General features: G+C 42.0%; 2 protein-coding genes across 3 annotated transcripts in view; one reads left to right on the forward strand and one right to left on the reverse strand.

The window, feature by feature from the left end:
• LOC110493172 (5-hydroxytryptamine receptor 3A) overlaps positions 1 to 656 on the forward strand; it is a 23,470-nt gene extending 22,814 nt beyond the window's left edge. For both annotated transcript variants that reach the window (XM_036949795.1, XM_021567460.2), the window contains exon 10: positions 144 to 656. In XM_036949795.1, the coding sequence (XP_036805690.1) occupies positions 144 to 365 (222 nt within the window). In that variant the 3' untranslated portion in view covers positions 366 to 656. The remainder of the gene's footprint in view (positions 1 to 143) is intronic.
• A 61,204-nt stretch (positions 657 to 61,860) lies between these two features.
• Positions 61,861 to 120,107, reverse strand: LOC110493813 (echinoderm microtubule-associated protein-like 6). Its single transcript, XM_021568312.2, has 42 exons — positions 118,969 to 120,107; positions 114,075 to 114,234; positions 113,366 to 113,464; positions 113,128 to 113,196; positions 112,576 to 112,761; positions 108,396 to 108,531; positions 106,216 to 106,417; positions 105,594 to 105,731; positions 104,134 to 104,390; positions 103,598 to 103,807; positions 102,863 to 103,030; positions 102,482 to 102,588; positions 101,087 to 101,187; positions 100,606 to 100,792; positions 99,885 to 99,990; positions 97,011 to 97,104; positions 96,670 to 96,770; positions 95,803 to 96,005; positions 95,210 to 95,321; positions 94,745 to 94,872; positions 94,488 to 94,629; positions 92,231 to 92,383; positions 91,975 to 92,106; positions 91,599 to 91,687; positions 91,262 to 91,429; positions 90,782 to 90,983; positions 89,452 to 89,578; positions 88,703 to 88,781; positions 88,341 to 88,470; positions 87,409 to 87,507; positions 85,056 to 85,076; positions 84,093 to 84,266; positions 83,773 to 83,981; positions 81,988 to 82,145; positions 80,977 to 81,091; positions 80,211 to 80,399; positions 79,112 to 79,284; positions 75,052 to 75,214; positions 69,834 to 69,937; positions 66,531 to 66,684; positions 66,264 to 66,364; positions 61,861 to 65,837 (listed from the first exon to the last, which is right to left on the reverse strand). The coding sequence occupies exons 1-42, from the start codon at positions 119,163 to 119,165 to the stop codon at positions 65,813 to 65,815; spliced, it is 5,868 nt and encodes a 1,955-aa protein (XP_021423987.2). The 5' UTR covers positions 119,166 to 120,107; the 3' UTR covers positions 61,861 to 65,812.
• Positions 120,108 to 121,896: the final 1,789 nt, after the last annotated feature.

Below are 121,896 nucleotides of genomic sequence, written 5' to 3' on the forward strand. Positions count from 1 at the left end.
ACACTTTACATGTTGCGTTTATATTTTTGTTCAGTATACTTCGGCAACATTTTTTTTTTTACACGTGTAGAGTTCCTTTTTCTCTCATGTTAATGATCTCACAGTACTAATACTAATAATAATCTCATGTTGATAATCTCCAGGTCATCTGTAGCGAGCAAGGAGAGTCTCGCCTGCTGCTGTTGATTCTGGGGGACCTACGGGCGGTTGAGCGGACATTAGCGTTGTTCGCCAGTGGCAGGAGGGAGGGGAAACCTGGCTATTGGACCAGAGTGGCACGGCGCCTCAACGCCGCCTTCTTCACCGTCTACCTCATCTCTGTCATGCTCTTCATTAGCCTTATGTGTAAGGAGTGGTTAAATTAGACCTAGAATTAAATTACCAATTGCATATCCAAATCTAGACATCAGAGCATGCCTGTATACTTTGTTTACCTCCCATTTTCTCACGTGCAGTGCCACTGTCGATGGGTGTATTGAAAGCCATGTGCATTTTTTTAGCTCATGTGCATAAAATATACATTTTTTTTATATTTAACATATTCGAACACTATGGAGAGTACTTATGTTATCCAACTGTGTGCTTTTCATTTCATATATCATGTTAAATTAAATTTAATAATTTTATTGTAGACTACGCTTTACACCAAATAAAAAAAGAACTGAAAGACCTTCCAGTGTGTGAATGTGTGCAGTGAGATGGAGAAAGGGAGAGAGCCTTGCCAGTTGCTTCTCCAAGCTGTAGGTGGCAATATGCTCTAAAATGTAGCATCACTGTCCCAACACCACTTGGACAGCTCGAGTTCAATCAATGACGTGGATTTTCTTTGTAACCACTGCAGCCTCACTACCGCCACACAAATTAGAGATTTTTGCCAACTCTTTAAAGTAGATAATATTGCAGTATTTATTCGTAGGAAAAAAGGGTTGGAGACGCCTGCGATTTCTCAGTCAAACCGGTGAGTAGTTTGGTGCCCGTGGAAGCATTACATTAGAAGAAAAGTAACTTTTTAGCCCGGTTAGATATAGCTACATAGTGGTGTCACAATCATTGACAGTAATAGAATAATACCCTGACTACACTGGCCACGTTGCATGTGTCAAAGAGCGTCTGCGTTGCCAAATGCAAAAAAAATAACATATTTGAGATGCACGACAGGCTGCAAGTTCTGTGGATCTTGAGTCTAGTGGCGGTGGAAGCCGTATCGAAGTTGTTGTAGGAGCCATTTTGGCCTGTTTATGAGTTGCGTATATGTGACCAGACTCAGGAAACTAAGCGCATGTCGCAAGTCACGACTTCACAGAAAAGTTGTTTGGCAGAAATGCCTTCTCGAACATGTGAACTTTCACGCGCCTTAATGTTAAATTACGAGCCTAGTTGGTTTACCCACAGAAAAAGTGAGCAACATTCTTGCTGGCCTGAGATGAGTGGGCTGGACATGCCGAGAGATGAGTTTGGATTGGTCTGCCATATAGCATGCGTCAGTCTATTGGAGCTGGTCAATATGTTTAGGTAATCGTGTCGAACACTTAAAAAAAAAAGAAGTAAAACTGCATAAACCTAATGTCAAGTTAAAGTGTACTGCTAGCTAGCTAACGTTAGCCCGCTGGTTCGCTACCTAACGTTAATGTGTGTGCTCTCCACTTTCTGGAGGACCGAGTTCTGAAATCAGTGGAATTCGAGTATGATAGCTAAGGAGATGGAGAAAACACCCATCTGGATTACATTGTCAAACTAAGGCAACCATGCACGGTATCAGACAGGAGACACGTCCAACCACAATGTATACTGGTAACATTTTCAGATATTACACATTTCTAAATTTAACAAAGTGGTTTCATTTCAAGTGTACTGTTAGCTAGCTAACATTGTGTATGATCTTATTCTTTGCATCTCAGACACATTTGCTTGACTAGCCATATAACCTGGTTGGTTAGCTACCTACAGATTCATGCAGGGTAGTAACATAAGTTGTGATTATTGTCCATTGTTTAGCTAGCTAGCTAAATGTCTTAACAAAAAGACTCCACTCTAATTCAAAAAAGTTAGTGTTTTGTTAGCTAGCTAGCTGGCTCGATAACTTACGTTACATCATGCGTTGGGATTCATTGTTTACCTAACTAGCTATCTATCTTCATTTCTTATCAAAATACTCATCTTAGTGTGCAGAAAAACTGATGCATTTTTTTCAACACCCATTGAATATGTCCGGTGTCAATAAACGTCGGCAACAAAGCATAATTCAATTGTTGCCAGCAGCACAGTTAGTCACCAACACTCTAGATAACATGAAAAAAAGCCTAACCAGCTCTGCTAGGGCGAGTAAAATGGTCAGAGTGGGGTTGTTCTCTCATTGTGTCTGGAAGTAGCTAGCCAATGTTAGCAAGTTAGCTTGGGTGCTTAACTGTAGTTGTAAGGTCAGAGCTTTTGGAACAACCCTACTTATTTGGCCAGAGCTTCCAGTGTGCGCTCTGAACGCGAAACCACAGATAGCGTGATAGGGCAAGTAATGTTCAGTGAGCTGTTGTCTGGAAGTAGCTGGCAAGTTAGTGTAGAATGGTTGGATCAACCCTTAAAGAGATGGGTGGGGCTAAGGCTTAAGATGGTGTGAACAATGCTGAATGGGTGTCGACAAAGAAGGGCTCTCCTATAGTAGTACCAAAACATTGAAACACGGTTTTCTCAAAAGTGAGTTTTACAAGTTTCAAAGCAGAATTACTTTCCCATTGTTTCCTCAAATGCAGTGGATGATATACAATTTTGTAGCTCTGAGTCTTTTTTTTTACATTGGATAAAAGTAAGAAACTAAAATGTTGCTACATAAGACCGAATCCAGGTGGTGTGTCACATACGTTGTCAGTCAAGGGTTAATTTGACTTGTTTTGTACACTAGAGGGCACTATATGTTTGAGTCACTGGTCGCAGAACATATTCCAGTCTGTGCTTGCAAAACAGTCCTGTTGTCACGTTCTGACCTTTATTTCCTTTGTTTTGTATTTATTTAGTAGGGTCAGGGCGTGAGTTGGGTGGGCAGTCTGTTTGTTTTTCTATGATTTGGGGATTTGTATGTTTTGGCCTAGTATGGTTCTCAATCAGAGGCAGGTGTCATTATTTGTCTCTGAGAATCATACTTAGGTAGCCTGGGTTTGTTTGTGGGTGATTTTCTAGGTTGATTGCTTGTGTCATCACAGTTCTCATTTAGCTTCACGGTCGTTATTTGTTTATTGTTTTTTGTATTCAGTGTTCAGTACTTTCTTTAATTAAATATCAAGATGAACACAAACCACGTCGCGTTTTGGTCCGCCTTTCCTTCAACAGAAGAACACCGTGACACCTGTAGCGTAGCATCCGCTTCATCTGACCACTTCTGTATCGAGCGAGTCACTGGGACTTCCGGCTTTAGTTTTTGCTTGTAAGCAGGAATCGAATTATGGGAGGATAGAATTATGGTCAGACTTGCCAAATGGAGGGTGGGGGAGAGCTTTGTATGCATCTCTGTATGTGGAGTAAATGTGGTCTAGAGTTTTTTTTTTCTTCCTCTGGTTGCATATTTGACACAAACATTTGGTAAAACTGATTTATCTTTTCCTGCATTAAAAGTCCCCGGCCACTAGGAGCGGTGTTTCTGGATGTCACGAACCGGCTCAAAGCCTGTAACAAAAGGGAGACAACGTGGAGATAAGGAGTAACAAAATATATATTTATTAACTAAAGCAACTAAGGAAAATATACAATGGTGTGTGTAATCAGTAATCAGTAGTGTAAGTGAGTGTTTTGCATGCATGAATGTGATAATGCAGGGTTTTGAAAGGTGCTAAAGCAAACAACCAAAAACCACCAAGAAACACAACAAAAAAAACTATCAAAGTGTCTACATGGAGAGAGTCTCCTCCATGAATGGGGAAGTGGTGTATTTATCCTGGGAAACACCTGGGCCCAGGTGTTTCCCATGTAGCTGACGACCCTCCCAACTCCGCCCACCAGCATCCTAATAAGGGAACAACAAAGAGAAAATACGGCAGACAAAGTGGGAGGGTCGTCACATTCCCCCCCATAAAACCGGGGACCAACAAGGACCCCGGAACAAAATACCAACCTCTGAGTTCCAAATTGACACAGCTTCTGCGCCACAAATTGATGAGGGGTTACGTGTTCACACTTACAATTTGCCCCAGCCAACCTCCTCCCCAAACCTCAGCAAACTTCGCACAGGAAGCAACATTTAAGAGGAAAGAAGAAAACAAGACCAGGAGGGAACAGACAGGACAGAGAGAACATGACAATACGAAACAATGGTCAGTCACGTAAACATTTAGGAACAGGGTGCACGAGAGAGCGCATCAGCAATCACGTTTGCAGTCCCCCTGATGTGCTGCACATCGAGATGGAATGATTGTAAAAATAAACACCATCGCATTATCCTCTGGTTTGGACACATCGTGGACCTCAAAAAAGTGAGGGGGTTATGGTCGGTGTAGACCACAATAGGTACTACCCCCGACCCGACATACACTTCGAAGTGTTGTAGCGCCCAAATGAGTGCTAGCGCTTCCTTTTCAATAACTGAATAATTCAACTGATAATTGTTAAACTTTTTGGAAAAGAAACAGGCCTCTCAACCCCAGACACATCTGCTTGCAGAAAAACTGCACCTGCCCCCACATGACTAGCATCCACCTGCAAGGTAAATGACAAATCCATGCGAGGAGCAGCCACCACCGGAGTTGAGGTAAGCAACCTCTTTGCATCTTCAAAAGCGTGTTGACAACGAGTAGACCAAACGTAAACAGCCTTAGCTTTCAGCATATCGGTCAAGGGAGCGACCACAGTAGAGAAGTTACTACAAAAACTACGGTAATAACCAATCATGCCCAAGAAACGCATCAGTTCCTTTTTAGTAGTTGGTGATGGAAAAGCATCAATAGCCACCACTTTAGCCCGAACAGGACGCACTTCACTCTGTCCAACCACTTTTCCAACGTGTGTAACGGTTGCCTTAGCAAACTCACATTTAGCCAGATTGATTGTGAGGCGAGCCGCAGCCAGACGTTCGAACAAGGCTTGAATACGGGACAGATGTTCTTCCCAAGTATCTGCATATATCACTACATCGTCCAAATAAACAGCGCACCCGGTCAGACCGGCGACAACCCTGTTCATAAGTCGCTGAAAAGTCGCAGGTGCATTACGCAGACCGAAACTCATAACCGGATACGAGTACAGACCAAAGGGTGTAATAAAGGCAGAGATTTCACGTGCCCTAGTCGTCAGTGGCACCTGCCAATAGCCTTTTAACAGGTCAAATTTGCTCACAAACTTAGCTGCACCGACTTGATCAACACAGTCCTCCATCCGAGGAAGAGGAAATTAATCTGGCTTTGTGACACTGTTTACCTTACGGTAGTCCGTACAAAATCGGTTTGTTCCATCCGGTTTACTGACCAAGATACAGGGAGAAGCCCAACTGGAGAAAGAAGGCTCTGCTATCTTACTCTCCAGCATGTGCTTGACCTCAGCATCCAGACAACGTAGTTTCTCTGAAGAAACTCTATAGAACCGCTGACGAATGGGGTCAGCATCTCCAATGTCAATATCATGTTCTATTAAGTTTGTACGTGTAGGTGTATCAGAAAACAAACCTGGAAATCTCTGAATCAGACCAACCATCTCTTTCCGCCCATCAACAGGTAGGTGAGTGAGAAGACTGTCTAAGATATCCAGTGTTTCTGAATTGTTCAATCTACCCAATATACAAATCGTCAGGACCAGGAACATCTTCCTCCTCATGCACAGATCTAGCACGACAAGAACCCAAGGAAACAACGGTATCAGCCAAAAGAACAGGTTTAGCGTCTTCTGCAGAATCCCACTGTTCAGTCTCAGAGGAACGTGCATAATAGGGTTTTAACAGATTTACATGGCACAGCTGGTGTGCTTTCCTCCGTTCTGGAGTGGCCACCAGATAATTTTGCTCAGTGTACTGGTGCAACACTGTATATGGACCTTGAAACTTGGGTTGAAAAGGAGAACCAACAATTGGCAGCAGAGCAAGAACCTGGTCACCCGGACTAAAGTGACGAGGCTCAGCTCGGCGATCAAATATGCCCTTCATCCTCTGCTGTGAAGATGATAACTTCTCTTTAGCCATTTCACCAGCGGCATACAGCCGTCGCCGGAAATCACACACATACGATAACAGGGACAGAGGAGGCTCGGGAGACTTCCAGTCATCCTGGAGAACAGATAAAAGTCCACGCACCCTATGTCCAAACACAAGGTCATTTGGTCTGAAACCCGTGCTCTCCTGTGAAACCTCCCTAGCGGCTAACAGTAACCAAGGCAACCCCTCCTCCCAATCCTTATCCATCTCAGTACAATAAGCTCTCAACAAAGACTTAAGAGTTTGATGGAAACGTTCCTGTGCTCCTTGACTTTGCGCGTGATAGGCGCTAGACAAATTGTGTTTAATATGGAGCTGTTGAAGAACCTGACTAAACAGATTAGAGGTGAAATTAGATCCTTGATCACTCTGAATGACCTTAGGGATTCCAAACAATGAGAGAAACTGAGTCAAAGCTTTTAACACAGATTTAGTTGTGATAGATCGGAGAGGATAGGCAGCAGGAAACCTAGTGGTCTGACACATCACAGTGAACAGGTAACTAACTACTACCCTTTTTAGAACGAGGCAGGGGACCCACACAGTCAATAATCAGATACTCAAAAGGTTGGCTGAGTACAGGAATAGGAAACAATGGTACCGGTTTAATAGCTTGATTAGGCTTACCAGTTAATTGACAGGTGTGACAAGTTTTGATAAAATCAGAAACATCCCTCTTTAATCTAGGCCAAAATAAATGTGTTACGGATACAGGTATCCTGTGTCTGTTTCTTTTCTCTCCTTCTCCCCCCACAGGTGAAAATCACTCCCCAATCAGTCAACAATCATTCATCAATCAGAAGACACACCTCCTCCTGTTTCCTACCATATCACAGCTCCTTTCCCTTGGTTTAAAAACCCCATCAGTTGTTTGCTCTAGAGCTCAATCTCTCTGTAAATGCCATGTTTGTAGATCTCTGTGTTTCACTCTCTGTTAATTAACCTCTCTTTTGTTTGAGCACCTCCATAGCACTTTGTCATCACCTGTGAGTATTGTTTTTGGTTATGGTGTTTGTGTTTGATTGCTGGTGGGAAAAGGGGAAACCAAGACAAGTCGCCCATGGGCATACAATACCCGTAGGTAGACTTTGTTAAATACACTAGTTAGAACTGGTGTATTTTTGGTTAGTTAATTAGCTGTTGTTAAAGTAGGCTAGTCTGGCTTAGGGGTGTTTTTGAATACTTATTGTTTCTTTCCTTGGGTCCAGCTCAGCCCCTTTTCCTGCTCCCCCCATTACCGTGTGTTTATAAATAAACCTTGAGTTTGACGGTAGATTTCAGTTGTCGTGGTTATTTCGTTCACACTTTTACTTTGTCACAATTATAATTTGCATGAGTTATGTTACGGGTCTCATTACCATCCCCCCTAGACTTTCGAGCCAAAAGGGATTCGTAACATAAGTGGGGGCTCATTCGGGATCTGTCATAACTGACACCCATGCCGCTCATGTAGATTGTTGTAGTGGTATAGTTCAGTGTTAAACGTTATAGCTGAAGTAGCATTAGTGTTTGCTATTTTTTTGGGCTCTTGTGAAGTAGTGTAAGATGGCTACTTTTGATTTGAAGTCCTTTTTGGATAACCCTTCGTGGGAGGTTTTTGACAAATGTCGTAGAGTTGACTTAATTACCTTGGCTGACCATTATTCAATATCAATTTCGCAGAGTTTAGTTAAGGCGGAGGTTAAACAGCTAGTGTTAAATGTATTGTTGGAAGAGCAGGTGCTTGTGTTACCGCTGCCTGAGTCTACTACCCCTGTAGGGGATGTTGCTGCTCCTGTAAGCCCATTGGTGTCTGATAATGAGGGCGAGGCTAAAACACCAGCCACATTGTCCCGTTTTGATCCACTCTCCCCACTGTCAAACGGTGATGCCAGGAGGGATGTCCGTTTAGCACAGTTCCAACTAGAGGTGGAAGAGAGAGCCCAAATTAGGCGAGAGACTCTCCAGTTGGAGATGTGTAAAATTGAGGCAGGAAAAGAACGAGAACAGCGGCAGATGACATTAAAAATGCGCCAGATGGAACTGGAGGCAGAGACAGCGAGGCTAGCCTCCGGTCCTACTGTCACTGTTAGTGAGTCGTCCTCACCTGCTGTGTCCTCAAACACGTTTGACATTAGTAGGCAGATTGCCTTAGTACCTTTGTTCAGGGAGTCGGAGGTTGACTCCTATTTTTGTGTATTTGAACGAATAGCTGTTGCATTGAAATGGCCTGAAGAGGTATGGTGTCTATTACTTCAGTGTAAATTAACTGGTAAAGCCCAAGAGGTTTTGTCAGCGCTACCTCTGGAGGACAGTTTGAATTATGAAGTGGTCAAAGCTACTGTTCTTCGTGCTTATGAGCTTGTACCTGAGGCATACCGACAGAGATTTAGGTCTCATAGAAAGTCTTCTAGTAAGACTTATGTGGAATTTGCTAGAGATAAGGGAAATATGTTTGATAAATGGCATGCTGCTAGTAAGGTAACTGATTTCAACTCCCTCCGGGAGTTAACCTTGTTGGAAGAGTTTAAAAATTGTTTACCCGAACGCGCTGTAGTTTACCTAAACGAACAGAAAGTATCCTCCCTGGCAGAAGCGTCTGTGTTGGCAGACGAGTTTGTGTTGACGCACAAGAGTGTATTTTCGGCTCATACTGAGAGTAGAGCCACTGAGTTTTGTTATATAAATATTCATACACATAGCTCATATAAACAAAGACATTCCGTCGTAAGAACACATACACCCAGCCATAAGACTGACCCCCTCTTCCTTATATAAACACACATCTCATCTCCCTCTAACTGGCCGGTCCCAAGAGCAAAGCACTTTTGCTGTGCACCAATGGGGCCCGCTCTGGCTAGAGCAAGGCCCGCCTCCAACCCTCCGACCAGTCAAGAAGACCGAAACGACAAGACTCCACCTACTTTATTCTATGTATAAAAATGTATGTAACCATTGTATAGGCCTCTTTTTCACCTGGCTCCTTGCCGAGTTATGTGAACTAGGTCCGTGCACGTAAAACTGCGGGACAAGATATCTCTGACTCATTAAAACTGTCTTTTGTTACAACTGAAATCCACTCTGTCCAGCGTCCGTGATTTGGTCTCAACTCTCCAGTATTTGAACACTAACAGTTTCCTACCTTTAGCCCTAGTCGGCCAGCAGTAGTATATCAAGCACGCCAGAAGAATGAGCGTCCCTGTTTCTATTGTCATAAAGTAGGACATATGATTAATGATTGCTTCCTGCTTAAACGCAAACAAGGGATGCCTCTTCGTGCCAAGCCGCCAACAGGTGTTGCTCTAGTTCGTACGGTTGTGAGGTCTGCAACAAAACAGGTGCCTCAGGGTAACTGTAGTTTGAAAGTCTCAGTCCCCGACCGCAGTTATGAACCATTCATTTGAAGAGTTTGTGTCCCTAACGAATGACGAAGCGTCTCAGCGTCCGGTTAAAATCCTTAGAGATACTGGTGCGGCGCAGTCGTTTATATTGTCTGAGGTGTTGCCCTAATCTGATGATACATACTGTGGTTCCAGTGTGTTAGTGCAGAGTATTGAAATGGGTTTTGTCCCAGTGCCATTGCACTTTGTGAAGGTACACTCTGAGTTAATCAGTGGAATATTCAGAGTGCGGGTACGTCCTGTGTTGCCAGTGAGTCTCAGGGTGCGCTTGAAAGATGGCATCAGACACTGAAGTCTATGCTACGTAAATATTGTTTGGAATCTGAGAAAGATTGGTATGAGGGAGTTCCTCTAGTTTTGTTTGCTGCTCGTGAAACGGTGCAGGAGTCCCTAGGTTTCAGCCCGGCTGAACTAGTGTTTGGTCACACAGTAAGAGGACCAATGAAAGTCCTTAAAGAACAGTTCTTGTCCCAAGAGTTGTGTACAGGAGATGAGAATGTGTTGGACTATGTTAGTCGCTTTCGTGAGCGCCTACACCAAGCTTGTGCTCTCGCAAAGGAAGCTCTGTCTTACTCACAGAGGAGCATGAAAAGACACTATGATAAAGAGGCTGTTTCTTGTCCACTACAGCCAGGTGACCAAGTACTGGTGTTATTACCTGTTCCAGGATCTTCACTGTCAGCTCGTTTCTCTGGTCCTTATTTAATTGAAAAGAAAATAAGTGAAACTGACTATGTGCTTCAAACTCCTGATAGACAACGCCAATCTCGTGTGTGTCACATTAACATGTTGAAAGCTTAGCACACCCGAACCATCACACAGTTAGAGAGTTCAAAAACTGAGGAAGGTACTGCTGTCTCCTCTGCTACTACTGCTATCATAGTGGACTGTCATATTGATGATGTTGATGGATTGGAGTTGCGCAATACTCAGCAGCGGTGTGTTAGATTACCCAACTCAGAAATGCTGCTGTCTATCCAATCCGGTCTGGTTAATTTAACGGAAGGACAGACCGATGATATTGTGAGGCTACCACAGTTTTCCATGTCTCTTTAATGACGTTCCTACTTGCACAAATGTTGGAACATGACATTAATGTTGGAAATGCTACACCTATCAAGCAACACCCATATCGTATCAACGCTTCCAAGAGGAAGATAATGAGGGATGAAGTGAGATCTTTGTTGGAGAATGACCTGGCTAAGCCAAGTTCAAACCCTTGGAGTTCTCCTTGCATTCTGGTTCCTAAACCTGATGGTACGTCCAGGTTATGTACGGATTATCGAAAGGTCAATTCTGTCACAATGCCAGATTCGTTCCCGTTACCCAGACTGGACGACTGTATCGACACTATTGGTGCTGCTAAGTATGTAACTAAGTTGGACCTCTTAAAAGGTTACTGGCAGGTTCCGTTAACTTCACGTGCTTCTGAGATTTCTGCCTTTGTGACCCCAGACAACTTCCTACAGTACTCAATCATGGCTTTTGGGATGCGAAATGCACCAGCCACTTTCCAACGACTGGTTAACTCCGTATTAGCTGGCGTTCCTAATTGTAGTGCATACCTTGATGACCTAGTGATTTATTCGTCTGAGTAGTCAGATCATGTTGACTCTCTAAGGGTAGTGTGTGAACGGTTGGCAGCTGCTTCTCTAACCCTGAACTTAGCAAAGTGCGAGTTTGGGAAGGCGCGCCCTGTTGATGCCAAGGTCTTGGCTATAACTGCATTCCCTGCACCTACCACCAGACGAGAGCTACGCCGCTTTTTAGGGATGGTTGGCTACTACCGTAGCTTCTGTAAAAATTTCTCTGCGGTAGTTGCTCCATTGACCAATTTGCTTAGTCCGGCTAGACCATTTGTGTGGTCCCCTGATTGTAAGAGAGCTTTTGAATCTGCGAAAGCACTTATGTAGTACACCTATACTTGCTGCTCCGGATTTTGAACAACCGTTCAAACTTGAGGTAGATGCTAGTGCCGAGGTGCTGTTCTACTTAAACAAACTATGCGACAATAGAACAAGAAGCTCTTGCTTTGTTGGCTCTGCAATACTTTGAAGTATACATTGGTTCCAGTGCCCTACCAGTGATTGTGTATACTGACCATAACCCCTTAGTTTTTCTCCACCGGATGTACAACCAGAACCAGCGCCTTATGCGTTGGGTGCTGATTGCACAAAATTATAATTTGGAGATCCGCCACAAAAAGGGTTCTGATAATGTGTTGGCAGATGCTTTGTCTCGTGTGTAAAAATGATTTTTGTATGTTTTGGCAAGGTTGACTTTATTGTTGTGAGTATTAATGGTAATACTGTGGTCGCAATCCCTAGGGTTGCTCTTTTAAAGGTGGGAGTGTTATGGATACAGGTATCCTGTGTCTGTGTGTGTATCCTGTGTGTTTATTTTCTCTCCTTCTCCCCTCACAGGTGAAAATCATCACTCCCCAATCAGTCAACAATCAATCATCAATCAGAAGACACACCTCCTCCTGTTTCCTACCCTATCACAGCTCCTTTCCCTTGGTTTAAAAACCCCATCAGTTGTTTGCTCTAGAGCTCAATCTCTCTGTAAATGCCATGTTTGTAGATCTGTGTTTCTCTCTGTGTATTAACCTCTCTTTTGTTTGAGCACCTCCATAGCCCTTTGTCATCACCTGTGAGTATTGTTTTTGGTTATGGTGTTTGTGTTTGATTGCTGGTGGGAAAAGGGGAAACCAAGACAAGTCGCCCATGGGCATACACTACCCGTAGGTAGACTTTGTTAAATACACTAGTTAGAACTGGGCGGACCACCCACTGTATTTTTGGTTAGTTAATTAGCTGTTGTTAAAGTAGGCTAGTCTAGCTTAGGGGTGTTTTTGAATACTTATTGTTTCTTTCCTTGGGTCCAGCTCAGCCCCCTTTCCTGCTCCCCCCATTACCTTGAGTTTGACGGTAGATTTCAGTTGTCGTGGTTATTTCGTTCACAATTATAATTTGCATGAGTTATGTTACGGGTCTCATTACCATCCCCCCCCTAGACTGTCGGGCCAAAAGCGATTCGTAACAAATGTCTTAATGCGATTGTAGGTTTTCCTCACCCCCATATGTCCAGCAACGTCGCTGTGGGAAGTTTCCAACACCAACTCACGAAGCTTAATATTAACTGGTACAACAACCTGACTAATTGCCTCCCCCAGAAAACAACTATCATGAGACACCCACTTTCTCATCAGGACATCCTCTTGGAGAAAATAGCCATGGGTGACATCTCCCAACTGTTCTACAGGCACAATTTGGTCACGCAACTCTTCTAACGTGGGGTCATCCCGTTGCGCATGAATTAGATCTGAACGGGTTACAGATAACGGAATAACAGGGAAAACAGGCGCAGTGACCAATTCGCCACGGCTCATAGAACGTGTCACTGCACACGCAGAGAACACCTCTGGGAAACTCTGTACACTCATCAGGAATCCCAACAAATGACGGCTTAGTGGAAACCACTAGAGATGGAAACACGACAGGCCATACACGCTCACCATAACCAAGTTATTCCCAAGGATAACGTCGATACCCTCAATAGGCAACAAAGGACGCACCCCCACAACAACTTCACCCTTCACCAGCCCACAATCCAACATCAGTTTATGCAATGGAACTGACAGAGTTCAAACCTATTCCCCTAATTAGAACACTATTCCCCGAATCAGTCTTAGCAGAAAAGGGTAACACAGATTCCAACACAAATGATTCAGAGGCACCTGTGTCTCTCAGGATCTTCACTGGCACTAGGTCTTTACTTCCTAACAGACACAAAACCTTCCATAATGAAAGGTAAATAGTCTGGATCAATATGGACTTTCACATTCTCCTGGGCCTAAGGAAATGAGTCATGAGTGAACTGATGTGGAACAGGTGCAGCTAACGCGGTAGGCTTGGATTTAGCGTAAGCACCCTTTGACCTGAGAAGTGGACATTTGTTTTTCCGATGACCTGAACCTTGACAGTAGTGACACTCCTCGTTGGCGGTAAGCCTCAGGGACCAATTCATAAATCTGTAACACAGCTGTTTTAACTTTATCATAATTGGCACTGTCGTGTACACTAAGAGCTGAATATGCTTCCTGCGCTTTACCAGTCAGCACACACTGCAACATTAAAGTGCGGTCAGAATCAGGCCAACTCCTAGCGTCAGCAACACACTCAAACAACGAAAAGAATGTCTCGGTATCCCTTTCATTAAACTGAGGCAATAACCGTAAGTTCCCAACAATATCAAATGTCTCTGGGGCACGACCAAAAGAGGAACTACCCCTAGGTAAATCTGGATCACCTTCCCAAAACAAACTCTCCCCTGAGATCTTTCCTTCCCTAACCAACTCTATACGTTCTTGTTGCAACTTGATTTTAGCACGCTCCATATCTTGTTTAAATGCCAATTCCTTTTCATACTTTACACGATCATGCTCTAACTTCTCACGATCATTTTGCCGATTATGCTCTAGCTGTAACAGAAGCAGTTATTTCTGCTGTTCAAAAAGAAGGCTACTAGGACTAACCGATGGAATGGCCATTGTAACGTTATGGGGAGACGACAAATTCTCAGCAGAGGCTGGCCCAGTAGTAACTTCAAGAACTTCAACCTAATAGAATTCTTTAGACGTTTATCACTAATCTCAACCTTGTAGTGTTCAGCGACCTTCAACAGCTGTTCTTTAGTACCTAAATCTAACAATTCCTCCGATGGAAAGCGAATTAATTCATCTACATAAGACGCCATAGTTACAAAAAAAAAATCTCGCTCTTCCCCTCTGCTGAACACACCAGACCACAACCCGAGAATTGACAATCACCCTGAGCACCACAGAAGAGAGATGAGATACGGAGCTTCCCCAAAACCTACAAAAACTCAACACTAGTCTTCGTGCGGATTTGCGGTGGGAATTTACACACTGTAGCCCACTGGCAAGGGAAAAACTCCCCAGCATGCTGGCAAATTCCACCAAGCCATGGATGTGCCCCTGAGACAACTGCTCAGTCCACAGACACCACACAAAAATAAAACATTAACCATGCCCAACATATTCCAAAAAATGAAACATGTCGCTAAGCCTATCAGGGGAAAAAGGCTATAGCTCCAGGTAGCACGTTCCACTACCCTACCCAAATATCCCACCGAGGTACACAGCCGATAACTCACCTCAGACTGATGGCCCAACAGAAAGTAGAACAAACGTTTCCAGGCTAGGCAGGGCCTGGAAACTAACCATTATACTCTCTCCAACGCAGCACACAACCCAAGCAACAAAGGCAACCAATACTGGACCTATCAAACAAACAAAAAATATGCAAACCAAATACGTACCTCCACGGTCTCCCAACCCAATAGTTCAAATATTCCGGACAAGCCCCCACTTGTCACAAACCGGCTCAAAGCCCGTAACAAAAGGGAGACAACGTGGAGATAAGGAGTAACAAAATATATATTTATTAACTAAAGCAACTAAGGAAAATATACAATGGTGTGTGTAATCAGTATTGTAAGTGAGTGTTTTGCATGCATGAATGTGATAATGCAGGGTTTTGAAAGGTGCTAAAGCAAACAACCAAAAACCACCAAGAAACACAACAAAAAAAACTATCAAAGTGTCTACATGGAGAGAGTCTCCTCCATGAATGGGGAAGTGGTGTATTTATCCTGGGAAACACCTGGGCCCAGGTGTTTCCCATGTAGCTGACGACCCTCCCAACTCCGCCCACCAGCATCCTAATAAGGGAACAACAAAGAGAATACGGCAGACAGAGTGGGAGGGTCGTCACACTGGATTACCATTTTCTGTTTTGCTTATGGCCTTACAGAGTTGGTTGAGTGTGGTCTTAGTGCCAGCATCGGTTTGTGGTGGTAAATAGACGGATACGAATAATATAGATGAGAACTCTCTTGGTAGATAGTGTGGTCTACAGCTTATCATTAGGTTCTCTACCTCAGGCGAGCAATACCTCAAGACTTCTTTAATATTAGACATCGCGCACCAGCTGTTATTGACAAGACACACACCCCCACCCATTGTCTTACCAGACGTAGCATCTCTATTCTGCCGGTGCGTGGAAAATCCCGCCAGCTCTATATTATCCATGTCGTCATTCAGCCACAACTCTGTGAAACATAAGATATTAATATCCCGTTGGTAGGATAATCGTAGGTCATCAATTTTATTTTCCAATGATTACATGTTAGCAAGTAGAACGGAAGGACGTGGGAGTTTACTCGCTCGCCTATGGATTCTCAGAAGGCAGCCCGATCTGCGTCCTCTTTTGCTTAGTCTTTTCTTCACGCAAATGACGGGGATTTGGGCCTGTTCCTGGGAGAGCAGTATATCTGTTATGAATAATGACTAAACAATATCTACATTTTAAATAGAACTATAACTAAAACATACTTTTTTATTTTTTATTTTATTATATCTGATTAATAATATGAATTCATAAGGAAGGGATTGTGGAGCATGAAACAGGGGGTAATTAAATAAAATAAATACCTTTCCAGCTAGGTTGGGGAGGGCTGGATTGTTGGTTTTAAGTAAGCAGAAAGGATCGTTAACCTATGGTTGAACCGACTCAACTTAGCTCTGGGGTGTTTTCCTAGGTTTTCCATTATCTGGAGCTGTCTGCTGAATAGTGATAGATGAAGACTTCAGAAGTTTAATCTTGATTTAACTGTGTGTCTGAAGTGAGCGAGCGAGGGGGTGGGAATAAACTTTTGAAATGTTCTGTCCTGGTCGATAGGTTTTAAAATGTCCTTCCCCCTATGTTGTCATATTTTGTATATAAACTTTTAGTGGTTTCATGGCAGCGCGCTCCGAGAATAAATACTATTATCTAATTGATATTTTATGCATATAAGAATCTTACAAATTCTCAAAATAGACTAAGTGAATTCAATGAATGAAAACATATTGGAATTACATTAACAATATCCTTCTCGTCGGACTCGTTAAAGGAAAAGCTTCTGCCAGTTCCGGGGGAGTAATCGCTATTCTGATGTCCAGAAGTTATTTTCGGTCATAAGCGATTGGTAGCAGGTGGTGACGTTTGCGTGTTACACTCCCGGGCGAAATGTCCAATTTCTTACAATTAAAACATTTTATATTTTTCTTTTGACTCACCTTATCCACTTCTCGACTTTATTCCTTTTTCTACCTCTATTATACCTCCCTCGGCTTCAGCAGGATTCACATATATGGGTGGTGATTTCGCAGGTAGCTCCTGCAGCCGTATTCTCTCAACCACTATTTCATCGACTGGATTACCTCTGTATTCTTGGTATATTCGAGAAGGATATAGTTTGTTACCCTCAACTCCACCCAATTGGTTAACTTTTTCATCTGCGGGAGCGGAGGGCAACGCATCTTGGCTCTTTTTAGACTTACTACTATCTACATCCAACTCTTTTTTTGCTTCTGAAAGCCAAACTCTGGCTGTGTATAACCCCTGTTTATTCTGCTTTTTCAATTTTTTTCCACATTCCTTATGTATCTGTTTTATAAGTGATTCCAGCTTTTCTACATTTAGACAGCCATCAAAATCATATTTCTTTCTCCATTTTAGACCGAAATCAATGTTTCTCTTGTCTCTGTTTCATATAACGCTCGTCTCCCGTTAGTTCCGGCACCTCCTTTGAGGAATTTCTACCCATCCTTAATCCTTACCGTTACTAGTAGCTATGGTATTTAATCACTTATCTATGTCTTTCTATATTTTATTTTACCTTCTATGTGCGTGTATTTCTATGAATATGCTATTTACAGTTACTTAGTTACTTTAGTTGCTTTTCTGTCTGACTACAGTGCCTTGCGAAAGTATTCGGCCCCCTTGAACTTTGCGACCTTTTGCCACATTTCAGGCTTCAAACATAAAGATATAAAACTGTATTTTTTTGTGAAGAATCAACAAGTGGGTCACAATCATGAAGTGGAATGACATTTATTGGATATTTCAAACTTTTTTAACAAATCGAAAACTGAAAAATTGGGCGTGCAAAATTATTCAGACCCTTTACTTTCAGTGCAGCAAACTCTCTCCAGAAGTTCAGTGAGGATCTCTGAATGATCAAATGTTGACCTAAATGACTAATGATAATAAATACAATCCACCTGTGTGTAATCCAGTCTCCGTATAAATGCACCTGCACTGTGATAGTCTCAGAGGTCCGTTAAAAGCGCAGAGAGCATCATGAAGAACAAGGAACACACCAGGCAGGTCCGAGATACTGTTGTGAAGAAGTTTAAAGCCGGATTTGGATACAAAAAGATTTCCCAAGCTTTAAACATCCCAAGGAGCACTGTGCAAGCAATAATATTGAAATGGAAGGAGTATCAGACCACTGCAAATATACCAAGACCTGGCCGTCCCTCTAAACTTTCAGCTCATACAAGGAGAAGACTGATCAGAGATGCAGCCAAGAGGCCCATGATCACTCTGGATGAACTGCAGAGATCTACAGCTGAGGTGGGAGACTGTCCATAGGACAACAATCAGTCGTATATTGCACAAATCTGGCCTTTATGGAAGAGTGGCAAGAAGAAAGCCATTTCTTAAAGATATCCATAAAAAGTGTTGTTTAAAGTTTGCCACAAGCCACCTGGGAGACACACCAAACATTTGGAAGAAGGTGCTCTGGTCAGATGAAACCAAAATTGAACTTTTTGGCAACAATGCAAAACGTTATGTTTGGCATAAAAGCAACACCCTGAACACACCATCCCCACTGTCAAACATGGTGGTGGCAGCATCATGGTTTGGGCCTGCTTTTCTTCAGCAGGGACAGGGAAGATGGTTAAAATTGATGGGAAGATGGATGGAGCCAAATACAGGACCATTCTGAAAGAAAACCTGATGCAGTCTGCAAAAGACCTGAGACTGGGACGGAGATTTGTCTTCCAACAAGACAATGATCCAAAACAAAGCAAAATCTACAATGGTATGGTTCAAAAATAAACATATCCAGGTGTTAGAATGGCCAAGTCAAAGTCCTGAATCCAATCGAGAATCTGTGGAAAGAACTGAAAACTGCTGTTCACAAATGCTCTCCATCCAACCTCACTGAGCTTGAGCTGTTTTGCAAGGAGGAATGGGAAAAAATGTCAGTCTCTCGATGTGCAAAACTGATAGACATACCCCAAGCAACTTACAGCTGTAATTGCAGCAAAAGGTGGCGCTACAAAGTATTAACTTAAGGGGGCTGAATAATTTTGCACGCCCAATTTTTCAGTTTTGATTTGTTAAAAAAGTTTGAAATATCCAATAAATGTCATTCCACTTCATGATTGTGTCCCACTTGTTGTTGATTCTTCACAAAAAAATAGTTTTATATCTTTGTTTGAAGCCTGAAATGTGGCAAAAGGTCGCAAAGTTCAAGGGGGACGAATACTTTCGCAAGGCACTGTAATTTCGACATTTGTGGATAACCAAAAACTGAAGTCACATGCACCATTATCAGTTTCTAGCGGCCATTTATCCAGCTGCCTAGGCAGCGAATAGCCTGAGAGAAAATTATGCACCGCTATGGTGGCTTTGGACCCGCAAAAACTGTGGTGTGTTAAGGTTCAAAGCACGCTAGGGGCTTCCTCACAGATCCTCTGGAAAGCCCTAGCTGCCCACTCCTTTCTTTAAAGGAGAGGAAACAGCGATGTGCATTTTTCAGTGAGGTTTTCCTTCTAGAGGACGTCGTGTCTATGATAGCCTCCGGTTCTGAGGCGTCATATGATGACGGCGCTTCTGGTGAGGATGAGGATGTTGAGAAGTGTCTGGGTTTTTCGACGAAAGAATCCAGTCTACTGACCAAGGCTGAAAAAAAACCACTCCCTAGGGAGAATGAGGGGATTTTCACATCCTTATGCGAGAGGAAGATGGGCTCTGAATTTTCAGCAGCCCCCTCCTACGCAGTGGCCTCTCTGCGCTCTTTTACAGGACTCATTAAGCAGTCTTCGAGAAGGCTGGAGATAACTGCCCCCCATTCCGGAATTGGAAATGGTGGGCGGCCCCTATTACTTTTGGCACCAACCATGCCCTCGCTCGCCAAGTATGTGGAGGGTGCATGGGAAACACCTTTGACGGCGTATATCCCATTAACTAAAGTGGTCGGAGAATGGCCTCAAGAGAACCCTAGGCTCGAGGACGCATTAGCTGCGTACCTTGTCCCAGGCTCGAGCTCTTGGCCATCATCCTAGAGACCCACATTACCGATGACTAAGGACCACCTCACAGCACAGCTGGCTGAAAGTCCTTTGTTCTAAGTACACAAGCTGTAGCAGCAGTGAATAATATTGCCCTCTTGGCAGCCTCTTATCCCGTCTCACCACGGGTAGAGAGCGGCTGTCGGGAGAGATGGAAGCGTCAAAGATTTCTGGCGCCATTCTCCATCTCACACAGGCATCGGCTGTATGTGCAGGGAGATCAATGGCCACTTCGGTGGTAATGGAACAAAACCTCTGGCTGTCCTTGACGGCTATGAAGGAGACCGACAAAGCCGCCCTATTGAACGCCCCCATCTCTGACAGCGGTCTCTTTGGAGCCACCGTCAGATGCGACAGCGCATTTTGGGAAGCTTGAGGAGGAGAGAAAGCAGCTGACTAGACACCTGTCATTGGCAGGAGGGTCTAAAACGTCTACAAAAGGATCCCCATCGCTCCACCGTCTCCAGTAGACCCGGGTCTACGTCCAGATGGAGAGCCCATCGAGCAGCTGAACCTGGAGTACCGAGAGTGGGCCTCCGGCAGCCCCAGAGAAGGCGGCGGTGAAACTGACGAGAGAGGGAGGCCTCGTTTATTTCGTCACCCTGGCAGCCGAGAGGCGACGGCCATGACGGGACGAGGGGGAGAGGATGGGAGAGCGCAGCACTTCATGCGAGGGTGCCCACTGTTCATCCAACGCCTGCAAAGGAATGGAGGAATTAACCTGAATTGTCAGGTTAATAAAGAATGTGTTCTATTTGACTTGTCACAAGAGAACCTCTTTTCCATAATAAAACTGAGATCGCTCAGGTTCCTTCTCTCTCACACCACTCTGTGCAGCAGACCACTGTGGAGCTGAGCACACACAGGAGGGGCGTTGTGAGTGGGAATGACGAGGAAAACAAGACGGACCTACACTACACACTCTTAGGAGTGAAGCAGATAAGGGTTTTAATAGCAGCCTGCGTACACAGCCCCATAGTGGGCCAATGAAGCAATTGCTGTTGGGATATGGCGCACTAATTCAGGCTGGCGCCTCAGTGTAGCGCAGACCCGTGCTGAGTTCAGAGGGCTGGAACCACAAGGTTACATGTATAACCGAAGTGTCGGCACCCCCGATTCTCAGAACGCATTAGTGTTCCCTTCCCATTTCGTAATGGGCCTACCTTGGGCTGTCCGACCACTTCAGTGTGGGGAGACAGCGGTGGCTTGGGCCATAGAGGAATACAGGTCCTTCCGACTGTCTGTCTGTACCACAACTTTGCGCTCTCCCCCTCTCAGAGCACGATTGGGTGTGGCAGTGAAGCTGCACCCTCTTCCTGGCTAAGTCAAAACGCTGGAGAAGGGTTATGCCATTCCATTCCATCGAACAACCCCGTTCGGGTGTGGAGACGCCAGAGAAAGTAGCCGCTCTTGTGAAAGAGATTTCGGAACTTTTGGCGAAAGAGGCAGTCACAGTAGTTCCCCAGGAGCAAAGGAACAGAAGGCTATATTCTCCCTATTTCCTGGTGCCAAAAAAGACTGGGGGAAAGAGGCCGATATTGGATTTACGCACTCAACGAGAGCGTAGCCCAACGGCCTTTCCGAATGCTCACAACAAAACATACTGGAATGTATTCACAACAGAGACTTGTGTAAGCATGTGCCGATACTTCCGCGTCACAGGAAGTGTCTATTTTGCCTTTCAAGGGGTTGTGTACGGGTATGCAAGAATGCCATTCGGGTATGCCCTGGCACCTCGCACGTTTTCCAAATGTGTGGAGGCGGCATTGGAACCGTTGCACCGTCATGGGATAAGGCTATTAGCCTACCTAGACGATCTACTGGTTTTGGACCCGTCAGCAGAGCTAGCAATCACACACCCACGACAGTGATTCACCTCTGGGGTTCGCTGTGAATTGGAAAGAGAGTGCGCCTTGGCCCAGTCAACAGATTGTCTATCTGGGATTACAGCTAGACACTGACTATGAGGGCTCAAATTTCAGATCCTCGACGGGTTGCCTTATTGCTAGCCCTAAGGTTTTATCAGAATCACATGGTGACGGCACATTCCGTCATGACACTTCTGGGTCTCATGTTATCTGCCCACTTTGTGGTTCCGCTGGGACTTTTGCACATGCACTTAAAACAGCAATGGTTTGCTCAACTATGACTGGACCCAGTGAGGCACCATAGTAGGTTGTTATCAGTTCCCCTCTCGCTCTGAGCAGACCTGAACTATTGGAGAGACCTGTGAGTAATGACTTAAGGGGTCCCAACAGGCAGTGTGTCATCCTATATTCCAGTGTACAGTTGTGGCCGAAAGTTTTGAGAAGGACAAATATTAATTCAAAGTCTGCTGCCTCAGTTTGTATGATGGCAATTTGCATATACAGAATGTTATGACGAGTTATCAGATTAATTGCAATTCATTGCAAAGTCCCTCTTTTCCATGCAAATGAATTGAATCCCCAAAAAACATTTCCACTGCATTTCAGCCCTGCCACAAAAGCACCAGCTGACAAGTCAGTGATTCTCTCGTTAACACAGTTGTGAGTGTTGACGAGGACAAGGCTGGAGATCACTGTCATGCTTGAGTTTGAAAAACAGACTAAGCTTCAAAAGGAGGGTGGTACTTGGAATCATTCTTCCTCTGTCTACCATGGTTACCTGCAAAGAAACACGTGCCGTCATCATTGCTTTGCACAAAAACAGCTTCACAGGCAAGGATATTGCTGCCAGTAAGATTGTACCTAAATCAACCATTTATCGGATCAATAAGAACTTCAAGAAGAGCAGTTCAATTGTTCTGAAGAAGGATTCAGGGCGCCCAAGAAAGTCCAGCAAGCGCCAGGACCGTCTCCTAAAAGTTGATTCAGCTGCGGGATCGGAGCACTGACATTCTGCGTAAGGTACAGGGATTGGACTGCTGAGGACTAGGGTAAAGTTGTTCACAGATGAATCCCCTTTCTGATTATTTGGGGCATCCGGAAAAAAAGCTTGTCCGGAGAAGACAAGGTGAGCCCTACGTCAGTCCTGTGTCATGCCAACAGTAAAGCATCCTGAGACTATTCATGTGTGGAGTTGCTTCTCAGCCAAGGGAGTGGGCTCACTCACATTTTTGCCTTAGAACACAGTCATGAATAAAGAATGGTACTGTCATGACGTTGCCCTCGTTGGGTACGGCAAGCCCCATACCCCTCTCCCTGCCTCTCCCTACCTCATACACAGGCTGCTGTGGTCAGAGGTCCTAAATTCCTTAGGAGAGGATCTCCTCATGGCCACACAGTATAGAGAAAGAGTGAGTTGTCATAGAGACAGGAATTTCTTCCACCTCACAGAACTTGAGATCCGAACATTTACGTTCCGGAGAAGGCATAAAAGATCGGTGAAGAATCCAGCTACGAACTGGTCCATTTGTTACAACTTGGGGAAGCTCATGGGAGATGGTGTGGCCACATTACCATAACGCTTTTTATATAATAGCCTCAGATAACAAGTTTACATCTAATTGTTGTATAATATGAATGAGTGAGGATGATACTGTTTGTAAAATTGTGTAATGTGATTTGGGACTGTTTAATGAAGGAAACCTCAATTCCCTTTTGAGTTGAACTAAATCAGAGGACTGCCCATGAGCCCAGTTATTGTCAGGCATCCTGGGACAGGCCCTTTTTTGCAACTCCTGAATATAACCCCAACTTTGAGAAATTCTCACCAGACCATGTTTCTCTCAATCACGAGAGGACAAAGGTTGCAGACCATGGCTGAATCTTTTAACCATACCACGTGGCTAAACTTAGTCTATCGATACTGACAGAATAAGAAAAAGTCTGATATCAATTACAAGTCTGCAGCTAGGAATTCGGTATCATTGAACGCGAAGAACGACAACCGCTGAAACATCCATTCTACAACATGAATGAATGTCACTCTGAACTAACGACAGAGAGAGAGAACGAAAACTCTCCAACAAAGATCCCGACGACACACTGAGCGTAAATACAGTATATATATTGCAATTGCTCCCAAATGAGTGAACGTTCATGTGCAAAGGATTAGCATTTCAATTGTTATAATTATCAACTTTGTAGTGTCTCATCTCAGTTGACTCCCTTTTTGTCCACCAAGCCGTGATACCGGTTTATCCCACTAGGGAAACTCCGTTATCATTTCCTTGTAACTATCTACTGTTTGTTTATGCATTTCTGTGAATTACTTAATAAATGATTTTAGACAATTGATGTATGGATGACTCATAGTGAAGACTGGGTTTGTGCAGAATCAACCATTTACGACGTTTGGAATGAGACTAACGTGAGGTAAAGTAAATAATTCATTAATTCGAAGACTAATTGATCAGATATAAAATATCTGAAAAGTTATTAGGAAATTATAACTTGGTAATCTGAATATTTTCTTTGTGCCCCGACTTCCTAGTTAATTAGTTACATGATTAATCAGTTTGATCACGTAATACTAATTAGAGTATCTTAGTTTTTATCAAAGTCTTCATTTAATGATAGTAAAGACCAACACATCCTCCGAGAGCAACTTCTCCCAACCATCCAGGAACAGTTTGGTGACGAACAATGCATTTCTTAGAGCACCTTGCCATAAGGCAAAAGTGATAACTAAGTGGCTCGGGGTACAAAACATATATTTATTTTGGGTCCATGGCCAGGAAAATTCCCAGACCTTCATCTCATTGAGAACTTGGTCAATCCTCAAGAGGCGGGTGGACAAACAAAACGCCACAAATTCTGACAAACTCCAAGCATTGATTATGCAAGAATGGGCTGCCATCAGTCAGGATGTGGCCCAGAAGTTAATTGACAGCATGCCAGGGTGGATTGCAGAGGTCTTGAAAAAGAAGGGTCAACATTGCAAATATTGACTCTGCAGCAACTTCATGTAATTGTCAATAAAAGCCTTTGACACTTCTGAAATGCTTGTAATTATACTTCAGTACTCCATTGTAACATTGACAAATACGTAAAGACACTGAGGCAGCAGACTTTGTGAAAATTAATGTGTCATTCTCAAAACTTGTCCACAACTGTACATTACGGCCTCTTGCATTTCAAAGATTGTACAAAAAAATACAAAAGACTGGTTGGTTTTTATCTTTGCATTATCTTTTACCAGATCTATTGTTATATTCTCCAACATTCCTTTCACATTTCCACAAACTTCAGTGTTTCCTTTCAAATGGTACAAAGATGCATATCCTTGCTTTAGGGCCTGAGTTAAAAGCAATTTGATATGTTTGTCATTTTAGGTCAAATTTGAACTAAAAGGGTCAGAACCTTATTAAGCAGGGTTTGGTTGACTGATTTGGTCCTTTGCCCAAAGCAAAGAGTGGTACCGGGTTTCTTTAAACTATCATCTGTGCTGCCACTCATTTCACTGAGGCCATTCCACTGAGGAAAATCAAAAGAGAAAAGTTACAGCTATTGTAAACTCAGCAAAAGAGAAATGTCCTCTCACTGTCAACTGCAATTATTATCAGCAAACTTAACATGTCAATATAGCAAGATTCAGACAAACTGAATAAACATCACTCTGTTCTGCAATCAGCTGCTTCCTAGGCTTCGAAGTGTCAACTGTAGGGACCCTCTTCCTTCAGCAACCCTACAAACACTCACATTTGTGGTTTTCAAGAGAGACGTCAACACAGGAGGTTCAGCGTCCTAGATTGACCATGGTGGGATCGCTGACATCCTAAACCCTAGACTTGCTCCCGGCAACCTTCTTAGCCATAGGACGTGTAACGGCACATGCTGAAATGACGTTAGCCTGGGGTTAGGTTTATGACAGTCATAAATACATCTCCCCTCTTTTTCCTCTCTCTACCCTACTGATGTGACATTTGAAAATCCTTTGGTTAACATAGAGATTCTGGGAACATCAGAAGGTGGGGGGAAATGAACCATATTCTGGTAAACCGACCACTTGAACATATGCATTAGTACTTAATGAATATGATGTCAGTTCGGTTGTCATCTGAGACATTCTCATCAATGATAGGATGACAAACTCTACAGTGGAAAGACTGCACATTGTAGTTATCGGATTCACATGGAAATGTTGTTCAATTTAAATGTTGAGATGAAGTGTATTTTTAGCTTCCAAATGAGAGAGGTTTTCATAAGGTTAGGGCTCTTCTCAATCAGTGGCCTGCCCCTGTGAAGAGACATGGGTTATAAAACTGAAAACACACTTCTCCCTCCACTATATAAAGTCTTGATGAAAATGTAACCTCCCCTTCCGAGGATGTGAGGACGATGGTCCGTCAGAATGGATCAGATAATAACTACAGAACGAAGCCAACCTCAGCATGAGCTTTGGTTGCGAATGGTATGAACTTTGAACTCTTATTCACTACAGAAGTGATACCTCCTAGCCGTTGAGTTCGCAACAGCAGCTGCAAACATGGGCTAGGAAAGAACAGAGTATCCCTTCAACCACACAACGACGTTACTACAACGTATCCAACTTACCAGCAGATACATTCTTCAAAGAACAAAGGATTCTGTTGGGCAACACGGCCTTCCATCTACCACCAACCTACCGAAGCGCAGCTCAGAGTAAATATTTATTGCATTTTCCTTTTCCAAATGGGCGGTAATTTAGAATGCATAAGATACTGTATTTACGATCCGCTTGTATTTATGTTCTGCTCGCTCGCTTCTCCCTTTGTTCCTCAGTCTTCCTGCTCTTTCACTCAAACCCAGCCCCCTTTTCTTTGTGTAACCAGCTGTCATATCTGTTCACCTCGCTAGGAACGTTTTCCTTTATGACGTACTTTGTAATCAAGGTATGATTCATTCTGTGTATATGTAATTCTGTATGATTGATTAGGTATTTAGTAAATAAATATTTAAACCCAATTGTGTATTGCTGATTCAACTTTTTAGCCAGGATTTGTGAAGAACCAAAAATGTACAACTTTCAGATGACTGAAATAAGTTGACGATTAATATTGACTATTGATGTAAAATATTACTAGGTCTTTAAGAGTTTATTCGGAAGATAACCGCTCTAAATATTATTTCAGGGTGCCCCGACTTTCTAGTTAATTACATTTACATGATTAGCTCAATCAGGTAATATTAATTACAGAGAAAGGATTTTATAGAATAGCATGTTATATCACTTAATCCGGCATAGCCAAAGACACAACACTGAACATTAGGGTATTTTTCTGATAACCCTTCAGGGTCATCTACTCTGGGTTCCTTACAAATGACAGGATTTGGCACAACCTTTCCTCCAACCAAATCTTTTCCCAAATGAGTGAGACGCCCTTCACTGGTAAGATAGGCCTCACTCCAACGACCACGAAACCAGAAATAAGATCAGGAACCTCCAGGCAACCCATCTCCACGCCTTGTACTAAACAGTCATACACATCTGATCCAAAATCTTGTTTAGAATGTCCCAGCCAGAGACTTAATGCGCGTGAGTGCTACTACAAGAAGCAATTGCATTTATGTTACAAAGCACACATTGTCATTATTGGTGTTATGACAGAGACAAACTGGCAGATAAGGAAAAAAAAGTTGTTTTCTGCCAATCTTTATCTTTGGGGACTGAAGAAATGGACCAAAACCTTGCAGCAGGTGACTTGTCTGGGTTGCGTTTTGCATAGGGATAACTACTGGGTGCTTTGTGGAGGTAGTTTGTGTCAACACATTCATCTACAAAAACTGCAGCTTCCTCAAGCGTGAGATCCTTGTGCTCATAAATGTAGGTTGCAACTCTTTCATGAAGGCAATTCTGCTCGAGAAGTATGAGACTTTAAATCCTCAAGGTCCTTGACCTCTTGAGAACCACTCCACCGATCAAGAGGACATGTTTGTTCAACATGGCTTTGTGATTTGTCTTTTGTTACGGAACGGTTGTCTGTACGCATGTGGGATCAACTTGTAAGCACGAAGGATAGCAGCTTTAACAGTGTCAGTCTTGACGTGTAAAGAGAACGTGGCGTACACTTTGAGCTCTTCCCACAAAGTAACTTGGAGCAGTAACCAAACATCTCCCGGCCATTTTGGGATGTGGAAATCGGCTCAAACAGAGTAGACTATACATCCGTCCTTTTTGTTGAGAGGCGGTACAAGTTGGCTTTTCTGACCAAGAGCAAACGCTTAAGGTATAGATAGGATAGCTTGACTGGATTCAGTGGTTCCATATCTTTTTTAATATAATGGGCATGTGCACATTTTTCTTGTTCTAGTCTGGCTGCGTGCTCATCTGGTCTTTCGCTGTGCTCGGGCTTTCATTTGTTGCGCCAACAATGCCTTCAGTTCTAACTCCCTCAGTTCCACGTCTACGGGACTCACCTCACTACCCGTAGCACCCTTCATCAGCCTCAGAATACTTCCTCCAACAAAATAGCACCGATCAACTATGTTTACTGCTTTTGGATCGCTAGTTACCGCTGAAGCTTTGCAATGAGCAGATTCACCTTTGTACATTTATCTAGCATTTCCCAACTAGGGTTATCCACAAATTCTTCCAACTTTACCGTTTTTATTAGCCTGTGTGTTTATGCAACTTTCAAGAATAATTTCACTGATCTTATAACCCCTCAAGGTGGATGTAGTGACAAACTACCAGAAAATTGTCTTCTGAAAATTCAAGTATCTGGTCACAGTGGAATTTGAGTAGGTGACTAAAGCACTACTCAAGGGACACAGTATACCAGGTGAGTCCCCATTTGGTTACATTCTCCAGCAAAAAAAAGGTTTGAGACTGTTTGAGTGACAACCTAAAATAAACAGGTGGGACTTTAGGAGGTATTCTAAAAGATACTCATGGGAGTGTCCACTGAAAGTTGTTAAGCAGCAACTGAGACCAAAGACACCCACCATGAGCAGCCAGTAAATTTGCCCAAGAGGCAAACAAAATTTAAAACTCACACCATACTTAGACAGGAAACAAACTAAAAAGTTGAGGAAGACAAAAAAAAACAAATGTTTTTCTAGAAATCAAATAGGGAGTGCCAACTAAAGGTGTTGACACACCACATCTCTCAAGACAACCAGAGTACTGGACCAGCCACTCTTAAATAGCACCAGGCCAGCACAGGTGAAACACATTCCACCTAACGAGACAGCAACCAGCACAGGTGTAACACATACGGACTAACGAGGTGATGCCAATCGGTGCACCCTACGTGCTAATGAGCTGTATGTGCTGAAGTCCAACCTCAAAACATAAACGGAAAAACAAAAACCTGTAACAACTCCTATTTCTGATATAACTGACAAATATTATACTGTTTAAAAATAAAAAATGAATACCATTTTTTTTGGGGGGGGATCAATTAGTATATCTGAGTTTAACCATAATATTTGTTCTGTCTTTTCTGGTGGATTAAACTATACCACACTTATGTAAATTATTTTTGGTAGCATTTCAATGTTGAAGATTAAAAAATACTTTGCATTTTTCCCAGTTTTGATAATATATTACACTTAATCTTTCTTGAATAATGTTTTTATTTCAACTTTATTTAACCAGGTAGGCCAGTTGAAAACAAGTTCTCATTTACAACTGTGACCTGGCCAAGATAAATCAAAGCACAAACAACCGAACAGAGTTAGACATGGGATAAACAAACGTAGTCAATAACACAATAGAAAAATCGAGGTAGTGTGTGCAAATGTAGTAAGATTAGGGAGATAAGGTAATAAATAGGACATAGAGGCAAAATAATTACAATTTAGCATTAACACTGGAGTGATAGATGTGCAGATGATGATGTGCAAGTAGAGATACTGGGGTGCAAAATAGCAAAAAGATAAATATCAATATGGGGATGAGGTTGTGCTATTTACAGATTGACTGTGTACAGGTACAGTGATCGGTAAACTTCTCTGACAGCTGATGCGGAAAGTTAGAGAGTGAGATATAAATCTCCAGCTCAGTGATTTTTGAAATTCGTTCCAGTCATTGGTAGCAGAGAACTGGAAGTAAAGGCGGCCAAAGTAGGTGTTGGTATTGGGGATGACCAGTGAAATATACCTGCTGGAGCACGCGCTACAGGTGGGTGTTGCTATGGTGACCAGCGAGCTGAGATAAGGCAGTGCTTTACCTAGCAAAGACTTATAGATGACCTGGAGCCAGTGGGTTAGGCAACGAATATGTAGCGAGGGCCAGCCAACGAGAGCATACAGGTCACAGTGGTGGGTAGTATATGGGGCTTTGGTGACAAAATGGATAGCACTATGATAGACTACATCCAGCTTGCTGAGTAGAGTGTTGGAGGCAAATTTGTAAATGACATCGCCGAAGTCAAGGATCAGTAGGATAGTCAGTTTTACGTTTATGTTTGGCAGCATGGGGTGAAGGAGGCTTTGTTGTGAAATAGGAAGCCGATTCTATATTTAATTTTGGATTGGAGATGCTTAATGTGAGTTTGGAAGGTAGAGTTTACAGTCTAACCAGACATCTAGGTATATGTAGTTGTCCACATATTCAGAACCTTCCAGAGTAGTGATGCTAGTCGCGCAGGTGGGTGCGGTCAACATTCGGTTGAAGAGCATGCTTTTAGTTTTACTAGCATCTAAAAGCAGTTGGAGGCCACGGAAGGAGTGTTGTATGGCATTGAAGCTCGTTTGGAGGTTTGTTAACACAGTGTCCAAAGAAGGGCCAGATGTATACAGAATGGTGTCGTCTGCATAGGTGGATCAGAGAATCACCAGCAGTAAGAGCATCATCATTGATATATACAGAGAAAAGAGTCGGCCCGAGAATTGAACCATGTGGCACCCCCATAGAGACTGCCAGAGGTCCGGACAACAGGCCCTCAGATTTGACATACTGAACTCTATCTGAGAAGTAGTAGGTGAACTAGGCGAGGCAGTGATTTGAGAAACCAAGGCTGTTGAGTCTGCCGATAAGAATGCAGTGATTGACAGAGTCGAAAGCCTTGGCCAGGTCGATGAAGACTGCTGCACAGTACTGCCTTTTATCGATGGCGGTTATGAAATCGTTTAGGACCTTGAGCATGGCTGAGGTGCACCCATGACCAGCTCGGAAACCAGATTGCATAGTGGAAAAGGTACAGTGGGATTCGAAATGGTAGGTGATACGTTTTTTAACTTGGCTTTCAAAGATTTTAGAAAGGCAGGATGGATATAGGTCTATATCATTTTGAGTCTAGGGAGTCTCCACCTTTGAAGAGGGGGATGACCGCGGCAGCTTTCCAATCTGTGGGGATCTCAGATGATAAGAACAGGCTAGTAATAGGAGTTGCAACAATTTTGGCGGATAATTTTAGAAAGAGAGGGTCCATATTGTCTAGCCCAGCTGATTTGTAGGGATACAGATTTTGCAGCTCTTTCAGAAGATCAGCTGTCTGGATTTGGGTGAAGGAGAAGTGGGGTTGGGAAAGTTGCTGCAGGGGGTGCAGCGCTATTGGCTGGGGTTGGGGTAGCCAGGTGGAAAGCATGGCCAGCCATAGAAAAATTCTGATTGAAATGATCGATTATCGTAGATTTATCTTTGGTGACAGTGTTTCCTAGCCTCAGTGCAGTGGACAGCTGGGAGGAGGTGCTCTTATTCTCCATGGACTTCACAGACTTCAAAGCTTTTTGGAATTAGTGCTACAGGATGCACATTTCTGTTTGAAAAAGCTAGCCTTAGCTTTCCTAACTGACTGTGTATATTGGTTCTTATTAACTTCCCTGAAAAGTTGCATATCGTTGGGGCTATTCGATGCTAATGCAGAACGCCACAGGATGTTTTTGTGCTGGTCAAGGGCAGTCAAGTCTGGGGTGAACCAAGGGCGATATCTGTTCTTAGTTCCAAAATTTTTGAATGGGGCATGCTTATTTAAGATGGTGAGGAAAGCACTTTTAAAGAGCAACCAGGCATCATCTACTGACGGGGTGAGGTCATTATCCTTCCAGGATACCCGTGCCAGGTCGATAGAAAGGCCTGCTCGTTGAAGTGTTTCAGGGAGCATTTGACAGTGATGAGGGTTGGTTGTTTGACCGCGGACCCATTACGGACACAGGCAATGAGGCAGTGATCACTGAGATCCTGGTTGAAGACAGCAGATAGAGGGCAAGTTGGTCATTGTGCCCATGGTTACGGATTTAGGGTTGTACCTGGTAGGTTCCTTAATAATCTGTGTGAGATTGAGGGTATCATGTGCACACCTAACACTCCAGTGTTTAATTGCTAAATTGTAACTATTTTGCCACTATGACCTATTTATTGCCTTACCTCATTTGCACACACTGTATATAGACTTTTTCTCTATTGTGTTATTGACTGTGTCATGACGTTGGCCTGGGGAATAGGTTCATGACAGTCATAAATACCTCTTCCCCCCCTTTTTCCTCTCTCTACCCTACTGAGGTTACATTTAAAAAACCCTTGATTAACATAGAGATTCTGGGAACATCAGAATGTGGGGGGAAATTAACTATATTCTGGTAATCCGAACAATTGAACATATGTGGTGGTACTTAATGAATATGATGTCAGTTCGGTTGTCATCTGAGACATTCTCATCAATGATAAGATGACATAAACTCTACAGTGGAAAGTCTACACATCAGAGTTATCGGATTCACATGGAATTGTTGTTCAATTTAAATGTTTGAATATGAAATTATTTGTGATTTTAGCTTCTAAAATGTGAGATGTGGGTTTTCATAAGATATTGCTGCTCACTCAGTGGCCCGCCCACGTGAAGAGACAGAGGTTGTAAACTATGACACACACCCCTTTTCTCCCTTCCTATATAAAGCCTTGACGACAACACAACTTCCTGTTCCGAGGATATGAGGGTGACGGTCCTATGTCAGAATGGTTCAGATAATAACTACAGAACGAAGCCAACATCAGCATGAGCTTTGGTTGCGAATGGTATGAACTTTTGAACTCTTATTCACTACAGAAGTGATACCTCCTAGCTGTTGAGTTAGCGACCGCAGCTGCAAACTCAGGTTAGGAAGGAACAGACAGAGTATCCCATCTATCACACAACAACGTTACTACAACTTATCCAAGTGACCACCAGAGACATTCTTCAAAGGACAGAGGACTCGGTTTGGCAACACGGTCTTCCATCTCCCAAACCTACTGAAGCGCAGCTCAGAGTAAATATTTATTGCATTTTCCTTTTCCAAATGGGCGGTAATTTAAAATGCATGAGATACTATATTTACGATAGCAAAGCTTTTCCCTTGGTTCCTCAGTCTCCCGCTCTTTCACTCAACCCAGACCCTTTTCCTTTGTGTAACAAGCTGTCATTTCTGTTAGGGACGATTTCCGTAATTTGTAATCAAGTTATGATTAATTGTGTGTATGTGAATTCTGTGTGATTAGTTAGGTATTTAGTAAATAAAAAATTAAACCCAATTTTGTATTGCTGATTCAAATTGTTAGCCAGGTTTCTTTTTTAAATTTAAAATTTTATTTTACCCCGTTTTCTCCCCAATTTCGGGGTATCCAATTGTTTAGTAGCTACTATCTTGTCTCATCGCTACAACTCCCGTACGGGCTCGGGAGAGACGAAGGTTGAAAGTCATGCGTCCTCCGATACACAACCCAACCAAGCCGCACTGCTTCTTAACACAGTGCGCATCCAATCCGGAAGCCAGCCGCACCATTGTGTCAGAGGAAACACAGCGCACCTGGCAACCTTGGTTAGCGCGCACTGTGCCCGGCCCGCCACAGGAGTCGCTGGTACGCGATGAGACAAGGATAACCCTACCGGCCAACCCCTCCCTAACCCGGACGACGACGGACCTCCCGGTCGCGGCCGGTTACGACGGAGCCTGGGCGCAAGTCCAGAGTCTCTGGTGGCACAGCTGGCGCTGCAGTACAGCTCCCTTAACCACTGCGCCACCCGGGAGGCCTAGCCAGGGTTCTTGCAGATAACCAAGAATTTACAACTTTCAGATTATGAGACTGAAGTAAAATTAAGATTAATGTTGACTGCTATTGATGTAAAATATTACTAGGTCTTTAAGAGTTTATTCGGAAGATAACATCTCTATAAATACATTATTTTGCGGTGCCTGACTCTCTAGTTAATTACATTTACATGATTAGCTCAATCAGGTGATATTAATTACGGATAAATTATTTTATAGAATAGCATGTTTTATCAATAAATCCGGCATAGCCAAAGGCACGACATTATTGGAGCCCCCCACGTGGAATCTAAAATAGAATGAGGCTTTCATTTTGATTCAGCCTGTATAAAATTTAAAAACAGATGACATAATATACCAAGTTATTGTACACATTATTGGAGTGGTAGACAAGCATTACTGTGTGTGTGGGTGCTGAAGATTCCACCACCTCCGTGTTGTTCGCTGACGTTGCCAATGGGTAACGTAAGCGAATACATTTCTGTAGGAGGGCTGAGAAAGCTACTTAAAGAAATTTGAGAAATAGAGCAGGGCTGTTTCTGCCTGGCGCGTTTCAGACGTGGGTAGGCCCGGTCATTATTAATTTCTCGAGCGAGGACAAAGGGCCAGCCGATTGAAATTCAGGAGATACGCTTGACCATCAATATATATCTCTGTCTCTCTCACGAGTAGACCAAGGCGCATTTCGTTGTTTGCCGCACGTTCCGGTTAAAACAGCAGGGCTGTTTCTGCCTGGCGCGTTTCAGACGCGGGTAGGCCCGGTCATTATTAATTTCTCGAGCGAGGACAAAGGGCCAGCCGATTGAAATTCAGGAGATACGCTTGACCATCAATATATATCTCTGTCTCTCTCACGAGTAGACCAAGGCGCATTTCGTTGTTTGCCGCACGTTCCGGTTAAAACATTGTCAAAAAACGCCGAAAAGGGTTTGAACATAATACGTTATAAGTAAAACCTTTCCCTTGCCAAGGGAATCATATGTGCTGCGTTTTCAGGCACAAAGAAGGGTTTAGCTTGCATGCTAAAGCTAACAAGGGAAAACGCCCAGTGGGTTCCTTCTGCCACGTTGAAATTGTTCCGCCCCGGGTAGTTCCGTTTGATTTCAGCGTGTGAAATCATTGACCACTGACATGTGCCCAGGATATTCGTTCATGAAGAATTATTCAGGTCACACTCAAGTCATTACTTATGATATCCAGACGGATATCAATGTCTTATCCAATTGAACTAATACGTGTAAATCTGGCAATTTACATTCTGAAATAGATATTTTAAATAATATCCAAATTGATGAGTTTTCTAAATAAGACATTGTAAACTTTTTCCAAACCAACCTAGATGAAGCAACTTCTCAGGTTAATTAAAGTTTAATTCCCAAATAGCCTATACAGGTCTGATTTATCCTTAAATTGATAAATCAGTCAAATTTGTTTTTTGCAAAACCATTCAGTAATCCAGTACTGACAGAGGCCCTGCTCCAGCGGGAATCCCATGTGGTTTCGGCCTTAGGGAGAAGTGCCACAGTGTTGAATGTTCCCAACATTTGATCTACTGTTTACACTTATGATATCCAATCAATGGAGATTGTATGGATTATCGTCTCATTCAATTTAATAAATTAAATTGTTGAAACTTAAAACCTGTTAAAGATATGGCAGACATATGCCCCCTTTGGAGGGATTGGGTACCCCTAGTAAACTGAAAAAAAATCTGTCAAAAATTGCTAATATATGCATATAATAATTATTATTGGATAGAAAACACTCTAAAGCTTCTAAAACTGTTGGAATTATGTCTGTAAGTATAGCAGAACTCACAGGGCAGGCATTCTTCCAAACTAGTTTTTGTGGTCATGAAAGTTGGAGCAACTTTGACGTCATCGCCCCCACCCTTCCCAACCAGTTATGATTCTGGGGAGACTTTCTATGTCTTCCACTAGATGTCCTCATTCAGTAGAGCTTTTAATCGTTCAAATCCCGCGAGAATTGGCCCTATGGGAGTGAAATTAGTGCGTGCCATGAGAGAATATGTTGTGCGTTGTGGCGCGAATTGGTCCCAGCCATTCCTTTGTTCCAGCACTCAAGAGAAGGACAGACGATGGCCGATTGAATTGAAATTTGTTTTGTGTGTTAAAAACATCATAAAGCTTGCTTCTGCACTTAGTTTGACCTGTTTAGTCGACATATAATATGTAATTTTGAAGTTTTGATGCGCAACTTTTCCGGACCAGAGGACATTTTGGGTGCATTTCAGCTGATGTTATTAGCAGTAGCTAATACAAAGACGCAAGACTTGAAACCAAACGATGTATTGGGTAAGTATGAAGCCTTCCACAACATTCTGAACGAAGACCATCGAAGGTAAGGGAATATTTATGCTTAAATCTGTGTTTCTGTTGACTCCAACATTACGTGGAAATGTAGCTTGGAACTGAGCGCTGTCTCAGCATATTGAATAGTGTGCGATTTCTGTAACGTTAAAAATAAATGTAACAAAGCGGTTGCATAAAGAAGCAGTGTATCTTTCTAACTATATGTAGAACATGTATATTTAGTCAAAGTTTATGATGTCTATTTACGTTATCTTGCCGCGCTACCTAGATTTCCTGCGGAAATTTTTGAGTAATTTCTGACCATGAACCCAATGTAAATGGACATTTATGGATATAAATGGCATATTATTGATTTTTTTTTTTTTACTGTGTAACATGTCCTATTACTGTCATCTGATGAAGATTTTCAAAAGGTTAGTGAATGATTTATTTTTTAATCCTGCGTTTGTTGATAGCATGTTTTGGCTATTCAAATGAGCTGTGTCTGGTGGTGGTTTGACATAAATATGTACTATGTTTTCGCCGTAAAACATTTTAGAAATCTGACTTGCTGGCTAGATGAACAAGGTGTTTATCTTTCATTTGAGCTATTGGACTTGTTAATGTGTGGAGGTTAAATATTTTTAAGAATATTTTTGCGTTCCATGCGCCACCGTTTCAGCTGAACGTGGGAGGGTTGAGTCCCAATTGGGAACCAATATCTTTAAGAGGTTTTAATTAAATGTTCTTCCAATCAAATGAAACATTTTTAAACTTCTCATATTAACCTAGATGAAGCAACTTCTCAGGTTAATTCAAGTTTAATACCCAGATAGCCTACCCAGGTAGGATTAATCATTGGCATTGATTCATTAATTCAATTTGCTTTTGCAAATTCATTCACATCCAACTTCCACATTACTGGTACAGTACAGATAGTTCGGCAACATCTATAAATAGATTAAACTTGCTTTTGCAGCTTCCAATGAATTCCAAACCCAAACTTTGAAAAAAAATAGGAATATTTTTCCTCAAAATGTTTCTAATAATGTGCAAGCTATCAAATGAGGTGGTCACCACTCCTCCGCTAATTAGTGAACCTCCACCCATAAAAGGATTGATCTCTGACCTCAGCAGCGATACCAACCCTAATTAGTGAAAAAACTGTTGAAATTGCGAACGCTCTCCAAAATCAACCATCAAACACAGTGACGGTTCTCCCCACTTTTGCACTGATGTATCGCCATAAAAATGTGGCATCGGTCCAATACCACAGTGCACAGCTGAAGCACGTGCCAGACATGGCTAACATGAGGGGACAGGTGGAGAGAACTGAGCAACTATTGACAAAAGCAGGAAATGAAAACATTCTGCAAGTCGAGGAACTTTGTTTGAAATCTGAACAATTAAAAGTAATTGAGAATATTTATGACGATGAACGAGCACAAACTCTTCAACAAAATCGTTGTCTCCAGGAACAACTCGATTTAGTCAAAACTAAATATGAGGTAGTCCACTGCAAACTAGATAAATCTGTTGAGTTATATACTAATAGGAGCGCGCAATTTGATAACATGCAGGCAGTTTTGTTGAACGTTACTTAGAGTAACCCGGTTCTACTCAAAATTCTGCAGACCAAAGACAATCAATTGATGAACACAATGACTAAGTTGGATGACAAATCAGCAGAACTCATTGAAGTCGCTGACCAAATGAATGATGAGAGAACTCGGGTGATGAGGATGGAAATCTTGATTTCTAAGCAAGCAGAAGAAATCTCATCACTGAATCTCTCGCTCCGTACTCAAGAACTCTATCTGCAAACCATGACAGATAAGTTTGAGACCGAAAGGAGCAAGTGCGACACTCACGTGTCCAAAATCAGTACTCTAAGCGCTCAAGTGGACTCTGCAATGCAGCAGAATACCACCCTTAGGTACCATCTGGAGGAAATCCAGAATGGTCACGCTCCACAGCGTGACTACCCATCCAAACAACCGGAGCCTTGTACTCAAAGGAGGGAAGACGATAAGTTTCAGACATTGCCTCCATTAAGTGTCCCTCAGCCTTCTCCTCTTGGCCATTCGGCACTGAGTAATATGGCGCATCTTGGCCAACAAAGCCAAAGCTTGGCTTCTCCTCTTGGCCTTTCGGCCCCACTTTCCCCACAGGATGAAGCCAACCCTCTCCGCCCGCTTGACTCGGAATACCTTGAATACTGCCAAGAATTTCCCCACCTTTGACCCCGTTCCAGGTCAGCCAAACGATACTGAGATGTTCCTAGCTGACATAGAGGACGCGTTGGATGGTTACCCGAACGCTACAGGTTCTGACAGGGTTTACCTGTTGAAGCGAACGTCGAATAGACACGTGACAAGGTTCATTCGCCTACAACAGCAACACGTGCTAAATGACTATGCAAAACTTGCCACCGCTTTGAAATTAGAATTCAGTGGTTCTTGCAACTCGCAAACACGATAGCTCACTGGCTAACACGGTCAAACAAACTCGGAACGAACACCCACAAGCTTATTATCGTAGGCTTCGTTCAGCTTACTTTGGCCTACTCACTGAAACAGGCATGGAAGGCCTGTTACCATTTAAACAAATGTTCCTGTCGAACATATATCCCACCTTCATTACCTACTTGGGCCCTGCAGCCCACGTTGGCTTGCCTATTATACAACTCAAAGAGCTTGCAAGCACAGCTTTTGAGGCATCAAAAGCTTGCAACGCTAAGAGCCTTGACCACTCGGTTTTGAAGTTGGACCAGGAGCACTCACTCCAGTTAGAGGGTGTATTATCAGGTATTGGAGCGTTAAGAGATGACGCACAACAATAGTTTCTACCACGAAACCATGATTCCAATAACCTCTGCGGTCTAAATAACTGTAAAGTACTTCGCCATCAAAACGACTACCGCTACAATCGACCTGTTCACTACGTTCCTGCACCCAACCCACACAAAGTGTCAGAGCACAAGGGTACCAAAGGGTTGAAGGATGATCAAAACGTAGACCAATGTTCTCCAGAAGTTCCACTACGTGAACTAAAGCGAGAAACATTTGAGAAAAGGGTCAAAAATAAGTCACAAGGACTAGATGGGGAATTACCGGACACCAGGTCCGCAGGAAGTAACACCCATAGCAAGGATGTTAAAATTCAACTCTCTTCCGCTCTCACTCGAGACCCCATCCAGGGCCCGCTTGATCAAGAAACAAAGCCCACGGGCTTTGTCTATAGACTCTGATACAAAGGTTGCGAAGAAAAAGGTCAAACGCTTCGTTAAAGCCAAGCCCACTCAAAATCTGAAAAGTCGATCTGCTTCCACCTTGAACAGAATTGACACATCACATCGTTGCGAACAACCACTCCACTTTGCTGGGAATATGTCCACTAAACACGAATCGAAACACCCATACCTGGAAACAGTCCTGGAGGACTGCTTAACTTGTCATGCGCTAATTGATTTGGGTGCGACAATATCACTCATCTCTCAAACATTGTTTGATGATCTAAAAAGGGCTTTGAAGCCCTAAAAGTGGAACGATGCCACACTACACTTCGAGGGGTCACTCAGACTACCTCACCTCTCACATTGAGAGTCATGCTGAAACTACACTTCCAGGACATATCGCTCGTCCACCCTGTGTATGTTACCAGCCTCGAAACTGTACCCCTGCTACTTGGAGCAGACTTGATGGATCGGTTACTCCCATTGATGGATTGGAAAACCAACCAGGTATGGTCACAGGCTACAGTGCCTTCTCCACCGACCACACTGTCCTCCCCTAACGCTAGCTGCAACGCAGTCATTCACGAGGGGTATCTGTCAAAATCCCCCCTTGAGAAAAATACATTTAGAAACCTCTTGGGGCAGAATCCGATCCAAGGAGATATTACGATATCTCGACACATTCCACCAGCCAATCTGATTGGCAATTATTTTCATGATTTCGAGCCAGCTGTCTCTGTGAATGAGCAACTTCCCTCCTCCTTGCAGTCATGCAATACGGTAGTTGAGAGGAACTTCTATTGCCCTTTGGACACTTCTGCAAACACTGCGGCCGTCTCAGCAAGAAAAACATTGACGTGCAGAGTATACTCTGCTTCCGATGACACACCTTCCGCTTTGTGGGGGACTGTCAACCCTTACAATGACACTAATGACGTCAGTCCAGCAACTGACCCGATGACTCCCACTGGCGAAATCGCAGACCGATATCCTCGTCTCAGTTCGCAGGTACTGAAGAGGTTGCCACACGCGGACGCTGTGGTGACTGACAGACCTCGACAGCCACTGAGGGTGTTGAAGCACAAACACCAGGAGAATAGGTTGAAAGGTTACAGCCACTCTCATAATAACGCGGCCACTGACAACTTGTACATAGGGTCCAAACTTTTTGTTTGTGCCTTGGATACCAACATCACCCGCTGGTTGGGGGATCCCGAGACACAAAGGGGGGGAATAGTAGCCCAGACCCATGATGAGCCTTATCGAGGCCGGTGGGGGGGTTGAGACTACGGACAACACCGTACGAGGCTGCCATAGCATAAATCAAATCTAGTTGTAAACTCCCCTTTGAGAACAGTGAGCAGACAGGCCCCTAGACGGGATTATTTTAGAACACATGAGTTCTAGTAACCTCATGAGTTAACTTGTTATGGCTGCCATCCCGATATTGGGATCGATATGACAACTACCAGTGAAAATAGAGGGCGCCAAATTCAAACCACAGAAATCTCATAATTAAAATTCCTAAAACATACATGTGTTTTATATCATTTTAAAGCTATTCTCGTTGTTAATCCCACCAAAGTGTCTGATTTCAAATAGGCTTTTTAGCGAAAGCACTACAAACGATTATGTTAGGTCTCCAACAAACCACAATAAGCACAACCATTTTCCAGCTAAATATAGCATTCACAAAAAGCATAAATAAAGATAATCCTGATCCAAGATGGCGTAGCAGTAAGTCGTCCTGTCGTGTCGTGTCCCTTGTATATATCGTTTCTTTTTCGTTTTTTTACATATTTTTCTAAGCATATCTCTTTAAAAACATTTTGCTAAACCTAAGCTTCCAATACTCTCCTGCAACCCGCCTCACCCAATGTAGCTATTTTTCCTAAAGTATTTATATTTACTTCGGAACCGGAACCCCTCAACTGAAGCTAGCCAGCTAACCACCAGCTGTGCTAGCGGTCTTCAGCTAACCGGTCATCAGCTAACCTTTAGCTCGGAAAGCTCTCGCCAGTTCGAACAACGCGACTCTAACCAGAGCATAACGGACCTATTTATTTTTCATCCCCGGATTCCCACCGCAAACGGAACATTTCTCAGCTGGATCTTCACAACTAGCTATCTAGCTAAACCGCAACCCCGGATGATTACTCCTGGCTAGCGTTTCCACCCACTTAGCTTGAAGCTAGCCCGGCCAGCGCACCTGTGCTACCACCGTAGCATACTCCTGGGCTACAATACCCGGGCCCACGACCGGTCTATCGATGTCACCGCATGAAGAGGAATAAACAGACTCACCCCATCGCGACGTCCCCCAAAGGCTAACTCTCTAGCCCTCGCTATCTCCCTGCTTGCTAATTAGGCCTGCTAACTGCTAGCTTGTCCAGCTCTGGTCCGCTAACTGCTACCTTGTTTAGCCCGGGCCTACAAACTGTTAGCTTGTTAGCACAGGCCTGCTAACCGTCTGAATCGCCGCGTCCCAAACACTCACTGGATCCATATTTACTTTCTATCTCTTTTTGATTTTTAACTTGTTTATACCTTCCGGAAACCTGCCTCACCCAATGTGATACGGAATCGCTATTATTTTTAATTTTTAGTACACACTCAAGAACCCCCAGAAGCTAACCAGCTAACTAGCTACAAGCTATTTAGTCATTGTTAGTTTTTTTTACCTGGATAACACTCGCCAGTCCAGCTTCCCTGCCCCATCCACCGCTGCCCCCTGGACACTGATCTCTTGGCTACATAGCTGATGCACGCTGGACTGTCCATTAATCACGGTACTCCATTCTGCTTGTTTGTTTTATCTGTTGGCCCCGTTGCCTAGTCAACGCCATTTTACCTGCTGTTGTTGTGCTAGCTGATTAGCTGTTGTCTCACCTACTGTTTTAGCTAGCTTTCCCAACTCAACACCTGTGATTACTGTATACCTCGCTGTATGTCTCTCTCAAGTGTCAATATGCCTTGCATACTGTTGTTCAGGTTAGTTATCATTGTTTTAGTTCACAATGGAGCCCCTAGTTCCACTCTTCATACCCCTGATAACTCCTTTGTCCCACCTCCCACACATGCGGTGACCTCACCCATTACAACCAGCATGTCCAGAGATACAACCTCTCTCATCATCACCCAGTGCCTGGGCTTACCTCCGCTGTACCCGCACCCCACCATACCCCTGTCTGCGCATTATGCCCTGAATATATTCTACCATGCCCAGAAACCTGCTCCTCTTATTCTCTGTCCCCAACGCTCTAGGCGACCAGTTTTGATAGCCTTTAGCCGCACTCTCATACTACTCCTTCTCTGTTCCGCGGGTGATGTGGAGGTAAACCCAGGCCCTGCATGTCCCCAGGCACCCTCATTTGTTGACTTCTGTGATCGAAAAAGCCTTGGTTTCATGCATGTCAACATCAGAAGCCTCCTCCCTAAGTTTGTTTTACTCACTGCTCTAGCACACTCTGCTAACCCTGATGTCCTTGATGTGTCTGAATCCTGGCTCAGGAAGGCCACCAAAAATTCTGAGATTTCCATACCCAACTATAACATCTTCCGTCAAGATAGAACTGCCAAAGGGGGAGGAGTTGCAGTCTACTGCAGAGATAGCCTGCAAAGTAATGTCATACTTTCCAGGTCCATACCCAAACAGTTCGAACTACTAATTTTGAAAATTACTCTCTCCAGAAATAAGTCTCTCACTGTTGCCGCCTGCTACCGACCTCCCTCAGCTCCCAGCTGTGCCCTGGACACCATTTGTGAATTGATCGCCCCCCATCTAGCTTCAGAGTTTGTTCTGTTAGGTGACCTAAACTGGGATATGCTTAACACCCCGGCAGTCCTACAATCTAAGCTAGATGCCCTCAATCTCACACAAATCATCAAGGAACCCACCAGGTACAACCCTAACTCTGTAAACAAGGGCACCCTCATAGACGTCATCCTGACCAACTGGCCCTCCAAATACACCTCCGCTGTCTTCAACCAGGATCTCAGCGATCACTGCCTCATTGCCTGTATCCGCTACGGAGCCGCAGTCAAACGACCACCCCTCATCACTGTCAAACGCTCCCTAAAACACTTCTGTGAGCAGGCCTTTCTAATCGACCTGGCCCGGGTATCCTGGAAGGACATTGACCTCATCCCGTCAGTTGAGGATGCCTGGTCATTCTTTAAAAGTAACTTCCTCGCCATTTTAGATAAGCATGCTCCGTTCAAAAAATGCAGAACTAAGAACAGATACAGCCCTTGGTTCACCCCAGACCTGACTGCCCTCGACCAGCACAAAAACATCCTGTGGCGGACTGCAATAGCATCGAATAGTCCCCGTGATATGCAACTGTTCAGGGAAGTCCGGAACCAATACACGCAGTCAGTCAGGAAAGCTAAGGCCAGCTTCTTCAGGCAGAAGTTTGCATCCTGTAGCTCCAACTCCAAAAAGTTCTGGGACACTGTGAAGTCAATGGAGAACAAGAGCACCTCCTCCCAGCTGCCCACTGCACTGAGGCTAGGTAACACGGTCACCACCGATAAATCCATGATTATCGAAAACTTCAATAAGCATTTCTCAACGGTTGGCCATGCCTTCCGCCTGGCTACTTCAACCTCGGCCAACAGCCCCGCCCCCCGCTGCTCGTCGCCCAAGCCTCTCCAGGTTCTCCTTTACCCAAATCCAGATAGCAGATGTTCTGAAAGAGCTGCAAAACCTGGACCCGTACAAATCAGCTGGGCTTGACAATCTGGACCCTCTATTTCTGAAACTATCCGCCACCATTGTCGCAACCCCTATTACCAGCCTGTTCAACCTCTCTTTCATATCGTCTGAGATCCCCAAGGATTGGAAAGCTGCCGCAGTCATCCCCCTCTTCAAAGGGGGAGACACCCTGGACCCAAACTGTTACAGACCTATATCCATCCTGCCCTGCCTATCTAAGGTCTTCGAAAGCCAAGTCAACAAACAGGTCACTGACCATCTCGAATCCCACTGTACCTTCTCCGCTGTGCAATCTGGTTTCCGAGCCGGTCACGGCTGCACCTCAGCCACACTCAAGGTACTAAACGATATCATAACCGCCATCGATAAAAGACAGTACTGTGCAGCCGTCTTCATCGACCTTGCCAAGGCTTTCGACTCTGTCAATCACCATATTCTTATCGGCAGACTCAGTAGCCTCGGTTTTTCGGATGACTGCCTTGCCTGGTTCACCAATTACTTTGCAGACAGAGTTCAGTGTGTCAAATCGGAGGGCATGCTGTCCGGTCCTCTGGCAGTCTCTATGGGGGTGCCACAGGGTTCAATTCTCGGGCCGACTCTTTTCTCTGTATACATCAATGATGTTGCTTTTGCTGCGGGCGATTCCCTGATCCACCTCTACGCAGACGACACCATTCTATATACTTTCGGCCCGTCATTGGACACTGTGCTATCTAACCTCCAAACAAGCTTCAATGCAACACTCCTTCCGTGGCCTCCGACTGCTCTTAAACGCTAGTAAAACAAAATGCATGCTTTTCAACCGATCGCTGCCTGCACCCGCATGCCCGCCTAGCATCACCACCCTGGATGGTTCCGACCTAGAATATGTGGACATCTATAAGTACCTAGGTGTCTGGCTAGACTGCAAACTCTCCTTCCAGACTCATATCAAACATCTCCAATCGAAAATCAAATCAAGAGTCGGCTTTCTATTCCGCAACAAAGCCTCCTTCACTCACGCCGCCAAGCTTACCCTAGTAAAACTGACTATCCTACCGATCCTCGACTTCGGCGATGTCATCTACAAAATGGCTTCCAACACTCTACTCAGCAAACTGGATGCAGTCTATCACAGTGCCATCCGTTTTGTCACTAAAGCACCTTATACCACCCACAACTGCGACTTGTATGCTCTAGTCGGCTGGCCCTCGCTACATATTCGTCGCCAGACCCACTGGCTCCAGGTCATCTACAAGTCCATGCTAGGTAAAGCTCCGCCTTATCTCAGCTCACTGGTCACGATGGCAACACCCATCCGTAGCACGCGCTCCAGCAGGTGTATCTCACTGATCATCCCTAAAGCCAACACCTCATTTGGCCGCCTTTCGTTCCAGTACTCTGCTGCCTGTGACTGGAACGAATTGCAAAAATCGCTGAAGTTGGAGACTTTTATCTCCCTCACCAACTTCAAACATCAGCTATCTGAGCAGCTAACCGATCGCTGCAGCTGTACATAGTCTATTGGTAAATAGCCCACCCATTTTCACCTACCTCATCCCCATACTGTTTTTATTTATTTATTTTTCTGCTCTTTTGCACACCTATATCTCTACCTGTACATGACCATCTGATCATTTATCACTCCAGTGTTAATCTGCAAAATTGTAATTATTCGCCTACCTCATGCCTTTTGCACACATTGTATATAGACTCCCCCTTTGTTTTCTACTGTGTTATTGACTTGTTAATTGTTTACTCCATGTGTAACTCTGTGTTGTCTGCTCATACTGCTATGCTTTATCTTGGCCAGGTCGCAGTTGCAAATGAGAACTTGTTCTCAACTAGCCTACCTGGTTAAATAAAGGTGAAATAAAAAATTTTTTTAAAAAAAAATAAATAAATTAATCACTAACATTGCATTATCTTCATCAGATGACACTCGTAGGACTTCGTGTTACACAATACATGCATGTTTTGTTTGATAAAGTTCATATTTATATCAAAAAATCTGAGTTTACATTGGCGCGTTAGATTCACTAGTTCCAAAACATCAAGTGATTTTGCATAGCCACATCATTTCAACAGAAATATTCATCATAAATGTGGATGATAATACAAGTTATATACATGGAATTATAGATATACCTCTCCTTAATGCAACCGCTGTGTCAGATTTCAAAAAAAGTTTATTGCAACCCATGCAATAATCTGAGACGGCACTCAGAACAGTAGCCAAATTAGCCTCCATGTTGGAGTCAACAGAAACCAGAAAATACATGGTAAATGTTTCCTTACCTTTGATGAACTTCATCAGAATGCAGTCCTAGAAATCCCAGGTCCACAATAAATGCTTGATTTGTTCGAAAATGTCTGTTATTTACGTCCAATTAGCTACGTTGGTTAGCGCGTTTGGTAAACAATTCCAAAGTCACAAAGCGCGTCCACTATAACGTGACGAAATGTCCAAAGTTCTGTAACAGTCAGTAGAAACATGTCAAACGATGTACTGAATCAATCTTTAGAATATTTTTTACATATATCTTGAATAACGTTCCAACCGGAGAATTAGAATTACTTCAGATGAGCGGTGGAACGCAAGTCCTTCCCCTGTGAACGCAAATGGTGAAAGCATGGTCCAGTCATGGCTGTGGTGACTATTTCCTGTGTCAATCGACCCCCCTTCACATTAGAGTCATCAGACAAAGTTCTATTGACTGCTGACATCTAGTGGAAGGTGTAGGAAGTGAAAACTCATCCATATCTCGCTGTAATTTCAATGAGACCTTGGTTGAAAATCTGCCACCTACAGAAAAAAAACAGGAAGTGGAATTTCTCAGGTTTTTGCCTGCTATATGAGTTATGTTATACTCACAGACATAATTCAAGCAGTTTTAGAAACTTCAGAGTGTTTTCTATCCAATACTAATAATAATATGCAAATATTAGCAACTATGACTGAGGAGCAGGCCGTTTGATATGGGCACCTTTCATCCAAGCTACTCAATACTGCCCCTGCAGCCATAAGAAGTTAAATTGCTATTGATAATAGCAACATAGGAGTCACCTAGAGTGCAACACGGGGAAGGGAATCTCCATTGCACTCTTCCAATGGTTACAAACGCCACTAATAAATAGATCCCTCCATTCCGGAGAAAAGTTATTAGAAGTCATGAACCACGATCACACCATGGACGTCCAATTAGGATTTATGCTAGGATCACTTAAGGGTCCGAGCAAAATACCAGCCTTAGTAAAGTTGAACATTTATTTTGAGGCCTTAAACTCTACAGCTACAGCACTCACCAGTTTTCATCTCAGAAGTCCATAGGTCACCCCTGTAGACTGCCCAAAACTAGTGCCTGTAGACAGCTGTAGACATCATATAGTTAGTTATCAACTTAGGATAGTACCCTTAGCAACACCCCGCAAATTGGGAAAGCCCTAGATATGACATTAGACAACGCCATGATAGGGTCATTTTGCCAAGACCATGGACGTAGATAGAATACAGTCCAATTAGATGATTAAGGTGGCATAACTATATTTAGTTCTGTTTATGCTTTCATTCATTTTGTTTAATTTCCTTCGGCACATAGAAATTGATAGAGCCATTAACAACTTCCACATACAACAGTTATCAGTTAGTGCCACAACGCCGCTCATTTGGGAGGAAATGTAATGATATATTTCATGAGTGTGTGTGCGTTGTTAACATCTGCCTAAATTGCTGCCCAGATCTTCCAATCTGGACGACCAGACGACGGGTCCTGAACGGCGATCCCAATCCAGACATCCGCTGCCCAGCCATGGAGCGGACTTCTTCATTTGCAGACACCCTACCCGGGTCGACCACCAGAGGGGGGACTGCAACGGCGATCCCAATCCGGACATCCGCTGCCCAGCCATGGAGCGGACTTCTTCTCTTGCAGACACCCTACCCGGGTCGACCACACCAGAGGGAGGACTGCAACAGCGATCATCAACTGGACATCTGCTGTCCAGCCATGGAGCGGACTTCTTCATTTGCAGACACCCTACCCGGGTCGACCACCAGATGGGGCCCACATCGATGGTCCACAACCAGGAAAACACACGGCCTTTTTTATGTTGGTTTGCAACATGCAGGTTAATCGCAAGATTGAACACAACATGGGGGGACTGTCATGACGTTGGCCTGGGGGATAGGTTTATGACAGTCATAAATACCTCTTCCCCCCTTTTTCCTCTCTCTACCCTACTGAGGTTACATTTAAAAAACCCTTGGTTAACATAGAGATTCTGGGAACATCAGAATATATTGCTGCTCACTCAGTGGCCCGCCCACGTGAAGAGACAGAGGTTGTAAACTATGACACACACCCCTTTTCTCCCTTCCTATATAAAGCCTTGACAACAACATAACTTCCTGTTCCGAGGATATGAGGGCGACGGTCCTATGTCAGAATGGTTCAGATAATAACTACAGAACGAAGCCAAAATCAGCATGAGCTTTGGTTGCGAATGGTATGAACTTTTGAACTCTTATTCACTACAGAAGTGATACCTCCTAGCTGTTGAGTTAGCGACCGCAGCTGCAAACGCAGGTTAGGAAGGAACAGACAGAGTATCCCATCTATCACACAACAACGTTACTACAACTTATCCAAGTGACCACCAGAGACATTCTTCAAAGGACAGAGGACTCGGTTTAGCAACACGGTCTTCCATCTACCACCAACCTACTGAAGCGTAGCTCAGAGTAAATACACTGCTCCAAAAAATAAAGGGAACACTAAAATAACACATCCTAGATCTGAATGAATGAAATATTCTTATTAAATACTGTTTTCTTTACATAGTTGAATGTGCTGACAACAAAATCACACAAAACTTATCAATGGAAATCAAATTTATCAACCCATGGAGGTCTGGTTTTGGTAAAGTTTATTGGTGCATAGTCAACTGGCAGATATTTTCTAAAACAGAAATAAAGGTTGTATCATCAAATGTTGTTTGATAATTTCAATTTATATAACTAGCGGCACCCTGCCCTTGTGGGTGGTAAATCATTGCAAATGTATAATTTTATTAAATGTAATTCCCCCCTCATGCAAATCAAAAATGGTTTATCTGTTTAGTTTCTAGTCTCTGGATATACCAATGCTCTCAACTCCTAAACATAAAAAAAATCTCCCATAGGTCTATTTCCCATGGGATCATGTATTCTCTTTAAAATGCAATGTTGTGAGAAGCCTACCATGAACCCTTGTTATCCATATACAGTGGGTATCATACATATTTACCTCCTCCCATTGGAGTTTTCCACATTTTGGATTTTAATTTAATTGGAATGTTTTTGTCATTGATCAACACAAAATACTCCATAATGTCAAAGTGAAAGAAAATTCTACAAATGTTAACAAATTAATAAAATCAAATAACTAAAATATAGTTGTTACAAAAGTTTTCAACCATTTTTTTGAGGCAAGTACATTAGTACAGGAGTAAAATTTGGATTAACAAATCACATAAGTGACAAGGACTCACTCTGTTTGAAAAAACATATTTTTATGATCACCCCTTCCTCTGTCCCCCACACATGCTGTAAGCTCCCTCAGTCAAGTATTGAATTTCAAGCACACATTCAACTACAAAGACCATGGAGCTTTTCGAAAGCCTCATAAAGAAGGGCAGTGATTGGTAGCAATAAAAAGTAAGACGTTGAATATCTTTTTAAGCATGGTCAAGTTCACAATTATGCTCTGGGTGATGTGTTAAACGATCCAGACACCAGAAAGATACAGTTGTCCTTCTGAACTGAACTGAGATGCAGGACAGGAAGGAAACTGCTCAGGGATGTCACAGTGAGGCCATTGGTGATTTTAAAACAGCTACAGAGAAAACTGAGGATGGATCAAGAACATTGAAGTTACTCCACAATCATGACCCAAAATAAAATTGAAAAGACAAATACAAATCTAGAGAATAAATATTCAAGGCACTAAAGTAATAATGCAAAAAACACTGCAAAGGAACACACTTTTTTTTGTCTAATTGCAAAGCCATATGTTTGGGGAAAACTGAGTAACTGCCTCATTTTCAAACATGTTGGTGGCTGCATCATGGTATGGGTATGCTATCAACAAAGACTGGGGTGTTTTTCCAGCATAGAAAGAAACGGGATGGAGCTAAGCACAGGCAAAATCCTACAGGAAACCCTGCTTCAGTCCGGTTTACACCAGACACTGTGAAAGGAATTCACCGTTCAGCAGAACAATAACCTACAACAAGGCCAAGTCTACAGTGGCTTTCCAAGAAGACCATGAATGTTCCTGAGTGGCCAAGTTACAGTTTTTACTTAAATCTGCTAAAAAATACATGGCAAGACATGAAAATTACTGTCTAGCCATGATCCACAATATCTTGACAGAGCTTGAAGAATTTTGAAATGAATAATGAGCAAATATTGCACAATCCAGGTGTGCAAAGCTCTTATAGACTTATCCAAGAAGACTCACAGCTGTAATCAATGCCAACTGTGTATCTAACATGTTTTGACTCAGGGAGCTGAATAATTATATAACTATATTTTAGTTATTGTTAGAATTTTTCTTCCACTTTGATGTTACAGAATATTTTATTTTACTTGAGTAGATGCTGAGAAACAATGCAATCTTTGAAAATGCAATTATTCTGTTATATCTAGTAACATATTGTCACGTTCTGACCTTTATTTCCTTTGCTTTGTATTTATTTAGTATGGTCAGGGCGTGAGTTGGGTGGGCAGTCTATGGTTGTTTTTCTATGATTTGGGGATTTGTATGTTTCGGCCTAGTATGGTTCTCAATCAGAGGCAGGTGTCATTAGTTGTCTCTGATTGAGAATCATACTTAGGTTGTCTGGGTTGCACTGTTTGTTTGTGGGTGATTGTCTATGTTGATTACTTGTTTCAGCGCAGTTTGCATTAGCTTCACGGTTGTTAGTTTGTTTATTGTTTTTGTATAGGATGTCAGTGTTCAGTGTTTTCTGTAGTAAAATAAATGATGAACACATACCACGCCGCATTTTGGTCCTCCGATCCATCTCGCCTCTCCTCTTCAGATGAAGAGGAGGACGACCGTGACAATTACATCCATAAACAGTCAACTCATTAATCATAACCTTGTATCATATCATTATTCTGAACAGTCGTAACCTCCTTGCATCTGCAAAAATCCAAGCCGTACTTATAATTCAGTACTACACAAATTGGTTTAATTATTTATTTACTAGCTAACTAAATGATAACACAGGATAAACATACACACTTAATACAGTTGAAGTCGGAAGTTTACATACACTTAGGTTGGAATCATTAAAACTAATTTTTCAATGACTCCACAAAGTTCTTGTTAACAAACTATAATTTTGGCAAGTCGGTGAGTACATATACTTTGCATGACCCAAGTATTTTTTCAAATGTTTCTATATTTTAAAGACAGATTATTTCACTTATAATTCACTGTATCACAATTCCATACACTAAGTGCCTTTAAACAGCTTGGAAAATTCCAGATAATGATGTCATGGCTTTAGTGATAGGCTAATTGACACAATTTGAGTCAATTGGAGGTGTACCTGTGGATGAATTTAAAGGCCTACCTTCAAATTCAGTGCCTCTTTGCTTGAGATCATGGGAAAATTAAAATAAATCAGCCAAGACCTCATAAAAACAAATTGTAGACCTCCATAAGTCTGATTCATCCTTGGGAGCAATTTCCAAATGCCTGAATGTACCACGTTCATCTGTACAAACAATAGGTCGCAAGTATAAACACCATGGGACCACGCAGCTGTCATACCGCTCAGGAAGGAGATGCGTTCTGTCTCCTAGGGATGAATGTACTTTGGTGCGAAAAGTGCAAATCAATCCCAGAACAACAGCAAAGGACCTTGTGAAGATGGAGGAAACGGGTACAAAAGTATTTATGTCCACAGTAAAATAAGTCCTATATCGACATAACCTGAAAGGCCACTCAGCAAGGAAGAATCCACTGCTCCAAAACTGCCATAAAAAAGCCAGACTACAGTTTGCAACTGCACATGGAGACAAATACTTTTTGGAGAAATGTCCTCTGGTCTGATGAAACAAAAATAGAACTGTTTGGCCATAATGACCATTATTATGTTTGGAGGAAAAAGGGGGAGGCTTGCAAGCCGAGGAACACCATCCCAAATGTGAAGCACGTGGGGGGCAGCATCATGTTGTGGGGGTGCAGGAGGGACTGGTGCACTTCACTAAATAGATGGCTTCATGAGGGGAGGACAATATATCCACATAATTTAAGGAACATCTCAAGACATCAGTCAGGAAGTTGAAGCTTGGTCGCAAATGGGTCTTCCAAATGGACAATGACCCCAAGCATACTTCCAAAGTTGTGGCAAAATGGCTTAAGGTCAACATTGTCAAGGTATTGGAGTGGCCATCACAAATCCTGACCTCAATCCTATAGAACATTTGTGGACATAACTGAAAAAACGTGTGCGAGCAAGTAGGCCTACAAACCTGACTCAGTTACACCAGCTGTGTCAGGAGGAATGTGCCAAGATTCACCCAATTTATTGTGGGAAGTTTGTGGAAGGCTACCCGAAACGTTTGACCGAAGTATACAATTTAAAGGCAATACTACCAAATACTAATTGAGTCAGAAATCAGAAATCACTAACCCTTTCTTTTCTTTACCTGGTACCTGTGTAATTGTTTTGTGGTCAACAGCACACTTAAAATAGTGTTGCTTCTTATGATATCAATTTACTACTTTGTATGTTTGGGATTTTAGGTGATAGTGGCTATGCACAAAAAAAATGTCTCATGACACCATTCCTACACACTAACAATGATGCAGAAGATAACTACAACCATGCTCAGGTGAAAACGAGGAGTTTAGTAGAGAGATCTATTCAGATGCATTGACTGCTCTTGGGGGAGTTATTTTATACAGCCCAGAAAAAAAACATGCAAGATCATAACCTCAGCATGTATCTTGCACAACATTTGCATACAAAATAAGATGCCACATCCCAATATACCTGACATTCCACCAGCTGCCACTGACCACAATGCCGCTGGTAGATGCAATGCTGGCCTACAAGCAAGACATTACCTCATTTGGAGTAGATTCATGTGACAAAAAAGGTTTGTATGATATCGAAACATTTATTTCAGAATATTCCTTTTCAATTCTTCTTCGCTTCTCCATGGCAAACTTCTCCTTCTCCATGGCTAGCTTCTCCTTCTCCAGGGCTAATCTCTCCCACCTTCAGCACCTTCTCCTGCACCCTGCCGTGACCTCCCCATATGACCATGATGATCCATGGCTCCCACATCCGGGCAGAGGGGCATTTTAATTTTTTTATTTTATTTCACCTTTATTTAACCAGGTAGGCTAGTTGAGAACAAGTTCTCATTTGCAACTGCGACCTGGCCAAGATAAAGCATAGCAGTGTGAACAGACAACACAGAGTTACACATGGAGTAAACAATTAACAAGTCAATAACACAGTAGAAAAAAAAGAGTCTATATACATTGTGTGCAAAAGGCATGAGGAGGTAGGCGAATAATTACAATTTTGCAGATTAACACTGGAGTGATAAATGATCAGATGGTCATGTACAGGTAGAGATATTGGTGTGCAAAAGAGCAGAAAAGTAAATAAATAAAACAGTATGGGGATGAGGTAGGTAAAAATGGGTGGGCTATTTACCGATAGACTATGTACAGCTGCAGCGATCGGTTAGCTGATCAGATAGCAGATGTTTGAAGTTGGTGAGTAAGATAAAAGTCTCCAACTTCAACGATTTTTGCAATTCGTTCCAGTCACAGGCAGCAGAGAACTGGAACGAAAGGCGGCCAAATGAGGTGTTGGCTTTAGGGATGATCAGTGAGATACACCTGCTGGAGCGCGTGCTACGGGTGGGTGTTGCCATCGTGACCAGTGAACTGAGATAAGGCGGAGCTTTACCTAGCATGGACTTGTAGATGACCTGGAGCCAGTGGGTCTGGCGACGAATATGTAGCGAGGTCCAGCCGACTAGAGCATACAGGTCGCAGTGGTGGGTGGTATAAGGTGCTTTAGTGACAAAACGGATGGCACTGTGATAAACTGCATCCAGTTTGCTGAGTAGAGTGTTGGAAGCAATTTTGTAGATGACATCGCCGAAGTCGAGGATCGGTAGGATAGTCAGTTTTACTAGGGTAAGTTTGGCGGCGTGAGTGAAGGAGGCTTTGTTGCGGAATAGAAAGCCGACTCTAGATTTGATTTTCGATTGGAGATGTTTGATATGAGTCTGGAAGGAGAGTTTACAGTCTAGCCAGACACCTAAATCAAATCAAATCAAATCAAATTTATTTTATATAGCCCTTCGTACATCAGCTGATATCTCAAAGTGCTGTACAGAAACCCAGCCTAAAACCCCAAACAGCAAGCAATGCAGGTGAAGAAGCACGGTGGCTAGGAAAAACTCCCTAGAAAGGCCAAAACCTAGGAAGAAACCTAGAGAGGAACCAGGCTATGTGGGGTGGCCAGTCCTCTTCTGGCTGTGCCGGGTGGAGATTATAACAAAACATGGTCAAGATGTTCAAATGTTCATAAATGACCAGCATGGTCGAATAATAATAAGGCAGAATAGTTGAAACTGGAGCAGCAGCACAGTCAGGTGGACTGGGGACAGCAAGGAGTCATCATGTCAGGTATTCCTGGGGCATGGTCCTAGGGCTCAGGTCCTCCGAGAGAGAGAAAGAAAGAGAGAATTAGAGAGAGCATATGTGGGATGGCCAGTCCTCTTCTGGCTGTGCCGGGTGGAGATTATAACAGAACATGGCCAAGATGTTCAAATGTTCATAAATGATCAGCATGGTCGAATAATAATAAGGCAGAACAGTTGAAACTGGAGCAGCAGCACAGCCAGGTGGACTGGGGACAGCAAGGAGTCATCATGTCAGGTAGTCCTGGGGCATGGTCCTAGGGCTCAGGTCCTCCGAGAGAGAGAAAGAGAGAAGGAGAGAATTAGAGAACGCACACTTAGATTCACACAGGACACCGAATAGGACAGGAGAAGTACTCCAGATATAACAAACTGACCCTAGCCCCCCGACACATAAACTACTGCAGCATAAATACTGGAGGCTGAGACAGGAGGGGTCAGGAGACACTGTGGCCCACTCCGAGGACACCCCCGGACAGGGCCAAACAGGAAGGATATAACCCCACCCACTTTGCCAAAGCACAGCCCCCACACCACTAGAGGGATATCTTCAACCACCAACTTACCATCCTGAGACAAGGCTGAGTATAGCCCACAAAGACCTCCGCCACGGCACAACTTAAGGGGGGGGGGGGGGCGCCAACCCAGACAGGATGACCACATCACCTAGGTACTTATAGATGTCCACATATTCAAGGTCGGAACCATCCAGGGTGGTGATGCTAGTCAGGCGTGCGGGTGCAGGCAGCGAGCGGTTGAAAAGCATGCATTTGGTTTTACTAGCGTTTAAGAGCAGTTGGAGGCCACGGAAGGAGTGTTGTATGGCATTGGATGAGGTCCAGTGTTATTTCCGGAAGGTCAAACACATCGTGCCAGCATGACAACAATGTTTCAAGAGCTGTAGGCTCGATATGATGAGAGAAGTAAACAAGTGTAACGTTAGCTACACAACTGGATACTTTTGTAACCATGAATGTTTTCTTGGGCCACTGCCACAGACGGCTAGTGGACATTTAAATACATCAAGAAAACAAACGAAATGTGCATTATCTAGCTAGCTAGTAATTAACAATATATTACAATATTTTAGGAGTGTTATATTGCTAGAGTTAGCTTGTCAATTGGCTAAATAGAACTTGTCTAACTTGGCTAGTGTTGTTACGCGTTAGCAAACTAGCTAACTTACCGGTCACACGGTCCGAGTCGATACCCGACCGCAGTCCCTCCACCGTCTCTCCTATCATGGACAGCACCTTGTCCAGCTGGTCCACATGAATGGTCGATTACCCCCCCCAGTCTTCTTCAGCTCCCTTCTTCTTAGCAGCCAAATTGATGTCGGACCAATTCTTTTTTTACGGGGTCACTGTCCCTTGCCACACCCCCGACGGCAGAGACAGACTCGGCCACTCTCGCCCATCCTCTCTTTTTGGTCTCTGCAGTGACCCCACAGTTGATGAGTTTCCCCAACAGCAACCTTTTCCTGGTTGTTATTTCCTCCACCACTTCAAGCTCTTGTTTACTTTAATACTATTGTCATATAGAATTTTCAAACATTGAAGTCACTTATTGATATCTATATAATGAAAGAAATATGAAATAGAGGAGACAAATGGCCTGTGGTTAAACATGTTTTTTATTCCAGGTCATCAATGTACATTGTGTTACTTTCGTCCCACCCATCTCTGCTGTAACTTCTACCAGGCTAACACCCAAGACTAGCTAGCATGATACTTTAAAACTATGTTGTCATTTAGACCAGATGGGTTAAGAAAATGGCATATGTTTGGAACCTTAAACAACTAAATACATCTACAACCGGAAAAAACTTCTGGGTCTGTTTCCACTTATATCGCTCAACGACACTTTTTGTTGGCGAAACATGATCAGATTGGGATGTTTGTTTTCAGGGAGGTCATCCTCCACATTAGGAACACGCTGACTTCATTATGTTAGTCTAGCTTCTGTGGTATCTGAGAAAATGGCCATGTTACTTTCGCCCCATCTTACTTTCATCCCGGCTCTCCCCTACTTTGATTTCCGTGTTATCATTTGTTATCAACTGCGTTAGGAAATATGATTTACGCATGTTCAGATGCCAAATTGAATAGAAATGAAAAACAGGCTGGCATGGTTGAGTGCTTTTCTTTTTGTACTGATTGGTTTTATACAACTGCTCTCAACACAGCAGACTTCCTCGTTGGTTTTCGGTCATAACAGCGACCTCTTCTTTAATAAAGAAACCACAAAGTCAATTGCACTAAAAAGTCGAAGAAATACTATTCATACACCAGTGCAGGGCAGAACATAATGTTTGAAACAGTGAATATGATCGGTTTAATGTGTCTTGGTTAATGTAACATCTCTTCAGATTTCATAACTCCCTTTTAGCAAGGAATCATGAAGTCTTCTCATCCCTAAAATAAACCGTGAGATATGTTATCGATAGCAATATAGCGATGTGCAATGTAGATGTTATTTTCTACCGAGATTGCAAAACAATTAGTATGTTGATGTAGTGCCCATTGTTTAGTAATATTTCAACCTTAAGTCGTATTTTTACTGTCAGTTGCTGGTTTCAAAAAGCGCCTTTATTTGTTCATCTTAAAAAATGAAATATAGGAACTAACAGTACAGATAGCAAAAAAAACTACAACATAGAGTCACAGAATAAGTTAAGAGGAAAAACAAAAAGAAATGGAAGAATGTATCCTTTTCTAATCCAAGATGACGTAGCAGTCGGATGTGTGTCTTGTCTTGTCCGTGTAAATAGTAATTTTCCTTGTAAAAGCCTTTCATGCATGTTAACATCAGAAGCTTCCTCCTAAATTTGTTTTATTCACTGCTTTAGCACACTCCGCCAACCCTGATGTCCTAGCCATGTCTGAATCCTGGTTTAGAATCCTGTTTTTTTTTTTATCGGAAATTTCCACCCCCAACTGCATTTTCTGACAAGATAGAACTGCCAAAGGGGGCATAGTTGCGATCTACTGCAGAGATAGTCTGCAGAGTTCTGTCATACTATCCAGGTCTGTGCCCAAACAATTTGAGCTTCTACTTTTAAATATCCACCTTTCCAGAAACAAGTCTCTCACCGTTGCCACTTGTTATAGACCCCCCTCAGCCCCCAGCTGTGCCATGGACACCATATGTGAATTAATTATCCCCACCAACTTGCCCTCTAAATACACCTCTGCTGTCTTCAACCAGGATCTTAGCGATCACTGCCTCATTGCCTGCATGAGTAATGGGTCCACGTTCAAACGTCCACTCCTCATCACTGTCAAACGCTCCCTAAAACACTTCAGCGAGCAGGCCTTTCTAATTGACCTGGCCCGGGTATCCTGGAAGGATATTGAAATCATCCCGTCAGTAGAGGATGCCTGGTTGCTTTTAAAAGGGCTTTCCTAGCCATCTTAAATAAGCATGCCTTATTCAAAAAATGTAAATCTAAGAACAGATATAGCCCTTGGTTCACCCCAGATTTGACTGTCCTTGACCAGCACAAAAACATTCTGTGGCATCCTGCATTACCATCGAATAAACCCTGCGATATGCAACTTTTCAGGGAAGTCAGGAACCAATATACACAGTCAGTTAGGAAAGCTAAGGCTAGGGTTTTCAAACAGAAATGTGCATCCTATAGCACTAATTCCAAAAACTTTTGGGACACTGTAAAGTCCATGAAGAATAAGAGCACCTCCTCCCAAATGCCCACTGCACTGAGGCTAGGAAACACTGTCACCACCGATAAATCTACAAAAATCGATCATTTTAATAAGCATTTTTGTGGCCATGCTTTCCACCTGGCTACCCCTACCCCAGCCAACATTTCATCACCCAATGCAGCAACTTGCCCAAGCCCCACCCCCCGCTTCTTCTTCACCCAAATCCAGACAGCTGATATTCTGAAAGAGCTGCAAAATCTGTATCCCTACAAATCAGCTGGGCTAGATAATCTGGACCCTCTCTTTCTAAAATTACCAGCCAAAATTGTTGCAACCCCTATTAGTAGCCTGTTCAACCTCTCTTTTGTATCATCTGAGATCCCCAAAGGTTGGAAAGCTGCCGTGGTCATCCCCCTCTTCAAAGGGGGAGACTCTCTAGACCCAAATTGTTATAGACCTATATCCATCCTGCCCTACCTTTCTAAAATCTTCGAAAGCCAAGTTAACAAACAGATCACCGGCCATTTCGAATCCCACCGTGCCTTCTCCGCGATGCAATCTTGTTTCCGAGCTGGTCATGGGTGTACCTCAGCCACGCTCAAGGTCCTAAACAATATCATATCCACCATTGATAAAAAGACAGTACTGTGCGGCCGTCTTCATCGACCTGGCCAAGGCTTTCGACTCTGTCAATAACCGCATACTTATCTGCAGACTCAATAGCCTTGGTTTCTCAAATCACTGCCTCGCCTGGTTCACCTACTACTTCTCAGATGGAGTTCAGTGTGTCAAATCAGAGGGGCTGTTGTCCGGACCTCTGGCAGTCTCTATGGGGTGCCACAGGGTTCAATTCTCAGGCCGACTCTTTTCTCTGTATATATCAATGATATCGCTCTTGCTGATCCACCTCTGCGCAGACGACGCCATTCTGTATACATCTGGCCCTTCTTTGGACACTGTGTTAACAAACCTCCAAACGAGCTTCGATGCCATACAACACACCTTCCGTGGCCTCCAACTGCTTTTAAATTCTAGTAAAACTAAATGCATGCTCTTCAACCGATTGTTGCCCGCACCCGCCCACCCGACTAGCATCACTACTCTGGACGGTTCTGACTGAATTCTGAATATGTGGGCAACTACAAATACCTAGGTGTCTGGTTAGACTGTAAACTCTCCTTCCAGACTTATATTAAGCATCTCCAATCCAAAATTAAATCTAGAATCGGCCTCCTTCACTCACGCTGCCAAAAAACGCTTGTTTTTTGTTGTACTGTATGTGTGTTTATAGTTTTGTTTAATGTTGTGTTAGTGTATGTAAGTTGTTTTGTCTGAAACGTTGTTCCCTCTGCTGCTATTTGATCAGGTCTCTCTTGGAAAAGAGATGTTATCTCAATGAGAAAAAACCTGTATAAATAAAGGTAAATAAATAAATAAATAATATAAAAAACATACCCTTGTAAAACTGACTATCCTACCGAATCTTGACTTCGGCGATGTCATTTACAAAATAGCCTCCAACACTCTACTCAGCAAACTGGATGTCTTCTATCACAGTGCCATCTGTTTTGTCACCAAAGCCCCTTACACTACCCACCACCCCTTAAACTACCCACCACTTCAAACTACCCACCACCTATTTTTTCTCTCGTTGGCTGGCCCTCACTACCTATTCGTCACTAAAGCCACTGGCTCCAGGTCATCTATAAGTCTTTGTTAGGTAAAGCCCCGCCTTATCTCAGCTCACTGGTCACCATAGCAACACCCACCAGTGGCACGCGCTCGAGCAGGTATATTTCAATCGTCACCCCCATTGCCAACACTTCCTTTGGCTCTGCTGCCAATGACGAACAAATTGCAAAAATCACTGAAGCTGGAGTCATATATCTCCCTCTGTAACTGGGTACAGGTACAATCTGTAAATAGCACACCCAACTACCGCATTCCCATATTATTACTTATCCTCTTGCTCTTTTGCACCCCAGTATCTCTACTTGCACATCATCATCTGCATCATCTACATCATCATCATCTGCACACTCCAGTGTTAATGCTAAATTGTAATTATTTCGCCTCTATGGCCTATTTATTGCTTTACCTCCCTACTCTTGTACATTTGCACACACTGTACATAGATTTTTTTTGTGTTATTGACTGTAAGTTTGTTTAGGTGTAACTCTTTGTTGCTGTTTTTGTCCCACTGCTTTTCTTTATCTTGGCCAGGTCGCAGTTGTAAATGAGAACTTGTTCTCAACTGGCCTAACTGGTTAAATAAAGGTGAAATAAATACATTTAAAAAATATATATAATAAATCAAATTAAATACAGAACGGAAGTTACTGGGATTTCAGATATACAATATCAAGCATTAAAGGTCAGGAACAGTGAAAATAATGTTTTTCATTAAATGTGATATTTGAAAGAAACCAGATGATGACTAAAGTTTGAAAAATGACTGTTGGCTTCTACATTGATAATGTTTGATCATAAAGTTACTGGTTCCCTCCCCCATGTCAAACACTTTGATTTATTATTAAGTAGACAAGGTGACATCACCGTAACATCAATGGTAACATGATATTCTCTTTTTTTTAAGTACCAACATCGGAGAAGATGTGTTTGCAAAGGGGTGTGATTTATATAGCTAGATATTAACTCTACTGGTGCCCAAATTTGACTGTAGGGTGTCGGCAAATATAATTGAATGTTTACTCTATTCATCTATGGCAAAGATACTTATACGTTTCCCCTGTCATCTGTGTCTGGTGTTAGCCAGATACTGGCTAGCTAGGTCTTCAACCAACTTGGAAAACTCTGATGCGGTTGTCAAGTCAACACATCCGTCAGTGCTGATATGAACCGCATCATTAGAGGCATGCCAAATTGGAGCTATATACAAACATTTTAATGTTGTTTATGTGGCTTTGTGTGTCACCAAATTTGCTTGAGATTATTTTACTGCAACACTGCTCAGAATGACTGTTCAGGACTATAAGAATATTTTGAAGATAAATACACAACACAGAGGACGAGAGGTCAATACAGTACTAGACGATGAGAGAGTACTAACGATCAATAGGGAATTATCAATGAAAGTAGCTGATTTTCAGTTCAACATCTGTTTAGAATCTGTGGAATGTCAGTCATCGGTCTGTACATTGAGTCTGGAGCAGGATACTTGTTATTTGGCCATTGGCCCAGTTGTACTGCAAGGACTTCTGATTGGTCAACCACAGGCTAGGGTGGGGGGGCAACATCCTGTTGCTTTGTACTGTGGAGAAAATCTGAAGACAGGAAAGACTGAACGTCTACTTCTCAGCATAACATCTATGATTTGTCCTTCTCTCCCTGATTTGCTTTGGGTTCTGTGTTATTTAAGAATAACATAAACTGTTAACAGGACCTTTAAGCAGTCTCATAAAGAATGCCATAGGACTGTTGTAATAACACTAAACAGAGATTGTGTTGTAACTTTTTTTCATTCACGCTAAAAAGGTGAAGTCTTACAAAAGTGTTTCTATGTAGCTGCCTGAAAAATAATATGGGTAGACAATTACAATAATTGGAAGACAAAGACAAATAGAAAAACAAAGATGATCACTCAATACCTCATTTAATTCACTTTTGAAACCATTGGTTATTTTTTTTTACATACATTGGCTTTGTTGAATACTTGATTCTGATCAGTCAACTGGGAGTGGATGTGTTTTAGATAACAGATTGTTAGACTCAGAGGCGTCATGCCCTCAGATTGAAAAAAATATATATAAATAATACAAACAAATGTTTATTTTTTGTTGTTGTTGTTTCTCTGTAATACTACCAGCCACCTAGCAATTTAATGAAGTTGGCTTTAGCTAGCCCAGATAGTTATGAGATTGGGAACCTAACCATTTCGGGCTATCAATCAAGTTAGAATAGCTAGCTTGCCTAACTATCTTAGCTGGCATGCCTCCTGGCAAGGTTGGCAGACATTACAAAAGCAAGCAGCAGCGCAGCCTAGTGGTCAGAGCGTTGGACTAGTAACCGAAAGGTTGCAAGTTCAAGTCCCTGAGCTGACAAGGTACGAATCTGTCTTTATGCCCCTGAACAAGGCAGTAAACCCACTGTTCCTAGGCTGTCATTGAAAATAAGAATATGTTCTTAACTGACTTGCCTAGTAAAATAAATGAGACTCACATTCCTCTCAAACTTTTACCCAGATTCATGCAGAGAAGGATTTTTAGTTTCTTTTAAAAAATAACCACCAGTCAGGAGGATACTCAAGAGGTATGCTTAGATATGCAATTAATAATTAAGCATAATGGTTATGGCTTTGGTTTGCAGGAAAAAGCTGTTTCAGGTGTTTGAAAATACAACATTCTTCAACTTCTCAAATTCTCCACCCCCCCCCCCCCCCCCAGCCATCCTCACGTACTTTGTGCCCCTCAGATTTTTGGGGTGCCTGCATGACGCCTCTAGTTACAGTGATGGAATGACAAGTGGCAACACCTGTCAAACACTCCCCCATGTTTGTTTGACCTTGTTTCCAAAACAAAGTTAGGGCTAGATTCAATCCGTATCGCAGGAGATCTGGATTCAATCCATGTTATAGCTTGATTGAAATGTAAAGGCAATGTCGCCGTGTACGTGGAGGCTGCATTCACGGTAAGCGCTGCTTATGTCGGCTCAATCAGAAATGACCTTTTACATTTTAACGCAGATCTTCTGTGATATATCCACAACATGGATTGAATCCAGCCCTTAGACAAAACTGGATGAATGATTGTTAATCAGTTGGCAAGTAAAGCTACCTGCCAGGCAAAAATGTCTGTTCAACATACGGATTTGGTGCAAGATAAATGTGTGTTTCAATGAGACAAAAATGAATGAATGAATTTGAAAATTTAACCAACTAGACATGTTGGCTAAATAATGTTTCTACAGTAATGAAGAAACTATGTTGACTCAATCAAATTCTGCCTGGAGGGTAGCAACTTCAGATGATGGCAAGTATCCATGGCCAGTAGACATTGTACAGGTATGAACAGAACAGACTATTTGGTTGCGCAGTTCTATGAAAATAAACCACTTTGGGGGGACTTCTTGGCGCACTACACCCCCCATCACTTACTTGTTCTATTTCATTTTGAAAACATACTTTTGTCATAAATGTATTACCGGTCACCACATAGATTTGGAATGTCTGAATAAATTCATGCTTTTTACATTACTATATAAATATTGAATAACCTGGACATATTACAAAAACTACAATGCAGACAACTGTACCAAAGTTCATCTAAAACACACACACACACGCACAACAATATCACATTGATAGCCAAATCATTTTCAAATCAATTCTATTGCCAAAAGAACATCAGGGTTGTGTTCATTCAGCACCAAACTGAAGAAAGCAGACTGAAACTTGGAGGGACTACCTGCACTGGTCCAATAAAAAACAATTGTTTGTTTTCCGTTGCATAGCGGTGTTTCCTCATGTACACGACCCAGCTCAAAGTTGTGTCAGTCCAGTGTGTATGTCAGCAAGAATGGTATGGACATAAAAATGAAGGTAGACAGAAAAGCAGGAAAAGACATTTCCACAAAGTGGGTCTCATTTATCAAAAACAAATATGTGTTTAGGCTAATAATGTATATTGTTTCACGAACATTTCAGTTTGCAGATTTTTTTAAACGCTCAGTTAGTTTTTTGGTGCACACAAATACCCCCCTCACAGAAAAAACATGATTTCACATGTAGATATGTGACATTTCTCATGTGAAAATGTGTGTTTTTGGAACACTTCAGGTGATCCACATGTGGTTTTTCCGCAATGGCCTTTTCAGAGAACTAGAACTCGTTAATAAATGACAACACTTAAGTTCCTAACTACTGACATGAATGCATCATGTATGCATTTGGACAGTAACAATTCAAATATGTATTTAATTTCAAAAAAACTTGTCATCTCATAATCAACTAATTATTCACTTTCTGTTTTTCAATGATTCTTGTCCTCGACTCACATTCTCCCTTAAAATAGATTAAGGTATTTATGCATGTTTGATAAGCATGGGTTTTACAAATTCGTTTTCTAAACAACAAATACACAACATTTCTGTCCATGTGAAGCTTGAGGCCCACTGACTGCTTTTCTGATTGGCATGTTGCATACTAAACATATTCTTAGGAAATAAAAGATGGCATTCAATCCAATGTGCATTATAGAGCAGTGCAGCTGACAATGCACCGTTTAAAGGCAGCGTCCCAGTCATTTGCGGAGAGCACATTCATGGTAAACGCTGCCGATGTCGACTAAAGAGTGGGTTGCTCTATAACACACCTTGTATTGAATCCCGGCCAAAGTCGATACAATAACAAAAAACAAAGTGCACATTGAAAATTGTACAATAAACTTTATCACAGTACTAAAAAGGGTATTTCAACTAAAAATGATAGTTGGATTAAATGCTTCTTTTTTTTTAAAATGGTATGGTTATTTTGGACAATTCACCATGGATATAGAAACATGTTGATTGGCAGGAATGGCCACTTAATGGTATCTTTAGGGGGCACAATGTCAAGTCATGACTTTTAGTTATAGTTCCCCTTTAATGCCTTGTATGGCTCCTGAGTTCCATGCGTTTGGATATATTTTAAGAGGAAAAGCTGCAAGTAAGAGTATAATATGTTTTGGTCAATGTACAAGAATAATAAGAAAAAAAAACATACATAACATATCAATACGACTAACTTTATAAAAGCCCTATGACTACATGTTCTATAGCACCAGAACGGTATAAAAAATGTCAAGTGATCATTTGAGAATAATTTCTTAAAGGCACTTAAACATCATGCATTAATGGCTGAAGAACGTGTTTGTATAACAAATTGACTTGACCATGGTTCTTGCCATTTCACGTGTTAAGCATGGGGGAAAAAAGTTGAACAAGAAATTTGGGTGGTACAACACCATTTGACCCTCTGAAATATGTCCTCTTGAATGTTGTGCCTTACATTACTCTCAGTGAATACGCCTAATATGTTTTACAGTATACTTGTAACCTATATTTTTCACTTCCAAAATATCACACTGTCGATGAAACAGATTCTCATCGCATTTCTGAAACTTGCTCTATATCACTGAGATTTGTCTCTGTAATAAAAAGTGTTTACACTCATTATTATCAATACCGTGTACTTATTTGCGCAAATAAATCAATTTTCACAATCACAATTCATTATTCCTAAAACTTCAAGTGTAATACGGGAATTAACAAACGGAATTATATTCATAACATATTAAGTACTGTATCCCCTGAGACATTGCCATGTACCACCAGATGACAATCAATCAGTCAACGTTTAGAGAACTGTATGTTCTATCACAATAGCAATGTTGTTTTCTTGATTCCAGTTTAGAGCTAATTTGCATTGGTCAAGGTCATTATTAGTTCACAAATGTGTAAATGCAGCATTTCAGGCATGCAGCAGCTCAGATTGAGGCATCCGGATCCTTTCTTTGCATCTGAAGAGATCCAGTGAGAATTGGTGACACTTAATCACAGGCATTTCCATACAAACAAACTGTGTGCGAGAAACAAAAGTAATGTTAGTAATCGTTATTTTTGAATCTCATAATTTTATATTACATTCCTTTCATTCGGTTCAATCGGCATAACAGAGTAAATAGTTAAGCCCATCCATTTTAGTGTGTAATATTGGTTCCCTGAAGGAGGGGAATGGAACATAACACCAGGTTCGAGTTTGTTAGGGAAGTTTTGCAACAGAAAATTGGTACCTATTGAACACTACCCAGATGGTTCTACTAGTATAGCCCTGTCCTCATTGCTCGTTATGGAGTCTAAACTTATTGTGCCACATCTTTATATCTCTTGGGAAACTTTTTGTTACATCTGACATCTGTGGGATATCTCATACTTAAAGTTGTCTCATTCCCCTCCCTCAGGGAACCATGGTTACATACATACAATTATTTGTCTTTTTACTTACCTGCAGTCATTGCCGCCTGCACTGATCACATATTTGTCATCGTAGGAGAAACGAATATTTGTCACGTGAGCCGAGTGGCCGAAGTAGCGCTTGTGTTTGGCCTATGAAAAGATACATGTTTAATAGTTAAATTATTATAAGTAGAATAATTAGTATTTCAACTAAAGAAAATATACATATTCACATTCTCAAGTCTAAGACTATGAGGTTCATTTTATAATACCAATAAAATGGGTGTACATTGGTAGTCACGAGGAAAATGCTCACAAATTTTTCTATGCATGGAAAGTCAAATAGCTTGACGAGGCCAAAGTCATCCCCGGTGACTACATTGAGGCCGGCATGAGAGACGCAAGCACAATTGACGTCAGCCTTTTCAGCATTTCGCGGCCACACCCCCAGCACCTCATCTCCTAGTACACTGTGAAAGCAAGCAGAATGGTTGTTTACTTTAAAAACGTAACGTTAATTGAAAAAAAATATATGGCATAATATTGGGGGTGGTCTGTACATGTTGAATACTGGCATTATATATTTATTATAATGATCGAAGTTGAGTCATCAAATGGAATCATGTGTATCATCAGTGTACTTAACTGATAATGACTTTGGGCACAAATCAATATAATACATATCAGACCCAGAACCAAAACTCATGTGCGCTGGTCAGCTAAATGTTAACGGTCCGTCATGACAGACTAATAAAATACAGCAGTAGAAAATTTACAATTTTAGTGTCAAGCTGCTAGCAAGAAACCCGTACCCGGCTCCACGAGGGGGCAAAAGGGGGCTTAGCCCCCTCAGTTGAAATTTGTGCCCCATCAGTTTAAGTTTGATGTCCCTATATAAAAATAGCAAAACAGTTCAAATGATTGAGTGAGAGGTTGCTGCAAAATCTGTATCTCCACTGCGCTGTGTCAGCACAATGAACAGAGCACGCTGGAGTGTGTGTAGGCGGGCTTTAGAAAGCCACTGGGGAACAGGGTTTCCGTTAGCTGGTAAATGCTGTCTTTTTGTCCGACAAAATAAATGAAAAGCCGATAAATACAGTTGTAGCCAAGTTGGCCGGGGATGCCCTGCTGCTGAGGAGAGAGAGAAAGGAGGCCTTTTTCATTGAAATTAATGAAACAACATTTAGAGAGTATGCCTATAGTGAAAAGCCTACAAAAGCAAGGCTCCAGACTGCGGCCATAGGTCTCATTGGACAGTAGGCGACAACTGCAAAGTTTTTTGGGACATTAAATGTACTGTTAGATTAATAGATGGCTACTGTGAGTGGTATTATCTTTAGAGTTTGTTGTCTAACTCATGTGTGTTGAGTTTACATACTCAGGTGGTGAATTGGCCCCAAATAAATTAGGCTATGATAAAGATGCATGCAAATTCATTTGTACTGAACCCTCCAAAAATGTGAAAATTCAGGAACACTATTTTAACAGTAACAGTAAAAAATTATGAAATAACACATTTTTTCCATACCATCTCAGTAGTCTATTACATAATTTTTTGTAAATCACTGAGTATTACTTTATAAGATGATAGGCGTACTAATGCGTTTTGCCTGAAAATAAATTGGTGCGACCAAATCATGGGCTGGTGCCACCAACTGAAAAACTTAGTGGCACCAGTGCCACCAGGGGAAATGTTAGTCTGGAGCCCTGCTACAAGTGTTTTAATATGTCATTTTGGAACATTAATTTATAAATGTTTTCATATTTAAATATTTATAAATGTTTTATCATTATTGTATATCATTGTTATTTTTGTAGGCCTATCTATTAATCCAAACCAGTTATTTTTTATATTCAAAATGTGTTTTGTTTAATTTTGTTAAAATAAGTTTAATCTGTCTTTTTAATTGTGTGCTCTGTATTTAGTTGAAGATTATAAGTAGGCCTGCCATAAAATAAATATCATTAGCCTATTTCTGTCATTTGTTGGGTACGTTAGACACTAGCCTTTCTTGGTAATTGATGCAATATAGCCTGTTCAAAATTTTGTGAAGGTTTAAATCAGTTCACAAGTGTTTTTTTCATTCTGTTAAGCCCTTTTCTTTGGCCAAATTAAGTTCCAACTGTAATGTTGGGTTTGCCGCAATATAATATCCTGCTCGTTTTCCCCTAGAAACAATGGCTTGAATTATTTTTGATATTACACTTATAAAGTTTAGAAACTTTTGCAAAGGTTTGGTGTGGCTATTAGCCTAATATACTGCAGGCATATGGTATGAAGGCAGTGCACACAGGCTCTTTAAATGACCGACAGCTGAACTGGGGTGTGGATTAATGTTTTAGGCCTACCTGAGTTTCTGCTATAATCAAACAATATAATGCTTATCCTCAAACAATATTTGAATTAGAAAATGTATGAATTAGCCTCCTTCTGTAAGCCTATATCTGTATAGCAGACAAGAATAAGAAATTAATGTCCGTGTCGTAGCATGCCGCCTCCCCCACTCCCTCTGAATCCTATAGGATTCTCTTTGTGTCATTTTTACCCCCTTTTTCTCCCCAATTTCGTGATATCCAATTACGATCTTGTCTCTTCAATGCAACTCAACAGGCTTGGGAGAAGCGAAGGTCTAGTCATGCGTCCCATGAAACATGACCGCCCCCCAAGCCGTGCTTCTTAACACCCGCTCCCTTAACCCGGAAGCCAGCTACACCCATGTATTGGAGGAAATACCGTCAGCTGACGATCGAAGTCAGCCTGCAGGCACACGGCCCGCCACAAGGAGTCGCTAGAGCACGATGAGCCAAGTAAAGCCCCCCCGGTCAAACCCTCCCCTAACACGGACAACGCTGGGCCAATTGTGCAACGCCCTTAGGGACTCCCGGTCACAGCCGGTTGTGACCTAGCCTGGGATCGAACCCCTTAGACCACTGTGCCACTGGAGAGGCCATTCTCTTTTTTAATACTTACGCCAATTGGCCGATGCATGCAATGCCCTGATGTATTTAGTGCTCAAATCTCTGACAGCTGAACCATGAGGTGGACAATTTTTGTTTTTGTAAAGTAAAAAACAACCAATCAAACAAAAGGCTATAACAATAGGCTCTATTTTTCGAAACACAATGAAGTGTTTGTGAAATTAGTTATAGGCTGTTTTTAAGGACACTGTGGCTCTTCAGAAAAGGTAAGAAAACAATGTTGCTGGTTGTTTTTTTTATCAAATCTTGCTTTAGTTTGTAGGGCGCTATACATGGTGCTGATAGAGTGCAGCAGAGATTTTCACACCAACCTGTCACTTCTTAGGCAAAAGCATTTGAACTTAAATGTATTGTTGTATAGCGTGATATAATCAGAATTCAATATAATTTCAATGCAAGAACCTAAAAAAAATGGTACCCCATCGCTGATTTCAACTGCCCCCGTAGTCATTTTATCCTGACGCCGGTCTGAAGAACACATTTTTAGTTCCCTGAACATTGTGGAAAAGTTATTTTTCAAATCACCAAATGAGAACCTTTAGGGAATGTTATGGGAACGTTCTGTGCAAGCTGTTTTAGAACATAAATATGAACCTATTACAACTGTAATTTACCTGTTTTAGATCTTGAAGCATCTTACCTTGTCCAGGTGGCCCAGGTGATCCTTTCAATAACAGATTGCTCAGCTACCATCTTTCCTGATGGAACCTCATGGACCTGCCGACTGTACGTACCTGTGGATACCTGTAATGACATCCCACGCAATTCAGCTACTGTGAGGTGAAGAGGGGTTGTAACAATGGATAACGTATTAACACAGGTTAATGTAATAACTTTCAGTAATATAACCTTTTCATTAATAATCAAATTAAACCAGTTAAAAGGGGCAATCTGGGATTGACACATCCATTTTTAGACTTTAAAAATGAATGACGTCCAGCCATTGATTCTTGAAGAATATAAATGTCTCATGAGCTTAGTTCAGCAGTCTTAGTCCAACACAACCCAAAATATAAGCTTGTTTCACTCCACTGTTGGTAAATAATGTCATTGTAATGAAACACAGTAAAGGCTTTAGCTATTGTTTTCATCTCATAAATGGCCCATCCTTGCATCCATAGCTCCGTCTATGAATTTGAGAGTGGATACATTTCTCAAGCCCCATCCTTCCGCTGTTTACTTAGAAAGTGGCGGGTTACTGCTTTATTGTTGTTTGAAACGCAGATTGCCTCTTTAATAATAACTTGCCAGAAAACATAATAAAGCTGTTGAACAGATAACGTAATAACTTTTCAGGTGAGTAAAACATTTATTACCACATAATTCAATTAACTCCATGTTAGGTACAGTGCATTCTGAAAGCATTCAGACCCACTGACTTTTTCCACATTTTGTTACGTTACAGCCTTATTCTAAAATATATTAACTCGTTTTTCTCTTCCTAAAATAAATGACAAAGCAAAAACGGGTTTTTAGAAATGTTTGCTAATTTATATAAAATAATATAAAATTGAGACCCTTTACTCAGTACTTTGAGAGTACTTTGTTGAAGCACCTTTGGCAGCGATTACAGCCTCGGGTCTTCTTGGGTATGATGCTGCAAACTTGGCACATCTGTATTTGGAGAGATTCTCCCATTCTTCTCTGCAGATCCTCTAAAGCTCTGTCAGGTTGGATAGGGAGCGTCGCTGCACAACTATTTTCAGGTCTCTCCAGAGATGTTTAATTGGGTTGAAGTCCGGGCTCTGACTGGGCCACTCAAGGACATTCAGAGACTCGTCCTGAAGCCACTGCTGCGTTGTCTTGGCTGTGTGCTTAGGGTCGTTGTCCTGTTGGATTGTGAAACTTTGCCCCAGTCTGAGGCCCTGATCACTCTGGCAGGTTTTCATCAAAGATCTCTCTGTACTTTGCTCCGTTCATCTTTGCCTCAATCCTGACTAATCTCCCCATCCCTGCAGCTGATGTTGCCACCCCCATGTTTCACCGTAGGGATGGTGCCAGGGCTCCTCCAGATGTAACGCTTGGCATTCAGGCCAAAAAGTTCAATCTTGGTTTCATCAGACCAGAGAATCTTGTTTCACAGAGTCTGAGAGTCCTTTAGGTGACTTTTGGAAAACTCCAAGTGAGCTGTCGTGTGCATTTTACTGAGAATTGACTTACATCTGGCCACTATACCATAAAGGCCTGATTGGTGGAGTGCTGCAGAGATGGTTGTCCTTCTGGAAGGTTGTCACGTCTCCACAGAGGAACTCTGGAGCTCTGTCAGATTGACCATTGGGTTCTTGGTCACCTCTCTGACCAAGGCTCTTCTCCTGATTGCTCAGTTTGGCCGGGAGGCCAGCTCTAGGAAGGACCTGGGGCCTCCCGAGTGGCGCAGCGGCCATGACAGGGAGACCCACGAGGCAGCGCACAATTGGCCCAGCATCTTCCGGGTTAGGGGAGTGTTTGACCGGCTGGGATTTCCTTGTCCTATCGCGCTCTAGCGACTCCTTGTGGCAGGCCGGACGCCCGCAATCGGACTTCGGTTGCCAGTTGGACGGTGTTTCCTCTGACACATTGGTGCGGCTGGCTTCCAGGTTAAGCGAGCAGTGTGTCAAGAAGCAGTACGGCTTGACAGGGTAGTGTTTTGGAGGACGCATGGCTCTCGACCTTCGCCTCTCTCTCTCTCTCGAGTCCGTAGGGGAGTTGCTGCGATGGAACAAGAATGTAACTACCAATTGGTAAAAAAAAGAAATATCCTATTGCCCCAGCGCAATGATTGGGGCATTGCCCTGTGTAGGATGCTGTCTTTCGGATGGGACGTTAAACTGGTGTCCGTAAGAGTATGGGTGTTAACCCCGGTGTCCTGGATAAATTCCCAATCTGGCCTTCATACCATCATGGCCAACTAATCATCCCCAGTTTACAGTTGGCTCATTCATCCCCCCTCATCTCCCTGTAACTATTCCCAGGTTGTTGCTGTAAATGAGAATCAACTTACCTGGTAAAAATAAGGGTAAAATAAAAAATGTGGTACCATTCCCCCGACCTGCCCCTCGACACAATACTCAAAGCTCTATGGACAATTCCTTCGACCTCATGGTTTGGTTTTCGCTCTGACATGCACTGTCAACTGTGGGACATTATATAGACAGGGGTGTGCCTTTCAAAATCATGTCAAATCAATTGAATTTACAACAGGTGGACTCCAATTAAGTTGTAGAAACATCTCAAGGATGATCAATGGAAACAGGATGCAACCGAGCTCAATTTTGAGTCTCATAGCAAAAGGCCTGAATACTTATGTAAATAAGGTATTGTTTTTTTATTTGCAAATAGATTTGCATAATTTCTAAACCTGTTTTCGCTTTATCATTATGAGGTATTGGGTGTAGATGGCTGAGGATTAAAAAAAACATTTTTAGAATAAGGCTGTAATGTAACAAAATGTGGAAAAAGTCAAGGGTTCTGTCACGCCCTGGTCGAAGTATTTTGTGTTTATCTTCATTTATTTGGTCAGGCCAGGGTGTGGCATGGGTTTTTGTATGTGGTGTGTTGGTATTGGGATTGTAGCTTAGTGGGGTGTTCTAGTTAAGTCTATGGCTGTCTGAAGTGGTTCTCAATCGGAGGTAGGTGTTTATCGTTGTCTCTGATTGGGAACCATATTTAGGCAGCCATATTCTTTGAGTGTTTCGTGGGTGATTGTCCTTAGTGTCCTGATGTCCTTGTTCTGTGTTTATGTGCACGAGTATTAGGCTGTTTCGTTTTTTCGTTACGTTTATTGTTTTGTAGGGTTTGTATTTAGATTCATGTTGCTTCAGTTTAATAAACATGGATCGCAATCTACACGCTGCATTTTGGTCCGATCCTTGCTACACCTCCTTGTCAGAGGAGGAAATAGAAGAAAGCCGTTACAGGTTCTGAATACTTTCCAAAGGCAATGTACATTTTTTTCACCTTTATTTAACCAGGTAGACCAGTTGAGAACAAGTTCTCATTTACAACTGCGACCTGGCCAAGATAAAGCAAAGCAGAGCGACAAAAACAACAACACAGAGTTACACATGGGATAAACAAACGTACAGTCAATAACACAATAGAAAATCTGTATACAGTGTGTGCAAATGTAGCAAGGAGGTAAGGCAATAAATAGGCCATAGTGGCGAAGTTATTTAAAATTTAGCAATTAACACTGGAGTGATAGATGTGCAGATGAGGATGTGCAAGTAGAAATACTGGTGTGCAAAAGAGCAGAAAAAACAATGATGGGGATGAGGTAGGTAGTAGGTTGCATGTGCTATTTACAGATGGGCTGTGTACAGCTGCAGAGATCGGTAAGCTGCTCTGACAGCTGATGCTTGAAGTTAGTGAGGGAGATAAAAGTCTCCAACTTCAGTGATTTTTGAAATTCGTTCCAGTCATTGGCAGCAGAGAACTGGAAGGAAAGGTGACCAAAGAAGGTGTTGGCTATGGGGATGACCAGTGAAATATACCTGCTGTAGCGCGTGCTACGGGTGGGTGTTGTTATGGTGACCAGTGAGCTGAGATAAGGCGGAACTTTACCTAGCAAAGACTTATAGATGACCTGGAGCCAGTGGGTTTGGCGGCGGATATGTAGCGAGAACCAGCCAACGAGAGCATACAGGTCGCAGTGGTGGGTAACATATAGGGGGCTTTGGTGACGAAACAGATGGCACTGTGATAGACTGCATCCAATTTGCTGAGTAGAGTGTTGGAGGCTATTTTGTAAATGACAATGCCGAAGTCAAGGATAGGCAGGATAGTCAGTTTTACGAGGGCATGAATGAAGGAGGCTTTGTTGCGAAATAGGAAGCCGATTCTAGATGTACTTGGATTGGAGATGCTTAATACAAGTCTGGAAGGAGTCTGGAAGGAGAGTTATTTAGCTAGCTATTTAGAGTTGTCCACATATTCTCATAAGTCAGAACCGTCCAGAGTAGTGATGCTAGGTAGGCGGGTGGGTGCCGGCAGCGATCGTTTGAAGAGTATGCATTTTGTTGTTCTAGCGTTTAAGAGCAGTTGGAGGCCACAGAAGGAGTGTTGTATGGCATCAAAGCTTGTTTTGAGGTTAACACTGTCCAAAGAAGGGCCAGATGTATACAGTATGGTGTTGGTGTTGTCTGTGTAGAGGTGGATCAGAGAATCACCCACAGTAAGAGCGACATCATTGATATATACAGAGAAAAGTGTCGGCCAGAGAATTGAACCCTGTGGCACCCCCATAAAGACTGCCAGAGGTCCAGACAACAACCCCTCCAATTTGACACACTGAACTCTATCTGAGAATTAGTTTGTGAACCTGGTGAGACAGTAATTTGAGAAACCAAGGCTGTTGAGTCTGCCGATAAGAATGGGGTGATTGACAGAGTCGAAAGCCTTGGCCAGGTCGATGAAGAAGGCTGCACAGTACTGTTTTTTTATCGATGGTGGTTATGATATCATTTAGGACCTTGAGCGTGGCTGAGGTACACCCGTGACCAGCTCGGGAACCAGATTGCATAGCGGAGAAGGTACGATGGAATTCGAAATGGTTGTTAACTTGGCTTTCGAGGACCTGGGAAAGGCAGGGTAGGGTAGATATAGGTCTGTAGCAGTTTGTGTCTAGAGTGTCTCCCCCTTTGAAGAGGGGGATGGCCGTGGCAGCTTTCCAATCTTTAGGAATCTCAGACGATACAAAACAAAGGTTGAACAGACTAGTAATAGTAATTTTCCAAGATCCACCTCTCAGTTTACAACAACTAATGTGAGGGGTCCCAGTGCACAGAAACATAGATTGAGGAGTGCCCTTTCCATTTGATCAATTATGTCTCTATTTTTCTCTGCAAATATTTAAGCATGAAAATATTATCCCGTCTTACCTCGATGTACTTGCTGTCAGCTGAAAAGTCCATCTGGATGACAAATCCAGCAATGTCCTTGCAGTAGCCAATACGGTTGAGTGAAGGACCCAGAGTAAGGTCGTAGAAGTCCACTGCGTTGTCCACAGAGCCCACTGCTAGCAGACGGTTGTCCGGGCTGAATCTTTATAACAAAGAATGACCTGATTAATCCCATACTGTATGGGCCAGTTTCCCGGACATAGATTAAGCCTAGTCCTGGACAAAAAAGCAAGCTCAATGGAAAAAAAAATCAACAAATGTGCATAAAGAGTGGGAGATTAAAGAATGGGACTCCAAATAAAAAGGCAAACAATGGAGCAAATGCATCCATTGACATTTTCAAATGCAATAAGTACTTGCGTTCTATGATACAGTGCCTTCAGAAAGTATTCACACCCTTTGACTTTTTCCACATTTTGTTGTTACATCACAAATTTAAAATTCATTCAATTTAGATTTTTTTTGTCACTGATCTACACACGAAACCCCATAATGTCAAAGTGGAATTATATTTTTAGAAATTTGTACAAATTAATCGAAAACTAAAAGCTGAAATGTCTTCAGTCACTAAGTATTCAACCCCTTTGTTGTGGCAAAGCCTAAATAACTTCAGCAGTAAAAATGTTCTGAACAAGTCAGACAATAAGTTGCATGGGCTCGCTGTGTGTTCAATAATGGTGTTTTAATATGATTTTTTAATGACTATTGTTGGATCCTGTATTTTACATTATAGCCATTACCATATCTATGATTGAATATTATCTGCTGTTGGCTTGTGTGGATGTATGTACTGTATGTGTTATGCAACATAGCTGACTTGAAACATTGTTAAAAGTATCAGGGCCATGGGACTTTCTCATGATGGAAAAATACAGAGAAGCATGAAGACAGGAACTGTTCAAATTAGTTGGGAGGGGGGCACATTCAGAGCGGGGTGTTGCGAGAACAAGCAGTCTTTTGTTAGATAACAGGAGCCAGGTATGAGATAACGGTATGGAGCATGAGAGCCTGGATGTTCTTCACATCTATCAACAGAAGCGCCAAGAGGCGGGGACCCGCCTGAGCGCCTGCAATAGGCTGAGCAAGTTTAAACCACGCCCAGTCTCTACTGTGATAGACAGTTCCAACCCGTCTGTTGGCCTATCACAGTAGAGACTGGGCATAAAGAATACTGTTTTACATACATCTTGTCAGTTCTCTGTTCTGCCCTGCGTGGTATTACAGTGAGCCCGTATATACGAAAGTTGCATTTGCCATTTATTACTTAGCTAATAAAAAATACATAGTATAAAATCGGTGACTCATTGTTATATTTATCCTGATACCAGATTCTAATTTACACAACTCTAACCATCTCTGTACCCCACACATAAAATGATTTGGTTAAGCATTGAATTTCATGCACAGGATCAAAAACAAAGATCAGGGAGGTTTTCCATTGCCGTATGAAGAAGGGCATGAAGAAGGGCATGTATTGGTACCTTTGCATGGTGAAGTTATTAATTACACTTTGGATGCTGTATCAAAACAACTAGTCAGGGGGCTCTAGAGGGTGATGACGTGACAGGTGGCAGCATGGTAGGCACACTTTGTCCTATGAATTAATAACAAAAATTGAGGATTAGCTGATAACTACAAAGCAAAGCATTCTGGATAATATAGGGAATCTGGAACTATTTATTGATCAGTATTCTGATATGCTTGAAAAAGAAACAGATACATCGAAATGAACAACAATAGTTATTTTCCACCATAATTTGCAAATAAATTCATAAAAAATCCTACAATGTGATTTTCTGGATTTTTTTTTCTCATTTTGTCTGTCATAGTTGAAGTGTACCTATGATGAAAATTAAAGGCCTCTCATCTTTTTAAGTGGGAGAACTTGCACAATTGGTGGCTGACTAAATACTTTTTTGCCCCACTGTATATGGCAAGACTGAAAATGGCTGTCTAGTATCAATAACCAATATTATGCAATCTAGGTTTACAAAGCTCATAGAGATTTACCTAGAAAGACTCACGGCTGTAATCACTGCCAAAAGTGATTCTAACATGTATTGACTTGAGGGGGTTGAATACTTATCTAATCAAAATATATCAGTGTTTTATTTTCCATACATTTTTCTTCCACTGACTCTAGAGTATTTTGTGTAGATCGTTGACCAAACAATTACAATGAAATCCATTTTAATCCCACTTTGTAAGACAATGTGGAAAAAGTAAAGGGGTGTGAATACTTTCTGAAGGCACTGTATTCATTAGGTTGCACCTCAGTCACGTCATGCCATTGTTATGAACATTCTCAAGCCGCCCTCTACCGACGGCGCCATAGGGGTGCCCTAAAGTGGTGAAAACCCAGTCATTCTGGAGGGAGGCTAACTACTGTTGTCTAAATTACACTATAGTGCTTGGAAATACAATGACATTGCTAAAGAAGTCAAATATTTAGTAGGAAACAACTATGCCAGCGTCATCATGTGGTCAAATTTACTTTAGACAGTTGCCAATGTTGTCATTAGCTAGCAAGGTTTGTCAAAAATAACTAGCAATGCTAATGTTAGCTAGCTAAAATCCGGTGGCCTCCCATCTATTTTAGCTAGCTAGCTAACATTATACTGCATCTAAAGTCAATCTGGCGACATCAAAATTATGACAAAAGTTTTTCCTACTAATTATTTGCTTCCTGTTGAATTTAGTTGTATTTCCAGGCCACTGTAATGCACTTTTGATGAAATCTTCCTCTGTGCTCATTGACGATGCATTGAGTAGACGAATGAAATATCTGTAGTATTCAAGGTTTGACATTCTTAAGCGAAACATAATATGTTTTCATAATACAATTTGCCTCATATAAATGGAACTAAACTGGTGACCAGACAATTACCAACAACAGAGTGACTAGAGAACCAAACTATGGCTTCAGCACAACCTTAACCTGCAACCAAACTCCATCCCCACAATATTTCGACAAATTGATCAATACTATTATGGTTCAATATTATTTAAATACAATGAGTGTACAAAACTCTGCTCTTTCCACGACCAGGTGAATCCAGGTGAAAGCTATGATCCCTTACTGATAACACTTGTTAAAGCCACTTCAAATCACTGTAGATGAAGGGGAGGAGACAGGTCAAAGTCATATTTTTAAGCCTTGAGATGATTGAGACATGGATTGTGTTTGTGTGCGATTCAGAGGGTGAATGGGAAAGACAAAATATTTAAGTGCCTTTGAACGGGGGATGGTAGTTTGCCAGGCACCCTGATTTGAATGTGTCAAGAACTGCAATGCTGCTGGGTTTTTCACGCTCAACATTTCAAATCAAATTTTAAAAAATTGTCACATGCGCCGAATACAAGTGTAGGTAGACCTTACCGTGAAATACTTACTTACAGGCCCTTAAACAACAATACAGTTCAAGTACTACAGTTAAGAAAATATTGACTAAATAAACTAAAGTAAAAAATGACTTTGCATAGATAATAAACAGCAAGTATCAGTGTAAAATCAAAAGGGGGGGTGTCAATGTAAATAGTCCGGGTGGCCATTTGATTAATTGTTCAGCAGTCTTATGGCTTGGGGATAGAAGCTGTTAAGGAGCCTTTTGGACCTAGACTTGGCGCTCCGGTACCGCTTGCCGTGCAGTAGCAGAGAGAACAGTCTATGACTTGGGGGACTGGAGTCTTTGACAAGTTTCTCGAGTGTATCAAGAATGGTCCACCACCCAAAGGACATCCAGCCAACTTGACAACTGTGGTAAGCGTTAGACTCAACATGGGCCAGCATCCCTGTGGAACGCTTTTGAAACCTTATAGAGTCCATGCCCCGACAAATTGAGGCTGTTCTAAGGGCAAAATGGAGCAACTAAATATTAGGAAGCCGTTCCTGATGTTTTGTACACTCAGTGTACATTTCCGGTCTTGTCATAGTTTATTTTTGTTTCGATCCAGATTTTTTTTTTTAAGAAACAAATTACTCAAATACAACCCATCTTCTCAACCACCTTGAAATATAAGGGTCCTAGGTTGGGCTCACCGAATGTCTTGGATGGCCACACTCCGATCTCTCTTCTTGCCCCACACTGTTAAGGAGTTGACCAGGAGGATGATAAACTCTCCGTTCTCCATGCCTATGGACACCATCTCTCCATTGGGGCTGTAGGCTGTGCATTTGGCTGGGTGGCCTAAGCTGACTTTGTTTAGAAGTTTCTAGGAGTGAAAGAACAAAAAGACAGTAACAGTACCAAGGAGCATGGCCATGCATAGTCTTTTCTGCTCAAAATGAAACAATTCACAACATACTAACATAACATACTTCTGTAGCGATTTATTATTTGGACTTTTGTTTTTGTACATGCAGATTTATTTCTGCAACACACTCACTCATCACAAATTGTAAGCAAACTAGTTACAGTGCCTCCTAAAAGACATGATTGACATAATTGATTATGATTTATCTTCAATGCTCTCAAATAATAACCTTATAATATAGCCTTATATTAATAATGTTCTTACTCATGATGCATGGCAGGCTGGCTAGTGGCTTGTGTGGATATTTTAGCATATGGTGGTTACAGTAGCTAGAGTCTAGACCATCTGTGTTCAATGCTTTATTTGTAAATCGGGAGGTGGGAGACCTGGAGAGCTCTGTGGTACCAGATAATCTTTTAAATAATAAAGCATTGCATGCGTATCATCATATTTGCGTGGTGGCACAGAGTAATGTAGAGGCGCTTAAATCAGTTGCAAAAATAGGGACCATTATTAGTAGCCTAAGATCTGGAAAAATGTTTCCCTTTTCTAAACGCATTTCATGCAATTCTACGTCATTTTACATGACTGGAGACTTTGGAAAAATATTTTCTAATACCGCACAAATGATCTAAATGACAGCCTTCGACACTGACAAACTGAGAATCTGAGATCAATACAAATCCATCAATAGCCTACAGTGCAGGGCAGACCAACGGACGGGTGTAGGGGTGTAGGGGTGGCGAACTTGACGAGGGGCAGTGGATTCAGAACAACAATGGCAAACACAGGGTTAACATTACCCCCCATACCAACACACCGCTGCATCAAACATGCATTTCAGGCCTAAAAGGCAAAAACTGTTCTCCATCCGTCTCACTCACCTTATCTGCTAGGTCCCATATGCGGATGGTGCCGTCATCGCTGGCAGAAATGAACATGTCTTTTGAGGGGTGAGTAGCTAGTCCCCAGATTCGCCCCTGTGTGTGTCCGTTGATCATGGTGTTGGAGGCGGCATTCTTTTCGCCCACCTCAATGATCTCACCATCTTTAGTTCCCACAAGGATTTTACCCTGGATTAAAAAGGTGAAATGAAAAAATAAACGTGGGGTTATTCCTTGAATGAACGTGGTATTATAGTATTTCTCAATTTACAGTACAATCAATCATAATAATACCTACAGATACTCAGTATAAACTATATTAAAGAGAATGGTAATGTTAAAGTGCATATAATACATGTATGCTAGCATGTTCCAGGATAAAATTAAGAAAGTGTACATATTTTTCTGTGCACAATATTTTTGTAAAAAGCCTTCCCAAAGCACATTAGGGAAACAAAAGCAACTCTTCTTCAGACTTGGTCATTGATCCCTAGCCCCTACTTCATTGCTACATTTCCACCCATCCAATTAGAAGTCAAGATTAAGCTATTACCATCTAATATCTATCCAATCCTCTCTACGGGACAAATCCAAATTAAATCAAATTTTCAATTAGTCTCCCGTTGACATTGCATGACCAAGTGGAAGTTAGGATTCACCCCTATATGAGTGTCTATAGTGAGATTATAGGGGTCCAGTTCAGCAATCAAGTATCACAAAGCAGACATTGATAGTTCGTAGAAGTGGGAAGAACACAGGACCCTACCTTCCCCCGGCACACGGACCGAACATTCTCCACTGTCTGCCCAGTCTCCAGCTGGAACGCCCTACAGCGCTTCATCTCCTGGTCCCACAACTTAACTGCTCCGCCCTCCTTAGTCCTGTTAAGGACACACACAAATCAAATCAAATTTACTGTGTGTGAGTTTGTCATGTACTGTATGCTATATGTTGTGTTATGTTCTTCCTGTTGTCATGTTGTTGTTCACTTGTCACTCGGGGATTAATATTAATAATTGCCCCTTTGGGTGGAGTAAAGTATGTTGAATTGAATTAATTTGAATGGAAGAATCAATTGTTTCGTTATTTAAATATTGAAAAAAATCGAGCTACAGACTGAAGCCATATGGGCCAGAGTCTTGGAAACAAACGGTGGCTGAAACCAATGGCTGTTGGTTGTATGAATAGATAAGAAACAATATCAGAAATAAATGAAACATTGAACAAAAATGGATAAGTTCTGATACGGTGGCGACGTGTGTCTGAGCAAGTGTGATGTCGTTAATGTTTGTCGAGTTTTATGTACGCTTTTTCTTTAGTCGTCTTTTGCTGTTTTGACTGTTGTGCAATAAGTCCTTCCCTAGTCATGTCGAGTCTGGTGGATCTATGCATGTCTAAATGTTTCAATCTTTAAAAAAAAAAGGAATTCATTTGAATAGAACGACCACACGCACACACAGCTTTTTTTTTTAAAAACACGTTACTGTTTTCCTTTTACATTGCATCACACTTCATGATCACACTACTTGCTTTATGCATGGTTTTAGATCATGTTTTTAGATGAGTGAAGAATAGCAAATTAACCTGATCTCCTTTATTTGTGTATGCATCATCGATCACTGCACTGCACTTTTTAACAATCAATTTAACTTTAAACAATACAGTGTAAAAAATAAAATGTTTTATTTTATATACTGTATCAGGTAACCCATGTCTCGCTCACATGTTATGTAAACTGTGAGCAAGAATCAAGAAAGATAAAAGTCAGAGTACTCACGGCCTCTCCTTCCCTCCAGTCACGATGAGGCCATCCCTGAGTGTGGTGTACATGGTGAAAACAGGCCCCGTATGTGCTTTGGCCACCACCCGTACCAGAAAGTGCTCTCGCCACACATACACATCACCATTTATGGCACCGGTAAATGTGAGGTTATTCTGTCAGAACAATGACAAAACTCTCATTAAAAGGTACAGCCTTTGAGCAGAAAAAAAACATCACTTATTTTGGTATACAGCTGAGGGGCGGGGCTAAGGAGATGTAACTCCTCTCAAATACAAAGACAGCGTTTTTGAAGCAAACACTTAAAGTCCATGACATCCACAAGACATGGCAGACCTTCAATAATATTCATGGGTTGCACCTCCGTCACTCTGTCGCGTCATGCCATTATTATGACCGTTCTAAAGAGACACCTGCTATAGTGGTGCCCAAAAATGGACTGATGCCCAAAAGTGGACTGATGCCCGGTCATTCTGAATGGGGACTAATGACGCTTCATCTAAATTACAGAATAGTGGCCTGGAAATATGACGACGTTGCTAAAGTAGGCAAATATTTTGCCGTCATTATGATGTCATCAAATGTACTTTAGCACAAACCTGTTTTTACAATTTCTGGTATATCAAAGTAAATCAAACCCAGCAAGTTTTTGGACCCGTTAAAGTAGTTTTTACCTGAATTGGAATACTATTGGAAATGAATGTGGAACCTGGGAGTAATATGTCCAGTGCATTCGGAAAGTATTCAGACCCCTTGACTTTTAACACATCTTGTGGAGAATGTGCAAAGCTGTCATCAAGGCAAAGGGTGGCTACTTTGAATAATCTCAAATATAAAATACATTTTGATTTGTTTAACAATTTTTTGGTTACTACATGATTTCATATGTGTTATTTCATAGTTTTGATGTCTTCACTATTATTCCACAATGTAGAAAATAGTAAAAATAAAGAAAACCCTGGACTTTTGACTGGTAATGTACGTGTTCGTGAGAGATTTTGATGTGTTTTTAAGCAATTGATCTGCTGACTATAAACGTTTATACTAACCACCAATCCGAGGTAAAAAGGATGTGTAAATCCTACCAATTCGATGTGGTCAAAAAGTGAGCTTGTGTAATGTAGTAACACATACTATCCACATCAAGGAAAGGAAAGTAGTGTCATATAAATTAATATTATCATCATCATATATTAATATGGCAAAATAATTACATATTTTAATTTAGGATGATAGTATATGAAGCAAAATCTATTTTTTTACAATAATCACATTTCACTCGTTTAACCATTTAGAGTTAAAAAAAAAATGCCCCTGTGCACAATTGAACCGAGCACTCTAGAAAGACTTCCCATAGTGACTGTGCAGCAGCCGTTCATTCACCGTCCCTGTATTTAGAGAGATGGCAATGCCATTAGCTAGCAAAGTTAGCCAAAAATACCTAGGAATGCTAACGTTAGCTAACAACAAATCCAGTGCTCTCCCCTCAATGTTAGCTAGATAGCTGAAGTTATATTGTATCTGGCGACATCACAAGGATGACAAAAGGATTTTCCTAGTAATTATTAGCCTTTTTTTGAAATGTCATCGTGTTTCCAAGCCACTATAATGCACTTTAGACTACATCTTCATCATTGAGAATGCATTGAGTAGAACCCTCAAGAGAACGTTCAAAACAATAATTGTGACGAAACGTGCAACCCAGCATGAATTGTTCATTGTCTTCACCATAATTCGATAATCAATATATTAGCCATGTACAAATAGAAAGGTGGTACTCACAGCACCGAAAGCCACAGACAACATGGTCTGCATCCTGCCGTCTTCCACTGCACCGATCACTCCTTTCTTGTACATGAGGGAACCTCCCACTAGGGTCCAGAACTTGATATGCTTGATTCCCACCGACACAAACTGGGTGTCCGAGTCAGGCCTGAACTCCACCACAAAGATCCTGTCGGCATGGCGGCCCTTACTGGTCACTTTGGTGCCTATGGAATAGAAAAACATGGATTAAAGTTGTTAGACCCAATAGAGTTTAATTCGTCCCATCCATCCATCTATTCGTCTTTTTTAAAAATCAAATAGAGTTGCCTTGTTACCTTCCTGCCAGCGCCAGACGGTGATGGTGTGCTCAGGCTCCACCCCTACCGACAGCAGCAGCTTGCCCGTGGCACTGAAGTTGACGTAGCCCACCCCCTTTGCGTGTGAACACCGTAATACAGACAGCGTCTGTTTGCTCATTGCGTCCCACACGTGGATGGAGGGGGCGAGGCCTGCAGGCAAAAAGCAGTCCCGCAGCTTTACAATGACCTTGAGTACTCAAAGCACCACGCCTCAAGAGGTCACATCTCAGTCACAACACAGGGTTTGAGGGTCAAGGAGGAGGATGGGAAGGGTGGACATGTTGAGGACAATCCAGTCGTACAAGATTACTTTATAACGGGTCACGTCTAATTCACTAAGGGTCGGTCCCGGTCTGGCATCTACATGCATAAACTGGTACTAGTACAAGGGGCAATATTGGTAAGTGACTTACCATATACAGTACAGTACAAGAACCATGAGTGGCTTGCTTAACTACTTCGGCATGCTCACAAGAAGGGCTAAGCAAGGATTCATTCATAGTAAGACTTCATTCATCAATTAATAATCACTGACACTGGCAGGTTGACAAGCTACAATACAGTACTCAAGTCAATACTCACCACCAATTTCCAACTCTACACAAAAAGCAGTAAATTATACCACAGAGTTTTGAAAAAAGATTAGAATTTTTCTTCTGCAAGTCAAAAACATCAACTATAGATAAAACATTTTGGGATGGGTTATGCTTTCAATGGACATGCCACGTTTGTGTTAGTTACACTGAAATAAACAGGATGATGTTCATTAGGGCAAGCAAAAGAAAGTGCTTTAAAACATTTGGAAATTAGGGTTTTTTACTGACAAATTTCAGACCCTCCCTGTTTCAGTGCGTTTTCTTCCATTTGGTGCTTAATGAACATGACCCGGAATTGAAACCAAAGTAAATAAGACATGAAGAATAAATGCCACCATCTTACCTGGCAGGTCGGTGACATCACCTGTTATGGAGTGGACAATGGTGAAATGAGGAAGCGTCAAAAGTAACAAGAGCAATGGGTAAGGATGACATTTGGCATGAAAGTGACCACTTCAAATGCTCTGCGTGGCACAGATGTAAAAAAAAATATGCAACAGCCATGTGACAGCATTATTGTGCATCAAGAATCGCCCTGTAACACACATTCAATCCTGGGCTCTCAAGGACACAGCTAAAGGTTTTGAACTTATTGTAAACTGAGAAGTATTGAAAACTGCTTGACATTAGTGCCCCTTATTTGCATATCAATATATACAGTTGAAGTCGGAAGTTTACATACACTTAGGTTGGAGTCATTAAAACTCGTTTTTCAACCACTCCACAGATTTCTTGTTAACAAACTATAGTTTTGAGAAGTGGATTAGGACATCTACTTAGCATGACAAGTCATTTTTCCAACAATTGTTTACAGACAGATTATTTAATTTATAATTCACTGTATCACAATTCCAGTGGGTCAGAAGTTTACATACACTAAGTTGACGGTGCCTTTAAACAGCTTGAAAAATTCCAGAAAATTATGTCATGGCTTTAGAAGCTTCTGATAGGCTATTTTCCAAAATTTGAGTCAATTGGTGTTGTACCTGTGGATGCATTTCAAGCCCTACCTTCAAACTTGGTGCCTATTTGCTTGACATTATGGGAAAATCAAAAGAAATCAGCCAAAATAATTGTAGACCACCACAAGTCTGGTTCATCCTTGGGAGCAATTTCCAAATGCCTGAAGGTAGAACGTTCATCTGTACAAACAATAGTACGCAAGTATATACAAGGAGGAGGAGGAGAAGGAGACGTGTTCTGTCTCCTAGAGATGAACGTACTTTGGTGCGAAAAGTGATAATCAATCCCAGAACAACAGCAAAGGACGTTGTGAAGATGCTGGAGGAAACAGGTACAAAAGTATCTATATCCACAGTAAAACAAGTCCTATATCGACATAACCTGAAAGACCATTCAGCAAGGAAGAAGCAACTGCTCCAAAACCACCATAAAAAAAGCCAGACTATGGTTTGCAACTGCACATGGGGACAAAGATCGTACTTTTCTGAGAAATGTCCTCTGGTCTGATGAAACAAAAATCGAACTGTTTGGCCATAATGACCATTGTTATGCTTGGAGGAAAAAGGGGGAGGGTTGCAAGCCAAAGAACACCATCCCAACCGTGAAGCACGGGGGTGGCAGCATCCTGTTGTGGGGGTGCTTTGCTGCAGGAGGGACTGGTGTACTTCACAAAATAGATGGCATCATGAGGGAGGAAAATTATGTAGATATATTGAAGCAACATCTCAAGACATCAGTCAGGAATTTAAAGCTTGGTCGCAAATGGGTCTTCCAAATGGACAATGACCCCAAGCATACTTCCAAAGTTGTGGCAAATTGGCTTAAGGACAACATAGTCAAGGTATTGGAGTGGCCATCACAAAGCCCTGACCTCAATCCCATAGAAAACTTGTGGACAGAACTGAAAAAGTGTGTGCGAGCAAGGAGGCCTACAAACCTGACTCAGTTACACCAGCTCTGTCAGGAGGAATGAGCCAAAATTCATCCAACTTATTGTGGGAAGTTTGTGGAAGGCTACCCAAAATGTTTGACCCAGGTTAAACAATTTATGTGATGAAAGAAATAAAAGCTGAAATAAATAATTCTGACATTTCACATTCTTAAAATAAAGTGGTGATCCTAACTGACCTAAGACAGGGCATTTTTACTAGGATTAAATGTCAGGAAAAGTGTAAAACTGAGTTTAAATGTAGTTGGCTAAGGTGTATGTAAACTTCTGACTTCAACTGTATATATATTTTATTTAATCTTTACTTAACTCGGCAAGTCAGTTAAGAACAAATTCTTATTTACAATGATTGCCTACTTTGGCCAAACCCTAACCCGGACGACGTTGGGCCAATTGTCCGTCTCCCTTTGGGACTCGCAATCACGGCCGGTTGTGATACAGCCTGGAATCGAACCAGGGTCTGTAGTAACACACTAACACTGAGATGCAGTGCCTTAGACTGTTGCACCACTCAGGAGCCCAAAACAGGGTGCTTAGTATGTCCTCTGAAGAGCAAGAGTAAAAACACAATTGAAGACTCACACTAAATGCCAATTAAGAGCCCTTTGAGCAAAATTTGCATTCACTCTTTGACCCAAAGTATCTTCCACATAAATCTGACACAATGTAGCAAAAAAAGAAAGAACTGTGCTCACAAAACAACACCAGTGCCGATAAAACAAAGCCAAACCGTATGTGGATGGGTTCAGTGAAAGTCATGAGAATAGAGTGGGTTCCCACTTACCAATCTGTCCTGTGGCAATGATGTTTAGATACTTTGGGTGTTGATTGACAGTGAGACACAGAATGTCATCTGTGTGCTCGAGGTAAAAGCTCTGAGTCCCTGTGAGGAGAGATACAGTATGGAACTTTAATATCAGTCCCAGCACATTTCAGGAGTTTTTCTATACTTTTAAATTACTAAATTTCTCCCCTACTTATATACAGTTACGTGCAGAAAAAAAGGTTGTCATGAAATAAAATAAAATATGTATATACCGCCTTACAGGTTGTGACAATTATCACTAGAATAGTCAATAGTTCAGCAAACAGTTAGTTGTGTCCACATTCTGAATATGAGTGTTATACCTTTTCGTTTTTAGAGGGTCCTGGGTTTGTATAGCCCATGACTTATTTATATATAAATATATATTAAGTGTTCACATTTGTGTGATAGCATAGCACAATAGCATTAAGAAATATAGTCATAACGAATGCAGGCATCCTGTTAGGATGCCTATAAGAAGCACCAGACCCCCTTTTCACACTATCATGCCAACATGATCCAAAGTGTGCTGCACATTTTCCTTTCCAGCACAGTTTCAGGAGCACTGACTCTGGATAAGAGCATCTGCTAAATGACCAAAATGTAAACTATGGTGAAGGTGTAACCAGGCCAGCACAGTTTAGCTTGGGTTGGCTCAGGTCAGTAGTGTGTTCAGTGTTCCTGTGCTCATACACGCAGGGACGGACTGGGACCAGAAATCTGCCATGGCATTTCTAACAGGCCGGCCCCCATACCAACCCATTTTTGCCTTGAGTCCCCCATTATTAGCCAAATACTGATAGGTCTGCGTGAAACCCCCAATAAGACAGGCCAAACTGGGCTAAAGATGGACCGGCCCATCTGGCATTTGCCATAACTGCCCTATGGCCTGTCCATCTCTTCATACACACCAGCAGAGAGGTTCTGGATGACCACTGCTGCGGCAGTGTGGAAGATGATGTCGGCGCCATCGTTGAGGTAATGCAGGTTGTTTCGACAATCAAAACCCCGATATCCAAACACATGTTCCAAGGCCAGCTCCTGAAAAGCACACCCAAATGAGAAAAAGCAACAGGAACTTATTTTTTCCGCCGAACATAAATATTTAAAATGCAAAATACTGGACAAGCTGATGTTTCCCATCAAATGTTTTGTATGTACATTATAAGACCTGAACAGACATTCCTTAGGCAACATCTCTCGGCCCACCAGACCCTGCCTGGCTATTTAACTATGCAGCCTCCCCTTTTAAAAATGGATCCATCTCACAAACCTCAACAAGTTTTTTCTTCTTGGTTAAGTTGTTCTTCAGCAGTTTCTCTGGTAAGGGGGCAGCTCTACTGACAGGAGGCCTGCACAGAAGAAATGATAACATGGCGAATTGACATGATTGATATGAGCCATTGCAGAGGCTTTTAGAGTGCCTAATTGCACAGTACTTTGCTGTACATGTCTTACCTGACTTCACTCTCGCCATTATAGACCTACTGTGTCTTTATCATGTGCTGTTCTGTGTTTTTACTGATTTTGAAGTTTGTTTGTGTTTGTAGCACTTTGTGTTTTTGAAAAGTGTTACAAATAAAATGTATTATGATCATTATTGTGATTATTATTATTATTATTATTAGAGCAGAGCAGTATGGAAGGTCCAGAAACAACTAGCCACAGGATGTAGATCTGAAAGGATTTTCAGAGGCATAGATAACTTGAATGGTAGTAGCTCTGCCTTGCCTCCCAATAGGTGGAATTACGACAAATGTTCTCCTAATATTACGGGGCGACCTAACTTTTCTGCGCACAGAATGACAGACCAGATTACAATAAACCAACTTGTCTGCGTTATTTTTCATGACAAGAACATTACTTCATGGGACAGATGTCATATTTTGGTTATCTGGTCAGATAATCTGATTATTTTCCGGCTGCTTCAAATACGTTACCAAAACCTTCTTACAATAGCAGTATACAAACTGACCATGCCATTCTAAAATACGTCATTCATTTTTGTTGGCCATACGGTACCTTTCCTCCACGAGCACTTCTTTCTCTCGCTGGTGAGGCTTGGTGCCAACCATGGCCCGGATGCTGACAGCATAGATCTTGGTGATGTAATCGGTACCCTTCTCTCGTGCAACATCACTGTCATACCCTACAGAGAGAAAAAAATAATGTCTATTCCTTGTGCCTGAACAATACAACCATGTATAAATATAACCACATACGATCATAAACAAGAGACAATAACAACCAAACTGAATTTAGCCAGCTACATTCCAAGCATACCATGTGAGCGCAAGACGTGTGATTGCAAGACATGCAAGCACAAGACCAAGCCAAACTACGGTGATTAAGCAAGACAGCGGGAAGGATCACTGGTATAGGCCAACAATCATCTAACAGCTTGTACACAAAGCTCATCCTTCAAAAACTGGACAATATCTTACAGAACAGTACATATCCCTTTCACCCAAAATGCTGTCATAGCAGCCTCAGCCTGACTAGGGGAAGGAGACTTCTTCAAAACAGGCTCAGGATTAATCGATACAGGGACTCTTCCATTCCAACAGGCTGTGCAATGGGTCATCTAATTGGACTCTTGACTAGTTGATAGAAGTGTACAGTAAATATGTGTTGCACTTTCATATGCATTTTATAGTGTTTTATTCTGTGTTTTTATGTATATGTCTTTTTAAGCACATGACCAAATGAATTCCCCCCCTGGTGGGATAATAAAGTTGATCTAATCCATCCGTTATAATCTCCACCCGGCACAGCCAGAAGAGGATTGGCCACCCCTCATAGCCTGGTTCCTCTCTATGTTTCATCCTAGGTTCCTGACTTTCTAGGAAGTTTTTCCTAGCCACCGTGCTTCTACATCTGCATTGCTTGCTGTTTGGGGTTTTAGGCTGGGTTTCTGTACAGCACTTTGAGATATCAGCTGACGTAAGAAGGGCTTTAAAAATAAATTTGATTTGAATCCAGGGGTCTCCAACAGGTCGATCGCAAGCTACCAATTGGATATCACAAAATTGGGGAGAAAAAGGGGGTAAATAAATAAATAAAAAAATAATAATAATATGTAGAATCAAAGGAAATTTCCTTTAAAACTGCAACGTTTTCTCTCAGCTGAGTGGCAAAATGTGCAGAATAGCAGAAAATTTAACGTCAGCTCCATGGAGACATTTGTATAATTGCAGGAAATTGGCTTAACATTTTATGTTTCTCTACACCACCAAGACGGGAGCCTCTAAATATATTCCAAATAATTCATCTGCACCGACTGCGCCCCCTGCCACACCCCATGCCACACCCACCACCTAAGACCCTTTTTAATCCAGAAAAAAAACGATACCTCCATCCTCCTCCGCATCGTCGTCAGACTCCTCGCTATCCACCGCCTTGCTCTCCTTATGTCCCGACGACTCGCGGGCCCAAATCATGAGCGCAGAGTCAGCGCCCCCCACCGACAGCAGCATGGTGTCATCATTGGACCATCGGACGTTAGTCACATTGGCACTGTGCCCCACATACTTCTTAAACTTGGCAAACTGGCCCTGAAACAAAGGAGTGGTTCATTTCAGTGCAGTCAACTCCTGGGTCGTGTTCATTTGGCACGAAAGTGAAGAAAAATTCTCAACAGAATGAAGCTGGGAGGTACTACGTTGAATTTTGTCCCATAGCAAACGCTTGTTTTTGTTCTCCGTTTCAAAACATTTGCTACAGTGTGCTCTAACAGAACAGAACCCTGCTAATGTAATGGCATTGAGATTGTTGTGAATGTGTGCAATAAAATGGAGCATTGTATTTCTACGTCAGACTTGTATTCACTCACCTTGGAAGGATAACCAAACAGCTTTAGGAAGCCAAAGTCATCCCCAGTGGCCAGCAATTTCCGGTCTTTGGTGAGAGAGGCAGCATTTACAAAACTGAGTGTGGGCCAGACCCCCTCGCAGGTGGGTCCTAACACTGAGGTCCAGGTGGCCCATTCCACCTTTTCAAACTGGAAACATGCAACACAGACAGACAGACACAAACAGGCAAGGGTTTTACATGTACATATAATCTTTCACCTCTGACACATCTGTGCGAAAGACGCTATATCATTTTGATGCATGATTTCCTCAATAGGAGCCCATGATAAAATCAAGGAACATATAATGTGTTTTAACCTCCGCAATATTGATAGTTTGTTTCCTTCCTCTTGGGGCTTCGAAGAATAGTTGTTCTTTGGTACCAGTGTTGACTTGTAGCAATTTCCCTGTATTCAGGATTAAAAACAATAATAGCTCTTAAAAAAAGTATAAATATTACTCTTAGGGCTGAATCATAAGAGAAATGTGCATGTAAGGGAAGAAGGGTGGACAGCAACAAATTAGATTGCAACTAGAATCATCAATGACTAAATTATTAAAGGCCCAATCTGTAATTTGTCTGAATTTGCTGCTATAAACTATACAAGAACATATACAACAGTGTGCGCAATGGGTATTTATGTATACGACCTCCCAAGCCAAATGTATAGGCATTTCTATTCCTTTCACTTACCACGGGTATCCCAGTCAATGTGGGTGATGTAGCTGGAAGCTCCTTTACAGATGCCCACTCTCTTGCTGGTCAGCACATTGTAAATGTCCACAAAAGTGTCATGAGAAGCCACCGCAAGGTATTTTCCAGCATCTGGAGGGCGATATGGCAGAGTGAAAACTGTAGTGTTAACCGACCTTGGTCACATACAACTTTGTTTGCAAAAACAACAGGCCCAAAAATATTTTGTCAATAAATGACCACATCCTGGAATTACCTTGGCAGAACCTGATATCCGAGATGATCTCTTTGCGGTGATGGAAGGTCACCATGTCCTCCAAGGTGTCGGCATTCACCACCAGGAAACTGCCGTCGTTCAGACCCACGGCTAAGGCTTTCCCATCAGGAGAAAAGGCACAGCATCTACCACCTCAAATAAAAAAAAAACATAGCTATGATCCTGATTTCAGCCACAGAAACCGATTTTAAACATGCATGGAGGTGGAAAGAAAAATTGCAGATACTCTCATAATGCTGTATTCTGGGAGGATTATTTTGAGGATACTTGCTTTTATATTTCATTTCGGGGGACAGTGGTTGTCTTTTTAAATGCTGCATGTTGAGTACATTGAAATGTATCATTGTAAAGCCCTATTATTTTAAATGTCATGCATTGCAGATCTTTTGACCTAAACGAAGATCCTTGTGGATTGAAATGTTTTCAATTGAGGTGGTAATTGGGAGGATATTCAGTGTGTGGGCCTTTATGTTCTTTTCAAGTATTCTTCATGAGCCCAGCACCTAAGTTTTTAAAATATTTTATAAAACAATTACTGGTACATCTAATACATATATACAGTAGAAACGTTTGTGGTCATACGCACATTATGACCACAGATGTTTCTATATACAGTGCTTTGCAAAAGTATTCGGCCCCCTTGAACTTTGCGACCTTTTGCCACATTTCAGGCTTCAAACATAAAGATATAAAACTGTATTTTTTTGTGAAGAATCAACAACAAGTGGGACACAATCATGAAGTGGAACGACATTTATTGGATATTTCAAACTTTTTTAACAAATCAAAAACTGAAAAATTGGGCGTGCAAAATTATTCAGCCCCTTTACTTTCAGTGCAGCAAACTCTCTCCAGAAGTTCAGTGAGAATCTCTGAATGATCCAATGTTGACCTAAATGACTAATGATGATAAATACAATCCACCTGTGTGTGATAGTCTCAGAGGTCCGTTAAAAGCGCAGAGAGCATCATGAAGAACAAGGAACACACCAGGCAGGTCTGAGATACTGTTGTGAAGAAGTTTAAAGCCGGATTTGGATACAAAAAGATTTCCCAAGCTTTAAACATCCCAAGGAGCACTGTGCAAGCGATAATATTGAAATGGAAGGAGTATCAGACCACTGCAAATCTACCAAGACCTGGCCGTCCCTCTAAACTTTCAGCTCATACAAGGAGAAGACTGATCAGAGATGCAGCCAAGAGGCCCATGATCACTCTGGATGAACTGCAGAGATCTACAGCTAAGGTGGGAGACTCTGTCCATAGGACAACAATCAGTCGTATATTGCACAAATCTGGCCTTTATGGAAGAGTGGCAAGAAGAAAGCCATTTCTTAAAGATATCCATAAAAAGTGTCGTTTAAAGTTTGCCACAAGCCACCTGGGAGACACACCAAACATGTGGAAGAAGGTGCTCTGGTCAGATGAAACCAAAATTGAACTTTTTGGCAACAATGCAAAACGTTATGTTTGGCGTAAAAGCAACACAGCTGAACACACCATCCCCACTGTCAAACATGGTGGTGGCAGCATCATGGTTTGGGCCTGCTTTTCTTCAGCAGGGACAGGGAAGATGGTTAAAATTGATGGGAAGATGGATGGAGCCAAATACAGGACCATTCTGGGACGGAGATTTGTCTTCCAACAAGACAATGATCCAAAACATAAAGCAAAATCTACAATGGAATGGTTCAAAAATAAACATATCCAGGTGTTAGAATGGCCAAGTCAAAGTCCAGACCTGAATCCAATTGAGAATCTGTGGAAAGAACTGAAAACTGCTGTTCACAAATGCTCTCCATCCAACCTCACTGAGCTCGAGCTGTTTTGCAAGGAGGAATGGGAAAAATGTTCAGTCTCTCGATGTGCAAAACTGATAGAGACATACCCCAAGCGACTTACAGCTGTAATCGCAGCAAAAGGTGGCGCTACAAAGTATTAACTTAAAGGGGCTGAATAATTTTGCACGCCCAATTTTTCAGTTTTTGATTTGTTAAAAAAGTTTGAAATATCCAATAAATGTCGTTCCACTTCATGATTGTGTCCCACTTGTTGTTGATTCTTCACAAAAAAATACAGTTTTATATCTTTATGTTTGAAGCCTGAAATGTGGCAAAAGGTCGCAAAGTTCAAGGGGGCCGAATACTTTCGCAAGGCACTGTATGTATTACAGATGTAATTGTTTTTCAATGAAACCTTTATAAAATATTTAACAAGACAAAATTATAGCAGGTACCTTTTTTAAGTTTGCGGACAGCTACCATGCGATGGTTGGAGGAGAGTTCCCAGATTCTGAGCGTTTTGTCATCACTTACAGTGGCACATATGGGAAGCAGAGGGTGAGCAGCCAAACCCCACACCTCACCCTCCATGTGACCCTAAACACACACACACGTAATAGTCAAACCATTTGTTAGGACTTTTTAAGACAGTGCAAATCTGCGTAAATTCTGATCTTATGTCTAGCTGTTACATCCCACCCCCTCTGCGCACCTGAACCAACAAGGTCATTGGCCCGCTCTTGTCAATTTCCAAAATCTCTCCATTTTTGGTTCCCACAAGGATGTGTCCATGTCCAAGGGTGATGGCGCGGATAGATGGGTTGTCCTCCAGCAGCAATCCTAAGAAAAGAAGCAGGAGGTGAAGCCAAAGAGCAAACATAAATTCCAAAATAGCAGCAAGCAAATGGCAACAATTACCATTATTTGTACTGATGGAAGTTGTTGCTACCTATGGCATTCATTCGTTCATTCATGTTTTGAATACATTTATAATTGATTCATTCATTCACAATCATAGTATTTCTCAATATTGGTACATTACTGCTTGAATTTAGTTTACCTGGGGAATAGTTTTTGTGTTGAGATATTGTACATGACTTACATTTTAAAATATAATAGTCTATAATAGCCTGCTTTTGGATGTGGAGGGAACAAATCGAAGAACAAGACAGCATACCTTTAGATGAAGCAGACAGCGAAGACCTTTTGATGGCGTAGGTCTTCAGGCACCTCTCAAACATGTCATCCCATAGCTCCACCACTCCATCCTTGCCCCCAGTCACGAAACCCTGCGAGAGAATGAGGGGACTCTGTCACCGGGAGGGAATAATCGCCCACAAGCCCAATTCCTTTTTTCTCTCATTTTGTTCAATCACCTCCTTCACTAATTTAGATCCCAGTTGTGTTCTGCTTCAGTTTCCAAGGTAACCATTAAGGAACATGTATTCTATAGTCTACCTGGGTCTACAAGTAAACGACAGGTCAAGATCATGCATAGATGAGTAAAGAAGCGTAGGCAAGTGGTATGCTGATGGAGTACTGAGCTGCCAAGTAAAGATATCCTGTTAATTAATCCAGAGAATTATAGTATTGGGTCTGGTTTCCTAGATACTGATTAAGCCTAGTTCTGGACAAAAAATATAAATTATTTTTCGTCCAGGATTAGGCTTAATCTGTGTCCGGGAAACCGGCCCATAAAGTGAGGCAAAAAGTACTAGTCAAAAGTGTTTACTGCTAGAGGGTGAGGGGACGGTTGGGGACAGTGGGTACCTTGTCAAGAGAGCACATGGAGAACACTGGACCGTCGTGGGCCTTGATGGTCTTCATGAGGGTGGTCTCTCTCCAGATGTATACGTCCCCAGTGGTGGAACCTGAGAAAACCAGGTCCTCTGAGCGCCCGTAGCAGACGGACATCATGGTCTCCAGCTTCCCGAGGTTTCCAAAGATACCCCTTTTGAATGTGAGGCCTCCACCTTGGGTCCAACACATGCAGTCTTTCATACAAAGCTATTTCTTCAAGCGTTCAGAGTCGAAGATTGATTTTGTGTGTTGTTTTTTTAGACAATGGAACAACAACAAAAACAGTACCGTTGCCACACGTCTAATAGTTTGTGTGGTGTTCATTTAGATAATATGTTAGAGGGCAACAAAGCAATTCATGGTTGAACAGTTGCATTGTCAAAACAATATTAACTATCACAATTCTCACATGGACGTTGCAGAATAATGACCTTTTATCATGTAATTTCTTAAATACATTTCTGTTGTGTACAATAAAGTGCCTAAAAAACATGAGCTGGCGCACACCCAGAAAATAGTTAGTGTGGGGGTGCTGACTAACGGCGAATAAACTATAAACTATCAAAATAAAGAAAGTGGCACACTCCATGTATAATCTCCCAGCAATTTAATGGTTATTTACCAGCGTTTCGGCATCACTGTGCCTTCCTCCTGATGAAGTGATGCATTGGTAAATAGCCATTAAATTGCTGGGAGATTATACATGGAGTGTGCCACTTTCTTTATTGTTGATAGTTTATCGTAAAATAAAGTGCCACCAGTTTTCTGTGAACCCCAGGAACAACAACTGTTGCTAAATTAAACGATATTGGGAATGGAAATAATCATGGGGAATACCTGTGTGTTGCCAGAATTTTATATGCTTAATTCCCACGGTGACAAGCTTGTCCATACGGAAGGGGTTGCATTTCACCACAAAAAGCTTATCTTTGTGGCCCCTAAGGAATGAAAAGCAGAACCCACACACATCAGTCTGTTTCCTTCTCCATCAATGTTTGCATTTAGCTCGTGTTTCATTGAATATCTACACTGTTTTTCAATCAATCATCCTTTTTAGTCATATTCATTACATCTTGATTTATGTGTTTTTCTCCATAGGGATACTTGAACATTAAGTTGTGGGTGGAGGTAAATAACCTTGAATGGGAATGTCCTGCTTTACTGAATGCATACTGTACCTTGCTTTTGCCAGTTTCTCGCCTTTCTTCCAGTCCCACAACACGATGGAATGACCTTCGTCAATGCCCACAGAAACAAGACTCTTCCCATCCACTGCGGGCCAAAGGGAAGAGAGCCATTTTGTTATGCCCTCTTTGTTATCCCATCCACTCATGCGTGCACACTGCCGCATTCAGTAAAGGTCAGCAGCTTTCAGATATCCAGAAACATGGACATCATTTAATTTGTGTCGTCAGCTATTGGAGCAATCAAGAAATCCGGTATGCCCTTGTTCCACGTCGTCTTTATCACAGTCGAGTTGCACAGCTTATCAGATCTCGCAATGCCTGTAGAAGTGTTGAACCCTTTACACCTGTGGGAATTGGCTTATATGGATAGGGTAATATTTGAAATGTTTCTTACAGAAGAAATATGAAAAGCATATGCATAACCATGGTAGCAACTGAAAGGGAAAAGTTTGGAAATAATGGGAAAATTATTAGACCAAAAGGTGAGTACACAAGTTCACCTGACACTAGCCTGAATCCAAACTATTTATTTTAATGCCGTATAGAGCTGGTCTTCTTTACTAAACAATCTTTATTAAGAGCTGTCATTTTATTGAGAGGAGCTGCAGTTTTATTATAGTTTTTCTTTTGTTCCCCGTTATGTGAGTGATCCTGTACTGAACTTGGTTGATCGGAAATTGAGACTTGAGCTGTTTTGAATTCAAGATCACTCACATAAGAGGATAAAACAGAAAATAATTCTGATAAAACTGCAGTTCCTCACAATAAAATGACAGCTCTTAATAAAGATTGTTGAAAAAAGACCAGCTCTATACGTCATTAAAACAAATAGTGGAGCTTTGCCAGCCAAGCCACGAAGAACACCGCTGCTGCAATCTCCTCCTTCAATGTTGATTTGTATATGCATTTTACATGTACTACACTATTCGCAGCATTTATTGATTACGAAATCTGAAAATACTCTGGATACATTCGGTAACATTTCCTGCAAACTATCACGGATTACAAAGGGAAACCCAGCCACGAGCTGCCCAGAGACACGAGCCTACCAGACGAGCTAATTGCCTTCTATGCTCGCTTCGAGGCAAGCAACACTGAACCGTGCATGAGACCACCAGCTGTTAAGGATGACTGAGTGATCACGCTCTTCATAGCACATGTGAGTAAGTCCTTTAAACAGGTCAACATTCACAAGGCTGCAGGGCCTTACGGATTATCAGGACGCATACTCAGAGCATGTGCTGACCAACTGGCAAGTGTCTGCACTGACATTTTCAAGCTCTCCCTGACTGAGTCTGTAACGCCTACATGTTTCAAGCAGTCTCTGTGCCCAAGAACGCTAAGGCAACCTGTCTAAATGACTACCGCCCTGTAGCACTGTAGCCATGAAGTGCTTTCAAAGGCTGGTCATGGCTCACATCAACACTTTCATCCCAGAAACCCTAGACCCACTACAACTCGCATACCGCCCCAACAGATCCACAAAAAAATGCAATCTCTATTGCACTCCACACTGCCCTTTCCCACCTGGACAAAAGGAACACCTATGTGAGAATTCTGTTCGTCGACTAGAGTGCAGCATTCAACACCATAGTGCACTCATAGCTCATCACTAAGCTAAGGACCCTAGGACTAAACACCTCCCTCTGCAACTGGATTTTAGACTTCCTGACGGGCCGCCTGCCATGCTGATCCTCAACATGGGGGCCCCTCAGGGGTGCCCCATAGTAAGCATTTCACGGCAAGAGCTACACCTGTTTTATTCGGCATGTGACAAATACTGTACAATTTGATTCCAGGATGTTGGTGCAACATAAGACCAAAAAAATACTAGGGTGAGTGAGAGGACTAAGTGGTGTCTCCAAGTGACCACACACCTCCAAAGTGTTCACAATTCCTAAGCAATTTCAATGCACTTTTATGACTCAAATAAGAAGCACACTTGTAGCGGTTTCGTTCGGAACACAACCCTAAATCCCAGCCATCACAAAATGACTGCTGTTGTTTACACAATTGAAGAAACGGTCCATTATAAGTCGGAATCTGGGTCAGGCGGGCATGATTTGAAAGCTTGTTCTATTGTCAACATGACTAGCTAAGTTAGAAAATACCATCTTAAAGTGTTAGGGTTTCACAAGGCAATTCAGCGAAGCAGATCATCATTTTGGTGCACATAGAAAGGAGTCATGATTGCATTCAGGTGTGTGTGCCACGGCGAATTCTCTTCACAAGAAACAAACAGGCTCATTCTGTTCAGAACAACCCAGCATATAACAACATGACATCTAGTGATCATAAATGTTGACACTGTGTGCAAAAGTTGCCCAATTATCAGGTGGGATGGGGGCAACTCCTTGTCGCGTACAGTGCTCAAGTTCAGAACAGCTGTCAGTCAAACCCCATACAGCGCTGTGAAGTGCAGAGCCAGAGCTCTGATGTCATGTTACGCATGTTACTGTACAGCCCTTACGTTCCAATTTAGGTTCCATTTTCAACCTGTATATGGGTACAAGTGTAAAAGGCTATATAAAGCAATATAAAGAGGACCTGTCATATTGCTGTCTACCTTTAAGTCTACCAAAGATAGAGCAGACAAGTGTGCATTTAGATTCTTGGTTAACAATAAGCTGTCAACCAAAGCCATTACCACTCAAGTGCCTAGCCGATGTTGCATCACTTACTGCGCTGTGCCAAACTTAAGAGCCAAACGTAATCTTTATTAAACATTAGTCAACTGTGAATCTACTGCTTGTCATCTCTGTTTTAACCAGAACCTGGGAGGGAACACATGTAAAGTAAACCGAAGGAAAATACAGTCAAACATACTGTAGCTCTCCCCAACATTGAGCAGAAGAACAGGCCTACCTGTGAACTCCAGTGCACACACCCCTCTTTGGTGATGGCCCTTCAGCAAGGACAAGCACTTCAGTGTCTGGATGTCCCACACATGGATGGCTGGGTCCCTGCCAACCTGAGCATGGGGACAAATTCAACTTTCAACTGCAAAATGCATAGTGGTGCTAAATACAGCACATAGCTAAGTTGCTAAAATAGTAGTGGTAAAAAAGTGGTAAACAAATCAAAATACATTTTACATTTGAGATTCTTGATGACAACTTTGTACACTCTTGGCATTGAGTAGGTGTGTCCAAACTTTTGACTGGAACTGTAAAGACTCACTCTTAAATATGCCAATTTAAGAAGACATGATTAAAAAAAACGGTTACACTAACTTCTGTTGCCCCGATAAGTGTAATAGTTACACAGGAACTCCTATGTAGCTATGACTAGGTTACCTAGGGTGACAGGTAGCCTAGTGGTTAGAGCGGTGGGCCAGTAACCGAAAGGTTGCTGGATCAAATCCCTGAGCTGATAAGGTAACCCTGAACAGGCAGGCAGGCAGTTAACCCACTGCTCCCTGGTAGGCTGTCATTATAAATAATAATTTGTTCTTAACTGTCTTGCCTAGTTACATATGCAATTACATGGTGATGGATTGCAGCAGTATATTCTATTACTCAAGCGTGAGAGAGACAGAAAAAAGTAGAGTAAATAAACAGAAATGAATATATGGTTGTGGATCTACCTGTCCGGTGGCAACGAAGTCCTTCAGCGGATGGACGGTGAGGCTGAGGATGTCGTCGTCATGACCCAGGTAGAAACGCTGTGCGTGCTGCTGACGGTTATAGACCACAGCCACGGCTGCTACGTGATACACCACCTCTCCTGCCTGGGTGTAGAATAGGTTGTTTCTGCAGTCACATCCTCTGTACCTGTGCAATGAGGAATTGACAGGAAAAATCTATAGTTACATAATTTTATACACTTTGGTGATTTCTGGTAAATTAAACGTAGCGTGGCCTCGACCTGTCCTGATAGTCAAAACAAGGCTATTGGATACTTTATGGTACTTCGAAGCAAAACATACCCTGGCGGAAATACTTTAAGCACGTGTAGAATTTAATAAATACCTGCCGCATGGCAAAATCACTTTTGGAATAAACACTGCAAGTATATGAAGTGGCCTGACAGTACATACATATACAGTCACCCTTGAGGTGCCTTACCCGTGAACAAACTGCAAACGCAGCCCCTCGTCTGGTGCTTTCTGTCGTTTCAGTGAGCCCACTAGCTTCTTCCTCAGCTGTGGGAGGTCTTCTTTGTAAACCTTGGAGACAGTTTAAGATAAGATCATATGTTATTATGTTACCCCTTCAAATTAATGGATTTGGCTATTTCTGCACACTTGTTGCTTACAGGTGTATGAAATCGAGCACACATCCATGCAATCTCCACAGACAAACATTGGCAGTAAAATGGCCTTACGGAAGAGCTCAGTAACTTTCACCGTGGCACTGTCATAGGATGCCGCCTTTCCAACAGGTCAGTTTGTCAAATTTCTGCCCTGCTAGAGCTGCCCCGGTCAGCTATAAGTATTGTTATTGTGAAGTGAAAAGATCTATGAGCAACAACAACTCAGCCACAAAGTGGTAGGCCACACAAGCTTACAAAACAGGACCGCCGAGTGCGTAGCATGAGAAATCGTTCGTTTGCAACACTTACTACCGAGTTCCAACCTGCTTCTGGAAGCAACGTTACCGCAATAATTGGGAACTCATGAAATGGGTTTCTGTGGCCAAGCAGTCGAACACAAGCCTAAGATCACTATGTGCAATGCCAAGCGTCTGCTAGGGTGGTGTAAAGCTCACCGCCATTGGGCTCTGGAGCAGTAGAAACGCATTCGCTGTAGTGATTAATCTCATTTCACCATCTGGCAGTCCGACAGACTAATCTGGGTTTGGCGGATGCCAGAAGAACGCTACCTGCCTGAATGTATAGTGCCAACTGTAAAGTTTGGTGGAGGGGGAATAATGGTCTGGGGCCTTTTTTCATGGTTTGGGCTATGCCCCTTAGTTCCAATTAAGGAAAATCTTAACGCTACAGCATACAATGATATTCTAGACGATTCTGTGCTTCCAACTTAGCAACCGTTTGGGAAGGCCCTTTCCTGTTTAAGCAGGACAATGCCCCCGTGAACAATGTGAGATGTCCATACAGAAATGGTTAATTGAGATCAGTGTGGAAGAACTTGACAGGCCTGCATAGAGCCCTGACCTCAACCCCATTTAACACTTTTGGAATGAATTGAAATGCCGACTGCGAGCCAGGCTTAATCGTCCAACATCAGTGCCAGATCTCACTAATGCTCTTGTGGCTGAATGGAAGCAAGTCCTCACAGCAATGTCCCAACATCTAGTGGAAAACCTTCCCAGAAGAGTGGAGGCTGTTATAGCAACAAAGGGGGACCAACTCCATATTAATGCTAATGAGTTTGGAATGAGATGTTCGACGAGCAGGTGTCCACATACTTTTGGTCATGTACTGTATAATACTTTGCAAGACAGTGAGCAATCCCAGTAGCAATTGTGCATTGGCTTATTCCACAAAATATTTTACTCTACCTGTCGTTCATAGCTGATCTGGGCCTCCAGTTCAATGTCTGAGTCAAGCTCCGGAACATCAGACACGTCCGAGTCGGATTCTCCACTGTTTGAATCAGCGTATCCCTCTGGAGATGCAAACACAAACAGAGAATAGATGACCTCTGACCTTTATGGAGACCATTCAATAGATATAGATAAATAAATAGATAGATCAAACCAACAAGTCATCACCCAGACTTGACATTTACACTTACATTCGTTCATACCATTCACACAGAAGATAAACAGACAGAAGACTATGACAGCACATTAACCAGGTGACCAGGTGATAAATGAATGACTCAAATGTAAATGTAGGTTTAGGGCCTTGGGGTTCATTCGTAATCCAGCAATTGTCACCTTGAAGGAGGGGTTCCAGAACACCGTTCATCACCCCCTCTGGAAGAAACTTCCACTGGAACAAGGCGTGGTCCGCCCCTCCAGTGCTCAACACCCACTGGAGATCATGGGACCAGCGCACGTTTGTCACATGGGCAGAATGGCCGATGTACTTCTTGAATTTAGCCGCTGTTTCACAAAGACCACAAAATAATGCATTTAAGGAAACCGAGTGGGAGATAACATATATTAAAACATACAGTATATTAGAAGCTGAGCTGGGACATTTTCTTATAAGATATGTCTTGATATGATGGCCATAACATTGCCTGGTAAAGGTAGTGTTACGGCTATCAATAAAGTATATTTTTTCTGATGACTGAATTCCATCATTGTCGATTATCATGGTGACCTATGCAGGGGAAAAAACTGTAACACTTTATTATCTATAGTCCATCTGTAGATTCTCGACAGACTACCTTCAGACTAGCAGTAACATTTCAACTATCTACTAACCCAACCCTTATCCTAACCCTAAACTTAACCCTTACCCTAACCCTTATTCTAAACCTAACCCTAACCTTAGCAAGCAGTTGCTTATCAACAGATAGTTTGTTGATAGATGCTCTACAGATGTTGATCCTATCACCAAACAAAGTGTGACCAAAGAAACAAAGAATATCTATCTACCGTATATTTGCTACAGGCACTGAATGCATGAGAGAAAGGCTTGTAAGAAAACACGTATAGCCAGACCTTTCTTAAGACACGGGAACCTGAAAAGCTTGACGAGGCCAAAGTCATCCCCAGTCACCAGCACGGCACTGCTGTAGTTGGCGTCCACGGAATTTATGTCTGTGACGTTGGCATACTTGGGCCAAATCCCGTTGACCTCGGGCCCGATGATGCCTGTCCAGGTCATCCAATGGATTCCCTTGGTCTCCTCTTTGTTAAGGAGCTTCCCCGCTATGGAGATGAGGGAGAAGAGCATAGAGACATGTCACTGTCAACCATAAGTCAACTGGTTACATTTCTCCAATCCCTTCCATCAACTGTTTACCAAAACAGTAGCGGGGTGCTCTCTTTGTGGTTGATTGAACTGAAGATTGCACCTTTAAGGGGAAGTGTTACTGTACCCCATTATTGTATTCATGTATTTTTTATATATATTTATTAAAAGGATAGTGAGAGGTTATGTCAAAGAGCAGTAGGCCAGAATCAAGCCTATGTCAACACGGTAGACGTTAGACCAGTCAGGCCATCCTATTTTAGGATTTAAGAGTGGTTTTTACCTGGCATTCTGTAGAAGAGCCTGTCCCCTGCCCCGTCATTGGTCTGCAGGTAGCGGCTGTCCACCGACCAGTCCAGGTGGGTGATGAAAGAGGTGGATCGGTTGCACTCACCCACCTTCTTGTAGCGCTGCGCAACAGCATAGATGTCTACCAGGCTGTCGTTGGAGCCAACCGCCAGGTAAGAGCCGTCCGGCGAGAACTTCAGCTCGTGGATGACCTCCTTCCTGTCTTTGATGTGAACCACCTCCGTCATGTCCCTGGGGACACAGAGGAGAGAAAAGACACATTATTTTACAGTCCTGTTTATTTTACAGCTAATGTTTGTCTGGTGTTAATTGAGAAATTATGCGGGTGACCAGGGGTACTTACATTTTTCTTTTACATTACAAATTCAAAACATTTCAAAGTAGGTACCAAAATGGTTTATCATTTGTGACGGCCCTGAATTATTCTGAACCGTCTCAGTGCTTCTCCTTCCAATAGGGTGCTTTCCATTTAATTCCCAATTAAATAGCCAGCATCAGCTGCGCAAAAGGGGGGTTTGTGATGGAGACGTTTTGTTGCTGTTAAACGTGTGTTTTGTAGCCTGAGAGTTTACCCAGGATCGGATCCACTCTTTGCGTCCGTGGACTACACCTCTCCATTCTTCGTGGCCTTTCTCCGCTGGAGATCTATTGGCGGATTGTCTGACTGACTGACTGACTACCACCTTTTTTTGTATACGGTATTTCATTTGTTTTGATATGATGTATACGGTAATGATTTATGTAGTTAGATGTAGTTGAGGAATTAGTAAGAGCTGATACGCTTTAAAGTTCTGTGGTAAAATTGTTATATTGATTGTATGATTTAATACTGGGTTTACTCTACACGGAATGAACGGACAAACATTGCGTGACAAAAGTCACTTGAGTTCACTGAACTCCTTTACCGGGCTGGACTCTTTTTAGGCCCGAGGTACAGGACATTTCTGGAGGAACCAGAACTCATTGTGTTATATTATTATGTGTGTGTAATCCATTGATGTTGCTAATACAACCCACGCAAAAGAATACAGTTGTTTTTGAAGTTCTTTTCAATGTTTTAAGGGTTTATGAAAAGTTGATTTCCCTTCTGACGTTTACATAAGTCCTTTGTATTGGTGTAGACTTGACGGACCAGATGGGACTCATTCCCTCCCAAACTAAAAGGAGAAACCAATGTTTTCTCTGGTAGGCACAACCTACCTGGCACCCCTATAAATAATAACCTCAAGTCAAAACCGTTACACATTGTTACAATACATCCCACAAAAATATGACTTTATTGTTACATAGTTGTTGTGTAATTACAGTTTTATCGTTCTTAAAACAAATTAACAGACTGTAAAACACAGCATAGTAAAAAAAAAATTAAATACAGCATAACTGAAATACATTTTTTATTGTGTTTGAAAACGTAAGCCTGTTCTGGTAACTAACCTGACGCGGAGCACAGTGAAGGAGCCGTCCTTCATGCCCAGGGCAAGCTGAGAGCCGTCATTGATGAAGGAAACGCTGCGCACGGCTTCCTCCATGTTGCAGCGGGCAATAAGAGTGTGGTCGGATAAACTCCAGAGCCTGCAACAGAGACACAGAGCAACAAGGTGAAGGGTCAAACAGGGAAAGTAGTGGAATAAGGGGACAGCAGTGAAAAATGATCCAGCAGTGGAATGAGAGGAAGGGACAACAGTGGAATTAGTAAAGTATAAAAGGTGACAACAGTGGAATAACCTGGACAACAGTGGAATAAGTGAGATGGTCCTCTGTAGAAGAGAACGAGTTCATTTTGACAAGATTTAAGAGGCAAGGAAAAGATTCTGGATAACGCATTGCTTACTGTTATGATATGGGAGGGTAACCGGTCAAGCTTCAGCCTGGTTTTGACTGTCAAGACACATTAATGTGTCTGTCACCTGTACGTCCCTAAAATACATTTCAAAATCTATGCAGACATCCGAATACCCCTGCTTTTCTTTTTCTAGGGTAGACCGCTCATGCCGTGTCCTGGGATGATATGTTTTTTTGGGGGGACAGATTAAAGGTGTTTTGAAATACCACTTACCTTACTGATCGGTCGTCACTGCCGGTTACGGCCACCGGCTGCTTGGGGTGAGGGTCGAGGGCCCAGAGTTCGCCCTCACTGTGACCCTGCATGAGGAGCAGCGGCTTGTCCCGGTCTCGCACCATCACCTCGAAGATTTCACTGTCCTGGGTGCCCATCAGGACCCGGTCGGCCTTCCAGCACACGCTACGGATAGACAAGCCTAGGAAAATAGGAATGGAAGAGACAGAAAAAAAGACACTCAGTTCTCGCTTATAAAAGGAGGCCTTCTGACCTTAATGGTCATTCCTGGATAAAATAAAGGTTAAATAAAAAATAAATACTATTTTTGCAACTCACAACTGTTGCAGTAGAATTAGGAATTAGGAATAATCTATGCCAATTAGGGATACGGGGATAATTAAGTGGCCATGATGGAATGAGGCCATCTTGGGCATTTAGCCAGGACACCAGGTCAATCGTGATTTATCTAAATGATCAGTGATGAAAAATCTCTGCACTGAACAAAGTTCCTTATGATTTTTCACATCCCAGTCTGTTAACAGATGCTACGATACCAGTTGGTACGTACGTCTGTCCACAAGAGATTACTGACCCACCAACACCATGTCCAGCAGCATCCAGGGACCGACCAAGCTCAACGCTGCTTAGCTTCTAAGGCAAGTCAGCAGTGGGTTGCAGGATAGCAATGCTGACTAGATAGGAACTCTACCCTACCCTTTGCCTTAGATAAAGCTAAGACCCTAATCCTTCCCTTAATCTAAACCAATTGGCTACACCTCCCATGTGTTACCCCTTTAGTTCCAACTAACCCGTTATGGCTGGTGTTCCTTTTATTTGAAGATGGGACAGAACAGAATAAATGGAATGACATCAAAAACATGGCATTAATAATATTTGATACCGTTCAATTCATTCCATTCCAGCCATTACTATGTGCTGTCCTCCCTTCACCAGCCACCATTGCAACTCACCATAACCCATAACAAATCCATATCCTTCTCAACTTTGTAACTGTTGTCCGCATTTCACTGCACAGTAATGTGTTACAGACTGAATTTAAAATTGATTAAAATTGAGATTTGTTTTGTCACTGGCTTACACACAATACCCCATATCGTCAAAGTGGAATTATGGGGGGGGGGTACTGTCACGACTTCTGCCGAAGTCGTTGCCTCCTTGTTCGGGCGGTGCTTGGCGTTCGACGTCACCGGTCTTCTAGCCATCATTGATCCTTTTTTCATTTTCCATTGGTTTTGTCTTGTCTTCCCACACACCTGTTTTCAATCCCATTCATTACCTGTTGTGTATTTAACCCTCTGTTTCCCCTCATGTCTTTGTCAGAGATTGTTTTATTGTCAGTGTAGTGTGATTGTTGTATAGGTGCGCGTCGGGTCCCCGTATCCATGTTTGTGTGTTTCTGTTCATTTAGTGTTATGGAGCATACTCCGTGGACTTTATTAAAAGACTCCATTTTACACTCCATTTGACTCTCCTGCGCCTGACTTCCCTGCCACCTATTACACCTACGCATGACAACTCTCCATATTTTCAAGCATAGTGGTAGCTGCATCATGTCATGGGTATGCTTGTAATCGTTAAGGAGGGATGTTTTCAGGCTACAAAAAACGAACGAAAAAGAGCTAAGCACAGGCAAAATCCTAGAGGAAAACTGGGTTGCTGCTTTCCACCAGACACTGGGAGATGCACCTTTCAGCAGGACAATAACCTAAAACACAAGGCCAAATCTACACTGGAGTTGCTTACCAAGAAGACAATGAATGTTCCAGAGTGGCCGAGTTACAGTTTTGACTTAAATCTGCTTTAAAATCTATGGAAAGACCTGAAAATGGTCTTTGTGTTTTAGTTAGTCCGCCAGATCAGAGGCAGTTGAGATGACAAGGCGTTATATTGATAGGTGCGTGAACTGGACCATAATTCTGTCCTGCCTGAACATGTAACGAGTACCCTTTAGGTGTCCAAGAAAATGTATGGGAGTAAAAAGTACATCTTTTCTTTAGAAAGACAAGTACTTTACATTTAGGTGTGCCATATCAGGGTGATTACTTATGCACATGTTTGTTTTTGTATCTTGAATTTATTATACACACTCGTTTACTTTGAAAATGTGGGGTAGGTTGTGTATGTTAAGGGGGAGGCTCTTGGGCCCGACAACCTACTTTTGTATCCTTGCTCAGTCTCTCGGAGGTCGATCTTAGTGATTGGTTTGAAGTCCACGTCCCACAGTCTCACGCAGCCGTCCCTCCCGCCTGTAGCGAACCCTTCCTCACAGGCGTGCATGCTGAAAATCCCTGCCTGTGGAGAAGTTACAGGAACAACAATATCTAAAATGTCACCAAGTCATAAATCTAACAAAGTGCAAATGAAATCGACTGATGGGCAAAGATACATCAAAATGTATCTTGTTACAAAATACACTGAACAAAAATATAAACGCGACATGCAGCAATTTCAAAGACTTTACTGAGTTGCAGTTCATATAGGGAAATCAGTCAATTGAAATTAAATTCATTATGCCCTCTGTGTGCATTGAAATTTCCATCAATAAAAAGCAATTGTGTTCGTTGTACGTAGCTTATGCCTGTCCATACCATAACCCCACCATGGGGCACTGTTCACAACGTTGACATCAGCAAACGGCAAATTCTCTAAAATGAGGTTGGAAGCGGCTTATGGTAGAGAAATTAACATTCAATTCTCTGGCAAAAGCTCTGGTGGACATTCCTGCAGTCAGCATGCCAATTGTGGCATTGTGTTGTGTGACAACACTGCACATTTTAGTGGCCTTTTACTGTCATCAGCACAAGATGCACCCGTGTAATGATCATGCTGTTTAATCAGCTTATTAATATGCCACACCTGTCAAGTGGATGGATTATTTTGGTAAAGGCGCACTGCTCACTAACAGGGATGTAACCAAATTTGTGCACAACATTTGAGAGAAATAAGCTTTTTGTGCATATGAAACATTTCTGGGATCTTTTATTTCAGCTCATGAAACATGGGACCAACACTTCACTAGTTGCGTTTATATTTTTGTTCAGTGTACAAAATGCCATAAAGACTAATGTATAAAATACTAGTGTCAAAACATTTATTTCATTCAAATGCATGTAATTTGTATTTTAAAATACAGAAAATACATTTGCAAGTAGCCTCCTTAAATTAGTTGTGAAACAACCCTGGTTAACATGCAATGTTCACAACTTGGTTAACACACTATCTTTGTGCCCCGCTATTACTCCAAATTTGTGTAATGATATTGTGGCAATAACATAGTGTTCACTTTGAAAGTCGGGTTCACTTCCCCCTTTTGGACCAAATTCACTGCATTATCCTCATGCTGGAAGTGCATCCTTGTGCTTCAACTTGCTTTCAAGATACTCACCAACCAACACCTCTCACATGATGGTGCCATAAGAGCCTCGGATACCAATCGAGAACATTTGGGGCGATATGGGGCCACAAAATTATAGAAAAAAATATTTTGAGTATGTTGAAAATACAAAATCATTCTCTGACTGATTTTGTTAAACATTACATAGTGATTTCTTTCAGGCCTTTCAAAAACAAAATATTTACAGTACCAGTCAAAAGTTTGGACACAGCTACTCATTCAAGGGTTTTCTTTATTTTTACTATTTTCTGAAATACACATATGGAATAATGTAGTAACCAAGAAAGTGTTAAACAAATCAGAATATATTATATATTTGAGATTCTTCAAAGTAGCCACCCTTTGCCTTGATGACAGCTTTGCACACTCTTGGCAGGTTCCACCTGGAGAATGGAACCTGGAGGTAGTCACCAGGTAGTCACCTGGAATGCATTTCAACTAACAGGTGTGCCTTGTTAAAAGTTAATTTGTGAAATTTCTTTCCTTCTTAATGTATTTGAGCCAATCAGTTGTGTTGTGACAAGGTAGGGTTGGTATACAGAAAATAGCCCTATTTGGTAAAAGACCAAGTCCATATTATGGCATGAACAGCTTAAATAAGCAAAGAGAAATGACAGTCCATCATTACTTTGAGACATGAAGGTCAGTCAATATGGAAAATGTGCATTCGCCAAAATCATCAAGCACTATGATGAAACTGGCTATCATGAGAACTGTCACAGGAAAGGAAGACCCAGAGTTACCTTTGCTGCAGAGCATAAGTTCATTAGTTACCAGCCTCAGAAATTGCAGCCCAAATAAATGCTTCACAGAGCTCAAGTAACAGACACATTTCAACACCAACTGTTCAGAGGAGATTGTGTGAATCAGGCCTTCATGGTCAATTTGCTGCAAAGAAACCACCACTAAAGGATACCAATAATAAGAAGAGACTTGCTTGGGCCAAGAAACACGAGCAATGGACATTAGACCAGTGGAAATCTGTTCTTTGGTCTGATGAATACAAATGTGAGATTTTTGGTTCCAACCGCCATGTCCTTGTGAGACGCAGAGTAGGTGAACGTATGATCTCCACATGTGTGATTCCCACCGTGAAGCATGGAGGAGGAAGTGTTATCGTGTGATGGTGCTTTGCTGGTGACACTGTCTTTGATGTATTTAGAATTCAAGGCACACTTAACCAGCATGGCTACCACAGCATTCTGCAGCGATAAGCCATCCCATCTGGTTTTCGCTTATTGGGACTATCATTTGTTTTTCAACAGGACCTCCAGGCAGTGTAAGGGCTATTTGACCAAGAAGGAGAGTGATGGAGTGCTGCATCAGATGACCTGGCCTCCACAATCACCCGACCTCAACCCAATTGAGATGGTTTGGGATGAGTTGGACCGCAGAGTGAAGGAAAAGCAGCCAACAAGTGCTCAGCAAGTGGGAACTCCTTCAAGACTATTGGAAAAGCATTCCAGATGAAGCTGGTTGAGAGAATTCCAAGAGTGTGCAAAGATGTCATCAAGGAAAATGGTGGGTACTTTGAAGAATCTTTTTGATTTGTTGAACACTTTTTTGGTTACTACATGATTCCATATGTGTTATTTAATAGTTTTGATGTTTTGATCTACAATGGAGAATATAGTACAAATAAAGAAAAACCCTTGAATGAGTAGATGTGTCCAAACTTTTGACTGGTACTGTACATGAACACTCAAATATTTGAAATACATGTTTGAAATACTTGTATCAGAAATACTGGCCATCTCTGGGTATTGAAATGATTCCTCTCCACACAAGTGTAGTTTGCCAAACTAACTCAACTACACTTCCCTTCGACCTCCTCTTCTCCACACCAACCCCACTAAGCTGATAGACATCATTTGTATGGCCCTAGACCGTTTTTACACTACGATAGATTAGAGAGGTATCGTAAAATTTCCTGTGGCTAGACAATTTCCTGTATTCTCAAGACTCGTTCACCACCTCCGGAGGTTGCGGGGATCACTCGCCCGCGAGTCACCCTCCTCCAAGCAGTCAGAATTATCTCTTCAAGCTAAATGCTTCTACAGTAAAAATCTTAATAGCAGAGCAATGTTTTTGAAACAGCTGAAATGTATTAACATATTTTAGTATGTGAATACTCTGTGCATAGTTGTGTGGAACCCATGGAATTGTGGCTCTTCTACCAAAACAACCTGTATGTTTTCAAATAGAGCCCATCTGCTCAATTTTGGCAGAAGGAGGTGTTTTAGAAACCTTAGAATCTGCTCTTTCAGAATCAAAACATCTGACCTGCATGAGCGTCTGTAGGATAATGCTGCACTGCTCATCAGTCTCTTCAGTCACAAGACAATTGATAATATTGTCACCCATCAGACTATTGCCAATTTAATCTTGCCTTTAGGCTACATCTATTAGATGTGTGAAATGAGTTTCAATATAGGTCAGGTGTAGTTTGGATGGGCCATTCTCAGATAGGCAGTTAACTGTCTGGTGAAGGTAGGGCAGGGGGGAAGAAATGACATGTTCTCCTAAAACTGCTTATAACAAAACTTGTGATATTGAAATTCTAGCAACGTCAGTTTGTTAAATAGACATATTTAGCAAAAGCTAAGGACGGAGGGTTTCAATTTTAAATTCACATGCTCAATGGCAAGTGGCTACTGGAATATTGACAGTGAATTTGAGCTGCAATACCTCTGCTTCAACTCCTTTCTGTCTGAATAGGCCCCTAGTCACAGCACCAATGTGACCAACTGGATGACTACCATGGGTTGTCTGTGCGCCTCACAAATGTATATGCATTGGCATTAAAGCTAAACAAAATATCATTTGCTTGAGTTTACTGGTCGCAAGGCATGTGCATGTGGATGGAAAAACAATACTATACAATGTGATAATTCACTTGACCATAAATCCTCATTTTGTTAGTGAGGCTGCATTCCACTCACTCCATGGGCTGCTTGGACTGTGCGAGCCAGGTTCAGCCCCTTCCAGACATAGATGTCCCCATTCAGCGCTCCAGAGTATGTCACTTCTTCCTTTGCCGTGGCCAGGCACAGAATGGTCTGCAGGTCCCCGGTCTTCCCAAAGATCCCCCGCTTGGGTGTCAAGGCATTCCCACACAAGGTCCAGAACTGAGCAAAGAGAAAGCTCACTTTTTAGATGGCTCTGACAATAATTTTTATGTTAAACATCAGCACTGGTAATGCTTTATTTTACCCAGTATTTTAGCCCGCTGTTAACCAGGTAGTTTATTATTAGGTAATTACTTCATTGCATTGTAATTACACTTGACACAAACTTCACCATCTTCCATTTGGTACCAGATAGTTATCAATTGTGTTGAATTATTTGAGGTACGTACCAGAAAGTATCTATTGTTACCCCATAGTTTCATAGTTAAAATATTGTAAACACCAGGTAAGTATAAACTTAAAATGGGCTGTTAAATGAAGCATTACCATAGTTACACTGATTATGTGGCTAGGCTCGGGCCTCACCTTTATATGCTTCACCCCACAGCTTACTAGCCTGTGAAGTTGGAACGGATCCCAGGCAATATCAAAGATCTGAAACAGCAGCAAACGCGGTTATTATGACCTGTGACATTAAGGAACACACCAGTGACACGGCAGAGCTACATTATCTGTCTGCTTCATAGCACTGACATACATTAAAGTGACATTAACTCCTTAGTATCGACAGTGTAGATAATTGAAATAAAAATATATACCATACCCTGTCTGAGTGTCCAGTTGCTGTAGCCAGGACTCTGCCTTTTCTCCAGTCCCAGACACACACTGTGTTTTTGGCATCCAGCCCAACAGAGGCTAATCGCTACACAAGGGGACAATAGAAAACCAATTAGTGGCTAATCAAACCTGCTTAAGTTGATCCACTTTCTATGTTTAGGGTGACACCCATTCTGAAAAATGGCAGTCCTAAGGACACATTTTATACAGCACTGTAAAACCATTATGCAACATTCTTCAAACATTTGCACAAGCTACTTTGCCATCTTACATTGTCATTATAGTTCCTGCACCCATGAGTGCGTAGACAGGTCTTATTACATAGTTACATATAGGTATAGGGATTACACATGTTATTACAGGTGTACTACAGCTGTGACAAATAGGTGTAATGTTTTACTGATCAGCAGTTACTGTGTAATGCTAAGTAATCCCATTTCGGTTATAAAGTAACTACTGTACATGGCATTAATAAAAATGTAACGGTAATGTTGTCAAAACCCTTGGATTTTCCCCTGGGTACAGATCTAGGATCAGCTTCCCCTCCCCGAATCCTAAACTCATTAGTGAGGAAAATTATAAACTGACCCAAGATCAGCGACGATAGGAAACTTCACCCTACACCAAGAAGCACAACTCCAAGTACTCAATCTAAGCTAAAAATCCAAGGAGACCAGCTCAAAGGTGTTCCTCACCTGTCCGTCTATATCAAACGCCAGACACGCCACCCCATGTGTGTGCACGTCTCGCAGGATGGACACAGTCTGCAAAGCGTATGTGTCCCAAACACAGATGTAAGGATCCTTCCCAACTTGTCCTGTGGCCACTTGAACTTTGTCAGGATGCATAGCAAGACTGTGTGGGTTGACCGGAGACAAATAACCATTATGAGCAGTAACTTACTAAAAAAATCAAATCAAATCAGATGTTAATTGTCACATGCGCCGAATACAACCTTACCGTGAAATGCTTACGTACAAGCCCTTAACCAACAATGCAGTTTAAGAAATAGAGTTAAGAAAAAAATGTCCTAAATAAACTAAAGTAAAAAATATCAAATAAAAAGAAACACAATAAAATGACAATAACAAGGCTATATACTGAATCAACATGCGAGGGTTCAAGTTAGTCCAGGTCATTTGTACATTTAGGTAAGGGTAAAGTGACTATGCATAGATAATAAACAGCGGGAGTAGCAGCGGGGAGGGGGGGTTCGGGGGTGTCTATGTAAATAGTCCAGGTGGGGGTAGAAGCTGTTAAGGAACCTTTTGGTCCTAGACTTGGTGCTCCGGTACAACTTATATGAAACATACTGATAATAATAAACATTGGTTAACATGTATTTTCTATGCCTTTAAAGATGGAATCTGCAGTAAGGAAAAGAGCACTGCTGTCCGCCCCACTGCCGTTGTTCTAGTTTTTATTGTGTTGACGAAGCGGTGGTGTGAAGTGTTCTATCACGTGTGCAATGGCGTCCGAGGGGGACAAAAAAAACAGGTTTTGTGGTTTTCAGTAACTTCTTTGTTGTTGTAATATCGCTAATGGGCGTGGAGGTTTCACCATTAAGGATTCCAGTTTTAATTTCCAAGTCAACATCACATAAAATGTATCCACCATTTTATTTCCAATTGTAATCCAGGTAATAGCCATGTAATACCTTGACAATATGATTATTGGCTCATTCTGTGTGAAAATGTAAAAACAATGACCAGGATGTTTTGAATTGAATCCATAGAAAGGTCCTTTGGGGAAGGATATTATTTATATTTGCCATTGTGTACAAAAGGGTCACTGAGATACAATTTAAAAAGTTGAGGTATTTGTACAATGTTGGACTTGAAGGCCTCATTTATTCAGTATTACTTTTAGTTTGTAGCAAGTTTTGGTGTCATTTGAAGCTCTACCGTGCTTTGACATAAGTAGTGTTAAGATTTGGATAAAAATACATTTTCAGCTTAGGATAAGACACATTTGCATCTAAATCTGCACTGGTGTTGTTGCATTTACTTATTTTTGGCAGTTGTGCAAAGTTTTTGGCCCTTCTAACTCCTGTTAACCACAGGCCTGTGTCCAGCTGTAGAATAGGGAGAGGGTGGGTTGATCCCAGAGGCAATCGATGAGTCACATAAAGTCAAGCATTGTGCCCACGAGCACGAGTAAACTGGCCATGTGGTGGCTGACACACACGCACGTAATCCTCAAACCCTTTGTTAGGATTTACTCTGGCATAATTGGAAATGCAGAAGATGTTGTAAGTGACTACAAAGCAAAAGGAAAATCAGTGCTTTAATTCTCAATGTTGACATCATCAGCAATCTCCACATCCCCAGTGTCAGCAGTTTTTTTCTCCTCTTGTCTGCTTGCATCAGGCATTGTCACGCACTAGATAGAGCTGAACTAGCGGATTGCAGTGACTCTCATCGGCCCTTGTGCGGACTGGCACATGCTCCCTCCAATTATTCTCCTCAAAGCAAGCCCCAAGGTTGCATGTCATCCTCACGGACAGTGAGTGACCGTGTTCCCTGCAAAGGGCAATACATGAAGATAAACGTGATTTTCAATGCTTTTGCCCATCATCTCGTGAATTTCCCATGAATCCTTAATCCCTAGAAGCTGTCCCAGTCAAAACTTGCATTGTAACTTCTTTAACATGTCAAGTGGTCTTGTCAACCATACTTCAGTATTGTTCCATGCCTACTACTGGTTTCCCAGTTTAGATGGTCTTTACAATGCTCCTTATGGAAGTCCATCTAACAGCAGACTGGTGGCGTTTTGCTGATGGAAAAAAAATCCCAGAATGTAGCTTGAACTCCACAAGCCAATATAACTCACCTCTGAGGGAAAAGTGAATACAGTATGTTTTCCTAATTTCATAGTTATATTTTCAAGGAAACCTATCCTGCACTACGGTGACGATACACTGAAGTCAGAACCCAGGCTTTTAAAAAATATATATAATTGGTTTGCAGTTCATCACATAAGATCACAGAAAATCCTGCAGCCCTTCCTGCTCATGGTTGGTGACTCCCCCTCCGGTGATTCCCTCCCCACATTAGCATATAGTCCATTGGTATGGGGAAATTCTGCTAATTCTGGTGCATATGTCAACGCATATGCATATCCGTTTCTTATCCACGTCAATTGAACTGCTTATCAATTTTCATGTAGGCTACATGTAACATAATTTGAGGCAGCTGTCCACATTTTACAAGCATATAAGGCTACCTCTTTATGTGAAGTGTTATAGAACAAATAGCTATTATAATGGTCTTCATTATAATTCTACAGGTATAGGCTATATCAATATGAATTGTAAAGTTTTAAAAAATGACTGCATGCAGTAACTAGCAATGGGCCTTGTTAGCGCATTTAATCACACATTCCATTGAGCATGAATAGATGAATGCTGAAATAAATCAAATTAACTAGGAAGTCTGCAAATACTACACAGACAAGCCACTGTATGTTAGTAACGTGTACATGACACAAGGTCTGGAAATGCAACCATTCAACAGCTATGAATTAAAAAAGAGAAAACAGGCAATCCTCAGGACATGTTGTTTTCTGATTGGATGACTAATACCTCACTGGCCCAATCATGAGGCTCAATTTCCCTCACATGGTGATGTCAATTGATTAACTCGAAAAGACAATTTTCTATTTCAGCATTCCCAGACACCAATGCTAGCAAGTAGCAAGAATAAACACTAACATAATGGGTAAGGCGCACAAACTAGCATAGGAAGTTCAATGGCAATGGTCTTGAGTCTGCTGTGTCAACTATGTAGGCTGGGAGAATCCCCTCTCCTTGCCTCCGTCTCAAAACCCATTGGACAAAAAGGTCAGAGGGGCGGGACCTCTGGCTTTCTCATCCAATGGGTTTTGAGAAGGAGAGGAGGAGAGATGAGTGAGGATGCGAGTATGTGGGTGGAGAAATTGTCAGTGGAGAAATTGGTGCATTTCCCGTCTTTACAATGAGTGGGGAACCACTGGTTTATGGACATACTTTTAAGTTCTAATAGTCTGTCAATAAACTCCTCTGTTCAAAAGTAATCTTAACACCCATCAATGCAAGTGCAAATCCAGAGGTTCAAATGTTGCTTTTCAGTAGCCTAAAGGTCTGTGGATTAGGGCCTTACATGTTTGATGAAGAGACTGATGAAGAGGTCACTAGGCATTTGCAGACACTTTGCTTGGTTTTGGGGTGCTTGGCACTTTCTCATTCAAACGAAATGATAACTAACATCTGGTTCGTATTCATTAGGCACCAAACAGCAGAAAACAAATTGAAACAAGGAAGGTCTACATGAATAAGAAATGCTTGTTTTACTTTATTTTTCAATGATTTACACTAAAACGAACAGCAATCAACTGCAACTTTGTTGATACACAACTGCTTGCTGGGGTTACAGTTATTGTTAGACGGGTAAGGTTTATGGTTAGGGCTAGATCTGATGATATGGCCTGTCTGGCATTATAACTTACAGTAATTGAATGAGAGCTAACATGATTGTGAGGCTACTGTAGCATAGGTGATTTGTAATTCTGTTTTTTGATGAGGTAGGCCTACAGCCCTGCCCACGAGCAGATGGGAATACCCTGTTGGTCTAATGGTTAAGACGCTGATTTCTTGAGTGAGATGGCCTCAGAATGAATCCGACCAGCTACATATGTGCCTAACTTAGGACGGTCTCTCGCGGAGAAGGTCAAAGGGGAGTAAATATAGTAGAGGTTATTTGGAATCTCCCTCTCACGATAAGGTAGCTCTGTCTGCAAATTAAAACCAGTGTCGCCCTTGGTCCAAGTGGGAATTTCCTGTTCTCCTAAAGACGTTGGTTTACCGAGTGAGACAATTTTTATTTATTTATTTAAAGGTAAAAGTCAGTTAAGAACAAATTCTTATTTTCAATGACAGCCTAGGAACAGTGGCCTGTTCAGGGACAGAACGACAGATGGTCAGCTCAGGGATTTGAACTTGCAACCTTTCGGTTACTAGTCCAACGGTCTAACCACTAGGCTACCCTGCCACCCCACAACAGTGGTACATTCGTACATTCATATGCTCGACCAAATACACTACTAGTGCTGTTGTTAAAATGACACAAAGTAGCTTCAAAATCAACTTCTGGAGGGTCAACGGATGACAAACGCAATGCAGAAGGTAAAAGAATCAGACGCTTGTGATGTAGCATGGAGAACGCAACGCGCTGCAAAGTTACTTGCCGGATGCCGTTTGTAACGCCTGGACTTCTTGTGGAACGCAAACCGCAGTCAGTGTGACCCTATCATGACCCTGGCGTAACTTGACCGAGAAGTAATATTCCCTGTGAGTGGTTCAGTAATAGCATGGTTTCCAAACCCTCTCCTTGGACACTGGACTATCAGATGTTTCACATATTTATTGTAGCCCTGAACTGGCACATCTGATTAAATTAGTCAACTAATCATCTAATCAAGGCCTTGACAAATTGAACCAGGTGTGCCAGTTTAGGGCGACAACAAATACCAATATGCGAAACGTCCGGTGGTCCCAGAGGAGAGTGTTGGGAAGTACTGCTGTATAGGGAGAGTAACTTTGAGGTAACTTACCTGATAATGTCATCATTGTGTCCCAAAAAGAACTTCTGAGTGTGTTCTCTGGTGTTGTAAACCACGCCAACTCCAGCGACAAAATATACAATCTCCTTCCCGGCAGTGTAATACAAATTGTTGCGACACTGATGCCCCCTGTATCCATGAATCCATTCCAACCTCAGTTGGCAACGTGGAGCAGTCTTATCTGCCATGCTTTGTCAGACTATTAGACAATTGTATTTGGCTCAACTGCAATTCAACCTCACTCTCAGATGAACTCTATTCCAAAAATGCAGCAACATGAACACAGAGTAAAATCCTAGAGGCTGGTCAAGAGAGTATGGCCACTAGTGTGTCACACTAATGAGATATCCCCTTCTCCCTTGTCTGTTCCCAATCCCCTTTTCTCTACATTCCAGTATCATGGATTATACTTGTTACATTCAGATGGCCTCATGAATCAACACGACCAATGAAATTATGCTGCCTCTTCTAATTGCCTTCTATTTATCACTTTATATTCTACATAAAACCGTGGTGAAATCGGCGAACTATATGACATACATTGATATGAAAGAGCCATTATACTGTATAGCTTTTTAGCAATTCAAGGCATAAAATATAACCCCGACTAACCCCGACTACTCTAATCCTATGTCATCTCATTCAGCTATTACAGCTCAATAGTCCTCAATTTTGGCACACAAAACGCAAGAGTGGAAATGCATGTCAAAGTGCTATACTGTCCTAAACGGTTGGGTGCGATATCAGGCGAAAATATACATATCTGACAGAACGATATTTCGTTCTGGTTTCAATCATAAAGCCGTGGCAAACCTCTTGACGATTTCGATTGACATCGACCGTGAAGTATTTGCCTTGTAGTTATTCCAGTTGAAATCAACGGATTACAACGCCGATATACACACCGTCGATTCCCATGCAAAGCAGAATAATTGTATCAGCTCCAATACGCTCGGCGAGTTTCCGTCATTTATTCGCATCCCAAATGATGTTCAACACTAGGTGAGCTGGAATTGATGGGAATTAGAAACCGGTCCATATAGAAAGAACGCACAAATGAAGATGAGGAAGGGTACAACACACGGAATCGTTTTTTCGGAGGATGATATCCTTGGACTAAACGACTCTGACGTATGCAGGATCCTCTTCACGAGCGTTCCCGACGCAATTTTTTTGAGAATAGGGGCTCTCGTTGTCTTTACGCCTGCGGTGGTGCTTGGTTACCACGACGCTTCGTAGGCAATCTCCCATTTTAGCAATGGATTTTGGAGCTTGAAGTTCTCTAGTGTCGTCAAAACCATCACCATTATGGAACTGGCCTCTCCAAACAACGACTACGACCAGCCACCAACAAAGCTCGAGCTCTGTCCTTGGTACCTGAAAGATAGAGTAATGTTTCGGGTGTGCTCGAGCGCTGTCCTTGGTAGATGATAGGGTCACAGAGTTTCTAAACACAGAGGCGCAACATTGCAATACTTCCGGGAGAGCTTGCCAAACAGAACAAACAGACCAGAGCGCGGTTTGGGCTTTGAGAAGTCAATGATTAGTTGTTAATTTTCTTGAAATCTAAAGGCTCAACCTAGATTCGAGACAATATTTTAAGTACTTGAACATGTTATTACTCCAACCTTGTGAATCCAGGCAGTATCACATCCAGCCGTGATTGGGAGTCCTATAGGGCGGCACACAAATGGCACAGCGTCACCCGGGTTTGGCCGGGGTTGGCCGTCATTAAAAATAACAATTTGTTCTTAACTGACTTGCCTAGTTAAATAAAGGTTAAATAAATAAAATATAATAAAAAGTGACAAATTGACACGTTTTAATTTTCATCAAAAACAACTTTATATTGAAGGAGTGCCTTTGATTTGACGGCCTGCACAAGCCCAGTTCGGCATGAGACGACCTTAGACCGGATGAAGTGTTTCTACGCATGAGCTTAGCTAGCCAACGTCACCATGACATCACAGATAGAACAATGGGTTAGTTAAAAAAAATATTTGATGACATTGCCTACGAGTGTGTTTGGAGATTTCAATTGGAGAACCAGTTTTAGCCTACAATGTACTGTCTTGATAGGGTGATCTGTCAGATGTAGGCTGCTAGGCTACACCAGTCACTAGTTACCACAGCCACAAAGTCTAAACCCCACCTATTCCTACCATTTCTCTTCTTAAAAAGTATTTGAAGATGGTCATACCATGGATCATTTAGCTATTTGATTTTAAATTTTAGATATAAAAAAATATATATACTTGATAAAATATTGAATTTGGCCTTTACTACTATAGCCCATAGTAAGCATTGAATAACACATTCATAAATGGCAAGACAGGCAGTCAAAATCATAAAGAATAAGGTTTTGAAGTGTCTTATATCTAGGAGACAATTTCTATTTATTTATTTTTGGTACAAAACTGCCTCCATAATTTTTTTAACCGATACCGGTAACCATCAGACTAGTCCCGTGACACCTGTGAGGTTGTATAGGAACAGCATCATGTTCGTGAGAACATCTCATCTTTCCATAGAGTAGTAGGCCTAGTCATATTAGTTGGTAGGCCAAACTGTTCAGACGTTACAGACGTTGTTGTGAGAAAATCAATTTTTGGGATGTCTCATGGTCTGACAAACACCGCTGTAGCTCGGCCACCTTCAACCTCAGATGTTGAAGGTGGATGTAGTGGATTGAGAAAAAAATATACACTATACAGTGCATTCAGAAAGTATTCAGACCCTTTTTTACTTTTCCCACATTTTGTTACATTACAGACTTATTTTAAAATGGATTAAATACAGTTTTCCCTCGTCAATCTACACACAATCACCCAAATGACAAAGTCAAAACAGGTTTTTAGACGTTTTAGAAAAAACTGAAATTCCTTGTTTACATAAGTGCAGTCGTGGCCAAAAGTTTTG

This window comes from Oncorhynchus mykiss, chromosome 17, assembly GCF_013265735.2.
Source record: "Oncorhynchus mykiss isolate Arlee chromosome 17, USDA_OmykA_1.1, whole genome shotgun sequence".
NCBI lineage: Eukaryota > Metazoa > Chordata > Actinopteri > Salmoniformes > Salmonidae > Oncorhynchus > Oncorhynchus mykiss.

What these genes read in the sequence shown, in the direction of transcription:
- LOC110493813 (XM_021568312.2), bottom strand. Translation starts at nt 119,165, where the DNA reads ATGGCAGATAAGACTGCTCCACGTTGCCAACTGAGGTTGGAATGGATT. An exon ending in GTGTGCACTGGAGTTCACAG is followed by an intron (nt 97,105 to 99,884) that starts GTAGGCCTGTTC and finishes TTTGGCCCGCAG; the next exon opens with TGGATGGGAAGAGTCTTGTT. An exon ending in TGTCTGTGGCTTTCGGTGCT is followed by an intron (nt 82,146 to 83,772) that starts GTGAGTACCACC and finishes TTGTTCTGACAG; the next exon opens with AATAACCTCACATTTACCGG.